Source organism: Salarias fasciatus, chromosome 17, assembly GCF_902148845.1.
Source record: "Salarias fasciatus chromosome 17, fSalaFa1.1, whole genome shotgun sequence".
Taxonomy (NCBI): Eukaryota; Metazoa; Chordata; class Actinopteri; order Blenniiformes; family Blenniidae; genus Salarias; species Salarias fasciatus.
In genome coordinates, this window is record NC_043761.1 from 21,491,067 (window position 1) to 21,634,167 (window position 143,101).

At 47.2% G+C, this 143,101-nt stretch overlaps 5 protein-coding genes across 5 annotated transcripts; 3 read left to right on the forward strand and 2 right to left on the reverse strand.

Moving 5' to 3' along the window:
* Positions 1-4,129: 4,129 nt before the first annotated feature.
* On the forward strand, positions 4,130-29,715 carry LOC115404407 (AT-rich interactive domain-containing protein 2-like; the record flags this gene model as incomplete). The annotated part of the gene is given in 22 exon segments (XM_030113722.1): positions 4,130-4,233; positions 14,835-14,968; positions 19,366-19,584; positions 19,836-19,903; positions 20,765-20,834; positions 20,947-20,985; positions 20,988-21,196; positions 21,955-22,051; positions 22,133-22,342; positions 22,426-22,590; positions 23,649-23,727; positions 23,819-23,953; positions 24,188-24,396; positions 24,787-25,738; positions 25,740-27,129; positions 27,460-27,614; positions 27,706-27,844; positions 27,956-28,041; positions 28,306-28,359; positions 28,361-28,427; positions 28,832-28,923; positions 29,035-29,715. Coding segments are annotated over 22 exon segments (4,785 nt in total), but the record flags the coding sequence as incomplete, so codon positions are not given.
* A 3,521-nt stretch (positions 29,716-33,236) lies between these two features.
* Positions 33,237-42,145, forward strand: LOC115404408 (protein SCAF11-like). The gene is given in 22 exon segments (XM_030113723.1): positions 33,237-33,403; positions 35,924-35,970; positions 36,063-36,104; positions 36,107-36,130; positions 36,133-36,203; positions 36,300-36,377; positions 36,509-36,588; positions 36,738-36,817; positions 36,904-36,941; positions 37,029-37,099; positions 37,174-37,299; positions 37,427-37,483; positions 37,485-37,525; positions 37,794-38,473; positions 38,475-39,266; positions 39,268-39,655; positions 39,658-39,993; positions 40,870-40,957; positions 40,959-41,193; positions 41,270-41,443; positions 41,519-41,638; positions 41,767-42,145. Coding segments are annotated over 21 exon segments (3,636 nt in total). The 5' UTR covers positions 33,237-33,403; positions 35,924-35,951; the 3' UTR covers positions 41,863-42,145.
* A 1,378-nt stretch (positions 42,146-43,523) lies between these two features.
* Positions 43,524-53,339, reverse strand: LOC115404412 (sodium-coupled neutral amino acid transporter 2-like). Its single transcript, XM_030113727.1, is given in 20 exon segments — positions 43,524-45,335; positions 45,431-45,528; positions 45,615-45,759; positions 45,848-45,972; positions 46,074-46,075; positions 46,704-46,775; positions 46,777-46,800; positions 46,888-46,967; positions 47,061-47,225; positions 47,506-47,564; positions 47,688-47,770; positions 49,059-49,139; positions 49,430-49,475; positions 49,478-49,518; positions 49,602-49,644; positions 49,647-49,672; positions 51,330-51,445; positions 51,555-51,636; positions 51,709-51,839; positions 52,999-53,339. Coding segments are annotated over 19 exon segments (1,473 nt in total). The 5' UTR covers positions 51,783-51,839; positions 52,999-53,339; the 3' UTR covers positions 43,524-45,224.
* A 23,333-nt stretch (positions 53,340-76,672) lies between these two features.
* LOC115404410 (sodium-coupled neutral amino acid transporter 4-like) lies at positions 76,673-92,189 on the reverse strand. Its single transcript, XM_030113725.1, has 16 exons — positions 92,062-92,189; positions 90,075-90,316; positions 89,894-89,990; positions 88,770-88,885; positions 88,324-88,397; positions 88,138-88,230; positions 87,967-88,048; positions 87,806-87,888; positions 87,125-87,183; positions 86,781-87,038; positions 85,947-86,026; positions 85,744-85,844; positions 85,532-85,656; positions 77,744-77,888; positions 77,394-77,491; positions 76,673-77,313 (listed from the first exon to the last, which is right to left on the reverse strand). Exons 2-16 carry the CDS (start codon positions 90,197-90,199, stop codon positions 77,209-77,211), a joined length of 1,641 nt encoding a protein of 546 aa, XP_029969585.1. The 5' UTR covers positions 90,200-90,316; positions 92,062-92,189; the 3' UTR covers positions 76,673-77,208.
* Positions 92,190-127,409: 35,220 nt separating this feature from the next.
* LOC115404270 (amphoterin-induced protein 2-like) lies at positions 127,410-130,560 on the forward strand. Its single transcript, XM_030113540.1, has 2 exons — positions 127,410-127,559; positions 128,920-130,560. Exon 2 carries the CDS (start codon positions 129,009-129,011, stop codon positions 130,509-130,511), a length of 1,503 nt encoding a protein of 500 aa, XP_029969400.1. The 5' UTR covers positions 127,410-127,559; positions 128,920-129,008; the 3' UTR covers positions 130,512-130,560.
* The last annotated feature ends 12,541 nt before the right edge of the window (positions 130,561-143,101 follow it).

The window sequence follows — 143,101 nt, forward strand, 5'->3', positions numbered from 1 at the left end:
CAGCGCTCAGCACGGGACGCAGGCAGCCGCCAGCTGCAGCCAGGCAGCGGCTCACTGGAAGGGACCACAAACTTTGTTTGGCAGCGCTGGAAACAGAAATAATCCCGTTTCGCCCCTTTATTTCATCTAATCCCACCGCACAACGTGATTAAAGTCTGTCTCAATCCATAAATTGGAAGGCAAATTATAGTTTTCGCATAAAGCCAAGACTTGAGTTTCAGATTATGTATATGAATTCTCTCTAATCCCACAAACAACATGTCAATATGATCAAAAATAGATCAAATCACTCTTTCTTCTTATTTCTGAAATAAAACAGGGTTCAAGCATCATGTTTAGTGGGATTTGGTAGAGAAATGTTATATATGTTTTGATAATATTGACATGTACAACCAAAACAAGTGTTGGTTTTATGTGAAAACTTAATACTTTCTTTTCTGATTCGTGGATTAAGAAGTAATCTAACATTTGTTTGATTGGATTAGATAGATTTTCTATTTATTGAAAATATCGACATGATCTGTACCAGAAGGGTTGGTTTTATGTGAAAATATAATAGTTTGCCTTCTCATTCATGGATTAAGATCAGATGTGGTGGACAAATCACTGAGTTTTTACATAAAACCAAGCCTTGTGGTACTGATCATGTCAATTTTTTCAATAATATAGAACATTTCTTTAGGTCAGTGTTGAAATTATAAGACTGTATTCCAAACAATGAAGAAAACCCTCAAATATTAACATTATTTCATTGTAACAAGATGAAAGAATGTTCCATGTCAGTTTAAAAGGAACAAAATAGTGAGTTAAAAGATAGGATTACACATACAAAATGTGAATAGAATAGAAATACTTTATTAATCCCGAGGGAATTCTTTACAGTAACATAATAAACAGCATAGAAAGTTGAAATACCAAATAATTAAGCAATGTTGCATATTAATATGTATAACTCTTATAAACATGGAAAGAATGAAACTGAGAAACAACATAGGGTAGAATGAAATATTACAAATTATTTTATATAAAAAAAAATCTCTGAAGCACAGTCCAGAAATGATAGAAATCTGAAAGATTATGTTTCAGGTTAGTTCCATTCTAATAAAAACCTCAAACAGTAAAGATAACCAAATGTAATAGACTAGGATTAACTTTTTTTCCACTTGATGAAACTATGCTCTGGGTTGCTTTAAAAATGATAAAAAATCGTGAGTAAATAAACCTCAGATTGCTTAGAAATGATAGGAATCAGGTAGATTGTGTTTCAAACTAATAAAATCTCCACCTAGTGAAATATTTTAGCAGACTAGGATTAAGATTATTTTATTGAAATGAAACAATCTGGGTTTGTCTTAAAAACACTAAAAAAAAGATGGGATTGCACATTGACATACAAATAATTTAGAAAGCTTTTCCTCATCTCTTCTATGACACAATCCATTCATAATCTAGATTATGACTGGATCATAGAATTAGAATGTATTGAAAAACTCAGCAAAATATGAATTAATCCCTTATGTGCTTACGTTAGTCACTTTTAAGCTTTGCACATATTAATATTTAAAATTGCTGATTTCATTTTCATCCTCTCTTATTTGATATTTAACTTTCTTTGTGTTTTCTCAGTTTGTCACGACGCTTCAAGGAATTTCCTTCAGATTAATAAAGTATTTTCTATTCAATTCTATTATTGATATAAATAGAAGGGTTAGTGGGCAGATGCTAGGTGCCAGCAAAGTGGATTTTCATATGGAAGTCTGCAGGTTCAAATCCCAGTTCTCGACTGTGGCTCCTGAGCATGACCCTTGACCCCCTGTAGCACCACAATGTGACTGCACCTGCACATCCTAGAAATAGGAGGTGAAACAAGGACCTCTTGTCCTGGGACTTGGTAGTTTAGAGTTGACAGTCATGTCCATGCACTTGAAATTGTTAATATTCTCTGAGTACTAAAGTGTGTAGTTTCATTGTAGATACAACCAACAGCACCAACTGTGGCCAGGATGCAAACTACATTGCTTAACAGCATTTGTTTTTTCTGTGTAAACGGACATCGTTTCCAAAATGTGTGTAGAACAAAATGCATAAAAGGTTGCGTTTGCACTTGAAACATTGTTTTGTAAATGGGGCCGCAAGATGAATAGTTGTATACTCAAATAGAATAATTTCTCATCTGTCAATGCACTTTAAACTTTAACCCTAACTTATCCTGAACATGCGTCCCGGAGACCGGCTTCATCCATATTTATCTCTCTTTCTGTCTTGTGGCAGTAAAAGGCAGGGTTGCCCTCCACTGCACGCCTGGCCGGGGTAATAAGGGAACTATGTTAATTAGTGTTCTCCCCTCCCCCCACGGGACGTTTCCCAGCGGCTCCTGACCCGTTTTCCACACACAGGCAGCACTTGTCAGACGGTCCCTAAAAAAAGAAAACAGTCTCTATTGTTCCAGGCGGCACGCTCGGCGGCTCCGGCCGCTGCAGTGCCGCCGCTGGCCGCAGAGGCGCTGCGCGCATGGCCCGGGGCTCCGCGGCCTTCACGTCTTTTTGTCTGAGAACTGGATCCTCTGCCGCTCTACAGTGTGTGCGATAGCCTCGGAGCTGCGTCCGTAACACACTGTCAAACCACTCCAAACGAATACAACCGCGACCAAAAGCATTAATTCAACACCTTCGGCCATGGCGCGGCCGAGCTGCCGGTAAATCGGTCGTATTTGCGACTGTTCGCGGGAACTTAGTGCGGGCTCTGATCGGGGCTCGCTTTCTGTGTGCATCAGTCTTTATTAGCGAGCTGCCGCTCTTCTTGCTATCAGCGATTTCTTTAACTTTTTAAACACTCAGCTCGGCGGATGACTGAGCGCCGGCGGAGTATGGGATCCTTGGTGTCTTAGGAAGCGACTGAAGTGGGCTTTAAACCGTTTTTGCATGCAAAAACAATGGCAATTCGACGGGAAAAATCTAGATCAGCGGAGGAAAGGACAGGCTTTCCTGGACGAGCTGCGGCAATTTCACCAAAGCAGAGGGTGAGATTGGGGCGTCTTTCTCCCCGAGAAATCCAACTTTAAATCCGCATTGCACGCCAGTGCGACTTAACCCGGAGTGTTTTTTAAACATGTGCGCGTTGATTTGTGTTTTCCCCACAGATCGCCGTTCAGGAAGATTCCTATCGTGGGTGGGAAAGAGCTGGATCTGAATGCTCTCTACATCAGAGTCGTCTCTTTAGGTGGATTTGCTGTGAGTGGCAACTAAAAAAGTCTTTATTCGTGCACTCCGTGGCCGTGTGTGGACTCCCCCGGCTCCCACAACAACTAACCCGGGACAAGTGCGAGCCTCCGGAAAGCCGTGAAGAGTGTCGGCCTTGTGCTAGTTGTTTCTTGCCGTGTATCTCTAATGCAATGTGGTGGCTGTGTTGTTTGTGCGAATCGAGACTCTCGAGTCAGAGTGCAGTTGGAGCGACTCGAAATTAGCGGGCACGTTTAGCATCGATTATCGGCACGGAGCCCGGCCGGCCGGCCCCGGAGCCAGCCCGCCCGCCGCTCCGGGACGCGGCTCGCCGCTCTCTGCCGGCGGTTCTCAGCCCGGCCGGGGGAAGCTCGGCTTCTCTTCTCCTGCCATAGCCATCTTTCTTCATGGCTGGCCACAAAATGTAGGCCTCACAGGCCCGTGTAGAGGATCCAGAGGAGGGCACAGAAAGCCGCCGGTAAATGACACGGCTCGCCTCTCCCGGCGTTAGTTTACCGATGCACACACTTTACCGGAGTTAGCATCGTTAGCTTTAAATCGGCTGAAGTGGAGTTAGCCCGTTAGCCTCGGTGCTAACTAGCCTCTACAGTAACGCTCATGTCCTAAAGGGAAGACAGACAGTTCTACTGACTGTGTGTCAAATGTAAATATGGTAACAAACACATCGGTTAGCTCATTACACACGTCCTGTCGGACTGTTTTCCCCCTTATCTCGTTCTCTTATTTTCACGTATATTCAGCAGTTTGACAAAGTTATCGATTAGTGATCTCAGTATTGCTTCATTGGAGGAAACCTGTAGCAGATGGCTGCAGTGTAACCGCTCTTTTTCTTTGCTTTCTCTCCCTGGCTCTCTCATTAAATCTCCTAACATAAACGCCCTCTCTGCCTTTTTCAGGTCTCCGACAAAAACCAATGGATTGAACTTGGAGAGGAGTTTAACTTTCCCAAGAGTTGTTCCAACGCTGCATTTGCTTTAAAACAGTACTACCTGCGGTAAGTGGTGCAGCTTCTCCTCCTGGCAGGTAGCATGTGGGATGTGTTTACAAAAGTTGAGATGCAGTCAGCAGGATCCGGCCTCGCTGCTCCACTCCTGCCATACTGTGACAGGCAATCCACGGATTACACTGTGTACATTTCGTGATCTGTGCTCACATTCATCTGGCTTTTACGGAGGGAGATGTTTTGAAGTATCTGGTTGTGATGCAGCGGCGCTCAGCGGATCTCTCTGCTCCCATGTGTGCTTGATGCAGACTCCCCAGTCAGCTGCCAGTGATGGGACTCTGGTGTAAATGCTGTTCTCCCACAACAGCTGGCATTTCTGCATGTGGTGTTGTTGCAGTCGCTGTACTCCATTTTCTTCTCTCGCCCCTTTAACTCATGCGACCCATTGTTCCCACCACCAACACCTGCCTACCAGGGATTGCACCTGTGTGGCAGAGAAACGCTTGTACCCACTCGTGGATACTTTACAGCAGAAGCTGTTTGTTTGTGCATTGTCAACAAGTTGGCTTTTTTTCGTTCTATATTTTTTTGTCTTGGTGCAAGCTGCTGCCGCCGGTTCTGACTGTAACGACCTGTTTTATTAGTGACCGTGCATTGCTGATGAGGCTCCTTTGAAAGGTTCATAGATAAGATCAGTGTCAGTTCCAAGAGAGGGACAGTGTCTGCACAGCTCTGCTGGAGTTAGCCGAGGTCTTTCTGAGTATCACGTAGCCACAAACCACATTCAGGGTTGACAGAATACTTTGTAATGCATCTTTTTTCCTCCAGCATTGATCACATAATTTGGTATAATGGTCCGCTTAGAAGCTCAGGCGGACTTCAAGACAGCCGTTTAGGTGCTTTTCTACTGTGGAGGCAGCTGTAGTGCAAAGGTGTTGAGTTTCTGTTATGTGATTTATGTGGGTACTTATCCTCTCAGCCTCGGTGAAACACTAACAATAAAATCTGTTTTCTGGATTTCAGTTTGAGTTTATCATAAGCGTTTGTCACAGAATCAGGGAGTCTTGAGCCTCCAAAGCTCATTGCAGAGAAGTTAAGTCGATACATGTATCTGCTGCCTTGTGGCAAACTCAGTGTTTTGACTCCCATATTGAAGGATGAAGCTGGAATTATTTGTAGGTATTAACAGCGTGGCTTCTTTCTGATTCCCTCGCACGACTCGGCTGAGTCACTATAATTAATACCTCCGGAAATGTTTTGGGTTCGAAGATGAAACATAGGGCGAAAGAGACCTGACAGCTGGGTCAAGCAACTTTGCTGAATCTGCCTGTGTCACGGCAGCCTTTGGAGCTGCTCTGTAAAGTTTATCTCAGGCTGCCTGGTGTAGTGGATGTCAGAGGCAGGCAGCTCCACTTGTCTTCCTTCAACCGACACTGATAATGAAGAGATGATCTACGCCTCGCCTGTGCCGCTCGCTTTCACAAAATTAGTCAATTTTTGTGTGAATCTAGAGGGAAGCGAGTGAATCTCTGCAGTGGATGTTCTTCTTGACAGTCCTCAGCGGGGTCAGAGGTCAGAGCCGGGTGCACAGCTTGTTAGAGCTGGTTTAGAGTCAAAGTCTCACTCAAGGACATTTAGATGTTTCCTAATATCAACCCTGATTATTTAGCTGACTTACCGTTCGTAACAGCTGTCTGCTCGGGCACCGTTCGGTTTAAATGCACATTTTATTTTAATTTGTTGCTAGTTTGGAGTTCAGCTGGTAGAAAAAGAGGCAGCATGTCAGCTGGATCATGAAAAACCCGACTCCACTGGAGCAATACACAACCACATCAAGTATTCACTTATGGACCTGCACCGAGCTGTCACCCGGCAAGTGGTGATAACTTCAAACACTCAGACTGGTTTGACGCCCTTTTGAAGCCCGTAGGTTGCTCAATCTGAGATGATAACGCAGATTATGGCAGCGTGACCTCAGAATTCGTGCTCCCCCTTAACTTAGCTGAAGTTCGACTTTTCATGTCGACGACACCGAGCAGCGACACAAAATGCTAACCCTCTCAGTTGCATTTAAAATGGAATATGGTGTTGGAGATTGAATAAAGCTCACAGATAGCACTTAAAATGCAAAGCATACTTTGGGGACGACTTTTATAAAATACATCTAAATGGAACTGAATTTTCAATGTTTTTCTGACTAGTCTTAGTCACCAGAGTTTCACATCACAAAATCCTCTTGAATGGTTTCTGAAAGAGCAGAATCTCGTCTTGTGGGAGTTGATCGGTGCATCGTTTCCTGGTCCAGCGATCCACAGATTCCTTACTTTTCTTCTCTGAAATGAGTTATCAGGTAGGAGTAGGAGATGCAGCATATTTGCAGGGATCACGCTTGTGACTCTGTGTTGACCTAGTCCTCCGCTCTGAATGAAAAGGATGATCATGATGTGGGCTCTCTCTCTCTCTCTCTCTCTCTCTCTCTCTCTCGCTCGGTCTGTCTGTCTGGCTCTCTCTGGTCAGCACTTCCCACTCAGAGCGGAGTAATAAGCAACGTTGAAGTTCAGTTGCCAGCTCCCGCCGCCGTCTATTTGATATCTGAATGTCACTCGGTAATAAGAGTGATCCTTGCCAGAAACTTTTTTTTTTTTTTTCACCCAGCTTGTTTTCAACCTGTTGAAGCGCCGCTTTGACATCAAATCCTACCAGTGGCGCTGATTTCATTTCGACTTTGGGGGGCGGAAGGGTTCACACTCCGGATCAAAGCACGGGCATCAAAACACACTCGGGCAGGCTAAGGGCACAGCTGAAACGTGGCTCTGTTTCCAGTCCGCTTCATTAGCAGCGCCGAGGACCAGGATAGAAACTGTGTGAGAGGTGGTTCGGCAGGAGATTTAGGAAGTGATTGATGAGCCGGTCGGACGTCCGCTGAATCCCGTGTAGCAGAACTTCACAGTTTCTGCTCAGATGTTTCGCGCGGTTGGTTTTCAGTCGAGAGTTTTTACATGTCCACTTTCCTCTTCCATTAGTAGTTCCATGTGTTGGAAGTGGCTCCTCGTGGGAATACAGAGTTCTTGTTTCTAAGTAAAACACCATCCAGTGGGTTCAGACGCGCTCCGTAATTTGAGAGTGAATGGAAGGCGTTTGAAATAAGGCCCCCGGTGTTGCTTTGGACTTCTTTTCGCGGCGTTTTTTTTTTTTTTTTTTTTTTTTTGCCCAGAAGCCAAGTCAGGTGACGGATACCCTGGTTCAACCTTTGTTTGCCCTCAGCACTGCCTCCCCGCTGGGAGGAAATCAGGCCCATGAGTCACTGACATCTAGGAACGCTCATTTCTGCTCCAGCCTGTGCTGCAGCTTGAATGGAAGAAGTGTAACCATTAATGAGGCTTGTGGTTGGCTTATAAGGAAGAGAATGAAACCAATCTTTATTTTAATTTCACAGCCGTTTTTACTCGGCAGAGGTTGGGATTGGCGAGCATGTGGCAGGAATTCTCATTCATCAATACAGATTAGATTTCACCTCTTGACCTGCGCTGCGTTACAAGCCCGGTTCGGCTTTCTCACTCCGCTTCCGAGGACGGCAGCGGGCGGTCGTACAGAGAGAAACAAGCCTGTGACTGTGCCCCTCTCTGCTGAATCAACCAGCACCACGGCGTGATCTGTCTCCGGAGTTCACCACGCTGCTCCTCATGCAGGGAAAAACGATCGCGCCACACTTTGAACCTGGAACTGTCTGCGGCTCAGATGAACAGGTGCAATCAGATTCTCGAGGTTCCTCTTTTTCGTGTGCGGTATTTGTGAGCTTTTCGGTGTAATATGACTCCAGTCCCAACACCACTGCTTTGTTTCTCCACTGTTTGCTGGCGTGTGACCCCACTTTTCTCATGACCCCAGCAATTAGCCAGCGGTGCAGTCATGTGAGCGTGACATAATTTCCCCTCTATTTTCAATCCATGAAAGGAGTCGCAAGTGGATTATAATTAAAGCCATTTACTGCTCGTCGAATGTTTTTCTTTTTTTTTTAAGGAGAGAATGTTAAATGAACATAATAACATCAGTCCTGAGGATCTTGGGTCTTGTGACTCTTATCTGTGTAAAGCTGTGGCTTATGTTTTGAACCGACAGTGAGGACGCAGTAAAGTAAAGCCACATGTGTGCTAAAATGTCCTTTTATCCACACCCTTGCACAAGCGTCATGTTTAAAATACTCCTTAAAGAATACTTTACAAAATGTGTGTGCTAAGCAAGGGACTGCAAAAACATGACTGAGTATTGTTGTGTATGAACACACACCCAAAACGCAACAGGAGTTTTACGTTTCAGTTTGAAATCATTGTGTCAGCAGTGGGATTAGTTTTCATGACACCGAAACCTTGCTGAATTTGACTTCACGTTACTTGATTATGACAATAAATTGCGTCAATCATGGCTTCAAACCTGTTGTCTCATGTTGGATAATGAGAGGGGTTTGAGGACGGCTGCTGTTCTCGTTGTGCGACCACAGACGGCCTGAGATAATCTTCCAGACCGCCGTGTCGCTGCAGATCACTGTGACTGCGCCCGAACGCTACAGCTATTGTCAACCGATGGGATCGCTTCGGAAAATTAGGCGTCAGTCAAGGCAACGCTGGGAAAAGTAGATTTCAGATACAGGAAAAATGCTGGATTACATCCACCAAGCATATAAATGTAACTAGAAGAAGCCATTGGACAATATTATTCCTGTTGTTGAATGATTTTATATATGCGTATATATTATTGATACTTTTAGATGAGTTCTCAGGTCTTGTTCCGTCCTTCAAGCATTTGTAGACGTCTCTGCTCCGTTCCGTGGTCGGACTTCAGTCAAACCACACCAGAGACTGTTTAAAAACACCGACCGTTTGCTACCTAGAGGGATCCTCAGCCACTTGTTGAGTGCACATCAGGCTTTGGATGACAGCGTTCACACTAATGAACCGCGCCTGGAGCGCGCCTTCACCAGACGCTGCTGCCAAATGAGAATCTGTTCCTATAGCGCTAAAGTGTGCGGTTTACACTGATTACAATGTCAGAGCCTGAATTCCACTCAGATGTCATATGCCGGTTGAGGAAGGGGAAAAAAGAGAAAACACAACATTGAGCCCTTGCCCAGGCTCACACCACCAGACAGGCTTTTTCTGCTCAGCGGGTGTTAATTTTCACAGCTATTTATGAGACGGTTCCATGTAGCACGGTGCCCATTGGTCCCGCTCTGCTTCCAGCGGATGCCAGAAAGATTCTCCCGCTCATCTGAAACATCTGGACCCGGCAGCCTTTGATCTGGCTCGCATTAGCTGTGTTTTTTTATTCCCCTCGCCCCATCCGAGCTGCCGCTCAGACTCTCAGAGATGCCAGAATGACGACCAGTTCTGGGGAGAGGAGTGGAGGAGCTCCTGCTGCCAGCTCCTTACAGGGAATAATAAGAGAGTTTTAGCGAAATAAGACAAAACTTGACATCATAGATAATATCTGAAGGCTCTGGAGACTCTGTTTTTTTTTTTTGGTTTGTCTGTAATTTGACCTGCCCTCCAGCAGCGTTGGCCACAACTGATAGCCTAATCTCCTCCTCTCAGTTTCCTTGCTAACAAGCAGATGAGCCGATCTGCCTTGGACTTGACGGTGGAAATGGTCTCGTTCCACCTCTCGATGAAATGTCCAGCTTTGCTTTTTCTCCTCGGTTATTTTTTAAGCACATAACTGCATCGTGGCGAGTTTGTTCTCCGTGTTAATATGAACCAAAGTGCCTGGATCTGAAGCAGTCTGAGGGTAAAGTCTCCAGAGCACATGTGTCACAACATTCTCACGTTTTAAGAAACGCAAGAGATTTTTTTTGCATTTGTGTGGTGTGGTGTACTAGACCATGCAGAAAAAAGATCCGGCTCTCCACTCTCAGGTTCATGTTCTCAGCACTGGCCTTCATGTAGTAGGAGACGTTTCTAGATGAAGTTTTGATCCAGGTTTCACCTTCAGCACTGGATTTGGATGCAATGTAAGCATGTTTGATTGAAAAAGCACGGAAGTGTGACAGTCCTGAAGAAATAGATGGAAATGATTCACAGTAATGTTTGGTTCCTTTGGACACTTGTTTAAAATGAGTTTCTTAAATTTGGCACATCTAATGTGTCTCCATCTTTTGCAACCAGTGTCTGTGTGTATTGAGTAAACACATTTCAGTTATACTCCTGAAAGCATTTGTAATTACAAAGTATTCTCTCTGAAAATGCTTGTTTCTGCGTCTCAGAATGATAAATGCAAGCTGAGTCAGTACCATATAGAAGGACCAAAACAAACCAGAGCAGCCGCGCCATCTGCATGGCTGTCATCAATATGCCTGCTTAAGAATTACAGGTTATGTGTACTGTCGGTACCAGATGCCTCCACTAAACAACCCTGTTTAAAAATCAGGGGGAGGGTGTCAGAGGACCTTCACACAGCTGTACAGCAGAGACCGGGTATGATCACTGCTTTAAAGCCAATAACACAAAGTCAGAATTCTGATCAGGAATTCGGTGCTGAATGTACCCAAATAAATCCATAAAGAGTTTATTATTAGAAGAAGCATTTTAAAATCCTCAACACAAATCTAACAGCCGAATGAGTGAGGATCAGGCGTATTCCCAACCAGTCCACGTCTCTCCGCACTGAAAATCCAGTCCCAGAAAAGCCCTCCTCCACTACAGTTCTCGCCGTCACATCAGGGGAAGAAAAAAAAAAAAAAAAAAACTGTCCACACAAACACACGTGTGTCTGAAAGCGCGCCTTTTTCCTTGAGAAGAAGCACAGGAGTGTGTGGCGCGCAGATAGAAGTGTGAGAACTCCTCTGCTGTTAACCGCGCAGCTGCCTGCTTGATCGACCACGCTGATAACTCTAAGGAAATGCTCGGAACTGGAAGTTGCACCAGTTGTGTGAGCTGTCTCCACTTACTGAGCTTTGGACTCACCGTTTCTCCCCTTTTTTTTTTTCCTTCAGTCTTCTATTTCAAACACAGACTTTCCACGTTTTAAGCTCAAAAATGACGGCATCAAGAAACGCTGCTCTTTGATCCGGGGCGTCCTTGGCTTTTCTCGCCAGCGACCATGAACAGTCCATTGTTCTCGTCCAGGAGTTTGCGGCCCACTCGCTGCCTGTAACTTTCAGAAAATTACATCTAACAATCGCTTTTTATTTTTGTTGCGTAACAGACGACCTTCTGATCTCCTGTCGCTGCAGTTCATGGTGACAGAAAAATATTTGTTGAAACGGTGGGATGTGATGTGAAGGTGTGTGTTTGTTTATTGGGACCGAAATGAGCAAAACAGGATTTTAGTGTCAGCAGTTCTTTATTACAACATAAACTTCAGTTTTTCCATATAAAGCCTCTGTATTGATGTGTGACTTTGAAAGATCATCTCTGCAGACATCTCTCTGTGGTCTGATTGGACATTGCTTAAACCCAGGTTGCTGGAACTTCCCATATTCTGTTGCATTTCCCCCAGTTTCACTTTAGATATTTAGGATTTTGACTTTCGTACACATTTTACCATCATGACGAGAGTTGTTGACATTTTGATTTAAATGTCAGTAATTCAATAAGAGAATTAAAGGAGGATTTTGTGATTTAAAAATATTGACAGTTTCATCACGTATACTCTGCGCCGCAACAATGATAAACTTAAAAGTTGACATGAAATGCTACCTTGGCACTATTTTACCGGTTGAAATTGGACTGTATGTGACCCCAGTACTGAATGTGTTTGACACAGCTGATTTACTCTCTGCTCATTGAAGAAAAAAAAACACCACGAACCGGTTGTTGGCTCGCCTGTTACTCACGACCCTCAAACTTTGCAGTTCTGTCCGCTGTCTGTGCTCACTCTGGCTGCCATCTGCATGAAACAACAGGTGACAACAGGTGGCTGCACATTAGCTGTGTTTCCACAGGGGGATGTTTTGTCGGCGCAGATTTTTTTTCTACCCTGTTACGATGCGCCCGTGTCGGTGCAACATGCACGCCGATTGAAAGAATCCCCCACAAACGCCTCAGCCGGCGATCCGGCCCCTCCGGTACGTTCGGAGTTGGCTCACAGGCATCAATAAACGGCCCCTGTGATTATTGACAAAGTAAACCACCCCCAGCCAGCGCCGGGCAGCGGCTCCGTCAAATCCCCAGCAAACATTTGAGTGCAGGAAATTGGCACGGGGTGTGTTTGCACGCCTGCGCCGGCGTCCAGCAGGGGGCAACCGTCTCCCACTCACACCGACACACGGAGGGCATCTGGGCAGCTGGCGGTGCGAGAGGCATCGCTTCAGCTAATGCAGCAGTAATGACAGGCTGTGTGTGTGTGTGTGTGTGTGAGACTGTGTGTCACACCTTGTCAGTTTATCTATTTTGGAGGGAAAACACACACACACACACACTTCCTTCAACGGTCGTAGTCAAATTAAATCCAGCTCGGGTGGTTTTCTGGTTTGTGGGAGGAGTGTGTTCCCTTTTTTTCTCTCTCTCTTTCTCTCTCTCTCTCTCTGAGAGGAAGCAAACACGAGCAGCTGCAGCCGCCTCCCCGGCCTCGTCTCGTGCCTTTACTCATCTTTCACACTCAGCCTCTTCCTCGCTGGTGCCCAGACAGCGGTTGATGACGCTGCAGCGGGGACCGGGGCCCATCCCTCCCTCCTCCCTCCCTCCCTCCTCCCTCCGTCTCTCTCTCCACAAATGAAGGCTGAGTGTATTTATAGTCCGGCGTGTCACCCGGCAGCCAGCGGACGGGGGATTACCTCGGCCGCGATGAACAAGCGGGCCCTAATTCAGAAACAGGCACTTGCTGGGTGACTCACGACCACACAGGCCGGGCTCACTCCACGGCCGCTGCCGAGGTATTTTGCTGAGTGTGTGTGTGTGTGCCGCGCGTGTGTGTTTGCCTGGCAGATTCTCTACATTATTATAAGTGTTGATCCACCCTAAGAGGCTGCAGTCGCATGCTCATCGAGGTTTTCCCACAAACTTTGCTCGCTCTTGGCTCACAGCTGTTTGCGTTCACACACTTCTTCTGTGAGTTTTTTAAATGGAGAGCTGGATTTTTACTTTTTTTTTTCCTTTCTGGTAATATTTTCACACCTCAGTCGCTTCATTGAGCTTTTTGCACTCGTGATGCACCAAAACCTGTCAGCCTTCAGTCGTGCAGACACATCCGTTTCTCCCTCCCTGCTCATTTTGAGCCTCCGTCATGAAGCAGAGCGCTTTGATTCGCCCTCTGAAAGCGGCGCGGTGTCGGCTAAAGCAGCTGTGAACATCTTTCAAACCGACTCACGCTGCATGCGGAGTGAAGAAAAGTTGAATGCCGTGGACTATTTATTTAGTTTGCGATTCCTTTTGTGCGGTCAGCTGTGGCGCACGCTGATGTTATTCTGGATTGAATCACTTTAAATGTTGTTTTCTGACGAAGGTCTCCTGTTGTGTTTGCAGTCAGTCTGAATTTTCGTGAGATCTAAAGAGCTATTTTCTGCCATTAAGCTTTGAACGCTAGTTTTTCTCTCCAGGATCTTTCATAGTTACGGTGTGACTGGGTTCTATTAAACTACCAATCCCAGCAGGACATGGACTGAGAGTCGCGGCATGTTTTATGTCAACAGTGCCACTTACAGCTTCAACATCATGAAAAGAAACACATGAAGATCTGCGTCGTAACATATACACACACACACTGAAAAAGCCCCAGCCCTCATGGAAAATGACAGTAGAAAGGAGGTGATGTAACGCGTCCTCTCGGGCTGATCCACACCAGGCGGGAGTGTTTCAGGCTGCCGGAGATCGTCGGCCACTATTCTGCCAACTCCTGGCCGCGTGTCAGCGAAGTCTGCCGTTTGTTCAGCAGCCCGTGCTCACAGAACCGGAGCTGTGTTCTCCTCCGCCACCAGCCCATTCACACACCAACCGCCCGCCGGCCACGGCCAAGTCTGCTCAGGAGGCGGCCCTCCGCGGCGCCGGACAGGGTTTTATTGTACATGTTACAAAGCAGCACGTCCCCCCAGAGGCTTCGTCGGCTTTAAATTAGGGGAACCCCGATGTCTCTTTCAGATGAATGCAGCGAATGGCATGTGCTGCAGCAGGGCTGGTCTCTGTAATGGACAAATCTCAATTAAAGAGGGATCAGAGCTGCACTGTCGGCTGCTGGAGAGCGACGGCATCCTGTACCGGTCGCACATTAACAACACAATTCATTTTAAACTGGTCTACAGGCACGAACGCAGAAACAATATAATCCTGAACATTTCATGTGTTGCAAAGCTTTGGCAGATTGATAGAAAGCCTCTAACTCAGGGGTGTCCAACATGAGGTCCGTGGGTCCGTGGGTAAGAGGTGCTAATGTTGGGCTTTCTTCATCACAGTAACACATCGTAGCCAACTCACGCTCTCGTTGTAGTTGTGCCAGTTGGAGTTTTTACTCTGCAGAGTTGCGCACGAGAAGGTTTCCCTCTGGAGCTGCTGTGCGCCTGATACCCGCCGCTCAAACAGTCACAGTCTGAGTGCCGAGTGAATTATGGAGTAAATAAGACTCAATGTGATCCTGCTTCATCACCCGAAGCGAGCGTCCGACAGAAATGAGGATTTATGGCACGAAGCTGTCGACTCACTCTTTTTTCTTTTTTTGCTTCCTCACAGATACCTGGAGAAGTATGAGAAAGTCCACCACTTCGGCGAGGATGATGAAGAAGCGCAGCCGGGGAACCCCAAAGCCTCTCTTCCAATCGGTGCAATTCCTAACTCTTATAACTACCAGCAACACGTTGTATCAGGTAGGCACGGTCAGCGCTGAGCTTTACAGTAGGGGAGAGTCACGCTGCTGGAGGCTGAGTGAGCTCTAATAGGAATACATCCCGGTCGTTTCAGCGGTGTGTGTGTGTGTATTCAGTGTGGTCACACACGTGAGGTTTCCCCACAGTACATGAGTTTTCAGCTCCATCCATTTCAGAATTCATTCACGTGGCGATAGTGAAGAAGTGAGTCAGCAGACGGAGGTGGATCCTCGCATCGGGGCTGAGTGAGCGCGGCGCTCGTGTTGCTTGTGTCCATGCAGACGGAGCTGGAGACGTACTCTCTTGTAGTGAAATGTTGAATGGTCGCAGGCCGCTGATGCCAGCCACGCATCGGTAGTGCAGTCACGAGTGGTATTGATTCGCTCACTTCACTTTCTGCAAACAAGTGCGTTTCCCCCAAAATGGATCATCTCCTAACGGATTGTGGAGGATTTCTGTTTTCTCGAGATCTTTTTGAACTGTTGGAGTTGGGATTTGTTTCTGCCATCTTGGGCTGTATTGTACTCTGAGATCCTGTTTGCAATGTTTCCAAGTGTAAATGCAAAAGTTTCTCAAAACTGAAAAGCATCGTTGTCCTGTCAGGCTGTTTATTCTTGGCTTTAAACAGCTGATCTCTTCTCGGACTGTTTGCTTCCGGTGAAGCCTGATCACCCTCTTCCCGTTGATCACTTTCATTAGGCCGTGACTCTTTGAATTGACCTGGCTCAGCACGGCTGGGTTTGCACCGAGGCTCTGAAGCGTGCGGTAATTGCCTGAAAGTTGCCCACACAAACTTAAGCATTGACTAATAATTTTCTAACTCTTGAGTGTGTGCAGCTTTTTGCCGGTGATAAAAAGCCTGCGAGTAACCACGTTATAAATCACATGTTGTGCGGCTCGGAGCCGACCTCTGGTCTGCCCTGCCGGACCCGGTCGTGCACGCTGAATGAGATCTGTCCATTATGTCGGGAGTGTTGTCGCGCTGACCGCTGGGCTGCTTTCTGAGGTAATTGACTGTCCTGACAGCAGTTATTGATGAAGGCAAGAGGGAAGCACTTGTTAGTTTTCCCTCCGCCTCGGTTTAGATTAGCCTTTCACTCGCAGCCTTTTTTTCCCTCGAACAATCGCCGCGCCGCCTGCTGTGCTAATTGACTCCAAAAAGATGACCGCTGAGGGAAAACACACACGACAGGGCGAGGTGAACCCGGCCGACGGCTGTACCCACGCAGAGCAGAGACTCTTACCTTCAGAAGGTTTTCAGTTTCTGGAATCGGCACAGATTTGCAATGAGACAGAGTTGGCACATTTTCAAGAAGTTGCATTTGTAGTGGTTTTGAAGACCGTTGTCGGGGAAACAGACCCCTAAAACGCAACCAGAGCTTTCTGCTTTGACTTGGAAACATTGTCGTGTGAATGTAGAAACATTGAAATGACAGCGGTGATTATAGATCAGTTCAGTCACAGGAAATGCAGGACTGTTTTTGTAGATTAAGACTGAGATATTTAGATTAAAGGATTAAGACGAATATTGATCATACAGAGCAAAACACTTTACAAATCCCAGAGGGAATTAATTTACATTCATCTGTGCATTGATTTCATAAATAACTGCATAGATTCTGATCGATGGGTCGTCTGTGTTGCTCCACAGTTGACCAGGTGTCGTAATCCAGAGAATTTCTGCTTCTGTAGAAGAAACCACTGAGGATCGTGTTTGATATCGAAAGACTTCTTATGCTTCATATTTTCTTTCTTTTAAAGTGCTGCTGTTGGGTGTTGGTCCTGTGGGCATGGCTGGAATATTCAGAAGTCACATTTCACTGCATATTTCTCATTTTTGAGTTTCTCGCGACAGCATTGATACATATTCTGATGAATAATTGTACGTCTTGTATTGTTGTATGTTGCGTATCTCAGATTCTTCCCAGGACGCAGTGGGTCCTACAGCCTTGATTCATTTCTACTGAGAATATAATGGAAGATGTAAACACGATTGATAGTTAAAGGTGGAACTGTTTGATTTCGGTTGAGAAACTCGTCACTTTCACGACAGCTGTGTAAAACAAACTGGACTCCCAGAGAAAATCAAAGTGTTGGACGGATTGACGACACTTGAAATATGCATTTTGTGTGTGTTATATAAGTGTGTGTTTGGAGACAGCCTGATGCTGCGCTCCGTAAGCAGCAGGAGGATCCGGTCTCCCCTCCTCTCCGGTCAGCACGTTCCCCCCCTGCTGAAATATCTTCATCACATGGGGATCATTTCCATCTCCCTGCGATAGAACGGGGATTAAAGCTTCTTAATGAGCAGAGCGAACAAAACACACAGAATAAATGCATTTAAAAATACATGAAGCGAAGCCGCCAACTGTTGGTCAGATTTTGGATGCAGCTTCCTGTTGTCGACTGGCGCTGATGCTCTGATGTCTGCATTCAGCTCATATCTCAGTGTTTTTGGTTCGGCGGCGTCGTAAAGCTCAGAGAAATGCGCTCCGTCTGTCCCCGGGCTCTGAATTTAAATGCAGCAGTAATGTAGTGGGACACCTCGCCTGAAATTGTGCCATTACGGCCGTCGCCGGCTCGGTCATGGCTAATTATTTGACAACTGCTCTGGAAATCGTCTCCCGGCTTTCTGGTTTTGGGCCCGTTGTCTCGGAGGCCTGCGACAAGCGTTGATTCATTCAGCTCATAAAGCCCCGTCTGTCAGGCGGCGTGTCGCGCGGCGGTGCGCCGCACCTCGCTGCAGGTGCCGGAGGACGAGCGCAGACAGGAGCCGCCGCCGCCGCCCGCCCCGTAACGGCAACTCAGCTGAATTACATTTCCCCTGCACAAACCTTTTCAGCATGGAAATCAAATTCACTCAGCGGGACTCCTCTCTGTGTTATGATTGGTTTCCAGAGGCGGCGGTCTACAAAGACCCTGCGCCAAATTGAAACCCGGTGCACGGCGAAATGACCAGTCAGTGCACATAAAGTGATTGATAGCAGAAAATCAAGCTACAGTGCAGAGCGGAGCGGAGCGCGATCGCAGCTCTTTGTTGACAAAATAATTCCGCTTTGACATCCAGGATCATGTAGATTTTACAGTATTCCAGGCAAGACGTCGCCATACAGTTAGAATTCCATATTAAATGTCTGTTAATTATAAAAAGCTCATCATGAGGGCGAACGGAGTCGAACGCAAACGCAATTAAAAGTTGGAGGACATTCATTTCCTTCCGTCAGACGCGACACGGCTCATCACACTAAGATGGCTTTCACCGAGCGGCGTAGTGCCCCATTTGGTTCGCTTTAAAAGTCAGTCGAAGTGCAAAATAAATCTGAGGATAACGTGACTGGAGGTGTGCAGGGGGCGCAAAGCCGCTGGTCGCTTTCTGCTAATGTTTACACGCTGCAATCATTAATGAAGGAAGTCAGAGTCTGGACTGATCTCTGTAGATTAACCTGGAAAAATCTGCCGCCGAGTTAATATTTTCTATACGGCGTAAAAAGTGCTGCATGGGAAAGTTTCATGGCATTTTGGGCGTCTGTTGACATGACAACGGTGAGCAGAGTCACTGAAAACAGCTCCCAAGGTGGAAAGTTTTGACAACTGTCCGACCCCATATCTGTGGAAACAAAGACAGAAATGAAAAACGATGTTTTCACTGGAAGCGTGGTTTAAACGGGACCTCAGTCAGAATCATTCTAGTGTGTGTTGTGGTGAAACCTGGGGGATTGTCTTTGAGTTGTGGTTTCATTTTGATTTTCAGGAAAGTGCTTGAGGAGGTTGTGTGTCTGGAACGCACAGTATAAAATAAAGTTTTGTCTGAATGGGCAGCTCTTCCCTTTTACAAGAGTTTATTATAGTAGATCTAGACTAGATATGGATCGCTCCGACGCAGTGCCGATACACCAGTTTCCTCCCTGACGCGGCGTCCGCGCTACCCTGTGTTCATTTCATAGATGAAAGTGCCGTCAAACGGCGCCGGGTTTGAGCGCGCCGTCTCCCAATTTCCCAGAGCGCTGTTTCCAAACTGCCGTTTTACAACCCGCTACGTCTGACATGTTTTATTTCTGAGCGCCGTGCTCGGTGTCTGGCAGAGGAGCAGGTTGAGTAGTTGCAGCTGAATTTATTTTTAATGAGTGTTTTTGAAAATCGTATTAGAAAACCCAAACTGACGCTTTCCCTTTCACCGTGATGCAGAAGTTTCCAGCCTTTAAATCGCAGTTCATGTTGGGTTTTATGTTAATACGCAGTTTTCCTTCGTGGCTGGTTTTAAATCATGCATGTTCTTTAAGTCGGATGTATTACTAGAGTAAAACAAAGTGACTGTGCCGTGAAAAATTGATGAAATATAAAACAACCTCGTTGTTGACTCATGTGTAATTGTATGGTTTTTTTTTTCTTCTTCTCAGACTATCTTCGCCAAAGCTATGGACTGTCTACGGACTTCGTTGCGCCGTGCGACTACAACAAACTGGTGCTGTCTCTCCTCTCGGGCCTCCCCAACGAAGTGGACTTTGCCGTCAACGTTTGCACTCTGCTTTCCAACGAGAGCAAGCACGCCATGCAGCTGGACAAGGACCCCAAACTGGTCACGTTGCTGCTGGCGCACGCCGGCGTCTTCGACGACTGTACGTCGCTAAACTCGCTCCCTCTCACCGTAGTCACAGCAAAGACGATGATTGTACCTGTCAGGTTACGTTAGTTCCCTCGTCGCAGAAATCCGCACGAGACGGTTTTCGCTGTGTTTATCTCGCTTACTGCATGCCCCGTGTTTCAGGATCAAACGGTTGACTCTTTTTAGCACCTTCTAAATATAATTTGTCACGGGGAATAAAAAGGCAGAAGAAGCCTGTTGTGACGTTCCCTCTGTGTTCTCCAGCACTAGGCAGCTTCTCCGGGGTGTTCGGGATGGACTGGAAGGAGAAAACCTCTCGGGACTTTGTCAGGGTAACGTATTAAAAAAAATAAAACTGATGTGGAAATGATAGATTCTGTCACTCGGGAGGGCGGAGCCGTCAGTATAGTTTTTCCTCTTTGATATGTTAAGTTTGTCTGAGATTTCAGGTTTGACAGCTTAACTGTTCATTTTGATGGAAGGTTAACAGCTTTTCTAAAGTAAAGCCAGAGGTTTCCCAGTCGCCCCCTGGTGGCTGCTTGCAGAACGGCCATGAACCCTGCAACCTTTCACACATACTGTGGTTGACCAGTCAACGTCCAGCCATGTTTTTACACTGACCGGGTCAAAAACAACAGATAATGAAGGCAGGTGACACCCTGGACCGGACACATTCACTCTTCATTCAGAGATTACAGATACCCTCAAATACATGTTTTTTTAGGTAGATTGCAGCTCATCCAGTTAGTCATTCTTGATTGAATCTGATATCTGATCTAAATTGAGACTGACTGCAGCTCCACTCTTTCAGCTCAATACAAATATGTACTTATGTTGTATGTTCTTCAGAAAACATGCATAATTCTTTCTCTGTGGAGAAGCCAGCATTAGAATAGCATATAGGCTGAGCTCTGGTAGGAAATCATATTACTGGATAAAGATAGCAGCGGCTACATGTAACCAAAACATTTGAAGACAGATGTATTATTCATTTTAACAGTATCGGTTGCATTGCAGTAACTATCAAGCTTCCTAGTTGTTTTTTCAACCCTCAGTGAGTGTGGTCTACTGACCCCACCGTAACCCCACTTTACTACTCTTGCCTATAGTCATATTATGGTAAGCGGAGATTAATGAAGCCTTTTGTGTGCCGTCTGCCGCGCTGTTGACGCGCTGCTTCCGTTTCCCTGCAGTTCTGGAAAGAGGTGGTGGAGGACGCCGAAGTCAGGGAGCTCATCTGGGACAAGAGCAGCCCGGCACAAGGTGAAAACCACTCAGCTGCCGATAACCGTAGTCCTACGCTTCATTTCTCCCACTTCAGTCAAAACGTTGACGGCAGCCCAAAGCGATATTTGAAGCGTGCGCCTCTTTGCAGATGGTACGTCGTGTGAGAGGCGCTGGCAGAGCATCTTCCACCCCCGCGGAACCCGGGCATCAGCGACATGGAGGCCCAGCGGGTGCTGCAGATCGCCGTCATCCTGCGGAACCTCTCCTTCGAGGAGGCCAACGTCAAGCTGCTAGCGGCCAACCGAACGTGCCTGCGCTTCCTCCTGCTCTGTGCCCACTGTAACCTCATCTCACTCCGACAGCTCGGCCTCGACACGCTGGGCAACGTGGCTGCCGAGGTGAGACCAGGGTGGAGGTTTTTTTTAAGCAGAAAAAACGTAAAAAAAGAATATAAAAAGAATGAAATTGTACTGATGACACTTAATGTAGCTTAACATTTTTGTGGTAGTAACTCTTAATATCCGTGCCAACTAAAGAGGAGTGAAAACCCCCCAGTTTGTGGGGTGAAATGAGCCCCGGTTGGTCCCAGCAGAAAGCTGAATGATGAAGCTGTGGTGAAATTCCGAGAGGCTGGGGAAGCCGTCGATGTTTACCTCGGATCAGACGGACGTGTGAACGGCGCTGTGGCGCGGGGTCAGTCTGTTTGGGAGACGCGCTCTCGGCAGTGCGGCCGATGTAGGTACGGCTTCCTGAGAGCTGCGAACAGATGGCGTTCCCCGCCACTTCCCGACAGTCTGCTTTACAGAATAACATTTACACATTCGGCTGGGGTGACTTCTCCCGGTTCCTCGCTGTCACCGACTCCGAATGAGCGCTTCCAGTCGTCCACGCCGGGCTGGCTGCGGGAGCTGGCTTCCTTCCTCGATTTAAGATGCATGTTGATGAGCTGGTACCGGCGCTCTATTTTAGGACGCTGTGTGGTTCGTTCCCTGATACGATCAGCTCGGCCTTTGATGTCATTAATTGAATGTTGGGGTGCAGATATCGCTCCGAACGCGTTTTTTAAAATCTTTTACACGAGTACTGAAGCAGATTTTGCTGCCTTTTACGTTTTAAATCGAACTGGCCACATAAACGTTGTGTTGCCTCCTTTCAGCTCCAGCTGGATCCTGTCGACTTTCGGACGACACATCTGATATTTCACACCATTACCAAATGCTTGATGTCCAGGGACCGGTTCCTGAAGATGAGAGGTGAGGCCCCGGGACGTTCCTGCTGTCGGCAGCGAAGTGAAGCGTCCGGATTGAAAACGACATGTTGTCCTTCCTTTTCAGCCATGGAGATCCTGGGTAACCTCAGTAAAGTGGAGGACAATGGCATGCTAATCTGCGAGTACGTGGACCAGGACTCGTACCGGGAGGTCATGATGCTCCTCACCCTGCCTGACCTCATGTTACTCATGGCCTCCTTGGAGGTGCTTTACCTGCTGGCCCAGCTGGGGGAGATTCCCTGTGGCAAAATAGCCTCCGTGGACCACAGCATAGGTACCGGTTGATTCCCATCGCTGATTCGGTTCATGCCTGCGGTGAACGGTGACGCAGAACCGCTGAATCTCTTCCCCCCGCAGACCTCCTGGTGCGGTTAGTCTCTGTTGACCTGCACACGTTCGGACCCGACGCCCTCACGGCCGTGCGGTTGATCGAGCATCAGGCCAACGCCGACCAGGCGGCGGAGGTCCGGCCGCAGCTGGTGGAGCAGGTGCCTGCAGTCATGCAGGGCACGCCGGCACCGGGTGAGTGTCCTCCTGCCTCGGGCTGGAAGGCTGTGATCCTCCTCATTGAGGTAGAAATGAGCTATTTTGATTGATTGTGTCTAAATTGATCCTTAGTTGAATAAAGCGTCTTTTTTAAATAGCCATGAATATGCAAGGAGATTAAATGAGTCAAGATGTTTACAAAGAGATGAAGCCAACATGCAGCAAAACCTCACGGTCTCCACTTCAAGTTTTTATCGTGTGAACAAGGCCGTAGTAAAAACTTTCTTTTCAGCCTGACCTTGCTCACCAGAGCCCGGCGTTCCAGGATGGAAAGCGCTTGTATGCAAATTAGATTAAGAGCACAGTGTAGGTATGCAAATGGCCACAAGACACCAGTCAGTCAGTCTGCTTCGGCAGTCGGGAACTCCTACTTCAGCGGTAATTGTTGGATTTATGTGAGAGCTGCATGAGCGTTTTAACAATTTCAACAAGAAACCAAACAGTTTATAACTCAAACATCAAATATCTCCTGCTGTCCACACTGTTTGTCCCAATGCACAGAGCGAGAGAGATGCTAGCGCGGCACTTCTTCACTGGAGTGCTTTGAAACGGCCTCCGTGAATAGATTCTTTTCATGTGCGTCCGTCTCTTGCCAGTCAGTTCAAATGAAGCCCATGCTTTGATTTATTTTGATTTTAAGCTGTTGAATCGTGTAAAAATGTATGTAGAATGAACGTTTTAGTCGTAACTGGAAAGACGCGCTCAGTTTTGTCTCCGATCGGACGGCTGCAATACACATCAAAGAGATTTGGCCAAGCTGAGTTGTTGTGATGGTGGAGAGCCGAGGCAGGACTAAATCACCTGTTCTGGAGCAGAGCAGCTCTGTGCTCTGAACCCTTCTGACAGTTAATGCTGTCAGGCCAAGTCATTGGATTGCTGCCATCTAGTGGACGGACCCGGTAGCACCACAAACCTGAACCATTCAAAGGATGGATGAGATGAATCATGTGCTTGCTTTGCTTGGCGGCGCAGTCTGGAGTAACATAAAGGTTTTTTTTTTTTCCCTCTGTGTGTGTTTGTGTGTGTGCGCGCAGTAACGAGGGTCCCAGTTCAATCTGCTCAGCCTCCTCCCGGCATCGTGGAACTGGACGGGGAGAAATTCACACTGCAGTGGTGAGAGCGAAGAAACAAACCGTTGCCGAGCGCCCGACGCCGCTGGATGTTCCTCCTCGGTCACGCTCCTCTCTTCCGTGTCGTCCCACAGGTTAAATGCACACTTCGAGACCCACCCCGAGGGCACGGTGTCTCGATCAGAAATGTACTCTGAGTACCTGGCCACGTGCAGCAAAATGGGACGGAGCAACATCTTGAATTCTACTGGCTTCCTCAAATGTCTGCGGTCAGTCCCGGCTCCTCCCAAGTCCACACTGTTGCCTCGTGGCTCCACAGTGACAAGATCGTAGCGTGTGTGTGTGTGTGTGTGATGGTAATCCTCCAGAAGAATTCCAAACCGCTGCTCTGTATGCTGAGTTGTAAACCTGGATTAGTGACCGCGCCGTTCACCTCTGGTTGGATTCCAGCTCAGCAGTTTCCCATCATCACTAATCTTCTTACCCTCCTCCTGCCGCTCCAGAACCGTGTTCCCCAACCACACGATGCGGCGGCAGGACGAGCAGAAGGCCAGCAGCCAGGTCCACATCCTCCTGGTAGGCCTGCGGCGGAGGTCCATCCCCCTTCCCATCCAGTTGTACTACCAGCAGCCTCAGCAGAACCCGGCAGCAGCGCCTCCGCCTCCAGCAGCTCGGCACGACGTACCTGGAGACCCTCAGGCCCCTCCTCCAGGTACCGGACCCTCCTTCAGTCGTCCAGCATCAAAATCAGACTCCGGTCATTTCTGCAGTAACCGCAGAGACCGCAGAGCTAATACCGCCGGGAACAAGATGGCTGAACTAATTACAAAGGCAAACACTTTGAGGAAATGATCAAAGTGAGAGGAGCTGCGCGTGAAATTGGCGGACCAGCGCAGCTGCATCGCAGGAAATGAAACGCAGGAAGTTTGACCTGTGGTCTCTCACGCCGGGAAGCATTTAGAAACTGTCTAAGCTGTTTTTGTTGTTATATCAAATATAGAATTGGGAGCGGTGAGGCTGTATGTCGTGATCAACCGGAATAGCAGCTTGGTCGTCTGTCCGTTGTTGCTCCTTGTTTCTGAGCTGCTCCTTGTTTCACCAGGCTTACCCCCCGGGCACCCCGGTCTTGGACCTCAGTTCGTCCGGTCTGCGGGCTCCGGCGTCTCGTCCCCCTCACTGACTGCACAGGAGCCTCCTCACGTCGGCCACCAGACTGTTCCCCGTCATCCGGTGCCTCCGCAGGTGTCTCCGCAGTTACCCCCAAATCCTCTGGCAGCAGCGCAGCAGCAGCAGGTCCGACCTGGTCCGACAGTCCAGATTCCGCCGTCGGCTCCGGCCACGCAGAACCACAGCCCTCAGAACCCGGCGGCCCCGCAGCAGCAGCAGCACTCCCCCATGCTCCCCACAGGGACGCCTGTCACGCTATTTCAGCAGGTACCGCAGGGCCACATCCTCACCGCCAGGGTGCAAGGCGTGTGCCCCCCCCTCACCCAGCACCCGCCCCTGCCTCAAACCCCGCCTCTGTCCGGAGCCGGCCAGGCGGAGTCCGCGCCGTCCTCCTCCACCCAGGCGCCCAACTCCCAGGCGTCGCGCGTCACCTTTCAGAACATCGCCCCCAAGCCAGCGCCAAGCCAGCCTGGACCAGCAGCCACGATAGCGCCGACCAACCAGCAGCCTCAGCAGGCGCAGAGCGTAGTAATAGTCGGTCCCAACCCCCAGCAGAGCCCCGCCTACTCCCCCGCCATACACCAGATCGTTCTCGCCAACCCTTCCGCCATCCCGGGCGCCCAGACTATCCAGATAGCGGGGCAGCCCGGGGCCGCTTCCAGCCCCTGCCCGCCTCCTTCCTCCCACCCCAGCACGCAGGTCCAGCCCAATCAGACTGTCAGCCACGCACTGTCCATCAAACGGCACCAACAGCAGCACCAACAGCCGCCGCCCCTGCAGATCCTGTCCCAGCCGCCCCCCTCTCAGCCTACCTCCACCGAGTCCAGCTTGATCAAACAGCTACTGCTTCCAAAGCGAGGGCCTTTAACGCCGGGGGGAAGCTCATCCTGCCGCCCCCCAGGTGCCCCCTCCCAACAACACGATAGCCCAGAGTCCGCAGGTCATCTACCAGGCGGGCTACGCCAACCAGAGCCCCTCCCCTCAGCCCCCGCAGCTAAACGTGCAGCTGGTGCCGGGCCAGCTGCCGGCGGCCGCCGCGCCGGGCCTCCAGACGGTCCAGCTCCTGCCGGGCCAGCTCATCTCCACCGGCAGCCCGGGGGGGGCCACCATCATCCAGAGCCCCGTGGCGTCAGGACAGGTCACCTTCACCGTGGTCCCCAACACCGGCTTCACCACCTCCGCCGCCGCCGTCGGCCCGGGAGCCGCGTCTCCTGCATTCTCTACTGGAACTGTACCCCACCACGCCCCCCAGCCCCGCCTCCCCCTCCCCTCCCCCGCGCCGCCGCCTCCTCCTCCTCCACCACTGCCAGCTCCCCTCAGAGGAGACAAGATCATCTGTCAAAAGGAGGAGGAGGCCAAGGACGCCACGGGGCTGCACATCCACGAGAGGAAGATCGAGGTGATGGAGAACTCCTCCTTGGCCGGCGGGGATTCCTCCGGCGTCAAAACGAGTAACGGCGACGTCGCGGCGGGCGACAAGCTGCTAAACGGTCGGAAGTGCATGGAGTCTAATCTACCTCCATACCACTCAGGGAACAGCCAGGGAGCGCTCAACGGCCCGGCCCCGGAGAGCCGCCCTGCTAACTGGAGGCAGGCCCTCTCTCCAGGCGCCAGCGCCCCGGCGGAGGGCAGCCCCGACCCCAAAAAGACTCTGGTCAACGGGGTGTGCGACTTCGATCGGGGCGACGGCGGCGGGAACTTTAACAAAAACATTCCAAATCACATTGCTTCCAAACAGTTCTTGGGGAACGGCGAGGTGGGCCCCTCCGAGAAGAGCCACAGCCTCGACCCTCCCCTCCCTCCTCCCCCCCAGCAGGACACTGCCAAAGCCCAGCAGGCCGAGCGCCTGGCCAACGGACCCCCGGCGCAAGGCAGCAGGCCTCCCTCGGAATTATCCAACGGACCTTTGGGGCCGGGCCACGCCACGCCGGTGCTGAGACAGCAACTGCTCCCCAACTCCCCCTGCCCCCCTCCCGCCGCCGCCACTGTTACCTCCCAGAGTCCCGCCGCCCCTCCGGCCAACGGGGTCGCCCCCGAGGCCCGGGGCTTCAAGAGGCCGGCCGAGAGCGAGGAGCGCAGCTCGGCGGCGGCGTCCTCGGGGATCCCCAACAAAGTGGGCGTGCGGATCATCACCATCAGCGACCCCAACAACGCCGGCAGCAGCGCCACCATGGTGGCGGTGCCGGCGGGAACAGACCCAAGCACAGTAGCCAAAGTAGCAATAGAGAACGCCACTCAGCAGAGGAACTGCTCACCCACACAGGCAGCTGGCACAACGGTGAGTCAGCGTCAGACCCGTCACCCACACCGCCGCCTCGTGAGAAATCCTGTTCGATCGTATGTCGCAGACACACGAGGTGAATACTAGAAGGACTTTCTCGTACTCGCCTCGTGTGTCTGCGACATACGAGGAGGTTAAGAAGGTGAAGCCAGTTGAGACCATGTGGCTCTCGCCGATACCCGCCTCCGACAGCGACGCGGCTGAGAGAACAACCCCGGCCAGCAGGCGGCCCGGGTTACGTCTCAGCCAACAGGCGGCCTCGGCCCTCGGGCCTCCGCCTCCCCGAGCGGCGCTCGCGTGTCTCATCCCTGTGCGTCTCCTCCGCAGCCCACGGTTACCCCGTCCCCGCCCCCCGCCTCCCAGCCGGCGCCGGCGGGGAGCCACAGCCCTCACCTCCCAGCACAGCAGACCTCCACGGCGGCTCCGGAGCCGAGCAGGAAAGCAGGGCAGAACTTCAAGTGTCTGTGGCAGTCGTGCAAACGGTACGACGCCCCCCGTCAGGCAGCATCCCACCGTTTCCCCGCGCCGCCGCCAGCTCACGTGCAGAACCGTGTCTTGTGTCCCCGCCCCCAGGTGGTTCGAGACGCCGTCTCAGGTGTTCTACCACGCGGCGACGCAGCACGGAGGGAAGGACGTGTACGGAGGCCAGTGTCAGTGGGAGGGCTGCGAGCCGTTCCCCCGGCAGAGACTCTCCTTCATCACACATCTACAGGTAACGCCCCCCACCCGATCTCCCCCCACAAACTTCTGGTTTTGATGTCGTGAACGGGACCGAAAGCCGTGTGAGATTAGTCTGAATAGTTTCCGCTCTTTGTGTTCCCAGGATAAGCACTGTTCTCGAGAGGCTTTGCTGGCTGGACTCAAGCTGGAGGAGCAGCAGGCACAAAGTCCCAATCAGACTTCTTCCCAGTACGTACCGCTCCGTCCGTCCGTCCGTCCGTCCGTCCGTCCGTCTCCGGCCCAACCGACACGAAAACGCTGGTTGCGTTTTGAGTGTATTTTGAGAAATTTTCACACATAGTGTCATGACTTGTTATCCAAATGCAAAAATAATGGAGTTTTCTCCTGAGCTGTCATGAAGACAGGATCTAGAACAGATGGCATGGTTGTGTTTAGTTGGGATGTTGAACCAGAAACCGTTATTAATTGGTGTGTGTTGGCTGTGTTGTGCAGGACGCCGCCAGCGGCAGGCAGCACTCCGGCACCGCGAGCACCGAAAGCAATCGTCACATCCAAGCGCAGCTCTCATGGCCCTCCGCAGAGGCTCTCGAAACCTGGTCTTCAGGGACTTCACCGTGAGTAGAACCGGGCCGGCCATTAACACCTCCGCCTCTCTCTGGAAACACACACACACACACACACACTTGCAGTTGTATGACTATGACTTCTTAAGCTGCGTCCTGGCTGAGGGTGGACATAAGCTGCTCTGTAGCTTTTAAATCCCTCTGTTTTCGGCACCTGGCGGTTCAAGCTCGGGTCACATCGCGCTGAGGAGTTAGGCAATTTCCGATCCAACAGAAACGGGCCGATTTATTCGGCCGTAACACTGAGGACCCTCGAGGTTCCACATGGGGGCGGCGGCTCGCCATGTCAGTGTCACACTGTTCACACTGACATCCACAAAGTTATTAACACACACACATATGTAGAACAATAACTGACAGTTCTTGTGTGTGTGTCGTGTCTCCTCCCCCTCCAGGACGAGAAAGAAGGACCAGTGACCAAACACATAAGACTAACTGCTGCCTTAACGTTAAAGAACGTCGCCAAGCACTCGGACTGCGGTCGCATGTAAGTATCCCCGGCGAGCCGCGAAGCTGGAACCACACGCGTTCTGTTTCCATGTAAACGCAGAAGCTGCTGTTGTGTAAACCGTGTGTGACACTCTGCTCCTGCTCTCAGGTTGGTAAAGCGGCATGAGACGCACCTCTCCGTGCTGGCGCTCAGTAACATGGAGGTCTCCACCACGCTCGCCAAATGCCTTTACGAACTGACACGCTCGCTCCAGGCCTAACGCCAAACGGACAAGCTGGAGAGACCGCGCTCTCCCCCCCCTTCCTCCCCGTCCCTCTCGTGGGCGGAGCCAGCCGCCGGTGCAGCCGCGGCGGGTCGGCAGCGGGGGCGAGGAACCAAGGACGTCTGAGCCCGCTCCCGTCCCCCCCGACCTCCTCGCCAACCTGTGTTCAAACCCCCGACGCTCCTCCTCCATCAACACGCAGGAGAAGATCAGAAAAAAAAAAAAAACACAAACTGCCATGGGGTCTTCCACCAGCTGCCCACCAGGGGGAGCTCTGAGACTGCTTCCCTGAGGGACTCCACCAACGAGACCCCGAACGAGCACATTTCCTCTGTTGTCTTGTTTTTTTGTTTTGTTTTTTTTGTAGTCTTCTTCTGTTTGTTTCCTTGGAGTCCCGTGAAGCGGCGCGTGAGTGGCGGTCGACTGAAGCATCCGGGTGGGCGGGGCCGCCGATGGCGTCCCACGGGATCGGGCAGAGGACGGCTCGGCCGGCAACTGGCAGAGAGAGAGTTTTTTTTTTTTTTTTTTTTTTTTCTTTAGAAACTTGGTAGCTTGGTTTTCTTACTTGAGTCATATATTTTCACTTATTTATTATTGAAATGAATACCATTACAATTAATAAAAAAAAAAAAGAATCCTGTAAATATGTTGTGAATATATATATAAAGAAGATCCTCTTTCATGCCGATGCAGCCACTGGAGAACTCACTCTGTGGAGTCATAGAAGCATTACTTTGGCAGGATTGAATAAACTAGTCTGTTTTTTTCTTTGTGTTTTGGTTTTGTTTGTTTTTTTGTTTTTTTTTTTTTGCTTTTCTATGATCCCTGGTCACTTGTATCTAATGTGATTCTATACTCAGCAGTGGATGAATGTACTTAAAAACCTGTAAATAATTCTGCAAAGGTACTGATGCTGTAAAGCTTAGGGAGGGGGAAAACAGTTTTTTGTGGAACTGTGACATTTTTTGTATTATAATACCTTGTAGAACTCATTTTGCTGGCTGAAAGAGTATGGAATAATATATCATGTCATTTTGTAGAAGAAAAAAAAAATATTGAAGGTATTCTCTTCCCCTTCCTCTTTCCCGCGCACATCCTCTCTCCTCCCCCCCCCCCCCCCCCCCCCCCCTTCAACACGCACACACACAACACACACGAGTAACATATATCCACTGTAAGCGTTTTGTCATTGTACGGGCACAGTGCGCGTACCAAAATTTTTTTGTATTTGTAAATTGGTTTAAATACATGGAGTTTTTATACAGGTTTTCTCCTGTGTTCTTTGCTTTACGTGCAGGTATGATATTTCTTCACTACTTTTTTCTATCTTAATATAGTGTGGAGTTTTATTGTACTATTTTTTCATTCTTAATACCATGCCACATTCCGGCTCACGTCCTCAGACTGTCCTCTCTACTGTGTTGTGTAACATTTATGACTGCCTGTCGTATTAGCATCTGACCGGGGGCGACCCAACCATCCTCATTTCTGCGGTGTCAGTAGGATGTGTGACTATACATAGATCTAACAGTCTGTTAGAGATTGGCTTTATTTACTTTGGTGACTGTTTATAGTTTTTAAATAAAACACTGAACATTTTGCTTTGGTTTTATACTCCTTTGTTTTTGTTTTGATTTTTTTTTTCCAGCCGGATGGAGACGTAGATGTCTGTTTGTGGCATCTGAACTAAAATAGGTTTGATACTTTCACTCAAGTGCGTGTTTTTCGAGTAAACCTCCTCAAACACAGGAGGAACATGCAAACTGCACACAGAGAAGTCCCCAGGCCTGGATTTATTCCCACTGAGAGAAGACACTCGCCACCACCCCACTGTGCAGGCTGTGTTCCGCCCTCTTGTGGCCACATTTGGTAACTGCATGCAAAGCATTTGTGCTGATTCAAAATGAAACTTGTTTAAAAAAAAAAAAAAATCAGTATGGAGTTACTTTGACTCTCCGGGTGTGACATGAAATTTTATATTTTAAAGATTTGATTTCTATAAATAAAAGATTGCTGATGATCAGAAGCGAAATTTAAAAAAGTCCAAATCGCCTTTGGTTTATTTTGATTTTCCCTTTATATAATCTTTCATTCATTGCGACAAAACTAAATCCGAGTAGGAAAAGGGTTGATTTTTTTTCACTGTTCACACCAAACATGTAACCAGTCAGGTTTATAAATAAGAATGCAAATAGTCCTAAAAGATCCCACAGTCAGACATTTTAAACTTCCCACTGTGTTTTTCTTGTCAGCACTTTCGCCACAGAATCGGCAGTTTTTACTTTTCTTCCTGCATCAATATCCGCAGAAAACTCTCCAACATTCAGCAAAACAGGGGCTTTTGTTGTCTGTTCTAACTCTGGTCTCACTGATTCGATCAACACAATTCAAAAACTCGTGAAGTTGTTTTGAATCCGCAGTTTCGACACGAGCGGGGCTTCCTTTTCCTGTTTCGTCATTCCAAATCCGTCACGTGACGGACGAGTTCGCCTCGACTTCCGGTTGAGAGAGACCGTAAACAGACGCACGGTGTCGCTGTGGTGCTTATCATGACCAGAGGGAATAAAGGCAGATGTTGGTTTGTTTGGATAATGTCTTCAGAACTTTGAGCGAGCCTGCAGAATAAAGTCGAGTTTGTACAGTGTGACACTTTAGTTGAAGGAAAATATTAATTCATCTCATTACATTTCTTGCAAAGTTTTCTATCCACAAATTTCAATTCGAAAAAAAAAAACCCCAAAGGAATTGGAAATGTAATTTTAATCAGCATCTGTTGCTGAAAAAAACTATCAAAACTCGGAATCTGTGTTCTCATTTTAGTGTCTTTTATTTATTTACATTTTTGCTCGTGCCCCTTGCATGTTTTTGTTTTGTTTATGTTAATTTGTCCTTTAATTTGATGTTAAAGTCATATTCATCCCCTTGTTGTTTGCTTAATTAAAGAACTACTTCATCAGGCTTTTCATCAATCAATAGATTTTACTTATTTTATTACTTTGTTTATCTGTTTTTTTCCTTTTTTGTCTTTCCTAATCTCGATTGTTTAAGAAAAAAAGTCATGATTGTTTTACCTGTTTTTCCACAAAACAGTTCCAAAAATTTTATACAGCACCATATTATATATATAGGTTATTTATATAATTTACAGTTTAATGTAGCTGCTTCATTTTTAACAAACAAACACAAATATGCAAAAAGACTTGTAATCACGACTGGCAATCAAAATTGAAACAATGATTGCTCATAATCAGTTGTTTCCCACACCTCCAAAACAAAAATAAAAATTAATCAATCGGCAAATAATTGAGATGGAGAACAAAAAAGACACACACAACAAACAAAAATCAACAATTTCCTTCATCAATTCGATTTGAATATTTAACATAGTGAATAAAATTCATCTGTATTCTCTCAAGGGTCTGCTGTTTAGCCTTCAGGGTGCTTTGCGTGTGGCAATGCAGGAAAAATAAAATATTCTCTGAAGAGGTTAAACACATTTTAAATCCCAGATTTTTCTTGCTGGGGTTAATCACACTTACGGACCTCAAAATAATAATTGCAACAAAATTTGCCAGATTGTTACAGAAATCAACTTATAGACCAACTTCCATGCAATGGTTGAGGAAATTCATCTTGTTGAGTGTGTTTATTTTAGTTCCAGGTAAAGTACTGTGGGTTGCCTTGTATCTGAATGGTGCTATTGAAATAAACTTGTCTTACTTCTCTAAGTTCACAGTGATCGATCATTAATAAAGGTATCTCAACTTTTCCGGTGTAGTAACATGAGACTGGATCATCTCTTCCTGTGTCAGACATGATCTCTGAGAGGAACTTTGACTTTTGGACTCTTGTTTACTCAAAATGGAATTTAGCCTGCTGTATTTTATTGTTTTCACGGGAGAAAGATGTGCACAGCTGGAAGCTGTGACACATTTTATGATGTACTGATGAATAAGCTTGTTAACAGATTACGTTTTCTGCGTTTTTGGCAGTAAAAACCCCTCAATGTGATGTTTTGTGTCCCTGTTCCACCTGTTGCTCCCATGTCTTTGTTAAATCCGCCTGCAGTTCCCGGCGGCGCCGCTGGAGGGCACCAGCTGCTCCAGCTCGCGTCCAGACTGCGAGACATGTGGCGGAGACTTTATGAAAGCTACGCTCTGTTTTCAGCCCCAAACTCTCCCCGCACGGCACTTTTCGTTGTTATTTAGTGGCAGGAGTTCCAGAAACAGACCCGTCGGAGGAAAACCAGCCGCGGTGAGTGACGCCTTCTCGATGCTAACTCAGCTAGCCGCTAGCTGTTAGCGACGTAAGCAGGTGCTGTTGTTAGCTTCCAGCTAAGTGCGAGCTAACTTGTGACCTTCAGTGCAATCTTCGCGGATCACATTTCGTCAAAATGTAGTCTCTTTTTAGCCGCGTTCACAGTCGTGCTGACAACGGGCAGCTAAGCCGCGGCGGTAGCCGTGTTGTTAGCTGTCCTGCTAACCAATAACAACCATGTCATGAGCGTCGTGTTGGCACTGGAGGATCAAGTTGGAGCTAATTCTGTCTCTCGGCAGGCCGAGCTGGAGAGAAACAGCAGCCAGCTTTCACAAGAGTTCACTCAGTCGTCATCTCACTCCTCTGTAATGCAGACGAGGGTCTGCGGGCTATGTTGTGCGCTCACTAAAATGATTATAGCCCTATTAGCATTCTGGTAGCTGGTGTCCAATGACTAAATGATCGTGAGGGAAAGTGAGAGTTGGATCGAATGACCTGATCAGATTGTTTGCAAATGAGTCAGGGTCCGACTGACACTGTCTCAAATAGGTACGTGTTTAGGATCAGTTGAGAGAAACTTTCTCTTTGCCACAGAAGCAGGAAGTTATGTTTTTTGAATCAGACTTGTTCCCTGTGGAAATCAAAGATCAAACTCTTCTCCAGTCTCAAACCAAATCTGAAAATCATATAAAAGATTAAACACTTTCACAAGAACTTCAAAATCAGTCCTGTAACAGTGATTTCATTGATTTATGCACAGCTGCAAACATATGTTGAATGGGTGTCTTCATGTTTTAGCTCTTTTTCAGGGGCAACATTCCTAATTAGGCTTTTTTACAAGCTTAATGATGACTCCTTCATTAAAATGAGGTGTGCTGAAGCATGGAGAAGTTTAAAACATGTGGGACGCTGGCCCTCGGGGTCACAGTTTGACAGACTTTTCTATTCTGGGGCCAAAGATCAAACTTTCCCTCAGCCACAAATCAGATCTGAAAATAACTTGAAAGTAAAATGCACTTTCACCTGAAAGTTTGCACTGATTTGTTTGATTCATGCACATCTGCACCACATATTGCGCATGTGTGGAACTGGTGTCCCGCATGATTTAGGTGCTCAGCACCTGCTTGCAGTGGTAAATGGATTTCATTTATGTGGCGTATTTCAACCGCTTGAGCACCCATGCACTCACCAATGGAGGCAGCTGCCAGCCTGCAATTGAGGGCTTCCTTATTCTATCTTCATCTTTAGATTGAGCTGCTGAAGCAGGAAGATGTATAAAACCTGCAGGGCGCTGTCCCTTGACACTTTTTACATATTGCAAAGTTATCTTGACTTCCACTGAACTTCGGTAAATTGTGCTCCCGTCCCCTGTGCGTTCCCGCTCGACATGTCAGGATGTTTGACTGTTGAAATGAAACCCATCTGCCTTAGATTGTGTTGACAAGTGGTATTGCAATCCCAGACACCATCACGACTCATCCCGCAGAGGCGGCGGAACGCATCGATTTCTCTGCGCGTCTCCGACAGATGATTGTCGTCAGGTCTCCGCGATGATCCGCTCATCACGGCAGGAGCTGTGAGAACACGTTAAACTCCCCTGAGCTGGAATTGGAGATCCTTTCCTGTCTGGATTGAGTGGTACAGAACGGGGACGATCCCAGTGGCACCTCGCTGACAGCTGTGAAGAGTAGCAGCAGTCCGCTGGGTCCAGTTGTTTCAGCTTGTTAGTTGATAACATTGACAGTATTTTCACAACAGGCTGCCAGCTGTAACTTTATGTCATGAAATCTTCCAGGATCTCAGTGACTCTTTTTGTGCAACTGGGTGAACATGCAAACTCTTCACGGAAACGCTCCCCAAGCCCGATCACTGATCATTATTTTTGTGTTGTTGTGGATCATTGAGTATGCCTATCTGATGCCTGCCTACCGAGTCCCTGTTGACACAGCATTTTATTCTAATGAAAACCTTTAGCTTTGTGTTTTCGGTCTTCATTTACATGACAACGATGTTCAGGGACATTGAAAACACAACTTTAAATGTGTCACAAGCACATTATTTCCCTCAGACAGAGACGTGGTGTCAGGCTGGTTGTGCACACCTCTTGACGCGCTGGTGTTTCACATGCTGCAGGCGACCGGTTTCACTTTCTGCTTGAAATATTTCCACGTCGCAGATCGATGCTGCGGAGATGTGACATGATTGTTTGAAACACGTTGCTCAGGGTGTTGTTAATGTCGGCTGAATTTATTGCAGTTTCATTTGATAAATTAGCAGAGGAACTCAATTTGATGAGCTGCTTTTTCTTCAGGATTACAGTGTTTCCATCTCAACCATGACAATTTAGCAGCTTTGTGCATTAGGAGGAAAAACAAAAACTGATGTAACTGGTTAGTATTTTTTTTTATGCAAATTATTGATATTTAGGTAGATGTCTGCTTGTGGGGCTTCAGCAATTGATCAGCTGTGGTGTTATTTATTCCATCAGAAGCGTGATTTTCCTGCTGTGTGTTGCAGTGGTGATCGGGACAGCACGGGGCCAGACATGACCGGAGCCGGAAGCGGTGAGTTGTTCTTGTTTGCCTTTCCTAGCGCAGGACGACGCGTCCCGCCTCACTGTTGGAGTCATAAACGAGTGTTTCTCTCCCGGCTGCAGGCGGTCAGGGCCTGCCTGAAGGGCCCGACGCCGAGGAGGCGGAGGGTGTCCCATCTGCCTCGGCGTCCTCGAGGCGAGCTCGCCATGCCCGACAGCTGCTGCCACGTCTTCTGCCTCCGATGCCTCCTCACGTGGGCCGAGGTGACGCTCCGAGACGCTCTGTAGTTACAGTCTGATGTGAGTTGAAGTGATTGGTAGGGTTTTGGTGCTGATGCCGTCTTTGTTTGGGACCTGCAGATGGCTGCTTCCTGTCCGGTGGACCGACGGCCCTTCAGTAAGGTCTACAGGTGGGACGGGAATCTCAGCTGTGTGCAGGTAAGGGGGAAGCTTTAAAGATGTGCTGTCTGAGTCAGTCATTATACTCAGATTGAGCGTCCACTGTGGCAAACATGACGTCCAGCATCGTATGAACTCCGTCCGGAGGTAACGTTTGACGCTGTTTTCAGGTTCCTGTGAGGAAGCGTCCTGCTCTGGCCGACGCCGAGACCTGCTGCTGTAGAAACCCTGAACACAAAGTCTGTCTGAAGTGAGTGTCCAGATCAAAGCTTATTAACGCTGAATCCACTCGTATGAGGAAGTTAAAAAGAAATCATTTTAGTTTCAGAAAAGTTGCATTTTTGTCTCCGTGCACTGTTGTGGTGTAAATGGGGCCTGAGCAGGTTGTCGTGTTTTTAGGAGCAAGCCGACAAGAAGATTGAGGCGGCAGAAGGTGGAGAGGACGGCGGACTCCAAAACAAAAGGGCTCGTGAGGAAATGTGCGTTCAAACCTCCTCGTCTCCACGTTTCATCTCCGGCTAAACATTTTGTTCGTCAGATCTCACGTGTTCTTTTTGCTTCCCAGGCAATGATGAAGATCCTTCTTCACTGAGCCGAAAAAAGGTTTATCTTTATTTCATTCCGTGCGTCTTTTAAGCTTTTATGCCGCTGGCAACTTTCTCATTGACTGAATTTGTTTTTTACATGAAGGTGAGAGGAACAGAGTGCCGCGCCTGGTCTCCGCCTCCTTGCGTCTCATTAATCACGTCAGCGCAGGACGTGTAAGTAGCGGTCGGCGTGAAAACCACGGAAGCTTGTTGCCGTCGTTGACGCTCGTTCTGCCGTCGTCCCGCAGAGCGGATCCCGTCTGGCTGGCAGAGGACGTACAGTACGACACTGGATTCAAGCAGTGCAAACCTCAGGCTCAACGCTGTCCGTGGATCTCTCCCGCTGCTCCCATCCCCGCCAGCAGCACCTCCAGGTACTCCAGTCTTCCTTCTGCAGCCTCTCTGCACACCGTGCATCTCATTTGTGGCCATTCCAGCTCATCGTGTGCCTCCTCGGAGTCGCTCTGTTGACGGTTCTTGTGCCACTTTGCTGGTTTACAGGCAGAGCTTCTATGGAACTAGTTGGAACCACAGTCCGTTTCCATTTGGACTCATCTCACCCATTTACCCCCAGCCCATCGTTTGGCCCCAGCCATTTCGGTGAGTCGCCTTCTGTATGGGCTGCCTTGTGGGTCTTTACCACTCCAGTGTTATGAGTGAGTGAATCTGCGGAGCACCAGAGCTACTGGCCTTCAGCAAGGTTCAGTATTTTAAAAGTAATTCTTGAGTAGTGGACTGAGACCTGATTGATTCTGGTAACATCTTTATTCTGAATGCTAATACTCTGACTCAGTTTAAAGCCTGAGACTTTCGTTTGTGGTGGGCGATTCCCCGACAGCATTTACAGCCTCCCGTTTGTGCCCCGCAGTGTTTGAGGGCGTCGTCTGCGCCATCACGTGTCCCAAAGGAGGCGACAAGCGAGGAGGCAGAGGTTCAGCCTCCAAAGCGCCCACCAAAGAAGCCGAGTCCCGGCCCTCCAGGCGGTCCGTGCGTAACAAAAGCCAGGAAGAGACTCCGGCGTCCGACGCCACCTCGCCGCCGCCGCCGCAGTCCAGCGTGTCTGATTCCGACTCGTCCACCGGTCAGTCTGCTCAGCCCGGCAAGGCCTCTCAGGTACCCGCCAAGAGGAAGGGCAAACGGGTCACAAACCGCAAGGCCAGCGGCAAACGGAAAGCTCCAGCAAGGAAAAAACCCTCTCCTGTTAGCAATCACTCAGCAAGTGAAGAGGAGGAGGAGGAGGAAGAGGCTGATAAAAGTGACTGCAAGGAGGAAGATGGAGATCAGCAGGAGAACGACCTGGATATCAGCGAGCAGCAGCAGTCTGACGCTGAAGACAGCGTCGGAGGTGAGAACAGCTCCGGCGATGAGCGAGAGGGCTCGGCGCCGGCGAGCAGCGTGGCGCCGGACGTTGACGACACTCAGGAACAGTCTGATGAAGACAAGCAGGAAGAGAAACCCGACGACGACGGCGTCTCCTCTCAGTCGGGCTCTCCTCCGAGCCCAGCCTCCTCCTTTGAGGTTCTCCACAGTCCGAGTGAAGAAGAGGAGGAGAAGGAGGAGGAGCCTCCCAGTCCGGCGCCCTGAAGAGGACTCCGAGAACCAGACCTCCATGAGCCCCGCGGCTCCCGAAGAGCCGGCGTCCGCGCAGTGCGACGACCAGGACGCCAACATGGACATTAGTGACGATTCGCAAGAAGCCCACGTGACCGAATCGCCGAAAGAAGACATGGCTGAGCCGGGCGAGAACTCGCCGCAGGCGGGCTCGTCTGAGGAAAACGTTGCAGAAGCAGAGTCGAAAGAATCGGAGGCTCCCGGCGCTAAAATGTCAGAAACGGAGGAGCATCCAGAAGTGGACGGATCAGGGGAAAAGGCCAAGGACGACGACTCAACCAAGGACGACACAAGCATCGTCCCCATGGACTGTAGTTCTCCGCCGAGCGAGCAAGAGGACAATCCTGTTTCGGAAACGCCAAGTGAGAGCGCTCCTGCTCCTCCTGCTGCTGCCGAGCCTCCTGCCACCGCCTCTGAGAGCCAGGCCGCCAAGGAGGAGAGCGCCAAGGGAGAGAGCGCCAAGGACCAGCGTAGCCGAGAAAGAAGCCAAGAGAGGAAGAACGGGAAGCCGCGGCGCTCTCGCTTCCACTCCCCCACCTCCACCTGGTCGCCTAAGAAGGACTCGAAGCGAGAGCAATCCCGACACTCGCGCTCGCGCTCCAGAGAGCGAGACGGCAGCCCGCCCTCCAGCTGCTCCTCGCGGGCTCGCAGCAGGGAGAGGGAGCGGGACCGAGACGGAGAGCGGGACTATTCCCGGAGAGATCGCAGTCGGGAAAGGAGGCGGCGGCGGTTCCAGGACTCGCTCTCGATCCCGATCCCGCTCGAGGTCAAGATCCCGATCCAGGACCAGGTCGTACCGGCGGGGCCCCAGCCCCGATCGGCCCTCGTCCAGGGAGCACTCTCCTCAGAGGAAGGAGCGATGGGGCGGCTGGAGGTCTGGACCCAGCGGGGGGTCTGGCGGGGAGGGGCGCAGGTATCACGGCGGCGCTGGCCGCTTTGAAAACGGCGCGCCTCCCGAGAGCTCCCCCGACCGCCAGGGCTGGTCAGAGAATCCCGACTGGGTGACGGAAAAGACTCGGGGCGAGCCCGAGGGAAGGAACCGGGACTTCGGGAGCTCACGCTGGGAAGACCACCGCAACAGAGGGGAGCCTCGGGGGCGGGGGGGCCGCGGGGGGTTTGACCACGGGGGGCGGGCGGCGCCGGCAACCGGAGCTTCTTCAGCCAACAGGAGGAAGCGGCCGACAGCCGCTGGCCGCCCCGGAACAACTTCTCAGGTACAGGCAACAATTCAGGGAACGACGCGTACAGCCGCTTCAACGAGAACCGGGGCGGCGGCCGCAGGAAGGAGTCCGACCCGGGCGAGTCCATGCTGGACCGTTCCGGCTGGTCCTCCGCCTCCAGCTGGGCCGTGAGGAGGACGCTGCCCGCCGACGTCCAGGACTACTACTCCAAGAGAGAGCGGGGCGGGGCGGGCAGCTGGAACCGGCAGGAGGAGGAGCAGCCGGCCGCCGCGGCAGGTCAGTGCCCCAGAGCTTTCTTCTTGATCTGACGGTGACCTTTGACCGTTTGTGAACCACGTTCAGCCTCATTCAGCCAGTTTCCAAAGGCTAGCTCATTTATGACAAGGAGCCAAGGATTCGTTTTGGTTTCATGCCTGTAGAAGTATCCCTCACCTCGAGATCTGGGACTTATTCGTTCTAACTGTTCTTGACAGAACTGAGAGGTTCATATGTGACATGTCGGTCAATCTTACTTGTGATTGGACGATCATACTGCGGAAGTCTTGTAATCGTTATTATGAGTGCAGAGTTTGCGTTTCTTTGCTAAACCGCTTCTGAGATCTAGATTCAATGATGACCAGAGAGTGAAGATTCGGTTATGAGGATCTACTTTTAATTTCCTAATTTTTTTTTTTGTTTGTTTTGGTGTCATATATCATGATTTTATTTTGTTGTACCTTTTCACTCGTCTTTGCCCAAACATTGATGAATGAGGGAACACTGAGTTACTGTTTGTTTGTTGATCATCACATGATCGAGCACCTTCCTGTTGGATTCAGTTTGTCTGTTTTGACTGATATAATTATCTCCAGCACCCACCGGTCCAAATGAAATATAGAACCTTGACCTAAGCACACAGATAAGGACATTTTTTCAGCAGACCAATAAAAACCCAACTTCAAATAACTGATGACTCAAATATGAAACCTTATCTTTATATGACGTGAGCCTGTCTTCATCAGAGACACAGCTGTAGACAAAATCATCTGCTGAAAGTGACTTCAAATAATCCACTCTTGGGCTGTTTAAACCTTCTTTGGCAGCAGAAACCTTCGTTGAATCTCCCATGATGCTTTTTTCTTTCTTCATCCGCTCTCTCCTTCGTTGTTCCAGACCCCCCTAAAAGCGAGGCCCCTCCCCTGGTGGTTCCCGGCAACGCTCCGGTGCCCGTCCTGAACGTGATGCCCCCCAGCTCAACGTCTCCACTACCCGCTGCAGGCCCCCCGCGGAGCGCTGCCGGTCAGCCTGCAGCCCGCCGCGCCCTACGCCATGCCCCCTCAGGTCCCCCTGCACCTCCACCCCGCCGTGCCGCTGCTGCAGGTGCCGGCCGTCGGCGCCCAGGGCCTGCCGCCCCCTCCGCCGCCGTCGCCGCCCATGCAGCAGGGCAGCCTGACGGCGGTGACCGCGGCCTCGCAGCCCGATAACCACGCCGCGCAGGTGCGTGAGGACGCGACGGGGTCGGCGTTCGCGGGGTTCGCGTCCGTCAGCCTTCGCTCACCCATCTTTCCTCTAGATGGCGAGCACCATGGTGGCTTATGGGAAACCCGGCCTCCTACCCACGCCAACCAAAGCGATAGTGGCGGCGGTGAGCCAGGGCCCGGCGGCCCCCAGCCAGGCGCTGCCCTCCTCCACCACCCAGCCCAGCCAGCACAGCAAGGCTCAGGCCGACAGCTCCAAAAAGGAGAAGGTAGCTCGAGAAACTCAGCCTAGACCAGACCCCCCCTCTTCACACGGTGGAACAACCGTCATGTCTGTGTTTCAGAAGCAACAGATCCAAGAAAAGGCCATCAACGAGGTGAAGACAGCCATCAAACCGTACTACCAAAAGAAGGAAATCAGCAAGGAGGAGTACAAGGAGATCGTCCGCAAAGCAGTGGAGAAGGTAAGAACGCAACCTGAGCTGCGGCCAGTTTTACTCAAGAGTCTCGCTCGTTTGTGAGGAAGGGGGGGATCAGTCCTGCGGGTCTCGAACCGTCAACCCGGATGTGACGGCTCTTCCTCTCCCCTCAGGTGTGTCACAGTAAGAGCGGCGAGGTGAACTCCGGCAAGGTGGCCAACCTGGTGAAGGCGTACGTGGACAAATACAAACACGCCCGCAAGAAATGAGACCCCGCCCCCCCTCCACCCCCCCCTCCCCAGCTGCCGGGGCGTCTCGCCCTCTCACACACTCAGCTGCTCAAGTGCAATTTCCTCTCGCTGGAATCGGGCCTCCGAGCTGAAAGACAACGGAGAGCCGCAGTTTTGTTTTGTTTTTTTTTTCTTTGTTTCTTTTTGATACTCTACCTTTTATTGACAGATTTTTTCTATAGATTTTCATATTTTGTTAGAAAAGATTGACCCAATCAGAAAATAATTGTAACGCAAGAGCCCTTTATTTTGCATAGATAAACGTGACGGGGGGGGGGGGCCGGTTCATGTTAGCGCAGCGCTCGGCGGGCGTCGGCTGGCGTACTGGAGAGCCTCTCCCAGGGTGCAGGCTGCCGCCGCCGCCACCGTCTACGCCCCATCGGCGGCGTCCTCGATTATGTAAATCAATAAATAATATCTTGAGATGAACGCCTCCGACGTGCGCCCTGCCGAGAGGCGGACACCCGATCGGCGCCATCGTACCCGGGCCCTGGAAGGCCGGTCGGCACGGAGTGTATAAAAGTGAGCGCGGGTCCCGGGGGGGTCGACCAGGCGAGACAGACTCCGCCCCCCTCCCGCCTGCATGTGTAATAAATGTGGATGTGTGAACATGAACTGTGCAAAGTATCCAGAGAGTAGTGAAATAAATTAGCTGCTTCCTATCTGCGTGTGTCGACTTATTGAACGTTTCTGCTGCCGTCACGAAAAAAACACTTTAAACAGGGAGAGTTGACACTCACTCAAAACTTCATGTACTCTCTGTGACCGAGCAGAGTTAAGGAAATACAGCGTTAAGGCCACACGGTGGCGCTGCAGCCATTATTTTCCCCTCTATATGGCTTCATAAAGAGAGAAAGTGTGATGTTGAGACACATTCTCTTTTAAGCATTAAATATTAAAAGATCAGTGAATTAATTTGACATCCAAGCTACTCATTCCTGCACAGGGAGAACATGCAAACTCCACACAACACTCAGACTTGCGGTGAGGCCAAAGTGCCAAACATACGGAACCTGCAAATCCTCTCAAAAGCAGGGGTGTCAAACATAAGGCCCATGGGCCAAAACCGGCCACGAGAAGCTTCAATATTCCGCCAAGTTTCCACGAAAATGGTAAATATTTCAAAGAAAACCTTTGATTTTTTTTTTTTTTTTAACGAGTTGAGGGGTTGTGGACCCAGTACAAAACTAGAGAATGGTCGTAATGTTTGGTTTTGTGAAAATAACAGTTTGATCACTTGTGCTCAACATCACAAAAAGAAATGTGTTGTGAAAATAATTAAAAGTGTTCCCATTTTTCACCCGGTATGGGAAGAAACATTCCCTTTATAGCAATCTGTCTTCTCCATCAACCATGTCTTGGTCAAGTTTTTTCTCATTTCAAAGTGGAACACCTTTTGTGGGCGGGGCCAGCCCTTCACTGCTTCCTGGTTCCCGAGCCAATCAGATGTGAGTTCAAAAGGCTGCCACACAGGTGATTTTACTTCATGTTGGAGAAACTGATCTTTGGTTACCAGGAGGCTGAAATCTGATCTTTTTCGTATTGATTTGTACCTCAGTGTGTGAAGAGGTTTTGGTAGCATTTTCCAAGAGTTGCGTTTTGAGTAAACGTGACATAGAGAGAGCAGCAGTCCAGGAGGGTAGGTTATTTCAGATTTTAATTTGACAATAATTACAGGATATACATAGTGTTTCATTGAAACAAGAGTGTAACACTGGCGGGCAGAAGCCCTCTTTGCTCCTGAGGTCAAGAGGTGGTTGACGTACTCCTCAACCGAACAGAAAGTTTTTGCTGATGCGGGTTTTTGTTCAGGGCGGGGGGACGTTGGGGGGGTGTTGAGTCGAGCCTGGGAGCGTATCGTGTAACAAGAGACTCCCAAGATGATTTCCAGTCTGAACGCAGAAGAACCGCTCAAGCAAAATCAGTGTCACCGATTCACTTACTGAGGATCTTTTTTTTTTCTTCTCATTTGTTATACAGCTCCAAATGCAACGTTGTGAAAAAAAAAAAAACAAAAACAAACAAATCACAAAGCGTATATACACAGTCGAACTCAATAGATATATATGTACATATGTATATATATACATACAATATTATATAAATATAGTAAAATAGATTAAATTACATTGATTTCACGGTCTTCCATAAATAGTTGATGGACAACAATGTGTTAGGTGTTGGAAGCACAGTGCGCCGTCTGACGACAGGCTCTCGGCTCTCGTGTTTGTGAAACAGTTCAAAATGCACAAAACTGCACAACCGTACGTTGGAAACACTCACAGTATTGCGATGCCTTTCTCAGCCCCCCCCCCACCCCCCACTCCTCGTCTGGCTGTCGGTGTTTCAAAGCGCATCTGACTTCTCAGTTTCTTTTTGTTGTTGTAAAGTATCGTATGTTTCCATTTGCAAGTGTAACAGGTTATATTACAACCACTGCATGTGGTCAAATTCAAAGTCTTCTCCCATAAAGAAAAAATGTCAAGTTTCCCCCCCCCTCCGACGGAGGCGGAACCAGGAGGCTCGAAGCAGTAGTGTCGCCGCCGCACACGCGGTACCAATGAGAGATCTTCACTTCAGCAGGTCAGACAAGAGTGAGATACAGTTTGAGGGGGGTGTCCCTGTGCGAGAGCACCCCCCCCCATCCCCACACGCCCAGCGGCGGCTCCCAGTGTCGGCTTTGACAAGGCAGGTTCTGTGGACTGATTCTAGCTGACGCTACGAGCGAGGCCACGCGGCCTCGGAACGAATACTGAGCAGGCGGCGCCGCAGGAACCTCGCCCGTAAACTGACAAATGTGCTAACGGTAAGTGCTTTTTTTCTTTTTCAATATACAAAGATGCTTTACAAATACTTTTGGCAAAGTAATTAAAAAATAACAAAAAAAAAAACGTCGGAAGGAACGGAACTGTTCTCCTCTGAGTCGGGCGCCTCTCGGGAAATTCCCTCGGCAAGATGGAGGAGGTCACGGCCACACTCTGACGCACACGACGATGTACCTGAGCGCACGCCGACCGCACCAGGCACCGAACCAACATTTGTTTTTCAGCTGTACCGTAACTACAAATGATAAAAAAAAAAGCCCATACAGTAGAAACAATCAAAAACGACAATGAAAAAATGTAGAATAAAAAGAGAAAAAAATGTCAAACACCATCATTGTGGTCTATAACAGCATACTGTACAAAGTTTGAATACATTCTCTTGGAATGGCAAGGTCCATTTGCTCGGGAAGTCAAAGTCGAGCATCGAGTGAGTTTCTCTTAGTTCTTCTGTGGGTTTTTGATCTCGAGCCGTCTCCTCTTCCTCCCTCGCTGGATGCAGCAGCAAAGATGGGAGTTTTAGTGTCCATCGCTTTTTTTGTTATTGCTGAATTGGTGAACCCAGTCCACGATGATGAGGCTCATGCAGCCGATCATCACGAGGAAGCCTAACACCAGGAAGGCAGCGGCCTGCGGAGTGGGGTGGGGGAGAACTGCGGTTAGCGTCCGACACCGGCAAACTGGATAAAACTCTACACTGGAGAGATCTGGAAATGTCCGCTTACCCCGAGCTTCTGCATGGACTGCATGGGCTCCTTCTTGACCAGTTTTAAGTAGAAGGCAGACGGCAGGATGAAGATGAGCATAGCAGCAGCGGAGGCACCTATGAGACGCAGGAAATCCAACATAATGGTCATTGAAGTTCGTTCTCCTCTCCATCCAGTGTTTACGTCAGTGGGCGAGACTTACCGATGAAACCGAAGATATCCTTGATGGTCGGGACGAGGATGACCATGGCGTTGGTTCCGGCCAGCAGTCCCACGGTGATGGCGGTGTGGCGGACCCAGCTGAAGTTCTTGGTGGGGCACAGGAGGTGGTTGACCGAGGTGCGGATCTGCAGGGGGAGAGACATGAGGGGGTTAGCCGACGCCGCCGATCGCCCCCGACCCACCCGGACCTCCCCGAATCTCCAGAATACTCACGGGGAAAAGCACGACGGGGACGGTGAGGGTGACGGCGGTCAGCACGGCCAGACGGACGATCAGCAGGAGCACGTCGGACTTGTAGTACCTGGCGTAGGTGTGGAGCAGCTCGGGTCCGACGTGGACTGTGAGACAGGACGACAGAGAGCGTCAAAGGAAGGCTTCAGGGTCCAGCATTACTGACGAAAACACGTGATTTAAACAGAGAATAGGAATTCTGTTCTGCTACTTAGGCTGTATTTAACCATGCTAAACAACCCTCGAGGAAAAACAAGCTTTTAGCTTCACCACATGTACTTTAAGCTAAGCTAGCTAGCTAAGCTATTGAAAACAAGAATGATATCTTAGCAAGCAATACAGTAAGCGAACGTCATATGTAGATAAAAGTGCTATTAGTGCAGACATCTTGTCGTTTAGAGTGTAATTTCACAATTTTCAAGGATAAAGCATGCTGAGCTAGCATTTACGTCAAAGCATGACATTGGCTAATATGAAACATAACATTGTCCAGGCAGCTTGTCTTCATTAAGGCACTTTAGCAATAAGCAGTTGCTTCATTTGAACACTCCTGTACACAGTGGAATGTTCCGGGATCTTTTCTGCACATCCTCTTATGTATTTGTTCTGGATCAACCTCGTGTTTCGAGTTTTGCTCAATAGTTTGCTAATATTTACTTTTTGTTTCATCCAGGGAACTCCTGAGCAACGAGCTGGAATTAATCCTTCTCAGAAATAAGTACCGGTATGTCGTCGAATCACATTTCAGGCAATCAGCCATTGTATTTATAAAATAGTTTCCCCGCTTGCCAGATCCGGTCGGACTGACCTAGTTGAGTCTGGCGCTTTAAATACTCACTTGAAGGTGAGGTATCCGAAGAGAGCAGCCAGCAGGTACATGATGAACATGGCCAGGAAGGACACGTTGGCGACCCTGCATCCTTCTGCGGGAGCGGCTGTTGGAAAGAGTGACGCTTCAGTCAGACTCGAGACAGAAACGGATTCGACGAAAGAAAAAGGTTCTGGCGGCGACGTGTACTCACTCTTTGAGCTCCTCGTACATGGGCAGGATGGCGGGGTGGCACACGAAGGCGAAGGTCAGGATGGGGACGGCGTAGACCGTCTGCAGAACAGAAGGAACAGACGCTTCTGGGTTAACACCCAAACAAATATGACTTCTCTCAAACAAGTTTCTACTTTTGTTCTGCTTCCACACCTGTGAGTTGAAGACAAAATATTGGGCCGGCAGGTGTCGTCGCTGTAGTCCGTGGCGGGTGGTGTTGCTGTCGAGCAAGGAGGCGTTTGAGGATTTGAGCGTTTCGTTCAGAGCGTTCAGCTCATTGGGCAGAGGGCACGGGATCTGGAACTTCTTGATGATCACCTGATTGAACGAGACGGAAGGGAACCGTGTCAGCGCGGCGTCTGAACTAGCTCACCTGTTCCACGATTTAATGTTGTGAAAGAAGCTTTTCAGTTTGCAATACGTCAGTCGACCATATAAAGGGTGAAACAGAACCCTCTGAGGACGAGTTTCTTGTCGTGTAAATATGGGATTAAGGTATTTCACTGAGGAACTGACTGGAATCCCAGTGTGTGTGTGTGTGTGTGTGGTGTGTTGGGGGGAAGAGGAATGAGGAAGCGGAGGGGGGGGTAACACTCACCACGATGAGGAAAAACACCATGCAGAGCAGGGGACAGTCCACTGTGTAACCAAGGTAACCTGGGAAAACACAAGCAGGAGCTATTTTCAGGCTTTTTCCACTGTTGTTGTGACTTCTGTGCTGTGAAGCTTTGAAATATGACTCAATCTGTTTAACCGCCAACACACTAGACGAAGCCTTACCTAAGTTTCTGAGCAGCGAGAGCGGGAGGATGATGACCACCGACACCAGCAGCACCAGGTAGTCTCCGTTAGTGTACCACTCTCTGAAACACAAGAGCGTCACGCGTAAAATCACACCAGCGGGCTGAAGGCGAGGGATAAATCCCCCTTTAATATTGTGAGTACAGCTACTTCACAGGCAGATGCAAACAAAACTAAATAATGTATCTAAATCCAGAGACTAACTCTAAACTCGCGCTCTAAACTCAGCGTCTCATTTGTGTCCACAGGGGCTTTGATCATATATTTGTTGTGAGACATTTGTCCCGAAGTGACTTCCCAGCATGCCGCGTCTGCTGAAAGCCTCCAGACCCAATCAGATCAGACCTCTGAGCTCTGACATGTCTGTGAAGCCCACACACACACCACACACACACACACACACACACACACACACAACACACACACACACACACACACACACACACACACACACACACACTGCAGGATGACTGCACCGCTGGCGCAACAGATTGCAACAATGCGGCACTGAGAAAGAAGCTCGACCGCATCAATTTTTTAGACGGGGAGTGAGGAGCGAGGCGGCGGTGAGCTCATCCAGCGCTCCGTCTCCATGCGGCACCGGCTGCGCCTCGTAAAAGAGCTCTTGAGCGGCGGCTTTAAAGCAGCCAGACTCCCCTCCAACACCTCCTCTGCCACTCCAGCAGGACAAAGACGCCGCTTCACCTTCTCCAACACTTGAAAAACAAACAACGGCGCCATTTTACTTGATGTGCCACTTCACCTCGAGTGGCCGGGCCTGGCGCTCCGGCTTCGTTCGGCTCCTCTGAGCTCCAGTTTTCTACCATTGCTCAGAATCGAGATTCAAACTAGCAGCTCTGCCTCGGTGACAGTCAGACTGAATCATTCCGTCCGCCCACTGCTCCAGAGTCTGCTCCGACTTGTTCACAACCTCCTCCAACATCATTTCATCATGGCGACCGACGTGAAGAACGCGCTGCCTTCGCTCAACTCATTTAGGAGGGTGAGATCTTCAACGAGTCCTGCTTCCGTCGAGAGAAAACGGAGACAGTCTGCTGCTGTTTCAGACCATGAGTATGCCTTTAGGAAGGGTGTGATTTACTGAGACGTAATGGCGGGGTAACACACTCCCTCTACCTATTTTTTTCCTCCGTCTGCTAATTATATTTGCCACAGGGGATGATTACAACGCGTTCAGACTCTCCCCGACAAACGAGTGAAGCTCGGCCCAATTAACTCTAAACCTCGCGCCGCAAACTTTGCTGAATTTTAAGTGAAATGGGAAATGCGGAGCCTTCCAACGTGTCCACACATGCCGGCCCTCTCACGAGACATTCCCCTCCCACTCACTTGTCGCTGGCTCCAGTAAAAGCTTGGATGACGATGGGCAGCTCGTATTTCACGATGTACAGGTAGCTCGACATGGCTGAGGGAAAGAAGAAAATGGAGAGTATTTCAATGTGATGAATGTAGTTCCAGGTTGAGAAAGGAAGAAATTAAAAAAAAAAAAAAAAAAGAGTAAAGGCTCAATATTTGCTGAATGACTCATGTTTTACTGGAAGTTGATCCACAAACACATGCTGGACTCCAGAAGCTAAAATTAGCATTTTTTTTCCCCGTCAAGCTCTCAGTCAGTGTTGAGTTTGATAAAGAAGCACAGAGAAGTCACGGTTATGTAAGCTTTTCCAGAGAAGGGCTCGTGAATTATTCCTCACCTCTCGATGTTCTGCATGGTGATGGAGCAGGAAGCTGCCAGTTTCCCAGGTATCCGAAGGCCTTGTAGCCCAAGTGTTCGTACACCAGCGCACCCTTCGGGGAGGAATCAGAGTCAATAATTCAGATCTTGCGTCCGTAAACGGGCCCGGCGCCGGGCGTGGACGGGGGAACTCACCTCCTTCGTTGGCTGTTTTCAGCAGCAGGTGGACCGAGTAGAGGAGAAGATGGCGACGGCCACCAGGAGGATGCTGCGGAGAGACGGGAGAGATCTTCAGCCCACAGCGGAGAAAACAGCTGAATCATTGATGAACCGCTGAAGTGCTCATCGCAGGCTATTTAATAAAACCGCAGTAAAGAAACACATCGACATTTCACTGCTGTTGAGGTCAGGGCTTTTTCTGGGACTGAAGACGTCCAGAATGACTCGAAGCTCTCAGAAGACTCTTTAATGAGCCAGGAGAAGACGGAAAATTTCACCCGGCTTGGTAAAAAACCTTCATTCTGTTTGCCTAATCAGCAGCATCAGCAGGGCGCTAAAGGACGGCGCCCTCGTCCTGCACAGGCAGCACTGCGTGTTCGGGGTAATAATAGTCCGGGTGAAAATGGATCCCGGACCGTTGGGGACGCGCCCTCGTCCCTCTCGACCCGTGACTCAACCAGTGCAAGTTTTATGACCTTTTGATTAAACTCTGTTTGCTTTACGGTCAGAATTCAAACAAACGGCGGCTGCTTTACAGGAAACACTCCCTGCTTGCGACATCTAGAACCACCCAGCCTTCTGTAATCCCGAGCCGCCTCCCGACGCCCTGATTGGCTAAGTGCTGGTTGTACTGCACGCCGTTTCCATTCACCATCTCCTGCGAGCGTAAGTCATCCCTCAGTGGGATTAGCCGGCCTAAGCCGCCTCTGCCGCCACTCCCTGTGTTTGTACAGTTACACAACGTCATCTGACTACGCTCCACCTAATGCACCATTTACTGTAATCTGTCTCTTTTTTTCTCTCTTTGAAAGCTTCAAATTTCACATTGAGTCTAACACAGGTTTCCTGCATCCTGGGAAAACCTTTGACCCATTAGTCCTGAATCTTACTAACATTCATTATTTTCAGCGAGATGCGATTCGCCGACAGACCAACAGGGGGCAGTAAATTCTTCTTCGCTCCCATTTGTCCCTCCAACGCCAGAGATAAAACTTTCTTTCCACACTTTTTTTTATCGGCTGCAAAATACATAAACCCGGCAAAATCTGAACACCCGGTAATCCTCTCGACCCCCGCTGTAATCTGCCGGTCTCAGGGTCGAGCAGCTGCTGAATCAACACACACACACACACCCACACACACACAACACACACACACCTGGGAAAAAGACTGGTCCAATACAGTCCATCAGGGCCTGCCGACCTTGATGCGACAGACAAACCGCACCTGCCTGCGCTCCTGTGGATTATGAAACGACTGCTTCACTTTGCTTCCTCTTACATAAAACTGCACTCTAATCTAAAGCCAGACTTCGCTCTTCGGGCTGTTGGAATATCTTTATTTATTTATTTATTTTAGATTATTTTGATCTCAGAAATGGGAACATTTTCTAAATTTAGGACAAATCAATAAGAATCAACAGGGATTGCAAAGGTGGGGGCATGTCAGCCTCCCCCCTGTACAGAGAGAGTTTGTTTTGGCAGCATGATGATGCCCCCGGTCCCTGTCTCTGCATGACTAAAGCTGCCAGACTGACCCACACTAAGCGTAATTATACGTTAGTTTCTCCTCAAACGGTTTGATTTAGGCCGGTGAAAGTGCCTTATGGCGTGTCCTGCTGTTTGACCTTTTCGTCAGCCTACATTATTTAAATTGCACCGTCACGGAAAACCGGTACGTGTGTGCACAGGCGGATTAATGCTTACACAAACAGGGCGATGCCAGTGTTGGCCATGGCGTAGGACAGGCCCAGGATCCCGCTGCCCATGATGGCGTTGCCCAGGTTGAAGACGGACATGCCGAAGGAGGCGTTTCCCTGGTGCTGAGGGGGAAAACAAACAGGCACAGATGAGAGACCATGTCTCGGACTGAGGAGTGTGTGTGTGTGAGAGAGAGAGTTTAAAATGAATTCTGTCCTATAAGACACTCACATATTCAGTCTCATACTTCTTCTTGCCCAGGTTGTGTTCAGGGAGGAAGTTCTGGCTCTCTGCTTCCACGTCGTTGTATTGGCTTCAAAGGGAGAAAAAGCTTTTTATTGCTGCTCATTTTGCCATCATGCTGTGATCTTTGGGCGAGCCTCACCTGTCCAGAGGGACCTTCATTCCCTGGTAAACGTACTCGTTGCTGTTGGAGCTGCTGCTGTCCTCGTGGACCATAGCTCAATGGTTTCATCTCAGTTCTGAGGTGCTTTTCACTGGACATTTTTCCAAAATCTGCAGGAAACACAAGCAAAGTCACATCTTTAACCTTCCCATTTATTTATTTCTAGTCATGCGCGTTCACGATGTCCCTTTGAATAATCAATATTACAGTGCGCGGGAGCGCGCCGCAGCCTGAGTGGTGGATGCGTGGTCATGTGACTTCTCCGCTTCGGAGGAGGAGGAGGCATAAAGGAGGGAGGAGGGGGGGGTGACGCACCGGCAAGTGGAAAAATACCAGACCGGCATCACCTCGCGCTGCTGTAGATGCTGAATCCCTAAAAAGCCGCAGTCGGACTTTGCGGCGCAGAATTTGCTCACTTCCACAAAGCATGGCGCAAAAATCACACCTCGAGCTTGGAAACCATGGTTTCCTAAAGCCCGTGGTTGAAGTACAGCTAAGTACAACAAAATCCCAATTTGGAAATCAAAATGTGTCAATCTGGTGGATTTGAGACATTCCCGTCTTGGGTTATGGTTACGCACACGCGGATGCGCGCTGAGGGCCGGTCGGCGCCGCGGCAGATCAGTTTAATGACATTATTTCCAGGACCGGCTCCAGTGGAAACAATGGCACGTGTTGTCCCTTTATGGGCATGGCCCGGCTGCCCATTTTGCGCAGAGCGCGCCGATCTGATTCACACAGCGGTTTATTTATAAAGAGCGCCTTTTCAAATTACGCACAGAGGCGCATTTACATTTATTCCCCTTTCAGACAGTGTGTGTGTGTCTGAGTGTGTGAGAGATCTAAATGAGGCAGTGACAACCAGACACGAGTCCAGCACTGCAGCATTGCTGTGACACTGGTCATTATTTATTTATTTATTTATTTGGACCAGGACTGACCTGGCGGAGAAATAACACCTTAAGGTTTCCATTAAAGAGCGAGAATTCTGCTTTCAGACAGGAAATCTAACATTTCATGAAGGCAGGAAGTTGGCTTTAATTCAAACTGATGCAATGTCTTATCACGCGCGCCTATAACGACTAAATGGAAATAAATTAATTAGAAATGTCTGAGGATGGAGATTGAGTTGTTACGCGCAAAAAAACGCACCCGAATAGCGTTAAATCGTGACAAGCAGAGCCTGCTCTGATTCTCAGACGGTGCCACCTCCACCCGGTAATTTTCCTCAGACACAGTGGGGAAACGAGGAGATGCCGGCTGACTTACCTTTTGAAGATGTGGCAGGAACGCCTTTAAAATCCTTTTTCTGCGTAAAAGTCAGAAACTCTCCGGACGATTTCTTCACAAAAACCAGCTGATCCTTGAGGATATTTCAGTTATATCTAATTTTTTTTCTTTAAAAAAAATGAATGGAAATGAAAGGATCGACCGGCTTGAGAGCAGAGAGGTTTGGGTTGAAAACCAGTTCAAGTAGCAAATGAAAATAGAAAGAGAATCAAACGTAAAAAAATCAAAAAGAAATTGGATTTATTTACGAATTGAAGCAAATTCCCAGAGATGCGATGCGCTCGATGAGAAGACCCTGTTCTGTGAGAGGAGGGGTGGGGACTCGGTCTTTATAGAGATGAGCATTGCATCAGCTCGAGTCGGAGGGAGGGAGGAGAGAGGAGGGGGGGTGAAGAGGAGGAGGAGGAGGAGGAGGAGGAGGAGGAGGCGGAGCAGCGAGAGGAGGGGTGGAGACTCTTTACGCACGGCCGTGACGCGGTTTGTGTACAAACAGAACAGGCTGACCTACAGACTGAAGCCTGGAAAATCACACACGCACACGCACACACACACACACACACTCCTCAACCTGTTTCCACTGCTGAAGAAAGAAAAACCAGAATTTCATCACAACACACGACTCTTTAAACTGACATAAAGCAGAATGTGATCACTGAAATGTTGCAGAAATATCACAAGACTGCTGAACATGTGCCGTTATACTTGGATGTGCAGTCTGCATGTTGTCCCTGTGCGTGCGTGGGTCACTCTGCTTTCCCCACACGGAACAAAAACATGTGTTTTGGGTGATTTGGCGACTCTGAATTGCTCATGACGATAAGTGTCTGTCCTGGTGATCTGTCCAGGGCGTAACGCTGCCGTCACCCCGGGGCGGCAAGAAAATGGAGGGATGGTGGTGATAACTGCAGAGTAATGACAGTGACTGGAGGAGTAATGTGTGTGTGTACTCTAACCACCGGCCTGCGTGCTTATCTATGGGATGTATAATTTACAGGCTGACGGACGGCGCTGTTTCCATCCCAGCCAGGAATAATAACGACCTGGAAACTCGATCCGTGGAAGGCTTTACTCTCTCTCTCACACACACACACACACCCGGAGTCGTACACCTGACCCGGGGGAGAGAGCCAGCAGGATGAGGATCAGGATGACCGCCGTCACATGACGCCGTGGGGTAATCTCCTCTGGACAGGGAGGTCCGCTTTGAAGCTCGTCTCCGGCCCTGATCGGGGCCGACACGCGTCTGAGCCGCTCTGCGGAGAGCTCCGTCAGGTGGTGTTAGAGTCCGTCAGGGGAGGGCGGAGGTCGGCGGGGCACAGGAGGGGAGCTTCACTAACTCCATGACAGTAAAAGTCTTTTTATTGTTTCATCTTGCCACCGAGCAGAGCTCCTGTTGATCATTATCATCATCTCTTCCTACCTGCTTTACATGCTTTTCCCACCATGATTATTACTTTCATTTCTACGCAGCGACTCACCCACCAGATGCCTTTCACTCTGACTTACTACACCCTGCATTGTGCTGCCAGCTGCTGAACAGACTGAACAGAAACCTTATTCAACTATCACAACAAAAGCTGCGAGCGTTACTCCTCTGTGTGTGTGTGTGTGTGTGTGTGTGTGTGTGTGTGTGTGTGTGTGTGTGTGTGTGTGTGTCTGTGTGTGTGTGCAGGATTTGCTCCACTTGGCTCTTCCTTTCTCTGAACTTGACTTCTTCATTATTATTCCTTCTCATTATGTACACGTTGCGTTAGAACTGCTTTTTCCTCCGGCCACTGCCGGTTGAATCTAGCAGAAGCTGATTTATCACGCTGCCTCTTCTCACTCTGTGCTCACAGCAGCACGTTTACGACCGCTGCACTTCTATTGATCTAACTCTATCTCTGAAGTTAGCTGCTCCCATTATTACCCCCCCTTTTATACCTTTACCACTGTGCCACCGCGATAAAACCAAGAGATACTATTATTACTATACGGTTATGACTGATATTACTACTTTACTGCCTCCTATTCCTACTACAATGGCGTTTGCGCTAAAACTCATTCAGTCCTTTAGAAAACTCGAACATCTTGTCAGACGGCATGTTGCTGCTTCTAGAACTACCTCCTCTTCTTTCATCCATTGTTAAACCGCTCGCTGACGCTACAGACTATTCTTGTGGTTTCTTGTCGGTGTGATTCTGCTGGTTGTAACTTTAAGGCCTGTATGAGTTTTTCGTCCAGGACTTGGTTTAGTCGTGGTAAACTGGAGTCGAGCTCGTACGTCACCGATCACCCCGAACGCACCATCCCGGTGTCTGATTACTGCAGACTCGGTCATTCAGGGACGTGAGAACAGAGAGCCTCTGCAATCGGAATACATAAACAGTACTGAAGCCAAGTTTGGTGGGAAGTCAGAGTAAAGGATCTGCCCCGGTCGGAGGTGAAATATCAGCGCCCTGCTCATAAAGAGATCTTTCTTCCTGGACACATTATGCAATGTCATTATGTCTTTACACAAAGCGTCTGTGGACTGGCTCTGGCTCGGGCTTTTGTGATCTTGTGACTCGGGCTCCAGTTACACACCTGTTAGGAGGAACAAGCAGAGTTGTGAAACGTAAGGTGTAACAATGCCTTCGATCCCCGATTGGTGTTCTATTTTGAGTCTTGTCAGCTGTGGAAAAATTCACTTTTGAGTGTTAATTTACTGTCTTCAAACAAACAAAAAAAAACACACAGGTGTGATGGATGGAAGTGTCTTCCTCAGGAGTTGAGCTCTACATGTAAAGGAATGAGAACAAGTACATACCTAAACACACACTCACACACACTGTCAGAGAGACATTTGTCACTCTCGCTTGCTGTTAGTGGCTCCATCTCACATGCATGTACACACACACACACACACACACACACACACACGCAGACAGAGGTTCTCGCCGCGATCCTCGCTGCATTCCTCGCTCACACATGAGCAGATCTGTGTGTGGCGTTCTGTGTGCGAGCCTTTGTTTTGGGCTTTAGCTCGACCCAGCAGATCTAAGGCGGATCAGGAAAGTGGAGCGGGGGCAAGGGGTGCAGCGCGAGGACGGTACACACACACACATACACACACGCACTCTCACACACACGCAAAATAAAACCGCGCTTTTGTTAAGGAGGTGGCGACGTTCAGGCGAGCAGGTTTTATGGATAAGGAAAGTTTAGATCACTTTTCTGCTGTAAGTAAAGCTGTAGAAGGTGGAGGAACTGCAAGTTGTGCAGCATTAATCCGCCGTTCAAACCATGCGAGGTTCCCAGCCTTCACTCGGAGCAGGCTTCGGTGTCTTGACCTTTCAGGGTGAGATCGGGGTCAAACCACCGACCGAGGGATTGGTGAAAAACCATCTAGCCTGGGACCCCATTAACACGACGCTTCAAGTGAAAATGCGTCATTTTTGCTGCAGAAAAGTTTTGCTTTTATTTTGAAAAGGGTGTAGTTGGCACGTCGGGCCACTAGTGGCCGCTGTTGGTCGTTACAGTGATGAAGCTACACACACAAAAAAGTTTGTACATCCAAAACGCAACAGGAGTTTAGCCATTTAACTTGAAACCGTCTCCGTGGTGTTTCCATCATACGATGACTCAGCAGAGTTCAGAAAACCTCGGTAAACAACGTCAAATCTACGATCTGAATCTCACTGGCTGCAGATTTCATCTGCTGGTGAAGCCAGCAGTGCCGTCCTGGTGACTTACCTGGGTGTGTGTGTGTGTGTGTGTGTATACACATGACACACAGCTCAATGCAGATTCAATAGGAATTTTATGTGCACACCTTTTCTCCTCACAGGCGGGTTGTGTTTCTGAAAGCAGTGGGGTTTGCTGCTGATGACAGGGCGTGAACATGTGGCTTCCTGCAGAAAAACCCTCAACGGAAACCAGCAAGAAATGATTCTTTCATTAGAAACAAAGCGAGGGGGGAAACTCTGTCATGGAATCAGAAGAAGACACTGCTTTGTTTTGGGTTTTTTTGGACAAAAATATTAAAGAAAAGTAGCTGTTAGCAGCGATTTGGCTATGCATTTGGTGCATTGTGATCAAACTCCTCCATCTCCTCACAGGGAATTAAATACGTTCCCCTTCCTGCTGTTGTGGCTTCTTTAAATATCGATCGGCCGTCTCCTATCGCCTCGCGGCGTCGGCTGCAGCGCCGTCCCGCCTTCCTGAAGCGGACGTTTCAGCCGTCACAACAGGAACTGCGGCGAGGTGTTTGAGGTCCGGCCTGTCGGACAGGTTTGTTGTGGTTCCTGAACGCACCGGGGCGTTTTCTCTTCTGCCTCTGCACACCTAACGCGACGTCACAAGCCCCGCCTTCAAATTTGTGCCACCTTAATGTGGTTTAATTATCTTGGTAGTTCCGAGAGCATCTTTTGCGTGTCCTTGATGTGTTTTTGCTGTCATTAGTGTCTCTTTGTCACGCCGGCCGTGACCTCCACCTGCGGCGGCTGCACCCACTCACCCCGGAGTTAATCGCCTCCGGGCAGCCGTCCATTTTCTTTATGTAAGTCAACAGTCCTCGGCTCTCAGCTCACATTCGGCCATGCCAGTCTCCCACCAAGCCCCCCTCCCGCGCCCGGCCTGTATCACTAACGCCGGGGCGCCCCCCCACCCCGCCCCTCCACCCCCCCATAATGCACCTATTAACTTTTCATTTTCCCTCACTTGGGTTTGGGGATTTTCTTGCTCCTTCAACCCGACTCACCTCATCCCCGCTGCGAGTCTTCTTGGAAAACTTTAACCTCTTTGGAGGATTTTCATTACAATATAAATCGATGCTTTTTTTTTTGTGGTCGTTCACAAAGCGGAGGTCTCATGATGGGGGGGGGGGGTCATCGGGTTTTACCCTCCTGTGTGCGAACGCGGAGATCTGCCGGGATCGGGCGGCGCGGGAGGTTATTTACCTTCGATCATGAACATACATCTGCTCCCGTGGCATGCTGGTCCAACGCCGTGCAGATCCTACCAGAATAAACGGCTCCTTTTACTCCACATTCCTTCATATGTAGGTGTTTTTTCACGTGTCCAAGTGTGTGTGTGTGTGTGTGTGTGTGTGTGTGTGTGTGTTGGTGAATACCAAAGACAAACCGGCGAGTGCGTGAACGCAACTGCCGTTTGACGCTGGCGACACAAAGAGGGGCCGGTGGCCATCAGACTGAAAAGAAAACAAGTCGCCCAAGAGGAAGTGAGTTGTGTTTTGGAAACCTTGTCATGTCGCACGCGCGCGCACACACACACACAACGTGCGCACAGACGCGTCGGTGATCCTGATCGGACGTGAGGTCTGCAGTGGGAGCCGGGCCGCTACGTAAACACTCCTTAGCCAAACACGACCTTCTAACACAGTGGGAAAACCTGCAGAGCGACGGCCAGCGCCGGGGTCTCCGCCGATCCAAACCCAACGATTACAGAGATGAAAAAAACGGTTAGAACTGGACAAACGTGTCTGTTTTCTGTCCCCAACTTCGATGTCGAAGTGTAAGAATTAAAAAATGAGACCAAATCAGAGATCTTGGTGCCTCTTCTGGGTTTTAACACACTGGGGAAGTAGAAACACCTGTAAATGACACGTTTTGGTTCATAGGTCCAGCTGCCAGCCACGGATTCCTGAAGTGTTCATATGATAATCAGGGATTAATAACTCGGCGCTTCCTTGTTCCTCACTGTTCTTCCTTGATGTTGGTTTAATCTTTTAATCCCAGATGTGGCAGATCATGTCTCGGCTCGACACTGGACAGCGATCAGGTTCTCTGTTGCTGAAAAGTCAAGTTAAAGGTGTTTTGAGGAAAGAAAAAGGCAAATCGTGTCTTTTCCCCCATGTTTTAGGTTAAACGTGTGGGTTCGGGGCCGTGAAGGTCGCTCCTCAGGCCAAAGCATCCACCTGGCTTTCCTACGCCACTTATTAAATTCGGCTCTTAATGTCTAGATGTGCTGGAGCATCTCTTGATTCAGGAGTATTACCTTAGTAATCCTCTTAGTGGTGGGAAAGTAGTTCAGCGGGCGCATTCTTCATGACGGGAGCACAAATGGGGGGATCACGTTTGCCTTAGGGGCCCCCGGGGGGGGGAGGGGGCCCGCTCCTCTCGCCCTCTGAAAACTTTCCACCCGGGATGGACCCCAGTCAGCGGCCCGGTGAACCCGCTGACTCCCCGCCCGCCTCCGCTCGGCCGCCGTGGGCTTTCTTTTTAATTTTGCGGAGGTAGAGGAGAATAAAGGAGGCAGACAGATAGAGGAGAAGTGTGTCAGAGGTCAGGCCGCCGCATTCCTGACCGTCACGCCGGCTCCTCGCCTGGCAGTTTAAAGGATGAAGCCACAAAATAGAGAAAACATTTATAAGGCCTGCCTTACAGTTTTAAAACCTACGTTAGAAGTCACGGGAAAATCATGAGTTTGACCTATTTTCTAATTTGATTTTGGTCCCGTCACCCTGAACCGGACCGCAGGAAGTGTGTGTTCCCTCATAGCTCCTGAGGTGGGCGACGATCATGTAAAATATGAGAGTTTCTCCTCGGCGCAGGTCGATGGCTTTTATCTCACAAGGTCTTCTTGTTGTTCTGTCTTGTTTCTGGGAACAGTCTGAGCAGGGAGTCCTTATCGCGCCTGATTCTGACACACAGCAAGACACACACTTTTGTAGTGCTTATCCTCACTGTTCGGACTCTGTGTGAGCCGAGAACTGCACAGAGAGTCGTCTTCTGACTGAATGCACTCAAAAATCTCACCGTCTCAGCAGCAGAAGCCCCGTCAGTGTGAACACGTCTCTTGGTTTATGCCCACCTGTCCCCCTTCCAGCGTCTGGTTGGGTGTGAAGTGAATCTATCGGCCGGGGCCCGTTGAGCCGGGCACCAGACCGCGACGCTCACAGTATCTAGGTAATGGCCTGAAGAAATGCTGCCTTCTGCCAGTTTCCCTGGTTTGTTCTTGTTTACAGCCCCTGCCTCCGCTTGGATCTGCAGTTCTGGCCGATTCCTGGGAGGCTGCCGGGGTGCGAACGAGCCGCGGCCTCATTAGCAGAGTCTCGGTGAGAAGGGTCGACGGTGCGGGATGTGGGTCGCGGAGGGTCGACTGTATCGAATGTTGTCCCCTTCTGGATATTCACACCCGACTGAAACCAGGTCAGAGCACACGCAGCCGCCCCGCGACTCCTCTCATGAACTCTGATCCCATCTTCTTTCTTCTTCTCGTGTTTATCGACAAAACGCTCGGATTCTGACCTCTTTCTGCCTTTTGGTGTAAAGACCATTACATAAGACAACATGCCGGGATTCCGGCGTCTGGTTGAACCAGCGCGTCTGGAGTCAGTCAACACAGCGGCCCAGAGATGAGAAGGAGCACCGGTTAGCGAACACACTCCATAAGCCATCCGTCATACGTCCCATGTCGCACCGCGCCGCCACATACCTGCGTCCAGCAGAGGCCGGAGCTTCCTGACCGAGTCCTTTCCAAGAACAGTCATCAAATCGACCTTCTGCTGGACCAGTTGTCCATTTTATATTTTTAACTTGGGATATAAAATAAAACTTTCTGGTGAACGGGTTTCCAACACATCAGCATGAATCGTGCATGGTGTGAAAGACACGGTTTGCTTCGTTTTTCAATTTAAAAAGCTGAAATGTTGAAATAGTGGTTAAAAAATAAGTCTCCATTTGCTCAGAGCATCATCAGAACTCTTCCATGTCCCTTTAAAGAATTTTACACAAAAGAGATCCAAAGTTTTAACATGGTAACTTTTGAAATCAGGTCTGTCTGACCTGAAGATGAACAGGAGAGCAAAGAAAAGTTCCAATCCAGCAAACAGAAGTGTTAAAATGACAAATTTCTACAGTTGTGTTATTAATGTTAGTTAAAAAACAAAAAAACGGTCATTTTAATATTCAGATCAAATCTAAGAGGATGAGATGTTCCAGACTTGCTGCAGCTTTAATGTTTATTATCATTATCGTTCCCTCCAGATGGTTGAAGTTTTTGTTTCCTCTTTTATCAGACGTTGTCCGTTCTCAGCTCTGACAGTATTTTCTGAACCTTCTGTTGCTTCTTCGACTCGGTGACAGATCAGCTCTCTATCTGCTGAAACCATCTGATATGTTCGAAAGCTTCCTCTGAGCACATCCTCCACGGCGTCATGCCTTCATGCTCGGCGCTGAATCGAATTCTGGTGCAGAAGATACATGACGAGAACGTCTACTGCTGCAGAAAGTCACTACGATCTCAACATAAAACCAATTTTACCAAAACTTTCTGATGCAAATTGCACTTAAATGTCCAAAAAGCTGCCTGACAGCATGACTTTGATGGTTTTCTGGCATTTGTGGCAGAAATTCATGCAATTCATCACGTTTTATGCAGGATTTGATTAGATCATGGATGCATGTCGGGGTATTTTGCAGCCACTCTTCACGGCTGCGACCTTTCGTTGACTCTCTGTTCCCCGCTCCTGAACTGAGACGGCAAATTTATTCATGACGGCGAGGTTTTTATTTTTAAAGTCTGTTGGAGGAGGAGAGCGAAATGTTTAATCCTATTTATAGTCATGCAATAACGACCCTCTCTTCAGATGCTTCAGCAACAGCAGACCGAGTTCCAAAATGTCTAAATAATCGCGGACAGCCCACACATTTCGAAGAATGGCACCGCCCTCTTCCCGCCATCAAGACGAGGACTGTGTCCTCTCAGGAAGCCGTCACGCCGATGGTATTTCATCGCACTTCCTGTGTTGAAGAGGTATTACAGCTTCTGCTTTTCGCTCTGGAAATGTAGGTTATGAGGCTGCCGAACACTTTCATTGATCACCTAAGAAGCCCTCATTGAAGAGTGTGTTCAGTTATGATGTTTTCTCTCTGGTTTCAGATTATTTTATTCTCTTGCCCCTTTAATTGTGTGTCTGCTTGGCTTCATCGGCGGAGATGAAAGAGCGGTGAGCTCAAACCACAGATATGTGAAGGTCTGCAGGCTAAATAAAGCCTAAATAAAGTGTGTGTGTGTGTGTGTGTGTGTGTGTGTGTGTGTGTGTGTGTGTGTGTGTGTGTGTGTGTGTGGTGTGTGTGTGTGTATGTGTGTGTGGTGGGTGCTTTGTCTCCAGTGTGGAACAAAGTTAGGTAAACCATGACATTGTAACGTCGGGTTGAGGAAACAGGTTTTCGACTGAAGACGACGTGAAGTCCCCCCCCCCTCTGAAGAGATGAAAACTGCCACTTCCTGTTTCCCTTTCACCTCAAATTCACCACAACACGCTGACGGAGGGCGCCATGACTGGCAGTGACACTGGATCTCAGTCGAATTCACTCCGTTTGGCACCAGAACCACTAGAGAACAGTGAAATATGGACCGCCATGGATGCTGGAACTGTTGACTGTAGCACTAATCGGTTATGTAATCCTAATCAATACATTTTGAAGAGATGGCTTGATTGTAACGTGACATGTAGGGGTGTCAAACATAGGCCCACAGGCCTGTTTTGGCCCACAGGCCCTATGTTTGACACCCCTACATGTCGATTCAGGACTGGGATCAGGGTGAACTGCGGACACGTGCGTGTTGTGTGCACGTGTGTGTGTGCGTGCGTGTGTGTGTGTGTGTGCTCGCATGCAGAGAAACGTCCACCTCCGGTCCTCGCTGTGAATATTTGTGTTCTATCCTCTTTAATCTCCCCGTGCCCCGCGCCGTGAACTGAAATCCCCCCGCCCCGCCGCTCGCCCCTCGCCGACTTCCCTCCCCGAACGCCCGGTTTGCGGAAGCCGCCGGTCGCAGACACGCAAAACACACGTGTGCTTGAGCAGTTACGGCGCTGTTTAAACAGTAGAACCGATAGCGGTGGAATCCGAACACAGGAAGGAGATGCACTTGTTCGATTCTCTTTCATGCCATAAAATCCACTCAGAGAACGGAGGAATGATCAGGAAGCTAAATAAACTTCATTTATTTATTCTGAATCCTGAAGCTGTGTGAAACAGTCCACGCTGAATCACGAAAACAATAAGAAACAGCGGCGTCCGTTTTCCAGAAGTCGAGCCTCGGGGCTGAGCTGGAGGTGATGTTATGAGAGCACGGTACAGCTTGTCCTCCGCCGGAGAAAGACGGAGGAAACAGAAATCCCGCCGACACCTGGTTGGGTTCTCACAGGAACCGCAGACTGGATTAATCTGGAAACCTGTTACCATAACACAACTTTCTGTCCCCGTCTTTTGCGTCAGAACTTCAGAAGGACCTTCTCCAGATGCCGCCGCAGCTTGGCGAGGAGTGTTCATTTGAAAGACGGTGTACTGAAATGTATTTTAGTAAGGGAAAGTTGGGCTGAGTTAGCAGGTGCAGTGACCCAGCATGGTTATGTAACCTGCTACGCTCTGCCGTCGTGACCTTTTCCACCTGTTCCACCTGTTACTCCCTCCACTGATTTCTTCCAAAACAGGCGGTTTGTTTGACAAAACAGACACACACATGTCGGGTTACTGCCTCCAAGCTTTCACAGTTATTACTACTTCTGGTTTAATTATTTCCTCCCGGTTTTTTAGGTCCAGATCTCAAGGTCGCCACATGGGTTTTCACTCCAAACCCTTTATCGCCCAGTTACCTAACGTCTCTCTTCAATTTCAATCCGTCAGTCGGTCCGATTCCAGCAGCTCTAATATGGGTCTGCATGTAAAAAGCAGGCTTGAACTTGACACTGTGTGCACAGTCATGAGGAAGCTGACCTACTAAACGGGGGCATCGCGTCTGATAGACACATCCAGAAATACACACACCGTCCATTTTTAGAACATCTGTGTCAGAGTTCAGGGCGATGGTTGGATTTTACTACGGTGAACTCCTCAGCTGGCTCTCCACGACTCTTATAAGTCAGCTTCTGGACGAGATGCTGTCGGTGCTCTTATTCACATTCACACAGCCACACTCAGCCTCAAGCCTGGATTCCAACCGGAGAACTTTCTCTGTGCTCCGCCATCACGCTGTTCTTTTTAAATTCATCCACTGGGAGGTTATTGAGGGTAACTGGCTCGCCCTGGCCCATAGTCTAATCCATTAAGAGGTAGAGGTATGTGCTTGGATTTCTCTGGTCGACGTTGCCAAAAAGTTTGTCTCGGGCTTGAGTCCGTGGGCGCGTTGCTGCCGAGCGTTGCCCGGCGCCCCGCTCCCGCTCGCCGCGGTGCGTTTACAACCCGTCCTACCTGCGACGGCAGCTCGCCGGAGGAAGAGGGGGAACAAAAACGACACCTGCAGCTCCGGCTGGAGCCGATCCAGTGCGGAGTGGCTTTATTAGTGTTCTGGAAGCCTTCCTACGGGTCACACTGTTCCAACAAAATATGATCCCTATCAGGAGGAATTCCACTGGCTCGATGCCTTTCTTTGTAGAGTTTGCATGTTCTCCCTGGGCCTGTGTGGGAATTAGACAAAGACACGGTTTTTTTTTTTCTCTCGGTGCTTTAAAATCAAGGAAGAAGAATGACGTCTTTCTGGATCTAATCCACGCTTCATCACCTGACCGTCATATTTCGCCATGAGCGGAGGAACTCCTGACAATGGACACAGTGTGCGTTTCTCCACTGTCTGCACCCACTCCGGCCTCCGGGAACAAATAAATATCATAAATACTCAGAGGCTCATGGGTTTATGCATTCCTTTACATATGCATGTACAGCATAAGTCAGATTCAAGGGAAAGGTATTTTAACCAAAGATTAACTTCAGGACAAGCTATTTAACCCTTCTGGCTGCTGAACGTCATAAAAGAGAGTTTGATTTCATACTGAGGAGGTTTTCTGGTTTAAAATACTGACTTTCCTATATGTAGTAAAACACTGAACTTCAGTATTTATCTGAGGTAATGAAGATTTTAGAGTCGAATACCGTAAAGAAAAAACATATTTTCTTAAAAACAACTCAACAAATGTGTTTGAAACCGATCCAGATAAGAGGTCAATATGGTGTTTTTAGCTGTTTATTAGTTTATTGTGTAGATTTCTACATCTAACGCTGGATACTCCTGCACTGCCCAGCGCTCCAGGCAGGAGCTGATGAACCATAATGACTTTATTGTCAGATTCTGAAAACCGGCCAGACAGAAGGAAGTGAGTCGATAGAGAACAGTGAAACAGATTGTTCCTCTGTGAAGGACAGCATAAACAGTTCAGAGTCAAGCTGAAGAAACAGACAAAACTGTGCAGTTTTCATGTTCTCCCTGTGCATGCGTGACTGTTTCTGTTTGCACAACGTTTAAAATGATAAAGCTTCATTTTTGCTTTATTTTTTCGGAAGAGTTCGTCTCACGGGCTAAAAAACAAAGCTGCATATAAATGATTTCCTCGGAGTGTGAGAATGTGTCGTCTGTCATCGTGTTTGATTTGGCCTTTATTTATAGAGGCAGGCTTGTTGAGACGCGTGTTGTTATTTATGAGAGCTGGCAAAACACAAGACAGCACGAAAACTTACGTAACATTACATGAAGTGATGAGACAGAATAAAAATGAAAGCACTCAGGCGTGTAGCAGACTGGTGTCACGTTTGACATTCACCTGACAGTTTTCCACTTATCCACCAATCTGGTCCTGTTGGACTTGATCCAGAGGTGCACAGCAAGCTTTTTATTTTTCTGATCTTGTGAAATTTTCATGGTGCTTCTGCTGGACTGCAAGAGCATCTAACCAAGGACCGAGTCAAGCCCAGGACCAAGAGGATCACAAGACCAAGACTAAAGAAAGACCTTAAGAGGCTGAGACTGAGTCAAGTTCAACACCAGAGAATTCTGTGACCAACATAAAATCAAGACTTTGAGAGGCCCAGAACGTATCAAGTCCAATACCAGAAACTCACAAGACTTTGAAAAACCTAGACCATGTCAAAAATCCAAGACCAGAAGAACATAAGACCAGGACTTTAAAAGGCCAAGACTGTGTCAAGTCCAAGACCAGAGCATCAAAAAACCAACACAAGACCAAGAGTTTAAGGGGCTGAGACTCAGTGAAGTCCAAGACCAGAGAATTCTAAGACCAAGACTTTAAAGGCAAAGAGTGTCTCAAGTTCAAAACCGGAAGATCACAAGACCAAGACAAGACCTCGACTTTAAGGGACTGAGACTGAGTGAAGTACAAGACCAGAGCATCAAAAAACCCAACACAAGACCAAGACTTGAGAGGCCAAGACCAAGTCAAGCCCAAGAACAGAGGATCACAAGACTAAGACTTTAAGGGACCAAGACCGAATCAAGACCAAGAACAGAGAGTTCTAAGACAAAGACAAGGCAAAGACTTTAAGGGGCCAAGTCTAGACCAAAAGCTTGAAAATGTGGTCTAGAGAAGAAGATTGTTCTTGGGTACTACCCCAGTAGCCTGTGATGACAGTCAGCTGGTGGCTTTTCTTCCCGTCCACATCGTTTCACAGTCGTTTCCCTCTCAGAGTGTCCATCTTGTGCAGATTGAACCACCTGATAGAAATACAGGTGAAATACCTGAACATCCAAAAACAGTCAGAGCTGCTTCAGCTGAACAAATATTCCTTCAGAGTCCACTACACTGACCTACCAGAGTGAACATGGTCCTACTTTTTTCTGGCTTGTTTTGACTTTAATCAACCTTCAGCGGCTTTGCGGGTTTACAGTATGGATTCCATCCTGACGCTGTCTGGGTTTGGGACTCGGCCTGTACAGTAACCTACATACTTCCTCCTGGCTGTGACCTCCTCTTTCGCCAGTATAACATGACTTAAGCCTTTCAAAATGAGAACTTCAGACATATTGCTTCTGCATTATAAGTTTAATATTCCCTGAATTCTTCAGGCGCCGCGCATTTTTACATTATCCTGTTCTGTCTGCAGACGTTTCATAAAGAGCACGAGAACACGTGGACGTCTTCAGTCTGAGCCGTCCACATGGTCTTTGTTTCTGGAAGTGTTTTGTTGCAGGTAAGAAAAACAGATTTTGGGTGATAGGATGCAGCAAATACAGAGATTTTTATCAGAAAAATCTTGATTATGTCAGAAAGGCTACATCATCCTAACTTGCTACAATAAACTCAACTTCTAAAGGGAGATACCGTTCAGGTTTATTACTTTAATGATACTTTACTGAAGGACAATCGCAATAACTTTCCCAGATTGTGACTGAGTCATGGAGGAAGTCCATGTGATCTGATGCCCTTCAGAGCTTAGCCATGTGGACTGATGGAAGGAAAGGTGGATGAATGGATATGAAGCTTCAGAAGAGCTTTATGTTTAATCCACGGTTTTGAAAACTAAGTCCATTTCCTCTGAAATGGCAGAAACGCAGGGCGTCACTATCAAAAGTTTGTATCCGTAGTGTCTCTTAGCGCCGTCGTCTTGTCCTATTGACGGTTATGAAGTGATAATGATCTGTTTCAGTCTTATCTCTACATGTGAGTGCTTGTTGTGACATACTGTTGCCACATTGAGCGTCAGCCTGAATCAAACTGCGCTGATATCATCATCAGTTTTGCACATTCTTGAATGAAGCTGTCCGTCCTTCCCGTCCAGTTTGGGGTCATTGTTTGACGACGGATAGAAGTAAAGAAACCACCAGCAGTGGCTTTTGAACGGATCTCTAATCTCCAGGACGAGACCCTGATTCATTGTTTGGCTGTCAGTGTGGAATTTCAACAAAACACACTGAGTCACCACGGTTTGGGTACTGAGAGATCTGTATTGTTTTAACAGGAAATAACTACAGGGCTGGTATCAGTAACAGAGCTGTAAAAGGCTGTAAAGTGAATTGAGAGTCATTGAAGTCAGAGATCTTATTTGGTTTTGGCTCCGGCGGTGCTTCAGTTTGTTCCTGGCTGTTTTTCCGAGGAACTCTCCATTGTTTTTAGCAAATTCATCCCCGATTGTGTCAGATGTTCCTCCTTACTTTCCCCATTCCTGAGAGCATGTATGAGTCACGCTCCCGTCCTGTTTACGCCACATATCAAGTGAAATCGCTTCGTTTATTTATTTATTTTTTTGTGTTTTCATTCCATGTCATTACTGCTCTGCTGCTCTCCGTTGCCCGTTCATGGATCGCGCTCTCCTATCTTAATCACCAAGCTGTTTGGCGACCTGCTCACCAAACCCTGTCGGCTCTCTGTTCCTTTCCGGAGTCCTGGATTTGGGCCTCTGCCTGTTTCTGATGTTAACTGATGTAGATAAGATGGTCGCCGGCTATTTCGGTTGTGACATTTCAGTCAGACATTGCGATATAAACTGCATTACCGTCCAGGCTGTCAGTCAAGCACCACTGAAACACCCAATAATATCACAGAAACAAAAGAATACAAAAACTCTACAGGGAAAAAATACAGTGGCCACTTTGATTAATCAGTTAATGAAATAAAATTTCATGAATAAGTGAAATCCCAAAAAAGAGGTGAACAAATGTAACGTTTTCACAAAAAAATTGTGTAAATCGTAAAAAGATGCACAACATTTGATTGAAATTTAGTTGAGATTTTGTGGTAAACTGATATAAGGAAGGGAATCAGTAAAAAAATAACCTCATGACTCAGGATCTGGGCGTGAGATGAGTCAAGTCAACACAGCTAAAAAAACTGTACAATGTCATGTTTTATTTCCTTGATCCTCTGAGATTTGGACGATTTAAAAAGAGAGAAATACAGTAAAGTCTTGACTACTTCCTCAATGTTTTGTAAATTCTTGAACTGTAAGGAGTTTTAACAAACTAAGATTTTAAGAAGTGATGATGTCCCCATTATACATGATAATGTTACCAGTTGTGATTAAAACAAACAAAAAAAAAAAGTGGTCCCAGTATTGAACCTTGCGGTACCCCGCAGCTAATGTTTTACATGTGATTAGATCACAAAATCAGAGAATTGAAATGACAATAACTGAAAGATAAGTTATCATGAGAGACAGAGCTGGTGGATTCTGTGTGAGGAGAGGCGGAGGAACGCCGTGTGCTCGGGATCCGACCCCGGCGTCACCCTGCAGTCCGGAGGCTGGCTCTGTTTCACGTGGACGCACGAAACTGCAGGCAGCTCGCTGTTTGTGCAGATAGAACGTCTTCAGCCGTTTCTTAGAAGGGGGTTGATGTGGTCAGGGGGAGAATCAAAACAAAGCAGGGCGGCCTCGGGAAATTCTCCCTCGTAACACAACATTTATTCTTGTTTTTCAATACGGCGATGAAACAACAGAGTTTAGAACTGCCAGGACCTCGTATGGGTTCGCTGCAGATGTTGTAGCACAAGAAAATATAGAGATACTGAGTTTTCATGTTGTATTCTCAGCATGCATTCAAAGAACAGTTTCATTTTGTGTCATGAGTTTCATCTGTTTCTCCTCAGATAAATGTTTTTTCCTCTATTTTCATCTGGTCCGGGGTCTGTTTCATGTCAGTAACTCGGCGATGACCTACTGCACTGGACCCAGATTCCTCCGGACGACCCGGAAAGGTCAGAATCAAGACCGCGGCCCCCGTGAGCGCCCGTCCCGCCGCATGTCCTCCACCGATCTGACCGCCCCCTCGCACCCGGGCGACGTTTCTGCCACCGTGTCGTTAGCTTTTCCACTGTGGGGGAGCCGGTCTGTAAACTTCTGGAGCTGCCAGGCACCTGAGAGGAGGAGAGCCCCCCCCAAACCTTTCCCACACAGGAAGCAGCTCAGAACTTTAGAACTGAATTTTCATTCTTTTAACAAGACAACAGTGTGATTTTTTTTTCTTTTTACGAAAACAACCAACAGCGCCAACTAGTGGCCCGGCATGTTACGTTTCTGCCCAAAAAAGGACGTCATTTATCAAACATTTGTGTGTAAACGTGAAACTTTTCTGAAATGAACATGCAAAAACAATGTGTTTTCACTTGAAACGTTGCTCAGGAGAAATAACTGAGCAAATTTCACCTTTAAAACCAAATATTTTTTCCAAAAATTGCAAACCGACTAATTGATAAATAAATCAGTCAAAAACTAATCGTTCAGTCTCTTTTTAATATTTATTAATTTTCAGCTGACTGTAAAGTAAAATGAACCCAAACATTTTCAAAATATAAAAGCTCGGGGGATAAAATACTATGATAAATCAAATAAAGCTGAAATGCAAAAAATAATAATACCTTTTCAGATTATCAATTACAAAGAGTTCCTCTTTAAAATGGATTTTAAGATATCAACATGTTTGAGCCTGTCTGAGGTTTCCAGCTAAAAGCAGACAAGTGTTTCATTCCTTCTACAAAAAAACAAAAATCATTTGGAGCATTTCACTGAATGGAGAAAAGAAATTGTAAAAACATTATAATGGGCGAAAAAAGAACGGTCAGTTCCACAATTATATGCAATCAGTGGCAGATCGATGTAATTACGGTGCAGAAATGTCTCCGTTTCCTGGTAACAGAACAATCTTTTTATAAAATCTGAGGATTTAAAACCCGTCCAACAACAAATGGCTGGTGCTTTCACCTTGAGAGACTATTTACGTTTCATTGTGTGTGCGTATGTGTGTGTGTGTGTGTGTGTGTGTGTGTGTGTGTGTATGTGTATGTGTGTGTGTGTGTGTGTGTGTGTGTGTGTGTGTGTGTGTGTGTGTGGTGAGGACCGATAGGATCCTGGAAGTCACATGATCACAACAAAGCATAAATCTGCGTCACCTTCCTGTGTTCCCTGCCCATGAGATTGGACATGGGTGTGGCTTGGTAGGTATTCCTGCATGTGTGTGTGTGTGTGTGTGTGTGTGTGTGTGTGTGTGTGCGTGCGCCGCCCTGACCTCCTCATTGTGTATATGGATGCTGCTCTCAGTGGACCCATCAGCGTTGAGGTTATGTAACGCCGGAGCAGGAGGCACAACACGTACAAAACATGTGTTCACCAGGAAATCACTTCCTCTCCCAGGTTATGAATCCAGTCCAGTCAGTGGCGGTGAATCCTACTGGCTCCTACAGAGCTTCATGTTTTCAATGCAACAGAGGATCGATGGAAGGGACGATGGATGATCATCTGATCGATATTACACAAGTCTTCTTTGAAGACTGTATTTGGTTTCTCACATATTGAATATAAACAGAAACGAAAAGAAGTAAACATGAATTAAATGCAGTGTATACATGATGAAAATATCTATATTTAAAAAAAAATGACTATGAATACACAATTTTAATGGAACCTTCTGGTTCAAAATACAGTGAAATTTCCAGAAAACTGTTTGATTTCTACTGTACGTTAGTTTAGATCCATGAAACTATGAATCGTGCCGATCCTCGGCTTCATGGACCACGACCAAGATCAAGATGTGACCCACATCCAGGAATAGGTCCCAGAATGAGCTGAACGCCAAAAAGAAAGACGAGAGCCGAGTAGGAAGAAGACATCTGGTGATTAAAGCAGAAGGACGGATGAAGTCAAATAGGAGAAAAGGTCAAATATTCCTCTGCTATGTGCTTATATTTGATTCAGAATATGCAGTTTTCCAGTGGTGGGCCGTCAGGGCCTGCAAAGCCTTCTCTGCTGGCCTAAAAATTATCTGAATTACAGACTGATGTAAATTATATTTTGTCCATAAATAATTAATAAATGATTCCAAACGGTATGTTCCAGGTCCTTTCATAGTTTTCCCGTGGTTGCGCTGCTTCCAGACATGCTTTTTTCATATTAAATCATTTAACCAATCAGATTTCAGGCATCATCTGTTGCTAGGGTCAAAGAAATCTGCCCGAGGCCTTCGCTATCCGTTCCTGATGGCGCAGTGAAGTAAAGTGAAGCGTCAAACAGACAGCTGCTTCAACCAATCAGACAGTCGCTTCAACCAATCAGATTTCGAGTTGGCGACTCAGCGCCTTCTAGCTAGCGTACACTAACAACAGCAGATCCAGGCCTTCTGATTTACATTCACCAAGAGATACAGTAGGGGGCAGTATGCACCTAAGTTGTTGGTCGCCTACCTCAATTATTCCAAAGAAGAAGAAGAAGAAGAAGAAGAAGACCTGAAGAGAAATAAAACTTACGCCAGAAATCCCACAGGGCAAGCTGGACTTTCAGCCCTGGCTCTATGGAACTGAAACGCACGGATAATCTATATGACAGAGCAGTTGAACTCTTTTTGAGGAAGGAAAGGAGGATGGATTTTGTTTTCAAATAATCGGGATTTTGGTGAGTAAAATGTTCCTCTTTTCCTAAATAATATTGCTGTTTTATTAAGTTGTTGATGCTCATTGTATGTGCACAGATGTAGTAGGAGAATTGTGCACTTCAGCAAAGGCATTTATTCTGGCTGCACAAGTATCTATCTGCTGTGCAACAACTCTTTATGTGCATATCTGCATAATAAGATTTTTTTTTTGTAGACAAAATAGTTATTGAGAGGTGGATTGGTTCAGGCGGATCTGTTCTGAAGGCCTTAGTGTGAAATGCACGGTCCGCCACTGCAGTTTTCTGTATTTAAACATTTCCAACCTACCTTCAGATGCTCAGATCATCTGTTTGGTCAATGAATTGAAATAACCTGAACAGCTTCAGTGTCATTTTATTTCATATTTAGTCAAATTACAGCTGCTGCTCCCTTTGTGCAACAATGTAAAGTGTAAATAAGCAGAAAAACTATAAGGAAACATGAATCAGGATTGAATCCGATGTAGATATTAAAACACTATCAGTTATTTGTTTGCTGTCTTTCATTCATAATGTTTCAAAGACTTTAAAGCATAATATCTGTCATAGAAATGTCAAGCAGAGGATCAAATACAAATCAGGCTAACCAAATGGTGCCAATTTAAAAACAAAATTGAGATTTTTTGATGAATCAATACCCCACTGTGCAGTTTTCCATCGTGTTTAATGTTCATAACACTGTTTTGCATGTTGTATCATCCTGGTATTATTGTGTTTCCACTCATTGGCTTGACTGGTTTGGTGGGTCCAATTTGGAGAGCAGTGATTGGTTCGAAAAAAGAAAAAAAGTCCTGGTCGGCCAATCAACGGCGGATGAAAATGGGTCGAGCCATTTGGAGGCCACAAAAGAAATATTGCCTCCAGGCTGCAGCTGCATCTCTAATCTAACTATCTTCACTACAGCTGACTGGGACTCCCCAAACAAATATTTATCTGGAAAGAGATACGTTTGTATCAGCAGACGTGGCCGCTGACCAAAATTTATGCACAATGCTGGGAAAATGTCAAGTAATTCAGTATAATCAGAAAAATGCAATGTAAATGTGTGAAACAGATCAATTCCACACAAGCATTTTGAGTGGAGTTTGCACGTTCTCTCCCTGCACTCAGGTTTCCAGAAACATGCCTGTGAGGTGAAACGTGGATCTTAAATGCCCCGTGCGGTGGACAGCTGACCTGTCTGGGCGTATCCGGCGCGCGCCCGTCGTTAGCCGGGATCAACCGGTATGGGAGATGGATTAATGGATAAAGCAGCTCAAAGGGAACAACCTTGTCCGTCAAACTGACAGACAGTAAATCCAAGGCCTTGGTATGTGGCGTCTGCAGGATCTGTGTCCCCCTCTCAGAGTGCTGGACTGGGCTGAGAGGCTCGGATGGACGTGTCCCCGGCACGGCGCTGGTATGGCACAATTATTTATAACTGACCCGGGTCCTCCTGGATCCTGCAAGACGTGACCTGGCTCCAGGCGACTTTTACCACTCAGCTGCCGCAGTGACCCAGTTCTGCAGCGTCCCGATCGATGGCGGACGGCGGCGCGGCCCTCCGACCACACCAACGCTGGATCCGGCGCCGCGGCGTGAAGCCCAGATGCTCACAGAGGGGTTTCTGTGTTTCACGGCGGGTTTCTTTCCCACACAGACAGGAGCTTATTAACGGTGACTGTATTCCTGGAATCCGCCGCACTGTACCGAGCAGGACAGTTAATCCCCCACGAAACGAAGGTGGAGAGAGGCGGACGGAGGGAGAGCGAAGGGACGGGACGCTAGCGTCAGCAGAGACGGTGCTCAGCAGCTTCATGCAGGTTCAGACTTCAGGAAACCCAGATGTTCGCGAACAGCTGCTCTCACGGTCAACCCAGGCAGTTTGTTGCCGGTTACTTCCTGTTTTCTGCTTCTGCTTTGGCACCGATGCAGCGGTGAAGCCACCCTGCCGTCCAGAAAACACTGCAGCACGGCGGAACTCCTGGGAAATAACAGCAATTAAAGATGGAGGTGGAGGTGGAGGCGGGATGATGCTCACCGCTGTTGTGTAATCAGATTGACGGGGGAACCATGTTTTACAATGCGGCCTGCATCCTGATGCCGTGCACGCACGTCCACAGTGCACACGCACACACCTGCAGCTACACACACTCTGTCCCTGCACAGAGTGTGCTAGAGGACTGACTCTGCACGCATTTGCCAGTTATTTCCTGGTAATAAGAGCGTGAGTGGCATCAGGGGAGGAAAGAGGCTTCAGTCTGCAGCCGCAGCGTTGGACGTATCGGTGGAGCAAGTTATCAAACATATTGAGGATTTATTGGAGCGAATAAATCTAAATTTAGCGCAGAAAAGCGACTCTCGATCCGTTCGTCCCTTTTTTTTTTTATATTCGCAGTAAATCAAACCGGGCTGCTGAGCGGTTAGCACGGACTCCTCCCAGTTTGCAATCCGAAACAAACATTCCGCATTTATGAAGGTGAGCGCTCTAAATCAATCTCACCCCGTGCAAACGTGACATCCAACGTGATGAGACGATGCACTGCATCGTGTTTGTACTGGTTTTTAAACACAGTTAATATGAGTTTTAGTGCATCGGGCCTTGAGATGGATAAATGAGACAAATTCGGGGAAGAAAGAAAGGACAGATCCCCGCGGGGACGGTTTGGTACATGACAGGCAGGCGCTACATGTCAGCAGTAGATGTGAGCTACAACTGGAGGATGCATTTCAGTTCTACAGGCCTAATAACATCTGATCGTGATGCCAGGAATACAGATTTGTGCATTACATTCCCAGACACGAGTTCAGACGGAAAGCTATTATGTAAGCCTGACGAGTGGGATGTTTTTTAACCTCCTGTTTGAATATCGAGGCTGTTACACACACACACACACACACATACACGCACACACACACAGTCGGTGTGTCTCTATCGGCTTATCACAAAATGAACAAAACAATACTTTCCTTTCACATTTTTTATTGTTCATCATAATGAAACAGCATCACTGATACAAAAAAAAAAAAACAAAACATCTTTTGTTTAGGTACAATTATAAATCTGAATGTTCCGCCTGATCCACAGGAAGCTGCAGAGACAACGAGCCAGTGCTTCTCAGGGTCTGTAGAAAAATAAGGCAGGTGGGTGTGAACACCTTCCGATTCCTCCGGGCGACGTTTTACCGTACGGCTTGGCTCAATTTGTGCAAAAAGGTGGAGAAGAGAAGCGGGAGGACAGCGTCGTCGGGATCGAACACCTGAGGTACTCGAGCTGTAGTGTGAGGGACTTGACGAGACGGGCGCCGCCGCCGCCGCCGGGACATTCATGGAGACGTGAGCGGGAAGCTCCGCTGGCGTGATGAGGCTGCCGACAGCTTCGATTCAAGTAACACCACGGAAACTAAGCCTGCGTCCAGGCGGCGGGAGCAAGATGAAGCCACAGTAACGCGTTGAGTACAGCTGCGCCGATCGATTCAAACGATCGGTTCCACAAAACCGATCACAAAATACTTGAAATCGTCTCACCTGGCTTCTGTTTCTGAAAAGAGAAGCTTCCTTTTGGCTTTATTTCACAACCCAGTGTTGGTCAGCAGGAGGCAGTAAGTCTCAGAAGGCAGTTTGTTTTTCTGAGACTTCTGGGAAATCGATTCAATACATCCTGATATGAAACATCAAACATGAGAATGGATATTTATATATATCGAGAGAGGAATCTACAAATATACAAGCATCAAAAAAAAAGGGGGGAAAATAAACTACTGTCAGACAGCAAGAGAAACAAAAAGGTCTAATATGTGTTTTAGATATTTATATATATTTATATATTTACTAAAGCAAACACTGGATTCAAGAAGACTTGAAACATAAAAATCCCCAAACGACCCACTCTCAGGAAAACGAGCGCGGGCGTACCGTGAAACAAAGATTATTTACAGAGCATGTACAACTGTCCAAAAAGACCATGAGTCTGAAAAAAAACATGCACAAAATACACTATTTCATTTGAAATATCTATTGTTACATGAACGTAGATCCACAAAAGGATCTGTAAGCGTTGTCCACTTTGGCTGGATGTATTTTGTTCGACGCGTTGGCGAACGGCACAGGAGGGAGACGAATCGGGCGCTTTGGGGTCTGATTCCGGCTGAAGGCACACGCGAGTGTCAGAGGTCACTTCCGGGACGCGTCAAGGCGTCGGATCGTCAGTCCGCTGAGATTAACCAGCGAACCGTTTTAACTTTTGATCGTCGGTGGGATAAATACCTCGAAGTATTTTGGCACAAGTTAAAAATCTGATTTTTGATTTGTCCGAATGATTCATCTTTTCGCAGATTATTCTCAAACTACCCTACGTTTAAGTGCAGTGCCTAATAAATTACTCCAGCTGGTGTGTGTGTGTGTGTGTGTGTGTGTGTGTACTCTTCACTGAACTCTTCAGGTTGTAGCTGCGAGGAGTTCAGCTCACATACACACACACTCACACACTCCGATGCCATTCCGCCTGATTGGCAGACGGCCTCGAGGCCACGTCAGACATTATGTACAACATGTTTTTCTTTTCTTTTTCTTTCAGTAGATAAATTATGTACATTCACACCCTGCCGGTTCCCATCTCTCCGTGTCAGTAATACTGAGAGCGCCTCTTCGCTTCCGCCCGGACAGCCGAGATGAAAACAGCCAGCTTCAGGAAGGCCTCTGGCATTTCCCCGTCCGCTGAACCTCTATGTGCGTGCTGACTTTGGCAAAGTCAAGGACCGATTGACGTGGAGCGCGGCGGCGACTTCCTGACGATGGTTTTGAGTCAATACTGACGTTGACGTGTGTGCTGAAGCTGAAACATATTGCTAGAAACGTGTGTGTGAATAGTCCTCCAAAAACGTCTCCACGGATCTCGGAGGACGACTGGTTGTGCGTCGTCGTCCCTGCAGGTCACAGTTCGGACGAGGGCGGCGGGACTGGTTCCGCCAGCAGGGGGAGCCCAACGCGTCCTCGCCTGACGCGGCTCGTTCTGTCCACCGCCGGATGAAGGGAAGCCGCCAGGAGAGATTGCAGACGGGTGAGGATGACGGCGCCGGCCGAACGCGGTGCCCCGGCGGGCCTAGTGGCCGCCGCCGGAGCCCGACGGGTTGTGGATCCAGTCCAGGGCGATGAGCGACAAGCTGCCGATCATGAAGACGATTCCCACCACCAGGAAGACGGCGGCCTGCGGGACGAGACACCAACTGACGTTTCCGTCCGCTCGACACAAGGAAAACGTAAATGGCGCCTCTATCGTGCACTCACCCCGATCTTCTGCGGGGAGCGGAGCGGCACCGACTTCACCAGGCGGAGGTAGAACGCAGCAGGGAGGATGAAGATGAGCATGGTGGCCGCAGACGAACCTGGAAGAGGAAGAGGAGGATTAAGTGGAAGCATAGGCTGAGGTAACCTCATAGAATGTGGAAAAAGGTTCAGATTCAAAGGATCCTTGTTAAATCCTGGAGTGCTTAAAGAGATCTACGTGGTGAAAGTTGAAACACGGATTTGAAAAGCGGGAAAATCCCAGACTGGTTCGGACAAGTCGTCTCACGGAAACCAGTAACAGGAAATTCTTCTGAGACCCGAGGTGCAGCTTCTGTCGGGGCTCCGCTCACCGATGAAGCCGAAGATGTCCCTGATGGTCGGGACGAAGATGACCAGCATGTTGTTGAAGGCCAGGATGGCGGCGGCGATCAGCATGTGCCGGGTCCAGCTGAAGTCCCGCCCACTGAAGAGCAGCGTGGTGATGGAGGAGCGGATCTGAGGAGAAGCAAACGTCCGACAGGTCAGTGCCGAGCTCCATCGCACCGATCAGAATAAAGATCACATTTGCTTGTTTGTTGTAATAATTTTCACCTTTTTAGACATTTTCATTAACTGTTATATGTGAAATAATGAGTAATTTTGGTCAGTTTTATGCTTCCCAACAGAATTTCATCACATATAGAAAACATTTCTGAGTATTTCTTCTTAAGATCAACTCAAAAAAGTAGGCTTTGAGATATTCTCATGCATTCTGCTTTCTTTCTGTCATTTTTTTTTTTGCCAGTTCTCTAATAAAAAAATACATTTGTCAAATGTCTTGTCATTTCAGGAAATATATACTGATACTTGTTGCAGTTTCAATGAGATCGAGCATTTTGATGAAGCCAGTAAAGGTCCTTAAAAGCAACGAGTTAAAGATGAAAAGCACCTTCGGTACGAACGAACACAGAATTCCCCTCCAGCCTCAGCGCTTGGCCTCTTAAATGCTCTAAAGAATGAATGAAAGTTCACAAAATCCCAAAGAATTACTCTAAAATCTGAGAGGAAACTGCAGCAAGGAGGCGAAACGCAATGTCAGAGTTACAGGCGTCCGAACCTGCGCTTGTGCGTCGTGGAATATAAACACACACACATCTGATCACGCGCAGGGTTCGATTTGCAGGCAGGAGTCTGATCACAGACACACGCAGTGAGAACCGAGTGTCGCTGCTCCCTGGAGGAAAGTCTCCATGTGTGCCAGGAGTCGATTCCCACACTTGGCCACTTAGTGAAGTGTGTCAAGTGCTGCGGGGTCATTGCGTGTCCGTGTGCGCGCACGAGTAGTGGGGTGGGGGGGTGGGGGGGACTGTGCGGCCGCGGCGGGGCGTCTTAGCCGGGATATCCTGGTGCCGCTGAGCCACGGGCGGCCCGTTCAGGCCTCCACTGGGTGAAAGGTCGCAGGTATCAGGTGCCTCGTGGGCCGCGGGGAGGAAGGTTACAAAGAGCGCTCCATTCAGAAAGCCTGCGGATTATCTCCCGCAGTGCAATGGAGCCGGGGGATTGCATCAGCCGAGCGCAAGAGGAGGGGCCTACTGGGGGGGGAGGCGTCGACAAGCATCGCTATTGTCAATCAGGTTTTCTTTTTTTTTTTTTTCTTCCCTCCTCCTCTCCACCTTCCTCTTTACTAACTAGTCTCACGCTGAAGCACAAGCAGAGTTTCCAGTTCTGCAGATCCAGAGTCTTAACTTTCATTTGTTTCAGCTGAAGTTGAAACAAAGTAGAAGCAGAGAGGTTTAACAAACTCATCCCCAGATCAGCTACTCCAACACGGAGAGCCACACGAGGTCAATGACAGCAGCTCGAGGAGCTTCAGGAGTAAATCACCAGACATGGAGTCACTGGGGACAAACACAGTGGTGTTTATGAGAAGCACAAGTGTCGCCTCAGTGGGAATCCTGCAGCGTCTCGGCCTGCCTTTACCGTGTCAACGCTAAACTTTCATTGGGTTTTCGGGGTCGGGTTTCAAAACATTTCTGCTCGGAGTGACTGAAAACGCTGCTACTGTGACCGCGCACCACAGCCACGGTTCGTCTGCACATGCTCAGCAGACGGACAATAAGATCAATGTTCTCCAGGCTGTCATGACTCCCAGTCCAGATTCCACTGGGGAGTTTCCAGTCACCGTAAAAAAGATCCAGCATCATCAGTTCAGCCCACAGCTTGATAAATGTGTTGGAGTGAACGTAGGTTACTCTTTACGTTCTATGATCTCTTAACAGCTGATTCTAATTCAAGCAGCAATGCACCAACATTGACTCATAATCAACAGTTCCAGGTCAAATTGGATCCAAAATGGTATCAGCGTATAGAAATTAATTTAAGAAAAAAGATGAAATATAAAATTTGTGTGTATTTTAGTATGATGTTAAGATAAATCATTAAGTTAAAGAAAGAAATAGATATATTAATGGTCATTTCACGGCTTCTGGATGTCAAAATTTTGATCCTAACAAGGTTATAAATCATCCCAAACTATATTACAGGGCGTCTTTAAAGCGACACTAAGGAACTTTCAGTTTTCGTTGATTTTGGCGGCGCCAGTGGACAAAAGCGGTAGTGTTTTGCCTGAAGCAATACCACAGTTCCCATGAGGTCTAGCGCGTGGCGTCGTAAAATGCTGCTCCCGGTGGCGTGCTGTCGGACTGAACTCGCCACATTTGTTTCCAGTGGCTGTGTGAAGGACGGACAGCGACGAGGTCATGAATCTAATGGTGGCTAAAAAATGTTATATCATGATGTGACGCATGCCGTAAAGCAGTCCGCACATTTGGAGCTTTTTAGTGTGCAGGGTTCCTACCACCCTCCTCACAGCTGCTCAGTCCAAGTGAAAGCAATACTGACGCCCTCAGGCCGTGACAGAGGGGTCATTCAACTAGTTGTAAGTCGATGTATCATCACAAAAGATATTAAGATGTTTTATTAAGGTTGAAAAGTTCCTTAGTGTCGCTTTAAACCACATCAGTTTCGTTGTACTTCTTGCAATGACAAATAATGTTCTATTCTATTCTATTCTAATCTACACTGAATTCTGAATTAAGCAATTCAGAATTACATTCATGAGTTTCGTATTTACATGGGGAAAAAAACGAGGGATCTGCCAAGCGTTCTGATTGGACAGAGGGCGGCCGTGACGTACTTACGTCTCCCGGAAGTAAACAGCGTTTTTCTCTTCTTTCTTTCTCAATTAACCTTGACACCACGGCTTTGAAAATGTCCGCGTTGTTAAGCGCCCGTCCATCCGCTCGTTTCATTATATCCAATTCTTCTAAAATTCCTATTAAATAACTCGTCTCCGTGCGAGTCGATCTGCGGGACGCAGGCCGCCATCTTGGAATGTTACGTCATCATGGCGGAGCATGCGCAGAACGACCGGAATGAAGTCGCGCCTAATTTACATATAATTCCGTTTCGGATTCAAACTTAAAGCTGCTGTAGGCAGGATTTTGCTAGTCAATGCTAATTTTTCTGTGTTTTCTTTGGATTAAATGTTAGACTATCCATTGATAATCCTTTAGGAGTGTAGCATAATTGCTCTACCGCGAGGGCGCAGCGTTTCCATCTGTCTCTGTTCTGAGCTGAAAAGGAATCTCGACAGCTCCAGGTATCTTTGACCAATCAGAAGAGCCCATGAGGCTCTAACCGTGATTGGTCGAGGGGCGTTCGTCGCACGTTCTTGTGGGAGGGGCTTAACTTGGGTAAGGGCGTGATGTCAGAGAAAACAGGACAGGATTGGCTGTGCTGGGTTTCAAATCACCATCTTAAGGCCTCAGTATGCTCCCCCGTCGCCGCCACGGCGTTCCTACGCCGGCAACCCTACGCCGGCAACCCTACGCCGCTACTGAACATATCTTGCTCCTGCGTCAAGGGAACGCCCTCCTCTGGCAAGCTGCTAGCAGTCACAACAACAATGCTGCTTCCGTAGCTCCGGCTTTACCTAGACAGACCTAGTCAGTCTGCCCCAGGGCAGCTGTGGCTACAGTCGTAGCTTACCACCACCGAGTATGGTGTGAAAGGGTTGATGTGATATTGCAGTGTGAAGCGCTTTGGGCTCTGTCAAGCAGGGTAAAAAGCGCTATACAAGTGTAGTCCATTTACCATTTACCATTTAGACATAGATCTATAGACATAGATTTCGAGACGTACGTATCTAGAGACGCGTGCATTTACCGAACATATATCTGCATATATGACATATCTGGTGACACTGGGCTGTGGAGGAGGAGAGGCTGAGCGGACCGTGATGAAATATTGGTGAAACTAATGAGCTTTTGGACGATTAAAGCCGTTTGAGGAGCGGCTATACACATAGCCCCGTCTGCTAACAGTGCTAACACTGCTAACAGTATAGGGATGTGCGCCGCTCAATTTTGGATCTAAATTTCTCCCGAAGCACTGTTCGGATCAGAAAAGCATTCCGGGTGAGTTCTACTTTATTCTATAAACAAAGCGAAAGCGGACCAATCACAGCCCTCGACGTTCACGTCACCACGCGTCGAAACGACGCGAAGTCACAATTTTCGGGAGGCGCACGTCAATCCCCGACGTAGCCCGACGTAGACGTCGTAGGGCTACGACGTCTACGTCGTAGGAACGACGTAGCGGCAGCGGGGGAGTATACTGAGGCCTTTAGATGGGTCAAATCGCCATCTTGCTTAGGTAACCCTAAGCAAGATGGCGGAGATGCTGAATCCTGCCTACAGCACCTTTAATTCTGAGTGAAGTTTTCATGCGTTTACGTGGTCTTTGTAGAGCGAAATTATGCTTTATTCAGATTCATACAGCAATAAAAAGGCCCATGTAAATGACAGAATCACTGATGAATGGATTAAAAATACAGAATGCAGGAAAATTTTGTTTTCCAGTGCTCCCAGAACACCAGGGGTTATTTCTGTGTAACCTTTTTTGAGTTTGATTTAAGGACAAAATTTATATTCATCAAATTAAGCAGATTTTCTGCGCTGTCGACTGAAGGAAAGGATCCGGGCCGTGACGGTCAGGAGGTTCGACTGCGATGCCCGCACTTCACAGTCCTCTGCCAAACAAGTGTCACCACCTCCGCCGGAGCGCCTTTCTTCTGACCACGTAAAGTTTGCAGCTCTTTACCTTCGGCTCGCTCCCACCGTCTGTTGCATAATTAGGCCTCGCTCGGAAAACTCGAGCCTGGACGCAGCATTTCTCTCCGAGGCTCCAAGCTATTCGGCACCCGGCCGCGAGCCTTTGGAGTTCAGCGCGTGATGTTTGCACCGGTTTCACCCGTCTGTCCGTCCGCACGCATGCAGCTGGACCGGTCTGGACACATCTGGCTGCAGCCAGTCGGCAGCTCGCCGGAGACCAGCGGCTCGTTGGAATTTGTTCTCAATCAGAAGCAAATTGGAAATTGTGGGCTGCGTTTTCTCTGCAAATCTGATTTGCGAAAATACGAGGCAGCTGTGCTGCAGCTGCTTTTCTCTGGAGTCGTCCAGACGCTGAATCTGAAGTGAAACTTCATGAAGTGCTAAAAATATCAAGAGCGGCGGAAGCATGATGAAACCAGAAAGGTTTAAAATGACTCTGCCAATTAAATCAAGGACAAATCTTCAGGTTCGTACGACCAGCAAAGGGTCGCAAAGGAGTCGCGGGGTCAACGGCGAGCCCTGAGAGTGACGGTGGAGGTGTGAATCGGCTCGTTTGGCAGGCCTCTCCCACACTTTGAGCCTGAGAACTGGGGCACGTTCGACTCCACATAAAGCCCTTTTCATTATGTGTTGGATCCTGACAAAGCCCTGTGTGATCTGGCGTCGGTTAGCATCTATCCTTCACGTGACTGCACACCCTGCGACCTCGTACGTACGTACACACACACACACACACACACACACACGCACGCACGCACACACACACTACGTGTGCCTTACACACATTCTTTAACTCCGGCGGGAGGCAAGGACAGTCTGAGACAAAGCTAACGTTAATCTCCAGCCGAAGGTGATTCAAAATGAAGGTCAGGAGATGGGATTCGCAAAGGTCAAAAGGGAAACTTGGCAGACAAACTTCCAAGAGCCTTTCAACTGTTTTTACTGTGCTCGATTTATTAAACATCCCCGCTCCGTACAAATCAAGGCACCGCAAACAAATCAGCTTGATTCCAGCCTCTTGGTTTCCAGCGACTCGCTGCCAAAACCGACTCTGTGCCGCACGGACTTTAACTTATGACTTTACATGCAGACATTAAGGCTAAAACCAGTTTGCGCCACACCCTGACAGGTGATTAAGGCGCCATATGTCAAACCGAGGACGTCTCTGCCCAATAATTCAGCGCAGCTGCTCGGGCGAATCCAGTCTCCGGCTCATGTTTCTCCGTCCTTATCAAGTTTTTATGTCCTGCATTTCGCAATGTTACAGTAAGGAACTGAACTGCTGGTGGACGAACTTGCTATTTGACATTTCAACACCTGAAGCTACATTAATCTGTGCAGATGAGCAGAGAATCCTCGCAAAAACCCCAAATCCTGATATCTTAATCCTGCCTTCAAAGCCAGACTCAGGCCGTGCCGGCATGGCGGTCACGTACCGCCACGAGCACATTTCTACACATCCTCTATCACCAACTCTTCACATTTCAAGGAATGCGCGGCCCTCGCCGGGGCTTTGTGTTTCTATCCCACCACACGCTCATCCCACCCCGTCTCATAGGCTCCGCCTCCGAGCGAAGGCGGTCAGGGTGAGGGTTTTTCCACTGTCCACTCTGTAAACTTCCACTGCAGAGATGGGGTGGGAATGCAGAGTCAGGGGGGGTCCGCGCTATCTGATTAAACGAGGGGCGAGAATGCAGGTTTTTTTTTTTTTTTTTTTAATTCCTGTGGAGGGAGGGGGAATGACTCATGGATCTGACAAGTCACCGGACAAAAATGTGTGTAGAAGGTTACAAAGAGATGACAAATGTTAAACCTTCAGATTGTGCAGCTGTGTGTGTGTGTGTGTGTGTGTGTGTGTGTGTGTGTGTGTGTGTGTGTGTGTGTGTGTGTGTGTGTGTCTCAGACAAGACAAGCTTGCTGCATCATCCTGTCAGCACTTCACTGAACATCAACTAAGCTGCTGCCCCCTAGTGGCAGCTTCCTGAAGCTTCAACCATTTCTTATGATTCATAAACGGCCTTCTTTACACTATACTGTGTGTGTGTGTGTGTGTGTGTGTGTGTGTGTGTGTGTGTGTGTGTGTGTGTGTGTGTGTGTGTGTGTGTGTGTGTGTGTGTGCTGGATTACTGCAACATGAAGGCTTCACTGCATCACTTCCTGACAGCTGTTCTGTATCTACCAAAGCATCTGCTGCCCTCTGGTGGCAGCTTCCTGTACCTTCAGCCGCTCAGGTTCAGAAGCGATCTGCAGCTTGTCTTCACATTAAACCCTGTGTGTGCGTGTGTGCGTGCGCGCTGAAATGCCTGACGTCCTAAACGGGGTGAGAAACTTCCTCTGGCCAGCAGCCATTTTTGTCCCCATGAAGTCAGATAAGGGCCAAAGCTAAAATTAGCTCACGACCATATATGGAGAAGGAAGTCCGATGAGTGTGAGTGTGTGTGAGTGTGTGACAGAGTGTGACTGACTGAGGTGATAAGTTTCAGTGAGTGGACGTCACACACGGGCCGACTTTTGACCCCATAACGAGAGAAATGAGGAAACACTGAAAGTGTGAGTGTGTTGCTGTACATAAAAGGTGTTGGAGTTTATGAGCCCGGAGCGTACCGGGGTTTGGGACGACAACACGAGGCGAACAGCCTGTTCTTTTTTCACCAAATTACACGGGAGGGGGAAAAAAAAAAAAAAAAAACCCGGCAACGACACAAAAACACTGAGTCTGCAGCAAATACAAAACCCAGTCTGTCAGCAGAATGACTGCAAGTGGCAGAAATGCTGGACATTTAGAGGGGCGGAGTGTGAGTGTGTGTGTGTGTGTGTGTGTTTCTGTGTCCTCTGACGCAAATCAAATTATGTTGAGACTCCAAATGAGGCTCTGTTTACGGACGCAGACGGGACACCGTGATATTTTCTTAATCTTGACTTCACGCGGACACGCTGTGTGTCGGTGTGTGTGTGTGTGTGTATGCGTGTGTGTGTTGTACTCACGGGGAAAAGCACGATGGGCACGGTGAGCGTGACGGCGGTGAGGACGGCCAGGCGCACCAGCAGCAGCATCGTGTCGAACTTGTACACCTTGGTGAAGGTGTGGAGCAACTCTGCCTCCACGAAGTCTGCATGGGAGCGGAGGAAGACGGGATTCAGGCGGAGACGTCCTGAAGAAACACACCTTCCTCACCCCGTGTGTGTGTTTCTCTCACCGTAGAAGGTGAGGTAGCCGAACAGCGCCGACAGCATGTACATGATGAGCATGGCCAGGATGGACAGGTTGGAGACGTTCTGCATCTTCCTCCTGCTGCGGCTGCAAACACACACACACACACACACACATTCTCTTTAACACCCGCCTGTGTGTGTGAGGGCAAACACACACACTCACGCATAATGAGGTGAGGAGACTCACTCTTTGAGCTCGCTGTAGATGGGCAGCACCTCAGGGTGGCAGACGAAGGCGAAGGCCAGGATGGGCACGGTGTACGCCGTCTGCGGCAGAAACCACAAACAAATATATAAAACAGGAAACAAAAAACAGAAACAACAAACTATCAGGGACCCAGACCCGATCCCTGTGGGACTCCAGCCTCAACAAACTCTTCCAAATCATCTCCTCATCCGTAAGGTGAAGATGTCAGAACTATTCCAGTAAATGAAGCAGCTGCAGGACAGAGACGACTTGTTCTGTAGCTCGAGCTGGAAAAATTAAAACCCTCGGAAAGCTTTTTTTTTTTTTTTCCTGCTCTTTTAAACGTGGTGACGCACTGAAGGCGCCCCGACCGACGTGATCTGCAGATTATATTTCCCACTGCTGCTGTCAGAATGTTGGCTTTTACAACCGAGGCCAGGGGGAAAAGAAACAAACGACTTTTCTTCTGTTCTTCATGCATAGTCACAAAGGTTTAAAGCAGTTTTATTTGATTTTTGTAATACGTTCTTCTTTCAGGGCCAAAAACAATTGGAGATATAATGAAAATGCAAAGGTCACCACGTTCCCTCTAAACCACACTGGAATGTAATGGTTTGTCACTGCCGCCCTGATTTATTCTCCATAGAGAAAAGTCATCCTGAACGTATGTTTGAGAACACACCCCTCCCAAACATGTCCCAGCAGACGCTGCTATTCTTCTCCTGTTTGATCTGCACGAGCCCCTTCATTGTACTCCCTGCTGTGCATCGAGCGGCGCATTCCTCGAGTGCAGAAGCTTGAAGAAACTGCATATGGAGCCGGATCGCGGCGCACCTGCGAGTTGAAGACGAAGTACTTGGGCGTGCACATCTCCTCGTCGTCGGGGTGGGGCTGGTAGTGCACCCCCGTGGAGTGGTGGGCGTCGTGGCCGGCGGGCACGGCGGGCGTCACGTCGGCTCGGGAGAAATCCATCTGCGCCGAGCGGTTGTGCAGCGCGTACAGGCCCGACGCGTCCGAGGCGTTCATGCTGAGGTTGGAGTGGCCGTAGAAGAACGGGAGCGGGCACGGCAGCTGCGTCTTCTTGTAGATTATCTGGAGGAAACACGAACGACGCAGCTGATTTAATACGACGAGGAAAAGGGTGAAAAGGTTGAGCTTCAACGCTGAGATGTACTCACAACGCCTAAGAAGAAGACCATGCAGCTGAGGGAGAAGCCGCTGGTGTAGCCCAGGTAACCTAGACAGGAGGAAACAGAGCTGATATGTTAAACACAGAACGACTACAACTGATCTCCTCTCAAGCTGATCGACTTTTCTCCTTCACCCTCCCTCCTACTTTAATCACCAGATGCCTTCTTCCTACTCGGCTCTCGTCTTTCTTTCTGGCTTCCAGCTCATTCTGGGACCTATTCCTGGATGTGGGTCACATCTAGTTCTTGGTTTGGGTCCATGGATGGTTCTGGAGCAGAGCCGAGGGTCAGCCTGATTCACGATGTCCTGGATCCAGACTCACGTACAGTAGAAGTCAAGCTGGTCGCCGCTCGCTTGCTCCTCTGAGATAATTGTCTTCATTATAAAATCTGAACAGAGGAGCTTTTGGAGACGACTCCGGCGCTCATAAATCCCACCTGAGTGTCGGAGCTGACTACCCGCTGGACCGCGGTGTCACGTTACACTCAACCCTAACTGCCCCGGCTGACTCAGAGCCGGACTAGCGTTACATTATTTCTGTTCTGGCAGAGCCGACGCCGGACAGCTGCGACCGACAGATCGCTCTTCAGGTGGCAAAAACTCGACATCCCAGCTTCTTAGAAGGCCGGAGAATGGAGGGAGAATCCAGGGCGGAGGCGGCTCCTTACCGAGGTTTTTCAGCAGGGACAGGGGGAGGATGACCCCGACCGAGACGAACACCACCAGGTAGTTCCCGTTCAGGTACCACTCACTGCAAGCACAGCGCAGGGCTCCAGTCACAGGAAGCTCTCACACTCAGACACACACATTCCATCTGCAGTAAGCTCACCCGGAGTTCTCCTCCAAGCGCATGAAGGTCCTGATCACTTCTGGGAGCTCGTATTTGACGATGAAGAGGTAGCTGGACATGGCTGCGGGAGGGGTGAAAGGTCAATGGATCTGCACCGGTCTGCACGTTTCAAATCTCCCCTCTGTTTAGATATTTCACCACAGCGATTACCTCCTATGTTTTGCATTATAATGGAACCGAAGGCGGCCATCTTCCCGGGCCAGCCGAACGCCCGCTCTCCCAGCTTCTCATAGATGAGGGATCCTGTCAGAGCAGACGAGGGCATCATTTATCGAACATTTACCTCTATCACGCGTCAATGAAGACGAGAGAAATTTGTTTGGAGGCTGTACCGACCTCCTTCTTTGGCGGTCATCAGCAGCAGATGCACCGAGTAGAGCGACAGAATGGCCACGGCCACCAGGAGGATTCTGCAGAGGCAGAGAGAGTCAGCTCGGACTTTCTCTTTAAACATGCAGATCTGAACATTTACTGAAGGTATTGTCAGTTGAGAGCGGGAGACGGGGGGGGGGGGGGGGGGGGGCTATCGGGTGACAGCGGGGGGTCGGATGCTGCTGGAAGTCGTCCACGAACGCTGATAACGCACAGGCACGGGACGCACGGCCCGGTTCAGATGTCTACGTCTATTTTTAACAGAGTCCAATGTGAACAATACTTCAACCTGACGGACTGGAGAAACATTATAGCCTGAGAATATGGTGTTAAAGAGCGAAGCTGGTTCCAGTTCACTGGCTGTTCGGTGTCGGATGGAGGAAGTGCTCCGCGGGAAGCGAGCTACGTACAAGAAGAGGACGATGCCGGTGTTGGCCATGGCGTAGGACAGGCCCAGGATGCCGCTGCCCATGATGGCATTGCTCAAGTTGAAGACGGACATGCCGAAGGAGGCGTGGCCCGGGTGCTGAGAGCAAGAGAGAGAGAGGTCAAAGGTCAAACCAGGTCAAAAGCTGCATTTCTTTGTGTTATATTGTCGAATCTGTGCTCTTAGTACCCATTTAGTCTGTCCTGTTTGATGTTCCAATGATTCACACGTTTCCATAAACCTGACATAAGTCAATAACACTGACAGCACACATCAATTTTTAATTAAAAAACACATTTTTTTGTATCATGCAAGCACCGTGTATTAATTATATCTATATATTTTATTTCACTATAACTTAAATCAGGTGCTTTTGGTGGGTTTTACGCTCCCCAACCCATTTTTACTACATTGAAATAACTGAACTGAACTGAATTATGTTTTTTTCTCCAACTTCTCCAACTCATTAAGTGTTTTATCATTGAATGTATCTAAGTTTTGCTCGATTCTGCTGAATCTCCTGCAGGTTTTGGCTCACTTTACTTATTCCAACGTCTTACTTGGTTAACGCATTAAAAGACTTTCTGCATCTTTTTCCTGTAACTTTAAAACAAACAGTGTTTATTTGAATTAGCTGTGGACACTGAGGCGTTTCCCTGTTTGTGAAGGATTTCCAGAATGTTTGACATTTACTAAAAACGGATGAGACTTCTGCATCACGCTCCTCTTCAGGAGCACAAACCACACCGGTCGCTGCGTTTGATGACGTGCACCGTGCACGTGGAACTGGTGCAAGTTTACAGAGCGTCCAACGAGTCCAAAAACGCCACATTTAGAGTAACGTTAGCCTTCTTTGGCAAACTATGGCAGATATAATCATTAACAGAGCTTTTCTAGATTCAGAGGCGCTGAGCATTACTGGTTTCCATGACAACAGTGTTGTTAATTACAACAGAAGGCTCAACAAATAGCTTAATAATGCTGTCGTCAATACCTGCAATCAGTCTGAACACTCCGTTGTGAAACGTTTGTTGAAGGAGGAGCGAGTCGACACATTTTTCAAACCACCTGTCGATCACGGCTCGGGCGATCGGTGGATTCACTTACATATTCTTCATGGTACTCCTCATACTTCTTCTTCTTCATCAGACCGTTTGACAGGAACTTCTGGCTTTCTCCGTCGTCATTGTCGTCCAGGAATTGGCTTCAATGGAAGAAGACAAGAGGAATCGCGTCACGTTTCACAAAGCGGTTTGGTTTCCTGGCGTCTCCTCGCCGCGCCGCCCACCTGTTGATGGTGGCCTTCTCGGAGTCGATGGGCTCGGTGAAGCGGTCGTCCAGGCTGTCGGCGCTGTCGTCGTCCACCTCCGTGGCGACCTTCCTCAGCTCCATGCGATCCACGACCCCCGGCATGGCGGCGCTCACAGCAGGACAAGACGCTGGCGGCGTTCAGGATTCGCGGGGACTGATTCCAGGAGGCGGCGCTGGCGGACGCTCGGTTTTAGAACTGGACGTTTTCACCTGTGAGAGCTGGAAACAGGTTGGGAGAGTTTATTTGGGTTCTCAGAGTTCACGGCAGGAATAACAGACGCTCTACTGTGGCGCCTTATCGGCCTCCTGAGGGGCGATTCGGCCTTGATGGAGAAGGCGGAGGAGGGAACCGGCCTCCCACCCGATGGAGGACTCAGCACCGCTTTTGATTTATTTCCACGTCATAAAACACAAATGCATCACGGCTTCAGTCTATCGCTGGGCGGACAGAGCAAACACGCGTTGACGTGGACGAAGAGCTGAGTCAACACACTCAGAAAGCGGGTCAAGGATACGTCCGTCAACCACGGTCTACCAGGCCCCGCCCACCGCCGGCCAACAAAAAGGGGCACATTTTTCCATAAACTCCATTCATCTTGTCGTTACGTAAGGAGGAGGCCAGGAAAATGATTCACGCCGCCGCGGCCTGTCACTCTCACAAAGGCCTCTTTGATGGCGCCGGATGGGAAGAAAAACAGCTAAAAAAACGGCGCAAACCCCCCCGGTAACGAGCACACGAACACAACGGAGCGGTGCCAGATTCCCAGCCGGGGCTGCTGGGTAATCAGTCTTTGATCGTCATGTGTTTACAGTCAACAGGCCGCCGCGCATCAGTCCACACTGCTGGGGAACGCCGTCCGACGTCGCGGGGGCGGATCCCGGCGGCGAACGCCGCCAAGCGGAGATTAAGCGGCTCCGTTACCGTTAATAAGTGCATCACACACACACACACACACACACACATCGGTAGGCGAGGCAAGGCGGGCGAACCGGGGGGAGACGCATCTCGCTTCCCGCGGCCAAGAGGATTAACCTGTCGGACCGGGTTAACCTCACATGTCGCTACAACCAGGGGAACACACGTCTGATGCATATCTCACACACTCACACACACTCACACACACACTCACAGCAGAATGAACACAATGTGCTGAGAGGTTCGTGCATTTGTTGGCTTTTTCCTGTTCGGCTTTAATTGAATCTTTCAGGACTGAGAAAACACACTTCACACACTTCGACCTGATCGGTGTGTGCTCAGCTGTGCACGCACACACACACACACACACCAATACAAATTCCACCTCACTGTTGCTTCTCTATTGCTTGACCATCCATGACACCAAAGTTATTGATCAGCTGGTAAATACTGTCTGACTTCACGATGCACGACTGAGATTCTGAGAATGAGAAACAAAACTATAACTATTTCCTGCAGTATTTTCGGATCAAACACCCAATTTGCAAACTTCAAATCTCAGGAAAATGCAGATTTAAAAACCGTGCATACGCACGGTTTTTAAATCTGCATTCTCCTGAGATTTCAACATCTTAGGTTGAATTCAGTAGAGAGTAGAAAGAAACAACTGGAGACCTCTGCAAGTTATAAATATGCAATTCTGCAATCCAAAGCAGCAGAGGCACCGAGGAAGACAGTGGTTTTGGGTTTCTCTGGGCTCTTTTCGTGTCTTTCTGGAAGCACCACCTCATTCATCCTCAATTCAAACACACTCTTGCATCAGCCACCTCCACAAAATCCCTCCCAGGCAAAAAGCACAGTGCAGAAACCCTGGCCTGCGCGCACACACACACACACTCTGCTGCATGTCTTCCAGAAAAATGGTTTATTTTAGCCACAGCAGCAAAAAAAAAATTAAATGCAAAATTCACATTAAAAAAACTTTTTAAACAACTTTTCCATATTATTTTCCTGCATATCATGAATTCTAACAAAGCCGTTCACTTACTGAGAAGTCCGTCAAGCAGCTCCGTTAAAGTTCCCCTGTGTTAAGTTTTTTGTTTCCTTTTTTAAATGATTTTATTTGGAAGAAGTCAGACACTCAGATGAAGGCGGGCGGCCGTGCGCGGAGCTGCGGAGCTTTTGTAACTCAGGTATGAACGCAGGCTTTTAAAAGCCAGGAGGGAGGGCCTTCGCCGCCCAATGAGGACGGACGCACTTTTCCTCGGGACCCTCCTTTTCTCTGAGCGTGAGATGGGAATGAAGCCCTCCCCCGACCGAACAACACACACACACACGTGCACACACACACACACACACATTACCGTCAGGTGTAAACATTCTACTGAAGAGGGTCCAAACTGTTAAAAAATATCTGCAAAAGGTGAAATTTATCAAGAAAACAGTTTGAAACCTGACATTTTTGGAACATTTGTCTTGTTTTGGTTAGAAACTACGTATCTCGTTGACCGTCGCAGCTACGTTTCATGAAATTTATAGTTAAAATTTAGAAAATTCCAGTGATTTGTATATTTCTGTCGCCTATACGGAGACGGAAAGTGTCGTTGTCATGGAAACGGGGGTCTAAAGACACCACAGACGAGCAAACGCCGTTAAATACCCATGGCGCGATCACATGACCAGCTTTCTCCCAAGTGGAGTGATCAGAGGTCGAGGTCAAGGTCGCGTCAGGCTGACCGTGAGTGGACACACACACATAGACACACACACACACTGAAAACAAACTATTCCACCATCGGCGATTCACACACGACAGTCACCCGAACGCATGCTGCTTGGACATGTAATCGAACGCGGAAAGAAAAAAAAAAAAAACACGCCATGATGTGACCAACGTGAGCCGGTTTCAGCGAGGAGGCCGTGCCGCCGGCCAGCCAATCAGAGAGCGGCGCCACCGGGATGCGTCCAAGGTCGCGCTCGTGTCAGGGATGAGCTTCTTTATCTCAGTTCACTTTGTAATACCAAAAGACGGGAAAATAAAAACACACACACACACACACCCCCGGCGAGGATCATCGACTGCTTTTTATTAGCTTTCAAAGCTTCTCATGTCAATGAAATCATGATCATCACACGAAGAAATAGAAACCGGCTTTGCTTTTCTGAATTGGCCAGATAATTATGAGAACCGGTTTAATGAAAAATGAAAGAAATCGTTCGTTTTTCCAAATTAGAGACATAATTACAGATAGCTGCTGTACATTTTGCTCCTGAACCATATTTTTATCTCTTCATAAAACTGTTTCTAGCAATTACGAGATCATTCATTCATTCATTCATTCAGAAAAATTGACAATTTTTTCTTCTTCATAAAAACAGCTTCTCATCATGAGGTCAATTTTTTAATTCACGTGAATGCAATACAATCAAACTTTAAAATGATTAAAATGATTAAAAAAAAAAAAAAACATCCCAAAGTTCGAACTGTAATTAACAGGAAACACAGTATATGCCTGGTATACTCAGTGCTCACAATAACCCTTACCGCTGATTGATGATATTGACGATAAAATACGATTGCTGCCTGCAGAGAACTGACAAGTCTTCTCTTTTCTGGATTTTTTTTTTTTTACTTGAAATAAATTTGTCCACTATGTCTAGGGGTCCTTTCACATTTGAACCGATACAGTACCTGGGAATCGGTACTGGTACTATAAATGGTACCAGTTTTCGGTACTTTTGTGTGTTTATCTGGTAACAAATGTTATTTTGCTGCTGACTGCACACGATGAATTGCTAACGAACGCTAACACGCTAATGGTCCTCAGTGCAGGAGTTGTAGCGTAGATCTGAGGTTGGTCGCTCCTCAGCTTTAAGAAAAATCTTGTTCTTAACCAAGCCCTTCTAGATTAGAAGTTTCCCGTCGCTGTGAGTGTAATCTGCATCAGATTTTAAAAAGCGGAGTCGTACTTTCCAGCGCTTTCTCCTCACACTTGCGTTGTCAACATGCTAGCTACTGATGTCGTTACACTCTTCTGCGAAGCTGCGTTCAGGTCCAGCATGGAAAATTCCCTCCTCTTCCACTCCCTCGCAGTCACAAGGATGCGTTTAGGTACTGAAACATGGTACTTTTTTATTTTACGTGAACCGGTACTCGGTAGTACCAACGGAATTCGGCAGGTACCTATAAAAGTACCGAATTCGGTACCCATCCCTAGCTGTGAATCTGCTCTCACCTCATGTGACCTTCAGCCTTTGAACGCACAGTGATTGCTTGGCTTCTTGTCCCTGAGTTTGGTTTTCTGACGTGGTTTCGACTGAAGCAAGGGGAAAACACAGCATGCGGACATCGGCTGGTAAACAAGAGGCCAAAAGGAAGACGGACGAAGAGGTCGTCAACCTCACGGTTTGATCAAAACATCTATAACGCGGCGCTGTGGACCTGGACGCTCCCCGTCTTTGTTGTGAGGTTGACGGCAGGAATCTGACGGCCTCTAAATTAAGCCTGAACCTCACCGGACCACATGACTGAGAGCAAATACCAAACTCTGCCCTTTCCTAAACCATCGGCCAGATGACGTCGAACATTTTGCCAAATACTTTCAAAGAGACCAAACGGTAGAAAACATGCTTCAAATCGAACAAACTCCTTTAAATAACAAAGTGAGACTCTCCAAAGCAAAAGCTGTTGGTCTCCTTCATCTGAAATGTTTTAGATGTGAAGAACACGTAGAAGCCGTCTGTTCATCGTCTGTCCTGCGTTACCCAATCCGAAGCGTACAGCCTGGAAAGGTCAGCAGTCCATCGCAGTCACGCCGACTCAGTGACACAAATTACCGCGTCACAGGAGTGGAAATTTACAGTTTGCTGGATGCCAAAAAGTCCTGCACAGTCTTGTACTGGACAGTAGTGACGAGCTGTACCTCGGACTTCTGCTAGCACTATATCTGGCATCGCTGATACTGATACTTTGTGACGGCAAAACATATGTTGAGAGAGGAAATTATGTAAATATTGATTTCTAAGCTTGAGATTCAGTGGTGGTTCTATAAACCAGCCTCACAATAAGAAGTGTGGGTTTTTCTCCATTTGCAATGATTGATGGATTACTGTGAAAGAGGGCTACTTCCTGTCTGTTTGTCACGGTGATCAGTGCAGGGTGTACCCTGCCTGTGCCAAACGTCAGAAGCCAAAAAGTCACCGTGGTGCGTCCCTAAACGAAGTTAATACGACCAGGATCGCTTTCGAACACAAAGTGTTTCAAGGAATCGAGCAGCTGCTCGTTCTGGGCAAACTGAAACCCGTGCTGGGATTTCTCCTAAAAATAAAAATAAAGCTCCAGAGATCCTGAAGTCCAAGAGGGAAGCCGTGCAAAGAACAGCTCCGCAAAGCTATGGAAGGAATTCTCACAAATGTCAACTGATAGTAAAACGCAACCTTTATCAGATGAAGGTCAAAGTTGTGCAAAACCTGTGTGCTGAAAACTTCCTGATGGCTCAAGAGTGTCAAAATGGTGCAACTTTTAAACGCTACGAAGGACCCTGTAACAGCGGCTGTTGTTAAAAATGTAGGAAAATACATCAATATATACAACTGAAGGGAAATTACAGGTGTATCAGGAACAGCTGGGTTTACAAGACCATGTTTCAAGGGAAAAACACATTTCGTTTCAGAAAAGTTTCACGTTTACACACATCTGAGTCAATTCCGGCAGCTAAATGATGAAATGGCAGGTGTTGTTGTCCTCGTGTGTCGGCGGACAGCCACAGAGACGCAGCCGCTTCACACACAGCCGTGAGACGCTCGCTCCCCCAGATGATCCCCCCGACCTAAACTACCTCTTGGGAGGAATTTATGAGGCGAGGCACGTTAGGACAACTCCCTCCATCCTCCACGTCACACCGCGGCCTCACATTCTACTCGTCGACACCGTGCGGCGGGTTATCAAGGGACCCTGCAGACATTTATTAATATCTGGTTTCAAGTAAACTTAATGCATACTTTGATTTCTACATGTTTTATTTGAGAAAAAACAAAAAACATCTGGGTTTCCTCCAAATACTCCCGTTTCTTCCATAAAACTCTGTTTATCCTCTAATGTCCAGGATGCACTGTTATTAAAGATGTGTTTTCTATTACCTTTCACAGGCAATGGCATTAGGTAGGTAGTGATCTATCGATTATCTGAACCAACGCTTCGGGCAGACGGTCAGAAGGTTCGTTTTGCTCTGACTCTTTAAAGCAAGCCAAACGATTCATAATTCCACGTGCCTGGAGCTTGTTTTACTGGGATTAAACATCCTTTTCTTTAATCGGTCCACCTGACTGATGCATTTAAAATGAAAATATCCACAATTCACTATGAGAAATGGTGCATTGTGTGCATAAAATCAAGGTTTGTCTCCTAATTTGGGACAAAAAAGCACAGAGTCAATCCTTTATAGAAGTAAAATGAGAAATTTATCAGATTTACACACTTCTTAAGCTCAGCAGTGTGGCTTTTAACCTATTATACCAGGTGTGTACCGCGCATTCATGCTGTGATAATTCAGGCCAGGACAGAATTTTAACCAAGCGAATCCGTTTCTGTGGAAACGGGTGAAAATGGAATTTTAACAGACGTTTCTCCACTTCAGACGGAGTCAAGGCCGGAGAAGAATTACATATTGTTACAAAACAACACTGTTTGCACACACGAGCCGGCCGATCAATACGAGCCGATAAGAGGAGTGGAGTGAGTTGTACGGGGTTCACAACAGGTTAGGACACACTCGCATTACGTAGAAAAGAGCAAGGTGGGGTTTACTCAAGGCCGACGGGCCCTATCACATGAGAAAAGGCTTTTTTCTCTCTGTGATTTATTTCAAATGCGCCACAGAAATGTACATTTCAGCGTGTTGAATTCTTTTAGATATTTATAGCGTGTGATAAAAAAGTCTCTGTGCTTTTCTGCAAATAGACCGTCGAGCAAACCGAATCTATTAGATGTAGTTTTTTTTTTTTTTTCCGGAGTCCATAGAAAGAAACAAAGGTGGGTTCTGTTCGCCGCTAGTTTTCTTACTTGACGGCTGAGAGACGCCGGCGGCGACTGTTCCTCTGTGTGACCCTGACTCGAGAAGCTCGGGACCAAATACAGTCAAGTGGACACCGCGTCCCAGAAGTAGCTGCTCCGCGAGACGTGACTTCGCTTCGTTTGCTTGAGAGACCAGAGGAATCCAGTAGATTTATCAGCGAGCAGCTCTCCTGGAAACCACCAGTGTGTTACTGGGATCAGGGCCAAATAGAAACTTCTGGATCCTTCAGGACACTTTCCCGTTCAGACGGCAACGTTTTGAAAACCATGCATCCGGTTTCAGAAGCTTTCTTTAAATAAGGCTGATCTGGTTCTTTATGGGGATTATTACAGATTAACTGCACAAACAGAAGCGGCTGGAAACAGTTGTTCACTGAACCGCAGCTCATAAAAGTTCCGAAGCAGCTGAATCGGCAAACGTCCCCCGGATTTTACAGGATCTCAGACTTGTGAGCCCCGGGAGAGGAGACTCGGGGGGGGGATTTCCCACCACGAGGGAGCTCATTCTGAACAAACTCCTTCAGAAACGCCGTGAAGTTACATCAGCGGCGGCCGAACCTCGCCGGAGAGCCTGACCTACATTTCTCTCATTCACGTCTTCCTTCTGGCCAATGAGGGGGAAGGAACCGGGAGCAAACTCCACTCTGAGGACAGCTGTTCCGACGAGCGCTGGAATTCACTGCTGCAGCTCTGTGGAGTCATCACAGAGGTTTCTTCAGAGGACGAGAGGTTTGCACACGGGTTGTGCAATATTTCGGCCGGAGCATTGGTTGATGATAACCGGCATGATGCCACCGGGCCTAGAAGTGAGACGTGAGCCCCCCGAGCAAGGCCTTTAATCCCCAAACGCTCCGCAGGCGCTTCTGGAAGATTAAGATCAGATGCGGGAGGAGCGAGTTCTCCGAGGGGATCAATAAAATCCTGTGCAGTTAAGTTTTTCTAAACTTTCACTCAGATCTGGGATCTGCTGGAGCGTCACGTCAATGAGTGATGTTCAAGCCCTGCTCAAGATTCTGTCAGAAAGTTTGTGAGTGACTGATGATCTGGTGCTTCAAAAGCAACGAAAAAAGTGCGTCGCGTCTGCAGAAGGTCAACTCCTTCGACTCTTCACACTCGAGAAACTTAAACTCGCACCATATTCACCACTGATGATCAGAAAGCCGATGAGGGGAACGGCAGCCTCCTCTGTTATGTAAGTAAGGAGCAGAGGACTGACCTGGGCTCCACACACTCACGATGTGGCAACCGGGTATTTTTAGCCCTGAGGGGTTTAGCTGCTGCACAACCTGAAGTCACCACTTAAAAATGCTCCAACACCGACATTGTCCCGCTTTCCAGAGCGAAAACTGATTCCAGTCGGACTTCTAGAGATGACCAGGAGAATATAAAGTCCAGACTTGAGATGATGGAGGTTGAATCCAGTTACACAACCTTTTCCATCCTGACAGCAGTGAGTCTGCTGCACACATTATATATTTATTACCTCTCAGGGGCCCGGGGAGGCCAAACACAGCGGGCCACACGCCACTCTTATGTAAGCCATTATCTCATATTCTGACCATCTCTTCATCCTGTTAAAGTCGAAATGTTTGCAGAAAACTTGAGAGCGGCTCACACCCTTTGTGCAAAGCTGCGATGCAAAGAAAGCAGAAACAGGCGCCTTTGTGGTGGTTTTAATTCCTTAATTCTCACATGAAGAAACAGAAGCGCACAACATGCAAAATGTGTCTATGATCAACTGGTGGACTGAGGCTGTGTTTTCTCCTGGATTTTTCCGCGGTTTCCTCTGATAAATAAAGACGCGTGCTTTTGGCGCTTTCAGGCAACACCCTGCAGGAAGCGCTCCAAAGAAAAGCGCCTTTTTTTTCTCCAAAAAAAGCTGAAATATTTATTTATTCACATAAGGACAAATTGTAACTGGTACCTCAAACAGGGCTGTAAAAGCCTCTCGATCCGCGCGCGAGCGATCCCTTTTAATTCCAATCTTTCTTTAATTGCAGCGGAGGGGGGGAATTAAAGCGCCCGCGTCCTGCGCGTCAACCTGAATTAACCATCTGATCGCTCCAAGACTGCAAGAAAAAAAATGTGCCAAAAGGGGGGAAAAAACATAGAAAAGCGGGGTGTTATTGAGTGTAAACGTCGGGGTCTTACCCAAAAGGCGGAGGACAGCTGCAGCAGGCGGCGGCGGAGGAGGCGGACTGTGGAAACAAGAGGAGACCCTTCCCATTTAACAAGCGACCAGGCTGAGTGGAAATTTCCATCTGCCATGTGATGATGGCAACTCCGCTCCAGCTTCATGTTACAGCAGCACCGGCGCTGCTGGGGGCTCCTCGCACTCCCACCGACCTCCTCTCCTCCTCCTCCTCCTCCTCACCTCTTCCTCCCTCTTTGTTTCACACTTTTACGCACAGCCTTTCATTTTTTACATGGACATTTCAGATCGATCTCATAATAATAATATATATATTTATTAATTTTCTTAACTTGATCTTCATGCGCGAATCCACGTGTTCCTGCAGAGAGTTTAACATTTTTCTATTTTATGTAAAAAATGTGGTTTTATGAGGCGCTGCGCTCCTTTGTTTACATTCCGCCTGGCCACGTTGTTCAGAGGGAAACTCCTCACAGCCTCTGCAATTATCTTTTAAAGGGAAAGCAGGAGAGTTAAACCAAACAGCCCCAAATCCAGTGAATCCGGCTGTCTTTAAAGCTTTTGCCTCCACAGAGGCAGACACTTTCTCCTGGATCGATAGACAAACATGCATTAATAATTAAAACAATAAAAGACCAACTTCACCAACCACAGTATGCAGCAGGAGAGAGATTCAGTTAATCTTTAACAGATGTGAGAAACATAAATGACAAACCTGAAATTCCTGCTGCTATATGCTCCAGAAGCTCCAAGCAGAACAAAGTGAAAATACATCAGTGAATCATTTGTCAACGTGTTCCCCTGTTTCCACACAGGCATGAACATGTAGCTCTGTCCTCCTCTCTGCATGCACAGGGAGAACATGCAAACCCGGCACAGAAAGAAGATGAAGCCAAGACACCAAAACGAAGACGGAAAAATTCATGAGTTCTGTGAACGAGAAGGTCTGCAGCTGCTTCTCTTTACAACGAAAACCAGAAGAATCGGACTGATGCTGTGAAATCACCTCATTCTGTTGCTTAAACTAAAGTTTTGAAACGTGTTTACGTTTCAGCTCCGCTTCACTTTCTTCAGACGAGTCAGAGAGACGCTGGAACTGTGTCTCAGCTGTCATGTCTGCTTTTCTGGAGTTTCTTAATCTGGGGACTTGTAAATAAAATAAATAAAACCTTTTCCAACTTTTGCTTTCAGCATTTTTTGAGAAAATTTTGACATATTAGCTGTTTTCACAATTTCAGGTCCTTTTTAAGCTGCAAAGCATGTTGTTTTTGTTTTTATAAAGCTTTTTTCTTTTAAAAATTCGAGCATTTTTTGGTTGTTTTTTTGTTTACATTTTTTCTCATTTGTGTTTTCAGCTCCTCTTCTTCCCATTTTAGTTATGCAGTTTTTAAAAACCCTTTTCAGTCAAGAGACAAGGGTCCTTTTAAAGTCAACAGTAGTGTGTAAATAGAATGAAAATAAGACACATAAGAATCATTTTGTGAAAGTTTGGTGGATCCACAGCAGCAGGTGTACCTCTGTCATGGAGGATACCGTCACTTGCATTGCTGTTTTTGTGCACGATGCGCATTTCTATGCACAGTTTACATCCGTTTTTTAATAATTCAAAGGGAAACATTCCAATCAGGTGCAGACATTCGAAGAAAAAGTACGTGTGAATGTCCTCATGGGCCTTCATTTGTCTGAGAAAGGTGCTTTTCAATCTATTGTAAGTTTGTGTTTATGCTTGAGTTTCTTTCACCAACAAAACTTAATTAGGGACAATTTAAGCAATGAAAGAGCGGCTGTCAGCCTCGGCTCTCCCTCCAGCGCGCTCGCTCACCTCCAGCACGGAGGCATCATTACGGGAAACAGTCGGTTGGTTCTGTAGAGAAGTGGATCCTCCGTCCTGGTTCCACTATCAGTGTTTCTCCTCCTCCACATGGCACAGGAAGACCTTTTCCCACCAGCTGTGTCCTCGACCAAATAATGGAGGCTTACCTCAAATGAACTCGGCGGTCTGAACGTGCACAGGTGTCCACTGCACTCTTTCACCTCCGTGTTTCTCCCTTTCTGCTGCAGAGAGCAGAGTTTATGGTGTTTGAGCTTCTGTAGTGTCTGTTGTGAGCAGCTGGGAACCATAAAGTCCCTGAAGATGAGCAGGACGAGTTTTTTTCTTTTCTCTGTTCCCTGAATATTGAAATGTAACTGGCTGACATTTGACATATTTCATGGTTTTGTGGCGGTGCAGTGGTCGGCACCATTAACCCAGGACAATACATTTCTGTGTGGGCCGTTTACATGCCTGTGGTGGTTTCAGCTTCGTCCTACAATCCAAACAAATGCTTCAAAACTCAAGTTTTTGGAGAAGAAAAAGAAGAAAGACTGAATAAACTGGGGAACATTCCTCGACGTTGCCGTGTTATCTATACCGTCCCAACCTTTATGGAGCGATCGGCTTCATGTCCAGCTGTTATTTTACTCAACCTGCAATTTCTTATGTAAAAAAAAAACATGCAGTCAGAGTTTTTCTTTGGCGCCTCGCCTGTTCTCCAGGCCGAACTTGGTAAAAGCCTGTCGCTTCTCAGGAGAATTTCTGCAGCCTTCAGCATGTTTTCGCCAGTTCCCAGCCTGTGAAACGTCGACGGCAGCGTCCGTCTGCAGTCAGCTGCTCAGCTCTGGGACTCGGTTCTTTCTGCTAATGTCACGTTTGACTCCGTCGTTTCACAAAAATGACCAGATGACTGTTTCTTACTGTACAAATATGCTCTGCTGGCAGGCAGCAGAGCACCGCAGATAAAAAATAACCCAACATGAGCGGAGAGCAGAGGCACGTAGCACCATGTTGTGGTCAGAGCCTCTCGACTCTGCAGCCTCACAAATGAAAGGAATGTTCTATTTCAGATAACTGGGTCACTCCACGTTCCGCGCCACGTTTCCTACACCTCAGACGAGCGGCGCTCCGCTGAAGCCGCTGCAGAGCAAGAAATGAGCGACCTCCTGCAGGTTACGTCTGCATGCAGGGCCGAGTATTGATTATCAGCGCCGCTTCAGGGTCAGCGGAGGTTTTCGTAATCACAGTCAGCTGAAGCAGCAGACCTTCTCTCATGTGTCCCTGTGACTCAGGACATGCAACAACTCGTGAAAACTATAAAAGGAGAACTTAAACTGCGTTTGTGAGCGGAGTGCTGCCCAGCCGCCGGCTGATTCACCCCCACCGGTCAGCTGCAGCGAGCCTCCTGACCTGCAGGTGGGTCGAGGAGAGGAAGGACCTGCAGCTGGTGGAGAGGGTGGCAGAGCAGGCCGAGGACAAGCCAGGACCCCGTCACCGACATTTCAACTGACAAGAAAGACTCTTTAAAGTACAGAGAAGACACACACAACATGTTATGTTCGCTGGTTTTGGCTCGAACGATAAGTCAGTTGCAGATGAAACAAAAGATACGAGTTGCTTCCTGTTTTTCCGCGATTTCTCAACTGTTTGAAGGAAGTCCCTGAATGTTTACACAACAACGTTTTCAAGTGAAAACTGAAAACTTTCATTTCTTTTTGGAGGTTAATTTTACCTGACAGTGCTGCTGAAAAGACAACTTTGAGGAAACGCTCCGACAATGTCTCCATGGAAACGGAAACGGGTGAAACTTCCCTGAAACGCCGAGGCCACAAGTTGGCGCTGCTGGTCGTTTTGATAAGGAAACGGCACACATGCGCTCCAAGAACAAGACAATTTAAACATTAACAATGATGGAGGTCTTTCAGATGGACCGAGCTGGACTGACTCTCTTCCGCTTTCAGTTGAAAGCGCTGCAGAGTAAACGGGGTTAATTGATGGTTGCTGGTTCTATTTCTTCACTGTCATCAAGTAAAGTCAAGACTCCAAAGCCGAGTGTGTTTTGGCTCAAAACTGACCATTTCTTTACAACCACTGGCTAAAAACTCGACAGAATTTAATGAGAAGATAAAGCCAGAATTTGGACACAGTGAAATCCAGTTTTAAATCAATTTATTTTGTTGACATGATTTGAACATTTCCTTTCCTGTTTCTCCCTTTAAGAAGTCCCTGATAGACACTCACACTTACAACATGTTCAGGTGTTTCTTCTGCAGAGTGAAACAGTGTGTTTCTTTCCTCACTTTCCTGACGCGGCTGGCTTATCAGAAGATATTTGTTTTGACATAATGATGTTCTCTTTTGTTTTCCTGCTGAAAGTTGACCTGGTGTTCTGTACAAGAGCCTTATTGCAACACGCCTGCATTCATTTGCTCAGATTTAGCTTGAGAGTGATTCCCGTTGACAAAGCCTCTGAATGTTTCTGCGTTTCTCCCACCTGAGCCGAGCGACCTGGAGCGTCCTCACGTGCAGAAACGTGAGATTCCTGCAGAGACGTTTGGAACGACTTCAGCCCTTTAACCTCCCGCAGTAAAGATAAAAGAATCGGCGGCCGCGCGTTTGACCTACATGATGATGAAAGAAGCAGTAAAAGTGTTTCCCGGCCATGTGAGAGAGTGTTTTAATATCACCGGCGTTTGAAATCAGTTCTTCTTGCATCGCGGCGCTCCGTCTGTTATTGATTTAAGAGAAGTCTCCTGATAACAGATTGCAATCGATACTTATTTGGTCATAACTTATCACTTTTTATTAGGTGCAACAGGAAAAAATCATTATGTAACACCAGAAGCATGCCTTTGGATTACAGAATGAACTCATCTAGGCACAGGGAGAACATGCAGACTCCGTATTCTGAGCACTCCTGCATGTAAAATATCACAATTCAAGCGGAAACGCTTAATTTTTGAGTTTAGCATTCACACAGCAACGTTTTGAAACTACGTCTGTTTACACTGGAAAATAAAATCTGGACTGGGAGTCATGACACTCTGGAGGAAAGCGTTCTTACTGAGCATAAGCAGAAGACCTGTTGAGCGTTTTCGATGGATCTGAGCATCGTTGTGGTGTAAACACACACCCAAAACCTGTTTTTCACTTGAAAGCGTTGTCTAAAGTCACACACTTCGTGATCAAGAGATCAATCTGCTGACGAAACGTCGTATTTGCACAGCGACATGTGGGCGGCCCGGGAGCAGATGTCCCGTCCTCCCTGTTCAAACACCCACCGAAACTTCACAACTCGAACTTGGTTCCCTCGGTATTGACGAACGGCGGTTACATAAACCCGGAGCTGGAACGAGCTCGTCACGCTGAGGTAACTTCTCATTGAGCAAACCGGTCAAACAAAAGCCGTCGACACGCGGCGCGGGCAGAGAAATGTCACGAATGCCTCCCACTCGGTGCCTTGCTCATGGCCACCCAGGTGCACGTTGGGTAACTGTCCAGTGTTTTCTGAATAACAGCCACATCTGTGGTCTGATTGACAAACAGCTCGGAGGGACAAACCTACAGACCCAGCGTACATGTTTTCATTACGCTGCACATCTGTCCGCCGCCCAATTTAGCAGAGGAGACGTTCTCATCTGTTCAAAGGAGGGAGCGCCGACCCCGACGACGACCCCTCACCTCCGACAAATGGATGTTTATCCAGATGGGTGTTATTTTGACCATGAGAACAAATACAGTCTAAGAATAGGCTGTTTTCTCCACACGGAAACACAACAAGTCACAAGGATTTATCTCAATTCAAGTAATAATTTTTATGAAACCTTCTGGTGTAACATACAGTGAACTCTATGTGTGTGTGTGTGTGTGTGTGTGTGTGTGTGTGTGTGTGTGTTTTCAGTCTGTCTCCATGAAACTGCGTAACACACACACACGCCGAGCGATCCTGTTTGTCATCGCAGTGTAATGTAGACCTGAAAACTTCACACTGACGTTAAGGTGAAGCGATGGAGGGAATATAGGATGATCAGGAGCCGGTTCCAAGTGGGTCAGCGGGTCAGCGGCGAGGCCAGCATCCCTTATTACACACTCATGAAAGACGGGCTGAAGAAACTTCTTGTACACTCTATTTTCACAGATAAAACTGTTTTTTTTTTTAATTTATTTGCATTACATGAGTTAATCAGAGGGCTGCAGGTGATTGACAGACTCCTGGATTAAGTTAATTAATATTAAGGTGTTTATTTTCTGTCTTAAAATAAAAATGTTTTCTGTTTCATAATCTAAACTAGGAGATTAGTTGAAATAGTGTCATAAAAACTTTAAATTTAATCATAAATTAAACTGTAAACATTTCTACAGGAGGTATTGAGTTACTTCTGCACTCCACGGACGACAATTTATACCATTATCGTGCATTTCTGTCAAAAAGTAGCACTAAAAACTACCAGTAATGATGAAAACGACTCAATAAATCAACAGTGATAGAAAAAGGTAAATATAAAATAATGTAAATATTGATTCTTTAAACCAAAAAGAGAGATCTGTCATATTTGAATTGTTGATATTCTGGTATCATCTGCATAAAACCACATCTTCATTTGTGCAAAACACATTTTGAGCGCGAATCTCAGCAGAAAGAAGGACGAAGGGCCAGAACCCTCCAGTCCTTCTGAATCCTTCCTTCCCTTCAGCGGTTGCTCCTCGTTGGGTTTTGGTCGTTCAGCTGTAACAATCGGTCCGTGCCCCCCCCTTCGGGATCCCCCCCGGGCGCCCCTCATGCCACAAAGCAGCAAGGCCTCGGCATAATTTCCCCATTCTTCCGCTCCTTTGCCCCAACTATTAATTTCTGGGGCTCGTTACATAAGGCCTTATGCAATGTGTTTTTCCCGACTCTGTTTTTCAGGCCTAATGGGTCTGGGGGCCGTTGACGTTCACACGCTCGCCCCGCCGCCTGGAACCCAAACAGGCCGGCGGTGGGGACCACCGGACCCTCGCTCAAAAACAGCAGACACGTGGAGTCTGTCGCCTTCCGCCCAGCAGGAGACGTCGGGAGGAATCTCTGCTGGGAAACACGTCAAACAGCGATCCACGGACCATCTGCCGCGACACGTTTCAAACCCGGGTCAGTATTGTCTTCTCGCTCCGTCTGTTGGTATAAAAGAGTGAAAAATAGGTTTTGGCTGAAGGAACGGGAGAACGAAAAAGTCTAAATCAACAAAAACGCAAAACTTTTATGGCATCTTGGGCTTTCGTTGGTTTGGAAGCTTCTGAAAACCCAGCTTTCCGAAAACTGCTTCCAAGGGGGAATTTTACGAAACCGTTCCGACTCCGTCTCCATGGAAACGGTGCAACTTTTTGGAAACATTCTGCGTAGATGTAGTAGATGGACAATAACAACAATGGCGTCTCCGCAGAGGGTAAAGCGGGACAGAAGATGGATGGAAATACTGTATTCTGTCAGGAAAAAGACCTGAAACACATTTAACTGCTTTCTAATGCAGTAAATTCCCAATACGAATTCCATGAATGATGTGAAATGTAAATGTGAAATAATTCCTTCCTTTATTTATTTATTTTCAACTGATGTGATAATTTTCTTTTGTTGCTTTCTGTCCAGTAGCAACATTTCCTCCTTCAGAGCTGCTTAAAACGAACTTGCGAGAAGCTAAATCTGTTCACGTAATCAGAACTTTTTGGTTCCCGAAACAGAAGCCGCCCCTTCTTTCTCCGCCGGTAGTAAATTATGTGGTGCGAGTTTTATTTCCTCCGGTCCTTTAGGAGTGGGTGCAGCTGGAGGAAAGCTTGACGCGGGTCAGGTAACATGAATATTAACGCCTGCTGACCGTCCTGCAGCTCCTGTCCAGCCCCACTCTGCAAAACGTGGCAAACACAAGTCTTAAATTAGATTTTTCTACCTTACTGCCACAAGCATTGACCTCACAATTACCCTCTATTAAAAAATAATGTGAATATAAATGCAGTGCTGTTTGGAATTACAGACAAATCAGCAGGTTTCGGGCTTTTTAAATGTAAGACACATGAGCCAAGAGGCAGATCTGGACGCTTCAAAAGCCAAAATAGCCGCCAGCTATGTTTTCTCCCCATGTGACTGACAAAAGCAGCTTCGCGTTACCTTCACATGAGCGGAGGGGACTGGAGGGTGTTGGTCCTCCCGGAGGAGGGTGGGACCAGACCTGCTCCAGTGGAGGGATTATTTAGTCGTTCCGCTCGCATCGTTTCTACGGTTTGATGAGTCTCCAGAACGACACACATCCAGATAAATAACACTGAAGATGTTTTATCAGAGAGAGGAAGCGATTTGTTGGAGGGAAAACAAAGGAAATGTTGAATCCTTTTGATCATGAACAATGTGGGGAGAAAAAAAAACATTTCTCTTTATTACAAATATCAAAAGTTCAATTCAAAATTGTATTTTTTTCACTTCCAGCGTTCACATTCTTCAGACACAGAGCAACATTAACAGGAAGATGGTTCTTTAGAGGACGAAAGATGTGGAGGAGAAAGTGGAAACTCCAAAATTTCGTTGAGTTTTGGGCGTTCGTTGACTCAACAGCTGTGCTCGGAGCCACTGAAAACACCACTTTTTGAAAACAGCTGCATTTTCCACATCAAAAGAATATCATTGTCGAAAGAAATTTAAAGAAACTCTTGAATCTAGACTCAATTGTCCAAAAATAATCTCTCAAAGTGACAAAGTACTGAAGTATTCTGAGGTTAAATCCCACATGAAGAGACGATCCAGTCACGGGTCGCCAAGAAGCAAATGATAAACAGATGATCCTGAAGTAACAAGGTTTATTTGTGGCGTATCTCCCGTCGGTTTACTCGGTTTACATTTTACCAGGGTTTTCAAACTCATGTTAGTTCAGCAGCACAATTTCATCTGCAGAGGGCTGCAAAACAGTCAGAATGAGCTTTATATTCAGATTTTACAATGTTTTTTGACTGAAAATGTCTGTAATCTCAACTTACTGCCAATTCCAATGATTCAAAATAAAGTGAAAAGAAAAAAAATAGTCCTGGTAAAAATCCTCAATGAAACTGATTTGCATAGTTTTGAATCAAAGAATGTGCTGAACTTTATGCAGAAATTCCATGTGAAACTTCATTTACTGCAGCTTTGTCGGCGCTGCTGTTTGATGAGCTCATTCAGAGCGTCTGAAACGGCGGACGGCAGGTTCTGCGTTGGGCCCCGGCTCGGACCGGGCCTCTCGTCGTTCCTCTCACGGTGACAGACTCTCCCTCGTGAGAACAGAGATTTCTCTGACGGGACGTCATGCGCCGGCTGTTTCCACAAATCGAGTTGTGATAATTCTGCACAAACAGAGCGGCGGCCGGGGCGGAGGGTGGGATGCTGCCACGGGGGCGGGCGAGCTGGAGGGTGGGTGGGCCGCGGGCCGGTACTTTTCCACCCGGCAGCTGAACAAATGCCTCTGAGGGCCTCTGGAATCCTCTGAACGGCCGCGGCCTTATCAAGGGGAATCACGTTTTCCCTCCTTCTTCTCCTTGAGCTTTTGTCCGGACAGTCGGGAAGGGGGGGGGGGCTTTGAAGGAGACCCTGAGCCAGAGTGTTATTGTTTCCGGAGCTGCAGATTGACACGCTTGTGGGCGGCCGAAGGGAGGATCTCGGCCGGGAGGCCGCGGCTTTGTGTGAACGCCGGCCACCTGCAGACCGGAGCGGGCCCCAGCACCTTCCTGTCAACAGCGTATTTTTAGATGGGAGCGCTGGCGGCCTTGAGACAATCCCATCAGAGGACGAGCGTTCTGCCGTCGAGCAGAAGAGTTCAGGTTTTAAAAGAAATACAGATAAAACAAAGAAACTCTGAGTTTCGCTTAAGAACAGTTGGAGGCCTCATGGCGGGAAGGGAACCCTCCAACCTGCACCTTGTGTGTGTGTGTTCCAGATAATAATCCAACACACGTGGTGCATAGACTCCTGATGACCACCAGAGGGCCTCCAAGAGCCTCTAAGAGTATGCACGATTTTTATTCAATGAAGAAACACTGTGGGCGCATTGAGAGAAAAGGTGACGGAACTCCCCAGAACAAGCAGCTTTACATCCGTTTGTCCAGAGCAGCCTGCTTGATGATTGACTCCTGTCATTCTGCCTGTGGGTTTTTTATGCAGAGACATTTTATTGTATTGCTATTTCAAACTCAAATTGATTAAAAAAGAAAAAAGAAAAACTAATGACCTCAGATCAGCAACAGCCCAGGATCGACCCGGGAGCTGCAGGTATCAACACGAACAGACGAGAGAGAGACAAAGAACAGGAAGAGGTGAGAACTGAGGGCCCCTTGGAGGGTTGGAGTGTGTGTGTGTGTGTGTGTGTGTGTGTGTGTGTGTGTGTGTGTGTGTGTGTGTGTGTGTGTGTGTCACAGAGCATGATGTATGACCTGTACAGTCATTTTCACCTCCCACAGTTGTCAGACTGCAGGCACACATGTGTAAACATGGCGCTGAAGGAAAATGATCCCTCCCTCACACACACACACACACACACACACACACACGTTTGTACTTCAGTAGTTGTGAGGACATTATGAGGACATTATGTATAATGAATTTTACTAGTACCTTACCCTAACCATAACAATCAAAAATAAAAGCCTGACCCGAACCCATAACCTAAACCGAGTTCTGACCCTGTAACCCGAAAATCCAGTCTTAACCCTGAGAAAGGTCTGTCCAAAAGAAAGAGAGGACTGGCAAAAATGTCCTCACTCCGTTGGTTTGAAACTCATTCTGGTCCTCACAATTCAGTATGTACAAGAACACACACACACACACACACACACACACACACACACACACACACACACACACACACACACACACACACACACACACACACAAATCTATGCAGAACTTGACAAACTAGAACCAGCCGTCTCTACATAAAGAACATTCAGCTACACAAGAAGCCAGATGAATGAATGTATGAATGTGGACCCACTGAACCGTACTGTCGATGCACCTGGAGAGGAGTTTCATCACCAAACATTGATTTCACAACAGAGGAAGCTCTTTTTTAGCCTGTTTGCAACACACCATACACACACACACTGAAAGGCTTGGACCTAAAATTTAAGAAACCTTTCACAGCTGTCCTGGTCCTGGTTTTATCAAAATTTGTTGCACTTGTAACATTTTCTGAACTATCAGGGTGTTTTTTAATTCAGAATTGGTTTATTCCCAACCAAGGAATTCAGAATTCTATTCCTGAGGTTGGTGTTTACCTGGGAAAAATGAAGAATTAAATCCTGAGTGCAGTGTTTTCAGTAAAAACACTTAAAATACACTTCCAAAAATACACTTTATTACATTATTTTTCACTCAAAAAGTAGGAAGACTTTATATTTTGATGAAATGAATCTTTTTTCTGCTAAATGTGATTGCTGTTTAATTTCCTTTTATTTTACTGATTTAAAAATAACCATCTATAGTGTTTTAGCTATTTCTTTATATCATGGTATCTGTGTGATTTTAAATCTTTTTTCTGACTCAATGTGCAGAAATTGCATTAAAAGGTATCTCTTGGAGAAGTAAACTATAAGGTATAATAATTAATAAAGAAGATGTAGATACATAACGTAATTAAATACATACTTACCTAATTTGAACTTTGATGTTTGGATAAAAAATAATTTAAAGAGGTAATCATCAGCATTAAAACACTGGTAAAACAAACTAGGATCAACGCAATAAAAAGTTTAATGTATAAATAAATAAAAACAGAGGGGGAAATCAATTGAAACTGATTTATATTGTAGAGATACTTTATTCTCATTATATCCGCTAGAGGGCAGCACCTACATGTTATAACAACAGCTGCAGTACCAGCCATGTCCACCAGAGGGCGGTGGTTCCTTGTATTCATAATAACGTAGGATGAGTCCAGTTTGATTCCATAGCATTTTCTTCAAAGAGAGAATATTAAAGCTATAAGAATAATAAACTGACTTAATTTACACACTTTGCAGAATTCAAGAGCCTTTAAATTTTATAATCCCACAAGATTGAAGTTAAATGCTTTGTCAGCATTTTTCACAGAAGCTGCTGAATGTTCCAGCTGCCAGACCAAAAAAAAAAAAAAAAAAAAAAAAAAAAGCCTTTCACTTTAAATGGGGCAAATAGCCTCGGATAAAATACTTTTTTTTCCCCCTTCAGGCAGTTTTAATTGGAGAATCAGAGCAGCTGAGAATATGAGTGCACACACAATGGAGAAGAAAAGCTGTCATTGTTAGCTGCCATCACAAAGACCCAAATCTGCCAAATGTATGCAGCAGCCTGAAGACTCGCTCCTCCAAAGAAATTAGCAGCATTAATGGAGGGACGAGTCGTTCCTCTTTTTCTCCTCATTATGTATTTGCTGAGCGCCGTTTCGTTCACTTCATTATCCCCGGCGATAAGAGGAGCCGTCGGTTATTCTGCAGTAATCTGGTTATGTGGAAAAGCTTCATTGTGCCTGGAAGTCAGTGCTGCTGAGAAAGTGGAGAAACCTACATCCTCTGTTCCGGTTGCGTCACAGAGGAGTCAAACATATGGTCTGTGGGCCAAAATAGGGTCCAATCCAGTCCACTAAATGGTCTTAAACTATGTGACAATGATGAAAAAGGACAGTCCTTATCCTGGTTAACCTGGTTCCAGTCCAGGCTGTGAGGCCTTCTTGTGCAGAGTTCACATCTGTCCCTCAACAGCTCAAAAACAAATGTGTGTTGTTTGTTTGTGTCCTTTGATGAATTGGCACATCCTGCTTTAACATACACATCCAGTTCAACGCAAAACATTTCTTACAGCTGGTGTGAGTCCACTTTATTTTTTTATCAAATTTAACTGGGAAAATGTCAAGAAGTTCTTTATAAGTGAGCATTTTCACTTTGTTATGGTGCTTTCCCACAGCCTACAGGGGTCGCTGTAGCTCAATAATGCCGTGTTGTGCTGTATGTTGGAAGAAGAATAAGAGTAAATGTTAATGCATGAGTTGTGTTTCATACAGCCAGTGAGTTAAATGCACCTGTTTGCAGATGATATGTAACATCTTGAAGCCCTCTGAGGCAACTGTTGTTGTGATACTGGGCTATACAAAAATAAATTGATTGATTGATTGATTGATATCATGTTATTCATTGTAAATCATGTAAATTCATTGTAAAAAACAAACAAACAAAAAAAACCCCACTAAAACTGAAAGTGCAATTGTGAGTAAACATAAAGCCAATTTTAATGAAAAGTTCTGGTGCACAATATAGTGAAATGTCCCACAAATGTCTACAGACATTGCATTCTGCAGGTTTTTACAATCTCACCCTGACAGCGTAGCTTTGAGGCTAGTTTGACAGCAAGGTCGCTGTCTTTCATACCGTAGCAGAATCAATAATATCTCAGCTCAAATCTCTGTGTTTTGTCTGCTGCTCTTAAGAAATCTGCAAAAATGTCAACACTTACACTGAATTTCTTAGAATTCAGTTCAACACACCGGAACGGACTCATTAAATATGTTTGATAACTTCGTGAGCCAACAAATCAGCATCTTTTTGCCGTCACTTAAATGCAGTGGCGGACCGTGCATTTCACACTAAGGCCTTCAGAACAGATCCGCCTGAATCAATCCACCTCTCAATAACTATTTTGTCTACAAAAAAAAATCTTATTATGCAGATATGCACATAAAGAGTTGTTGCACAGCAGATAGATACTTGTGCAGCCAGAATAAATACCTTTGCTGAAGTGCACAATTCTCCTACTACATCTGTGCACATACAGTGAGCATCAACAACTTAATAAAACAGCAATATTATTTAGGAAAAGAGGAACATTTTACTCACCAAAATCCTGATTATTTGTAAACAAAATCCATCCTCCTTTGCTTCCTCAAAAAGAGTTCAACTGCTGTGTCATATAGATTATCCGTGCGTTTCAGTTCCATAAAGCCAGGGCTGAAAGTCCAGCTGCCCTGTGGGATTTCTGGCATAAGTTTTATTTCTCTTCAGGTCTTCTTCTTCTTCTTTGGAATAATTGAGGTAGGCAACCAACAACTTAGGTGCATACCGCCCCCTACTGTATCTCTCGGTGAATGTAAATCGGAAGGCCTGGATACGCTGTTGCTAGAAGCTAGAAGGCGCTGAGTCGCCAACTCGAAATCTGATTGGTTGAAGCAGCTGTCTGTTTGAGGCTTCACTTTACTTCACTGCGCCATCAGGAACGGACAGTGAAGGCCACGGGCAGATTTCTTTGACCCTAGCAACAGATGATGCCTGAAATCTGATTGGTTAAATGATTTAATATGAAAAAAAACATGTCTGGAAGCAGCGCAACCACGGGAAAACTATGAAAGGAACTGGAACATACCGTTTGGAATCATTTATTAATTATTTATGGACAAAATATAATTTACATCAGTCTGTAATTCAGATACTTTTTAGGCCAGCAGAGAAGGCTTTGCAGGCCCTGACGGCCCACCTCTGGTTAAATGTGCCTGTTTGCAGATGATTTTATAGTATTCGTGTTAAATCAGTTGGAAAAAAAACAAACAAAAAAGCGGTTGTGAGGAAACCGGTCCAGTCTGACAATACTGTGTGTCTCCATCTCCTCATCCGACCTGGCGTCCGCTCTGAAAGCTAATTGTTGAGAGTTTGGAGTTAATTGCGCTCACTGTTTGATGCACACCAGGGTTCACATGTCATGTTCATACTTCTTTCTACAAATAGACGCCACAATCATGCAAGGTCACTTTTAATTGGACCAAACCTGACAAGTGTGAACACACTATTTTTTTTGTGAGTGGGTGATCTTCACACTCCGCCCTCCGCTGCCTCACTTACATTATTCCCAGGAACCAGCTGTCAAATCATTTGACACAATTCCACAGTGCTAAAGCAGGAAAAACTTTAAACGAAGCAGATATGTGAGTGCAGTCGTACTAAATTATGTTTTTACTTATCTTGCGAGATGTGGAGAGGTTGTGATTCAAACACAGGTCATCTGTAAAAAGATGAAAAAGTGGATTGAAGTTAGCCAAAAAAAAAAAAAACAAAAAACAAACAAACATGAGAGCCGCAGCTGAGTGAAGCCAGAGTGCTCCATGAATGTTTAAATGTTCATTTATTCATTTGTGGTTTTGTTCAAAGGACAGAAGATCTCAGACCAGATGAGGCTCAAAACACAAAAACAGTGAATTTTCACACGAAACCTTGTTGTTTAAACGGGGCCTGAGAATCCAGAATCTGGACGAGAATCATCCTTGATTAGTAAAATCTGTTAATCCATCCATCCATCCATCCATCCATTTTCTACCGCTTATCCGGGGCCGGGTCGCGGGGGCAGCAGTCTCAGCAGGGATGCCCAGACTTCCCTGTCCCCAGACACTTCCTCCAGCTCCTCTGGGAGGATCCCGAGGCGTTCCCAGGCCAGCCGAGAGACATAGTCTCTCCAGCGTGTCCTGGGTCTTCCCCGGGGTCTCCTCCCAGTGGGACATGCCCGGAACACCTCCCTAGGGAGGCGTCCAGGAGGCATCCTAAACAGATGTCCGAGCCACCTCAGCTGGTTCCTCTCGATGTGGAGGAGTAGCGGCTCTACTCCGAGCTCCTCCCTGGTGACTGAGCTCCTCATCCTATCTCTAAGGGAGCGCCCAGCCACCCTACGGAGGAAGCTCATTTCGGCCGCTTGTATCCGGGATCTTGTCCTTTCGGTCATGACCCAAAGCTCATGACCATAGGTGAGGGTGGGAACGTAGATTGACCGGTAAATCGAGAGCTTCGCCTTTCGGCTCAGCTCCTTCTTCACCACGACGGACCGATACAACGACCGCATCACTGCAGCCGCTGCACCGATCCGCCTGTCAATCTCACGCTCCATCCGTCCCCCACTCGTGAACAAGACCCCAAGATACTTGAACTCCTCCACTTGGGCTAGGGTCTCTCCACCAACCTGGAGGGGGCAAGCCACCTTCCTCCGGTCGAGGACCATGGCCTCGGATTTGGAGGTGCTAATCCTCATCCCTGCCGCTTCACACTCGGCTGCGAACCGCCCCAGTGCATGCTGTAGGTCCGGGTTCGATGAAGCCAACAGGACAACATCATCTGCAAAAAGCAGAGATGAAATCCTGTGGTTCCCGAACCGGAACCCCTCTGGCCCCTGGCTGCACCTAGAAATTCTGTCCATGAAGATTATGAACAGAACCGGTGACAAAGGGCAGCCCTGCCGGAGTCCAACATGCACCGGGAACAGGTCCGACTTACTGCCGGCAATGCGGGCCAGACTCCTACTCCGGTCATACAAAGACCGGACGGCCCTTAACAAGGGGCCCCGGACTCCGTATTCCCGGAGCACCCCCCACAAGACACCACGAGGGACACGGTCGAATGCCTTCTCCAAATCCACAAAACACATGTGGACTGGTTGGGCAAACTCCCACGAACCCTCGAGCACCCTATGGAGGGTATAGAGCTGGTCCACTGTTCCACGGCCAGGACGAAAACCGCATTGTTCCTCCTGGATCCGAGGTTCGACTATCGGTCGGATCCTCCTCTCCAGTACCCTGGAATAGACTTTCCCGGGGAGGCTGAGGAGTGTAATCCCCCTATAGTTGGAGCACACCCTCCGGTCCCCCTTTTTAAACAGGGGGACCACCACCCCGGTCTGCCAATCCAGAGGCACCGTCCCCGACAGCCACGCGATGTTGCAGAGACGTGTCAACCAAGACAGTCCCTGCACATCCAGAGACTTAAGGTACTCAGGCCGAATCTCGTCCACCCCCGGTGCCTTGCCACCGAGGAGCTTGCCAACCACCTCAGTGACTTCAGCTTGGGTGATGGACGAGTCCACCTCTGAGACCTCAGCCTCTGCTTCCTCCACGGAAGACGTGGCGACGGGATTGAGGAGGTCCTCGAAGTATTCCTTCCACCGTCCAACAATATCCCCAGTTGAGGTCAGCAGCTCCCCACCTCCACTGTAAACAGTGTTGGCGGAGACCTGCTTTCCCCTCCTGAGGCGCCGGACGGTTTGCCAGAATTTCTTCGAGGCCGACCGATAGTCCTCCTCCATGGCCTCCCCGAACTCCTCCCAGACCCGAGTTTTTGCCTCCACAACTGCTCGGGCTGCAGTTCGCTTGGCCTGCCGGTACCCGTCAGCTGCTTCGGGAGTCCCATGAGCCAGCAAGGCTCGATAGGACTCCTTCTTCAGCTTGACGGCAGCCCTTACTTCCGGTGTCCACCACCGGGTTCGGGGGTTGCCGCCACGACAGGCACCGGAGACCTTACGACCACAGCTCCGAGCAGCTGCTTCGACGATGGAGGTGGAGAACATGGTCCACTCGGACTCAATGTCCCCAGCCTCCCTCGGGACATGAGAGAAGCTCTCCCGGAGGTGGGAGTTGAAAGCCATGCTGACAGAGGGTTCCGCCAGACGTTCCCAGCAGACCCTCACAACACGTTTGGGTCTGCCAAGTCTGTCCGGTTTCCTCCTCCGCCAGCGAATCCAACTCAACACCAGGTGGTGATCGGTCGACAGCTCTGCCCCTCTCTTCACCCGAGTGTCCAAAACACGCGGCCGGAGGTCAGATGACACGACAACAAAGTCGATCATCGACCTCTGACCTAGGGTGTCCTGGTGCCAAGTGCACTTATGGACACCCCTGTGCTCGAACATGGTGTTCGTTATGGACAAACTGTGACTAGCACAGAAGTCCAATAACAGAACACCACTCGGGTTCAGATCGGGGAGGCCGTGCGATCCAATCACCCCCTTCCAGGTCTCACTGTCGCTGCCCACGTGGGCGTTGAAGTCCCCCAGTAGAACAATGGAGTCCCCAGTCGGAGCACTGTCCAGCACCCCTCCCAGGGACTCCAAGAAGGCCGGGTACTCTGCACTGCTGTTCGGCCCGTAAGCCGAGACAACAGTGAGGCACCTATCCCCGACCCGAAGGCGCAGGGATGCAACCCTCTCGTTCACTGGGGTGAACTCCAACACATGGCGGCTGAGCTGTGGGGCTACAAGCAAACCCACACCAGCCCGCCGCCTCTCACTGCGGGCAACGCCAGAGAAGTGGAGAGTCCAGCCCTTCTCGAGAGGTTGGGTTCCAGAGCCCAGGCTATGTGTGGAGGTGAGCCCGACTATATCTAGCCGGTACCTCTCAACCTCCCTCACAAGCTCGGGCTCCTTCCCCGCCAACGAGGTGACATTCCATGTCCCTAGAGCCAGTCTCTGTGTCCGGGGATCGGGTCGCCGGGCACCCTGCCGTCGGCTGCCACCCAATCCACACTGCACCCGGCCCCTACGGTTCCCTCGGTGGGTGGTGAGCCCACCGGAGGTCAGGCCCACGTCGTCCCTTCGGGCTGAGCCCGGCCGGGCCCCGTGGGCAAAGACCCGGCCACCAGGCGCTCGCTTACGAGCCCCAACCCCAGGCCTGGCTCCAGGGTGGGGCCCCGGCTGCGCCATACCGGGCGACGTAACGACCTTTGTTCTTTTTCTTCTCATAGGGGGTTTTGAACTGCTCTCAGTCTGGCCCGTCACCCAGGACCTGTTTGCCATGGGAGACCCTACTAGGGGGCATAAAGCCCCCCGGCAACATAGCTCCTGGGATCATGCGGGCTCTCAAACTCCCCCACCACGTTAAGGTGGCAGTTCTAGAAAAATCTGTTAAATCAGTTTTTATTCACAGCATCCCAACTTTTCCCTACCTTCTCTTTTCTGTATAGCGAGAATGCAGAAATGCTGACGGTCCTTTGTATTCACAGTGAGAACGTGGGCTGGGATGCTCTGGCACTACAGAGCAGGTTTTTAATGTCACGGGGGTCCGTGAAGGTGCCGCATGCATTATTTAAGCCCACACATCATCTCCCAGAGACAGAGGGAGAGCCGCCACATGTGAGGGTCTCAGCACCAACGTGTGGAGCTGTGTGGACACACTTACCAGATAGATAATGTTGTGGGAGAAATCTGTGAAGCTCTGCTGACACTGAGCCCAGTTTAAGGTCTTTATCGTTGCATCTGCCAATCGTTTCATTGATCATCACCACAGACACTCAAATCATTCATCTGTGGCCAGAAACTTGAAAGATTTCAGAAAAAAATGTCCAAATGATGGTTCTTATTACCGTGGTATTTTTTAACCTGCACAGTTTTGTGGCTACATGTGTGTTTCAGAACAAGACAAGAATGAGGAGAGAACATGCAAACTCCACACAGGAAAATCTGAAAGACAAGAAATAAAGGAAGATATTCTCATTGTGAGGCAAGTCTTATTAAATAATTTTACTTTACAACACAAAAAGTAAAAACTGAAAATGATGTGTTTGGTTCTAATAATAAAGATTAAAAACACCCAGAAAACACAAAATGAACATATAGAACGTATAGAAAAAGCATAGGAGGATTAAATTTTTACAGTCTGTTTGCATCCTGTAATAAAAAAAACTGTCACTTTTAATCACATAGCCATGAATTTGATCACAAAAATCAGTTTCACTGCTCAAATTAAAATATAGAATGTTTTTAAGTCTCATGCTTAAATTTTCCTTAATATATAACCCTCTTTGTCTATAAATGTTGTCTGGCCGTATTATGTTTATATATCACCAGAGACCGTTATATTTGTTTGGGATTTGTGTTGTTTGAAAATGAAGCAGAAAAATTACATGGTAGAAGATCTGGATGCTCTGGAAACATTTATTATGGTGTAGATTTTTGCTTTTTTCTTTTGCATTACTGAAACATGAAGTTGTAAAGCTTTGTGTTCAAGTAAAAGAGAGTTGTTTTTGGAATTAGAATATTTGATTAGATGTCTTTTGTCCAGTTGAATATTTTTGTATATTTATATTCATATTTGAAAATAATGTATTTAGCGTAATAAGATTTTTCAAAATTATGTTTAACTTATAATTGTTTTATTCAGTAAAATTATTTTATGTTTATATTTGGAAATAAATTTATTTATTTTAATCTTATTTAATTAGTTCATAGTTCTTTTTTTCATTTACTTACATTTTTGAATATTTTTGTATATTTCTTTTTCAGAAGAATATATTTTATTTGATTGATTTGAATTATATTTAGTTTATTTCCTATTATTATTTACTCTAAACATTTTCTTTATTTATTTAATTCAGTTTTATTTATTTACGTTTACACAAAAAAGTGTTCAGGTTTTCTTTGTGTTCAAAATTAAAGCCGACTTAGACATACATTTGATGTAGAGTAATAAAAAAAAACACTGAGTTTCTGAGGATTGTGTTTTGAACTCTGCTAAAGTAGCTAAATAACTCGACTTTTGTACCTAATTTTTCGCTCCTTATTTCCTCTTAGTTTCTGCACTGAAGCCATAAAACGAGCTCAAGCAGCCAAATACTAACAGACTCCACCAAACACACATGTGAAAGTCATGGCGCCCGTTCCAGCTGAACACGCTCATATTCTAAAACACGCTCTGCTCTTTAATGTGCTGGATGGACGCGGTCGCTCTTAAAGCTAATTGCAGAGTATCTGTGCTCAGTGGGGTCTGGCAGATGCTTCCATTAGCGGAGCGCTCGCGGGTCCTGCGGCTCTGTCACGGGCGGCGGCGTTTGAAGGGTCGTCATTAACGGCGGCGAGCTGCCGCTGGGGGTGACCCCGAGCGCCGCGTGGACTCTGAGAAACGTACACCGCGCTTTTCCTACGGCGTCGCTTCAGTATGGACGATCGACACCGTGCTTCTGAAATCTACATCACACTTTAAGTCAACACAGACGCTGTTTCTGTCTTTCCCTGAAAGCATTGCGGTGGAGCAATGCTCTCAGTCCTTGTGACGAGTCTTTGTGGGTGAAATTCATTTTCCATTACTGGTTCTCACCACCGCTCCATTTGGGATAATCAGCCCCAAAGTTCAAGTGGTGCAAATGGAGACGGTTAATGCAGGGGGGGTGGTGGTGGTGGAGGAGGTGGGGGGTGGGGTGCACACTTGATGGCTCTGATCTTTCGTGGTGAATAGCTGGAGGACATTTTCACAGCGGTGGCATCCAACACAAAAATAAATGTTGGATTGGTCAGATCCGGTGGTATTTTCTGAGATAAAGAAAGGAAAATGAATCAAGACCTCCCTCCGGGTTCGATTCCCGCCTGATGGACTGGTGAGCTGTCCTGGGTGGAACCCGCCGCCTGACTGTCAGGTGGATTTACATAAATATAAAGCACTGCACAGAGTCGTGCAATATTATCGCCGAGCCATGTGCAGCCATGTGTTCTTACACAGCCACTTGTGGGGTTCCTCAAGGCTCTGTGCTCGGATCTCTTTAATTTAACATCTAGACATTCCCTCAGGCTCAGAACGCCAACGAACTGGATTATTATCAGGCTGAATTATTAAAAAAAGTTTCAGACAGCTGCAGCTCATCCTCACTCCTCGCCAAATAAAGATTTTGTTTTATTTGTGGTGCGCTGGAAATGAATTTTCAATGCCTTGCCTCAAAATAGAAGCTTTCCACTGGGAAACTGGGAGTTTTCAGAGCTCCCAGTACTAGGACTGACATTTCTATACATGGCAGAGGTTTTATTGAGAGCTGAGGACCGAACTGGCTTTAAGCTCACTTGTTATTCAGAGGCAGGACTCTGGTCGCTCGCTCTCACCACCTGTGTGAAATCGATTTGTAAATATGAAGCTCTGGAGGTACAGTTACAGCTGTTTGCTCAGTATTTCAGGAACAGCTGTTCCTTGAATGTGCGTCAGTGTAGTCCAAGATGAGTTTTAAAAAATATATTTTTCTTTTCTTCTTTTTTAAAAATAAAAAATTGCAGCAATTTATTTCGTACCAATACCATGTCTTTTTTTTTCCTGTCACCTCCAACTGAAATCTTTTCAGCAAATGTGCATAAATGAGTTTATTTTCAATCTTTTCTCTGATGTGATGTGGAACTTGTCTCTCTTTCTTGTTGCTTGATGGCCATTGTCATGGAAATGCTGTAAACTGTTCACCGTACCGCCCGGTAGCGCTGCCAGCTCACAGAGCCCACCTGTGAAGGAGTTCTGCTTTTCTTTAGTCTGGGAACACTCACTCTTTTGTGAGGATGGAGGACAGCGAAACGGCGGTCCAGCCATCTCGTCTGTTCCACCAGCTAAAATACAAAGAGGGGAAACTAATTTCCTTCTGCTCTGTTGTTTCCATCACTTCTATCATCTTGAATAATTTACTGACATTTCCATACACTGGCTCGATTTCTTCCTCAAGCTCTGAAGGATTAATAACCTGAGAGTGGATGGACTTTCTCCCCATAATGAGACTTTGGCTTTAAAGAAGTGAATAATATGGTTCCGAACACACCATTTCTGAGGAAGAAACTTAATGCAAGTGATTTAACATCGCCAATATTTAGTTGGGTAAGTTGAAATAAAAGGAATCAGAGTTACTTACATGGTCTGAATTAAGCCACATTAGCTTTAATATATTATTATAGAGCAGCTGAGGCTCTTTTAGCTGTGTTGTTTCATGATGGATCCACTCAAGTTCAGCTGGAATTACATCGATTAGTGGATGGAATGTGGTCTGTAAACAACAAATGCAGCCCAGGATAATGTCTGTGCTACTTACACTGATAGTTTTCTCTTCTGAGGACTAATTAACTTCCATTGTTATATGACTTTTTTTTTTTGTAAATAGAAACCATCAGCTTCAGCTAATGGTAAACACTAAATAGACTATAATCAATTATTAATTCTAATTATAATTCTGTCATTATTATCGATCTGTTTGTGTAAAGTACTTGTTTCTGAACCCATTTTCTTCATAATTAACCTTGCCGACACACACTGGCAGCAGTGAATTGGTGTGGCGCGGCGCCCGGAGAGGGGCTTTGGGTTGAGGGTTCTTGCTCAGAGGCCCTGAGGAGACCTGGTGAGTTTTGACAATGCATTGTTTTTGTGTTTTCCTTTGAGAAAAGTTTGTTCTTTACAAAGCAGAGTTTTAAAAATGACGTCTGTTTACAAGGAAACACTGAAAATGGTGTAATTCTCATGTTGGGCCACTATGTGGTTGCTGTGCTTTTTTCGTAACAAAACCACACACAATGTCATGGATCCAGTGATAACCTGCTTAACTTATAAACACAACCTCACCTCTCATCCTGAAATCCACCAATGGCCCAATTACAAAGGTCCATGTCAAAAAATTAGAGTATCATCAGCAAATTGTCATTTTGTCATCTTTTGGGGTATTTCAGCTGCAACATGAAGTTATTGTAAAACCGATGCTTGTCATTGTATTTTTCTTATGTGTCTGTGTTAAACACACACACACACACACACACACACACACACACACACACACACACACACACACACACAATAATGGCTTTGTGACAGTAGCTTGACCTCCATTAAGCGCGATTTGGAGTCCCTCAAAGACACTCTGACATATTTATGGTTTGGGATGAGGGATCGTATTACCAACCTTGTGACTGAAAGGCAATTTGCTCCACCGCCTGAGCGCCAGCCGCCCTGATACCACACCAGTGAGCTCAGGGAACAATCCCGGAACGCCTTTGAGTTTTGAAAAAGGGGACGTTTGGCCCCGCCTCAGGATGTTTTAACAATTCTCAAAGTTCTCTCATGTGTACAAAATTCATACCCTATCTAGACAATGAATCTTACTATATATATACCCAACAAATAATACCACAAGGTCATTATTATCCTTCCATTCCTCTAAAAATGGGTTCATCAGATATTAAATAATCTCTGTACCAACTACCAACTTCCTGAGCCTTTCATTAATCGTAGCTAAACCTAATGAATCGCACCTTCCTGCCAAAAAAAGAGGCGTTAAACATCAAGCTCGACTTCATAACACACTGATCCCGACACCTGCTTTCATGAAACACTTTCTACAACTTTGAAAACTTTTCAAACAACCTTGTCCTCACCGTGTGCAGACACGATGGCGGTCTCTCCTCGTCTCCCTGGAGAGTAATGAATGGTTGGTGCCAACAAATGGACTCGAGGATCGTTGAACCCCGGCGGAACAGAAAGCCATCCAAGCCAATCCTCTTCGTCAACTCTTCATCTCGCTCTCAGGATCCCGCTGGGCTCCGCTCCAACCGTGTAATCAGTGACTATTTTACACCTGGGTCGCAAAAAGATGCAATTAAATGCATTTAAGTATCAGGTAGGACAGAACAGCAGCGGGCATCGGAGGATGCTGAGATGTTTGTGTCTCATTTCACAGACTTCTTGTGTTTTTTTCAGGACAGCAAAGGTCCCTGGAATACAGGAGAAATTGAAAACGCTCGGTCCATCCATCTCTTGCATATCAACAAACCTGAGGGAGTCGACCGGGAGTCGAGATGGACACTCTGGAAAAATCCCAAGAGTCTTTCCCCTTTGATGGCCGCCGCCATGGAAACATGGAGCGATTTGTCCGTCAGCGTCTCCCGGGTGGAAAGCTAGCTCATAATTACCACAGCCTTGTGATTAGAATGGAGTCAGGATTATAAGGACCCCTCACAGGCCTCGTTCTCGCTGCTCCCGCAGTTCATTGAATTGACTCATCTTCAGAAATAAGAATTCTATTGATTTCTTTCTCCCCCCCCAACCCTTCCTTCTCTTTTCCTTTTTTTCCCCATAAACTTGTGAATTTGTTGTGTACGTGTAGGTCAGGGAGATCGAACAAGAAATTAAAAGGAAAAGGCTGACGGCGCCCCGGGCGCCGAGCTTGCAACCTTGACGAATCGATCGGGAGACGGAGACGGGGACTGCCTCGTCACGTAAAGCGACACGTGAACGTAACGGACGACGCCGCGGCACAAAGCGAACGCACGAGGGAGCAGACTGAGGGGTTTTTTATTCCAAGGCCACACAGATAAACACTTTTTTTAGAGAAGAGAGGGGGGGATTATGTAAACCGTTTGCACAGCTTAACGCCATCTGAAAGATTCTGCTTCAACAAGCAAATCCTAAAAGGCTGCTCGTCTTTTACAGTAAAAAGGTTTGTGAGCTGCAGCTGCGCTTGTTTATTTTTTTTTTCCACAACTCAGTGCATTCTGTGGCGCTGCCAGCTCGACTGTTTCACTGCGCAGTGGAGCCAAGGCTCTTTTGGAGGGAACGAAAAAAGCCGTCTTCAAGGTCACACATGTGTAATTAGCCTGATGTTATCGCTAATGAACCAAATCGTCCTCCGCAGGCTGAACCGCTAACAGCGTGACGCCGCTGCTGCAGCGCCGGGTCACAATATCCAAACCTCTTCTCTCCGCCGACTGTCTCCTCCAAGGAATAATCTGCCTGCTGTAAGAGAGTAAGACTTGAAGGATCGATCGAAGGGATCTGCGAGGTGTCAGTCACAAGTTATTACCCCTGCACCGAGGAGGGCTTCTCCGAGTTTCCCAGGTTAATGGAACCGGGGACTGACTTGAGGGAGGGTTCCAAGGTGCGACTCCCATTTCTCTGCCTGGCAGGTTATCAATGGGAAGAGTCCGTCTCATGATGCAAAACAGAGAGCTGGGAGCCACAACGCAGTGAATTACAGCACATAAGAATTCATCGAAATTAAGGTCACGGGGCAAACACAGAAAGACAGACACACATTCACACCTACGGGCAGTTTTACACTCACTAATTAACCTCAAACACTTCTTGTAGACGGAGTACTTGACGAAAACCAGACTCAGCAGGGAGATGATGACCAGCGGTTTCTCACTCATCACAGCTTCACCTCATTACTCAAGTTTCCTGTTCTCTCACTCACCTTTTTCCTTTCCAGAATTAGATTTGTGCATAATTATATTTTTAAGTTAATTTCTTGTCCCAAACATTGGGACAAGCTGTGGTGGTTTTAGACCGATCTTGGTGCTGTGCTGGGATGACTTCCAAACGGTCTCCGGTGAGGTGATTCTTGTCCAGCTGTCCAATCTGGGCCAAAAACACAGTTTTACAGACAGAATCCTGCAACAAACGTCACAATTGTTGGAGAATTCTAACTTTTTTTGTGTTTTTTTTTTTTTTTTTGCCCTTTTCTTCTCCAAAAGCTGTATAAGAGAGCTGGCCAGTGTTTGAATGGAAGCTGATTTCAGAGTTTCAGGTAAATTTCCTTCCTGAAATCGTGAATCTTTTTTTTAGCACTGATCGTTGCTTCTATTGAATGATTCCCTTGGTCGTCTGTCACAGATCTTTTGACTTCCAGTCGTCGTTCTCCTTCACATCAGAATGAGTGTAAAATTGGTTTACGCTGTGAAAAATGAATTACGGCGAGCTAATTTCTGGCGTGCTGTTTACAGTCTAAGATCAAGCGGCCATTTTGATTGCCTCTCTGCTGGAAGTGCCGTTCCAAAGCACTTTGATAGGAAACCGCTGCCATTTCTGTCATCTCAAGCTAAAGTCGTTCCAAACTTCTCTCACGCAAAGCGGTGTTTTCCACTATTTGAAGCAGAGTAACGGCTATCATTCAACGAGGAATCCAGGTATTTTTCATTAAGAATCTGCTTGCGTTGCCAACACGGCCTGGAGTATTAAGCGTCAAGCTGATGGGAAACCTTCAGTGAAAACGCGCTGCAGCAATTCAGAGGCAGTAATGACAAAAAGACTAGAGTTATACAACCCTTAGGTTACATAACAACGCCATAAAAGAGACGGCGAGGCCGCCATGCCTGTTTGATGGGCTGCAACTATGGAGGAGATGGAACCTGTGCAGGTATTGATTGTACTGTAATTGGCTCATTGATACGTCTGTGAAAAGGACACAAGCCGCCACATCTTTCCAGACGAGCTGTCGTCTTTAAGGTAAGTAATACCGTCCTGACAAAGAGGCTTTTATAGAGGTTAAAGACAACATCCCTGAACTGAATTTAGACCCTGAAAAGCAAAAAAAAGTCATGTGATAGTTCTCAGAGTTTGATCATCAAGTGAAAATCCTTAAAAGTGCCTCCACTAAACTCCAGGAGCATTATATTTGTGCTTTCTTACTTCCCACCTGTTCCTTGGTTAACGTTCATTATTTCAGGTTTAATGTGAAACTGGTAAAACTCTCAGGGAGCAGATTCGATTGAAACTGAAAACAATTTAATGTAACCATCTGTCAAAGAGGGGAGAGTTCCAAACAAGAAATACAAAGTTGGTTAAAAAAAAAAAAAAAAAAAAAAAAAAAAAAAAAAGAAGCATCAAATCATCTTTTCAGCACAATAATTAGGAGGGGTTTCTCTCTCTCTCTCTCTCTCTCTCACACACACACACACACACACAAATCATTTGCAGTGACAGAAAATGATTCAGCCTTGTGGTTTTTAGGTCAGAATCTATAATTTCTTTTAATTAAAGTAAGGCAGGCCATCACTTGACTGATATTTACATGAAACGGTCCAATTAAAACTTTTTCTTTCCTGAAGTCTCACTCTTCAAACAGAAGCAGGACATGTTGGCATTCAACCGTCATTAATTTAACTTCTTTTTTCTTAATGAATCCCCTTCTGCAGCTTCGGTATGGGAAACTGTTACCATCCGCTGCTTTCACTGGACCTTTGAATTGTTACTGCAGAGGCTGAATGAAGTCAGGAGCCACTCTGAACTGTGTGAGGAGAGGAAAGAGAAGATATTTGTGTTCAAATGTAAAGATCAGAGAGTAAATTCTCAGTGTACCTGGTTCACACCGCTGGACACCAGGTGATCATCATTCCTTCCTCTTAACTGCGGAGTTCCTCAGGGCTGTGTGCTGAGCCCCCTAGTGTTTAGAGTTGACAGCTACTGGAAATTACAGTGAGATTTCTCAGATAAGGTGAAGATGACATTAACCCAGCCTCCAACACTGTGAGAGCATTTTTTTTTTGGTAATTTAACACAAAGGGATCTAAGTTAATAACTATCTGTAGGAGATGATAATTCCAAGGGTTCGAACCCGAAGCAGGAATCCTGTTCCTGGACCAATGAAGAAAACCCTTAATTTAAATTTGAAGGTTATTAAGGCACTATTTTACAGGTTCGGTCTGATAAGGTGAACTTGTCTGCACTAAAATTAGTTTGACTTCCCTGCACTGGAAGGTTAATGGCTTTTCTTACATCTATTGACAGTAAAAGAAATTCAGTTACTTTAAACGTGTTTTATTTATGTCTTCTATTGCGTTATTGTTTCTTTTCCAATTTAGAATTTACACATAAATTATGTGTAATAAATTGAGATTGGATGAAACAGAAGGGAGCGTGGATATCAGTCGAGCTGTGCTGTGATTGCCTGCCTCTGCCACACCTCCTCTCTCTCCTCCTCCTCCTCCTCCTCCTCCTCTTCATCCTCCTCATCCTCTCCGCTCTCACATCCTGCCGTGCAGCTGCCGTGGTCTCTCCGTGTTGTGTTTGTTGAGAGGAGGACCCCTCCCTGCCTCCTCCCTGCCTCCTCCCTGCCTCCGTCGCGCATCGACCGGATCCAACATGCGGAACAAACCGACAAGTTGCGCCTCGGATCGCTGAGGACGAGCGGACGGGACGCGTCTGGATCCGGAGCCGGGGTGATGGCGTGAAAAGCAGCTGTGTGGACATCAAGGTGAGCTGGTCTCCACCACTCCACCCGGAACAAGAGAAAACAAGACAATCATGTGCCTGATATGGATTATCTTCATTTTTTATTTTTATTTTTATTCCTACTCAGTTTTTATGTTGTTTTTTTTCTTTATCATCTCACTTTGGAAACTTTTCCAGTCAATCCCTGAGCTTGAATTGTTATGAAAATGCTGGCTTTGGGGGTGAGTCAGGCAATAAATGTTCCAGAAAACAGGCAGTGAAGGAATAAACTGGATCATTGATGAATAGAATGATTGATTTTTTAATCAAGAAGGAAGATTAATCTCTTCAGGATCATACATCTGCATAAAGATGATAAAATAATTTAATTTTAAAAAAGATTTCTACTTTAAAGTCAACAAAAAATACTACACAAGTTAAAATATATTGGAAATTATTCACCAAAATCATAAATTCCATCATTTATGGCTTAAAATGCTCTATTAGATCTTTTTAAAACTAATGAGCACCCTTTTCTTACTATATTGTACTTTTTTTTCTCAAAAAAGATCATTAAATATGTTCTACTGAAAGCATTGGGTGCACCTTTATAAAATAGTAAATGCATCATCAGATAACGGGAAGAAAAATATGCTTTACCAAGAAAAAGGTACAGAAACAGACCAGAAACACTCAATGTGTGAATATTCTGCATATCAGTTTAATTGTAGTAGATAATTGTCATCAGAATGCAATCATTAGTTCCAAAGGAAAAGATGGAGAAGTTAACAGGAATAATCACTTCCCCAATAAAGTGTTTGGCAGCAATTAACTAAATTTGTTTTAAATGGCTTCTTAGTTTAATTTCTCTCTGCTAATCATCTTTGATTGCTTTGCTGATGCTTTTTATCATTATTATTAGAGAAGAACAGCTACTAAACTGTCACGCAACTAGATGAAAATGGGTGATTGATTTTCTGATGTTAGTGTATGTTTGTTGTTTACTGTGCTGGGTGCTTCAAGGTTGCCCCCAAAGAGGCAATTATGTTAGAAAAACACACTGAAATGAGCCACGTTCATCTTTTTTCGTGTGTTGTGAGTTAATACATAACTGGTAGTATTTCTATCAGTGGAAAATGTGGGTAGAGTATGATTAACACGCATGGATGAGGTTACACTTGTTCCTGGAGTTGAGCAGCCATCATATGCAGATAATACCACCAGGCATCATTGTTGTATTCAAACACGGATTAACATTTATTTTTGGAGTTGCCTGCATGTGATGCCCTCGCTGTTTTATCCCCTTTCTGTCTCGTAGTATTACCGAGAGCTCTCTCTGATTATGTTACTGATTACATGTTGGTGCTTTTTTTTTCCTTGTTTCTTTTTCTCCCGTTCATAAGAGCCGTCCACGGTCAGAAGCTTGTGAACCTGACATGTGCACGCCCAGCGAGCGAGTAACCTGAGATCCCGTCCCGAGGGGGAAACCAGGATGCGTCCCGTTGCGTCAGAGCTTTCAGGCAGGACCGGCGTTGGAGGCAGCTGCTGCCGCCCGGCCGCGCTGCTCCTCCTGTGTCTTGGCTTTCTTCCCTGGGTGGCCGGTTGCCCGTCCGAATGCCTCTGCGCCAGCGATATCGTTTCCTGCAGCGGCCGCAATCTGTCCGCGCTGCCCTTTGATCTCCCGAGCTACGCCACGCGGCTGGACCTGAGCCATAACACCCTCACTGCCTTGCAAACCGACTGGCTTTCTCAGCCGTTCGACCGGCTGGCCACGCTGGTCCTCGGCAAGAACCGCATAAGCCGAGTCGAGGCGAATGCGTTCGCTTCGGCGCCACGCCTCCTCCACCTGGACCTCGCCTCCAACAGACTGACAGTGCTGAATTCGTCCGTCTTCGCTGGGTTGAAGGAGCTCAAAGAGCTGCTGCTGTTTGGTAACCAGATTGTGGAGATCAACCCGGAATCCTTCAGGGACCTTCACAGCCTGCAGAGGCTCTACCTCTCTTCAAACAAGCTGACGGCCTTCCCCCTGGAGCTTTACGAGGCGCCCGGAGGGCCGCGGAACCTCAGCTTCCTCGACCTGTCGTACAACAGGCTGTCCGAGTTGCCGGTTCAGAGCCTGCTGGCTCTCACACGCAGAGGAGGAATTTATTTGCAGGGGAACCCTTTGGTCTGCGACTGTGCTGCGCTGGCCTTGTTGGAGTACTGGGTCTGGAAGCAGTACCGCCCTCTGGTGGATTTCAGAGGTGAATATCCATGTAAGGAAGGCGTGGGACCGGGGTTCCACTGTCAGCGGCAAGGAGTGCCGGACGTACCGTTGGAGCTACAGATGTACCAGGTGGAGCCTGGGAACTGGTTGAGAGTGCCATGTCCAGGGTTGACTTTACCAGTACCGGAGGGGCAGATCGTGTTCTGGCTTACCCCTACAACAGCACTAAATTCCTCTGCTCCCCAACCAAGTGCCCACTTAACAGTTCTTCCCAACGGGACCCTTGAAATCCAAGCGGCCCTGATAGAAGACTCTGGTACGTATGCGTGCGTGGCGTCCCGCGGTCGCCACTATGGCCCCGGTGAATCCCCCGAGGTCGCCGTGGTGGTGGGGAACCTGAGCAGTACCTCCGGCGGCGGCCTGGCCCACCGTAGCAGCGCGGAGCACTTCAACACGGCGTTCACCACCCTGGCTTCCTGCGTGGTCAGCATCATCCTGGTGCTGCTGTACTTGTACCTCACCCCCTGCCGCTGCCGGGGCGGCGGCGGCTCCAGAGGCTGCGGCGGACGGGCAATAATCCTCTGCTCGGACCCCAGGGAGGCGGAGTCGGGACAGCGGCGGTCCAATGGGAAGAGGGTCGCCTTCATGGAGCCTCAGGCCGAGGATTCCTGCATCGGCGATCCGAAAACACCGGCGGTGAACTTGGATCACATCACCACCGAGGGAATTCTCAAAAACGGAAGCAGGACAGTGGAGCAGACCTTCACAGACGCTTCTCAGAAAGTATAGCAAGAAAAACATTTTGCACATTTCTGTCTGTTTGTTTTTTTATGTCTTGTTTCATCACACAGTGGAGGAAAACAGTCCATTCATGTCGAGTAGCGCGCTGTGATCTTTGTGAAGTAGTTCCACTCTGAGGTTTGGCTGTTTGGTCTCAAGCAGAACTTGCAGCCCTTTTAAGACTGGAACTTCAATGATGTCTTAAGTGGTGTCTGCTTTTCTTTTCTTTGTTCTTTTGTTTAGAGTTCATCTGAACTGTTACCACTTGAATACTACGGAACTCATTTCAATGTGGGTGCATTGTGGGGAATGTTCAGCTGGTTGGTGGTTATTATGCAGCAGACAGGATGCTTTGTGCATATTGGTTTTTTTTTAAAAAGTCATAGATGTGAAATGATCTCAGCGGGATACTAATGAAACAATCTTCTGAACCAGGGGGGTCAAATTCATTTAGGATCATATATAGAGCCCAGCTTGATTTCAGTAATAGCATGAAACACGGTCAATACAGACAAATAAAAGGAACAATGAATATGCATTTAAAATCCTTATTGAACTTCCTGAAACGTCTTCTTCCCTGCATCAGCTTCTGCAGTCTTTCGCATGCAGGCTTTTACAAACACACACACAGTCAGGCTGCCATGTTAACGCTGTTTCTCCCGCATTGAAAGAAATTAGCTTCACAGCTGCATCATCTGTGCTGATGATTCCTTGATCTTTACTTAAACAGTTTTGATTCCCAGTGAACAAATTAGGAACTGTAGCTACGTTTACTGAAGAATTGCAGCTGACACTTTGTCAGTGTTGTAGGCATCATGATGTTGGATATAATATCAATTAATATCTGCAATACCAGAACTCATAGACTAAAGCTTCTTCTGTCCAGGAGTGAGTGAGTTCAGATTTCTGCATTTTGAGTTTTAACCATCGACTGTTATCTTTTAATTAAGATCTCGGCTCATAAGTGAGGGTGAAACATTTCTTCTGAGTGGAGTAGCAGCATCGGCCAGACCACCAGAACTCTGGTGTTCATCTGTCTGACTGACAATACGTGTTGAACCGCCATTCAGGACATTCAGAGACGAGAAAACAAAACATCTGACGGATCTCCTGAGCTATGCTGGAGACGCCGGACTCTCTGATGTAAGAACAGGAAATGTTTTCACTCTTTTCAGCAACCGGCGTCTTGCAGCTGTTTTGCCTTTACTTCAGAAATACAGAGGAATCAAACCGGGGTCCGTGCATCACTCGACTTACAGGACGCCACCTGGAAACACCTCAACAAAACAGGAATTCATCAAAGTTCTGTTATTTATGCATTCTTTCTCGTTTTCGTTTCAGAAAACCTTATTTTTGACATTGCAGTGCTTAATCAACGGTGTGTTGCTGTAAACTTGCAGGCCTGATTTAGAAAGACCTACAGCTGCATAATCAGAGCAGCATAACACACTAAATTTAATCCCTGCATCGTAGATCGGGTCCAGACCTGCCCGCCGGCTGCTGCTCTGAAACGCGGCGGCGGCAGGCTGGACACTTGTCAAATCGATCTCCGTCCATCGCGTTGATAGCGGAGCTCGCCCGCTCTCTGCTCCACCTGCTGAAAACGACCCAAAGCTTCACAGATTCAGTGGAAAATTGATTCTTACCGGCGCAGTGTGGAGTCGGTGCAGATCAGCGTCACAGATCTGTGAGGGATCGGCCCCGGAGCCCGCCGTGACCCACATTCCCCCGTTCACTGTGTTCGATCTCATCTAGGTGTGTGGAAATCGTCTCCATTGTGCCACAAGAGGCCGGCCGAAGTGTGTGTTCTCACTTCTGTTTCATTAGACGCATTATAGCGGTGGAGGTAACACTCTGTCATGGCTGCACTTCTGTTTGTGGTAAATAAAAGTGTTTTCGTTTGGATGAGAAGCGTGGTCCTTCGTCCCATCACACCAGCGTTAAACTCACATTTATCTTGTTCCGCGATGCGTCGAAGAGTCTAATTTGCGTCTGTGTGGCTCTTACACAAATGAAAAGAGGCAGTTTGGGTAAAAAAATGAAAAGCAGCATTACATCAGAAGGATTTAAGGATGACAAATGACCTCTTACCGAGTCAACAAATCGCCTTTTCAGAAATCCTCTTACAAGCCTTTCCAGTGGCGACTGGAAAACATGTAACCTCTTCAAACACGCAGTTTTTTTTTGTCTTGTGCACTTGTTGGACGCCCGGCGATCGGCGCAGGGACACGTGGAGCTCCGGGGTTTCCGTGACCGGCTGCTTTTCACGGGTCAACGCGGCGACGCTCGCCGGCGCCGTGGCAGAAGCCGGCGCCTTCATTTCGCTGATCCATCGTGGAGATTACAGGAAGTGGCGACTTCAATGAATAATTTATCCTCTTGCTGGAGAGAAAGTCAATTGAGGGCATTACCAACTTCAGGTTTGGCCTTGCTTTTTTATGCCAAACAGCCTCAAGACGAGTTGTATCAAGGCTGGACGCTCCTGCAAGGCTGTGAGGAGTGTTTCTGAACTCTGTGTGTGTGTGTGTGTGTGTGTGTGTGTGTGTGTGTGTGTGTGTGGACATCGGATTAAAGAGTTTAGCAGCAAAACATGCAAATATAAACACAACAGAAATGAAAAATCTCCGCAACAAATCTGTAATAATGATAATAGTAATGCAATGATCGTTTATTTCAGAGTTCATACATTCACTCTACACACGCACACGAATATTAATCATGTATAAAAATGGATATAAAGAAACATTTTCAATATTGCCATTAGATGTATTGACGTCGGATCGGCTGTTAACGCTCACATCTTTCATTTGCTTGAAGCGACACATCAGGATGATTAAACAGGTATTTAATCATGAACCCGTGCAAAGAAATGATGGATAAATCAGTTCCAGTCGCACAGCAGAGGTGTCAAACATAAGGCCCGTGGGCCAAAACCGGCCGGCACGAGGCGCCAATCCGGCCCAACAAACCACCACGCAAATGGTAAAGATTTAGAAGTAAATTTTTTTTTTTTTTAAAGAAATTTCTACACAACAGCTACAGGAGAAGTTTTTTACTTCATTTTACTGTATTTAGCACCACAAAGTATCATCAAAATTGGTTTTATGTTGGGATTGCAGTCATGTTCTGTGTTAATTGTTTGGTTTTGTGAAAGTATTGCTATTTTCACCACATATACATCAAATAAAAACTCTGGAGTTCAAACTTAAAGCTTATTCTGGGATTATTCAAGATTAAATTCGACTGTGGCCCATGAAATAAAATATATTTGACACAACACAGGTAACAGTCAGGGATTGATTCCATACTGTAATGCTACAGAAATATGAATTCCACTGAGCCTATTACGTGAAAGTAATCATCTCCATGAATCAAAGTGCTGAAGGAGGATAATGGATGTGTGGGCTGGATCTGAAACAGGGACGTTAATGTATGGACAACGTCACCGTTTCACAAATTTCTCCCACTTTGTAATCAACGCTAATTCAGTAACGAGAGATTTTTCCATCTCCAACACTTGTCCAGTCCATCCTTTATTCATCCCACCTCCAGCGTCCTGCTGTTTCCTTCCTTCCTCTTCTCCTCACGGGTCTCCGGTCATCAGCGGCGCCCGGGGCGGTCCTCGTTAGCCCGGGAATCCATCTCGTTTGTTTAGGCGCAAATTCGCTGCCAATAGGTGGAACGAAGGGGGGAAAAAAAGTGTTATTCCAGCCATGAAAAATTGATGGGATGAATAATTTAATCTGAGTGGTCAAAATGTGCTGCACACCTTCAGCTTCCTGTTCTCTGCAGGGTCTGTTCGACACATTACGGGGCGGAAAAATGAAAAAAATAAAGCGGGTGATGGAAATTCCATTACCTGATGGATTACCTTCATATAATAAAGCGAGGCCGGCTGGATGAGGAAGTGGTTGCTTCGGCACGACGTCTGAGAGTTACAGCGAGAGCTGGCCTCGTGATGGAGCGCCCGCCGAAGCTTTCATGGCTTCACGCCACTCAGCGGTCTTTTGGGACTGTCATTGACTTTTCTTCTGGAGCGGGGATGAAAGTATAGATTTCCTGATGAGGAGGGGGGAATTCTGAGTAGCTCAGATTAATTGAGGTCTGACTCAGTAGAATCCAGCATAAAGACCAGGTGGCTGTTTTAGAAGTTTTGCTTTTGCCAGCTGAACCTCTCACTTGATTTTATTCAAATAAATATGAAACTGTACGGGTAAAAAAGCTGAAATCACATTATTTACAGCTTTTTGTGAATGGAATCCTTTTTATGTTAAGAAAATAAAGATTCTGGATAAGCATACTCCACTTCTGAGTGTTTCCCACTCTTGTGTGATAAAAAACACCAGTGAAAAACACAAGCATGTAATATTAAATCAGCCGAAAACAGGATTTTCCTGCAAAGAATAGCAACAGCTGAACTTGAATTTTTTGCTATTGCGCTAAAGACGACACAAATGAGCAAGTCGAGACAGCAGACAGCGTCCTTTGATTGATCTTATCACAACTATAGAAGCACACGCTGACATTCTAACTGAAGTCATTTCAGTCCTGGAACCCGGATGCTGGTTGTGGAACCCCAAGAAAATCCCTCATTCTTTGAATTAAAAGCAGATCTTTTCCTGATCCAACATTAGCGATGAAAAAAAAGAAAACCAAACACACTTGTGACCATGTGAACGGCCTCATGAGTTGTCGTCCTGCTTTCCGCTCGCAGCCTGTTTGTCGAGAGTAATTTGTTTGAGTTAATTAAATGCCTGCAGCAGGATTTCTATGTTCTTTTATTAAAGCGAGGCGGGGGCCATTTACACGGGAGGAGGCGGTAATGTGGTTATTTACTCATTGCGGGCTGGGTCAAACAATGCCGAGCACTCTTCTGCACTGCGGCGCCGTCACACGGGCTTCATTGTTCAGGGACTGTCGCTGCTCTGGGACTTTCTCTCATATTAACAGAGATTAAACGGAGGAGCACCAAGGCTGACGCTGACATGTCTCCTGGGAGAGAAATCGGGCAGTCCTTGAGTCTTTTTTTTTCTTTTTCTAAATATAATGAGTTGCTGTTTCCATTTCACAGGATAAGGAGAGATGTGTTTCTGTAGCAGGGAGACTTCATTTCCCCTCAAGGCCAGACTCTTTTCATCAAGAAACTAAACTATGAAATCAGTAAAACAGTCCAAACAGTCTCATAATCTCTAGCAAGGCCTTCATGAATGTCCTCTCTGCACAGAAAGAACTTCAGAAAGGCCGCAAAAACAGAAACGCTCAGGCATGTGAAGAGAAATCACACATATTTGTCGTTCACCCGCAGGAGAAAAGGGCAGAATGAGAGGATGCAGCGAGCAGGCGGTGGGAAGCGGCGCGGCGGAAACATGACATTTCTATTGGTTTCATGTGTTAATGAGAGGCAGGTTTCCTCCGCTCACACGGCGGGTTTTCTTAACAAGTCAAAGACGTCCCAGATGTGGCTCTGATTGCATCATGTCGCATCCGCAAACCGCGGCTTCTTTACAGGCCGATCCAGTCTCTTCAGCTCACTTCATTCAGCTTTTAATTTTTTTTTTTTTTTTTTAAACGAAATCAAAATGTTGAGCTCCAGCTCAGAAAAGAAGGAGTCAGGTGAAAGTTTAAAGAAGCACGAAAGTGAATGTCTTGGACATAATTTTTTTCTGTTGTATGTATTTGTATTTGATGTGTGTTTTCACAGGTCTGGAATGAATGAAATAAAATCTATTTAAAAAATATATATAAAATGCATTTCTTTTTAATAACAGGTTGGCAAATGAAGCATTTTCTTTTCCATGTCTAAAATGCTTCACATACGATGTTTAAAAAAAAAAAAAAAAAAAAGTTAAAACTTTTTGACTTCAGTTGGATCAAAAGATTCATACAATGTGCAATTGTGCAATTCTTATTTAAAAAAAAAAAAGATTTTTTTTCTTCCTATGACGACAGGAAGCTATTTACAAAGTTTACCAAGGCCACACAATAGGAAGCGAGAGAAAGGTGCTAACAACCTTCAGCACTGAATCGGGTGTCGAATACCACGGGAAATTACCAGAGGATGGAGTGAGAGGAACATCAGACCAGAGTGCAAAATGCTTCATAACACAGGATGTTGTTGTTAAGATCCACTGCCTCACGCAGCAGGAAAACATCACCGTAAAGACGCCTGGTACTAGCGATCGATTCAGTAATGATCCCGTCTGTTATTAAAAATCTGTCACTTAAGAAGGCAAAACAGAAGGTAGCAGTACCGTTGATGGAGGACGTGCTGCTCGGCTCTCAGGAGGTCGATGGTCTCCAGGTCCTGGGACAGCCTTTCAGCATGGGCCTGGATCTGGTTGGTCGGTTCCTGCTGCAGACATTCATTCTGCTGGCTCACTGCCAGCACCTCCTGCTCGTACCTGGCGCACCCTGAACTACGGAAGCTGCGGCAGACCAAGACAGACGCTTGCACGCTTTCAGCGACTACTCTGCAAGCGTAGAAGAAGAAGTTCCGCTGTTTATATTCTGCTGTGAGTAACCGAGCTGTGGACAATCACAAAAGTGAGTGGCAACTGTTTTAAAACTTTGACTTCGGTGTCCTGCTGAAAGCGCGCAAGCGTCTGGCTTGGTCTGCCGCAGCTTCCGTAGTTCAGGGTGCGCGCGCAGACGTGCACTGGGGAAGTACAATATAGCACTGTTTAGGCTCTAAAAATGTACTAAATGACCTCGTTTCGAATTAATTATGGACGTTACGCGCTCAGGACACTTGGATTACAGCGGACGAGCAGTATGAAGGAAAATAGGCACGTTTTGTGGACTTTATGGACCATTTTTTCTTTCGGGCTCCATCGGTCCCTGCTATATGGCAATTTGTTGACAACGAAAATCCCCCCGGATCTCCGGCTGCATTTGAGACATCAAAAAAGTGCTCCAGAGTGTTGCTCAGCATGAGGGTGAGTAGAAAATGAGGCCAAATCGTTGTTTGGGTGAAATATTCCTTTAACCTCTATCTCATCTAACAGCATTTCTTAAAATTGCATTAAAAAATATATATCTATTCTACCTCTCCATACATTGTTAAAATCTCTTCTGTTTTTCACAGCTTTGACTTTGAGGTTACTTATTGAGGGTTTTTAACCACATTCAGATTTGTTTGCTGTAGCACTCTGATATATTTAATACCTTCCTCCAGCAACGTGTATCACGTCTCAGATTGTGTTTGCGTTGCTCTGTACAATCCCTCCATAAAGAAGTAAAGCCAACACATGGAAATGATGTCGTCTGCAGGAAATAATGCCTGGAATAACCCTAATTTGAATATTGCTGTTTGCACCGCGCATGGTGCTTTTCTTAATTGATCGCCTGCAAAGTGCAATCTATTTGCATGATGCAATTCATCACACTTTATCTTAACGAATGATCCATAACGAATTATTTACTCTTGCTGATGGTGGGTAGTTAGAGGCTTGCTCTTTCATGTAAATCACATTTCGTAAGCATGTGTACATGTATGCACCAATGTAACACACTTCATGCATTATGTATCCATATCCCTGCAGCTATAGTGTGTGTTTTCACAGGTTCACTCCAATAAAGCCTGTTTGTTTCACTGCCTACAACATTTTGTGAGCAGTTCTATGTTCAAACATCAAAGGTCTTCCAGAACACGTGTGTGCTGCGGCTGGAAAACGCTCATTATGGACACGTTTCACCGTCTGCGTCCATGACATTGTTATGTGACAGCATGAAGGCACGTTCAAATTCCACAGATGCCTAAATCACAGTGCTTCAACATGCATTTACAGGCTGACAATGGCAAAGTGCTCTAATCCAAAACAGTGAGAGAGCAGCAGAGAGAATGGATGTTTCATCTCCTAATATGCTTCAATCAGAGTGAGTGGAGGAGGCAGGCCGAGGAGGGAAAGTGATTCAGTGCCGAGAGACCGATGTCAGCTATTTGTTGAAGGGATGAGTGTTTAGCCCACAATGAGAACGGCAGGAATTAAAATATTATGACTGTAGATTACAGTCAGACTGAGCTGGTATTGGAGAAACGCAGCTGAGCTGTCAGGAGAAGGTGGCGTTACCGGATACCTGGTGACATTTTCTACCCACGGGATGAAAACAGCACATCACTCATTAAACTGCCAATTAATTCTGTCTGGAAAAATGAAGACAAGCCATTTGTGCCCCTAAAGTCGCTAATTAAACAGTTTGTTCGGAGACTGGAGAGTAATTTCTTTGGGAATCACATGATTCCACCATGAGATGAAGATTTCCAACAATCAACGTAATTTTGCGACGGGAGGAAGAAGACAGAAGGTCAGTAACCGAGGCAACTGGCTGCCATAAAACCAAGTGAATCATTTGCAATCAGAGGCTAATGATGGCAGCGTAATGAAGTATAAAAGAAGTGAATGGCTTTTCTGGCAGCCTTCAAGGGCACGATTCATTCTTTCCCTCTCTCACCTCCAGCTTCCTGGATACAATTGTGTCACTTATCCTGTTATTCAGCTCGGCTGGCTCTCCGGGCTGTGCGCTTATTGCAGTCGATTAATGCGTTAATGAGCGACTGATGAAGTTTGACAAATAATAATAAAGTCCATGAGGGCTCAGTCATGTCAATGTCCGCTAAGTATCTGGGATTTTAGTTTTTCAGCTGCAGGATTCAAACATGCAAACCTCTAAGCACAAGTCTCGTTTACATGGAACCGGAATAAATTGATGAAATTGAAGTGCAAAGTTTTGAGCACCAAGAAATATCATTTGATTGAGTGACTCAATCCCATAATACTTTGCACTGTGTCCTCTGTGACACGAACAAAAGCGGAAAAACTGACCTCAACCTAGGAGAAGGGATCAGAATAAGTGTTTCTATGGACTCTGATTATTATTGTTAGTTTCAGTTTTTTAAATATTTTTCATGTAAATTAGGGAGGATAGCATCAAGAGCAACACCTGTTTCCTCTGTTAGTCTTACTTTGAATGAGAATGTGATGAATGATGTGGGAAAATGTGTATGAGGAGAGAGGACGGAGGTCAATATGAGGCAGACAAACATAATAAAGCTCCATAATGATGCCAGTGGAGACCTGCGCTTACTTATTTATGTCAATAAGAGAAAAGAGAGACAGTGCAAGTGCTGTGCAGTGCAGCGAATTAGATCCATAGAAATCACTGGCATCAGTAATGTGTAGACAGAAGCTTTATTGATTTTTAATTGCCCTCAGTTTTGTTCCCACCTTCAGCAGAAAAGAGCTTTCTGTCCAAAAGGAATAAAGCATGTTCCCAGATCACAGAGCTAAACAATGTGAAATATTTAGCTCTTAAACAAGCAGGGGCTGCAGTTTCCTCCTGACAGGGAGAAAAACCAGCGGAGAGGAAATAGCTGAAACAATTGGATGCAGGATTAGTGTTGGCCGTGCGCTGATGTGACATGTGGATGTTCCCAGCTAATGTGAGGTCGTGATGCACACATGTGCACACTAATGTGTTCATTAGCGGTCATGAGCGGGGCTGTGGATTAATGCGGAAAATGGTTAATCAAGCTTATTTTCAGCTGCTGTAAACAAGCCTAATGAGCAGAGCAAGCTGGGAAATGTAATATTCCACATGTGTCAGTTGGGGTTGTGTTTAAATGACGAGACGTAACCTCAAGGATTTTTTTTTCTCTGTGCGTGTTTGTTTGTCTGGTGTCAGCCGTGCTTTCAATCCAACTCACATATTATCATGTAAGTAGGCCACGACGGGGTCAGCGCATCAGCCCTCAGCAGACAATTACCGCTTCCCAAAGACAGGAGGGTGTGAGGTGCAGCGTGAGACGCGGCGGCGGGGGGAGACTTGAAGGGGAAGGTGGAAATGTGGCCGCCACTGATACGGCAGCTGAAGATGACCCAGATTCCACCAGAAAGAAGGTGAATGGAGGGTTTTTATCTACAAAGTAATTTCCTCAGTTTCTGAGGCAGGCGGCGACAGCTTTGCCCTTAAGCCCGTCTGTTGAAATATATCAGTGTGGCCGTCGAGTCACACGCCGGTCTGGGCAGGATGGGAGCCGCTGCTGCTCGCTCTGTCTACACGGCATTAGGCCTCATTATGTGCAGATGCAGGGATGTCTTGGTCTGTTCGATGAAGAAAATGATACAAATTTTGGTTTATGTGTTTGTGGCAATGTTAAAGTAGCTACAGTTTACTACTATAAGTCACATCTGTCAAAAAATATGTCATGAAGCAGGAAAAAGAATCATGTAAAACTCACTGATTGGCTTTGTTTTTGAGATGAAAGAAGTTTGTAAGAGTCAATCAGTAAATGTCGGGCACCGAGAGCGAGTCCTGATGAGATGTGAGCTCTCAATCTCTCTGGTCTGACAAAAGGAATGGAGGCACCGGATGCTGTGTGTTGTGAGGAACTGTAAATCATGCCCGCAGACAGCCTAATGATTCAATTCATCCTCTTCACCACTTCATCAGCAGGCACGCCCCGGAGAGGTCACCACTCCATCACAGGACTCACACACACACACACACACACACACAGACTCACACTCGGGTGTACGGGAAACAGAATCGACTACAAGTGTTTGGACTGAGGGAGAAAACCGCAATAATCACGAGACAGAACGCAAGCGTCAGACAAAAAAGGGGGAAAAGTTGAAACTTAGAGGACCAAGTATCGAGCCATGAGGGACGCCACACTACAACAAGTGGAGAAAACATACACTGGTGTGTTTATGCAGCTGAAAAAGCTACTATATGCTATGTTTTCCAACCACTATTAGACTGTAGCTGCTTTTTCAGTGCAGTTATTAGACTTTTTAACAAAATCACGTGCAGCTGAAGCTGTACAAAATATTTTAGCATTTTCTCTTCTCTCCTGTTGTAATACAGAGATGTCAAACACATCACAGTTACATCTTGAATGGTCCAGACAGAAAATATAGCACAAATAACAACCTTTAAGTTTGATCTTTCAAGCAGAATATGAAAATCTCAATATTTTAACAAAATCAAACTGCTATAGAATATGACTACGATCTCAACATGAAGGCAATTTTAGTGGTGCGAAATACAGTAAAATATCCAAACAGCTGTTCATATGTTAACTTACTCTAACAGCATGACTTTGAGGCTAATGCTAGCTAGCTAGCTTTCATGGCTTTTCTTTTTTAACAATAAAAGCATTAAAAGAAACCCTTTCTTAAAGTGAAAAAGCCCATACAGCAAGACAAATGAATTGATAAGTCCTATAGTACTTTCATTTTTAATTTTGAATTTGATTTATATTTTTTGGTCCAATAACAGCTTGCACATTTAGCGTGACTGTTTTTGAAGCTATTTTTCAAAAGGAAAACCGAACAAACTTGAGTCTAAAACAAGATAAACAAGAGTTTTTCAGGGAATATCACAATATATGACACAGTACAGAGTTACAAAGGGTAGCAGACCATCATGTTGCAAATGTGTGTGTTTACAACATCTTCTCGGGTGTGTGGAGAAGTCGCAGTGTGAAAAGCTGTGAGAAAGGAGGAGAAAGGAGGAAGGAATAGAAATGGACTCGTCAGCTGTGTCACCCTGGCAACCATGCTGGAGAAACAGCAGGAGAGTCGGCTTCCTCTTTCCCGTCCCTCTCTCTTTCCCCGGCTGTTTGTTTTCCCGGTGTGTTTGCGGTGATGATCCAGGATGTGACATCGGGGCCCGGTCGTCTTAATGTCCTTGTGTGCAAACAATCACCCGGGCAGCTCGCGAGCGGCGCTCATTACGGAGACACGAAGCCAGGCGGGCAGCTGGAGGGCTGATCGGTAAAGCCCGGCGGCGTGACGCTTCCACAACACGAGCAGGTTGGAATTTCAAGAGGAAAAGGATTTGGCTGTTCGTTCTGCCGACGCCAACAATGGATGCAAGTGTTCCATATGGGGAGGGGTGTGTTCGGTCAATATTTGAGCTGCAAAACTAATAATGACAGCAGGTGTGTTGATTATTGTTGGGTTTTGTGAAAATATAGACATTTTCATCTGTGCCACAACAAGGAGAAAGTTCAGTTTAGAGGTTATTGTGGCACCATTTTCCCTCTCAAGATGAAAGTGAGCATTATGTGGTGTAGAATAACAGAAAAAAAAAACCTGTCGAAATTAAAATGAATTTTCCTATAAAATCCATTCCTGTGGCAGCACAATCAACTCACACAGCCAGAGGACTGGACCAAACGTCGCTGTGATGGATGCGTCAATCTATGTTTCTTCTAAATTGTACCAGGTTTAGAAATTAGCTGGAAGCAAAACTCATCTTAGAAATGTAATCTGAGCTCGGCTCTCTGTGGGCACATTCAGAAACTTACAAAACAAAGTTCATCAGGGTGTTTTTTTTTCAACGTGAAGGCTGAATTTGACCCTGAATAGACCCTCAGAGCCGCATGTGTAGCGTTCTCTCCTCCTCGAGTCAGATGTGACATGAAAGCACTGATCTGACACCCACACCACTGACATGCGTCCTGATGTGGGGAAGGAGGGAGTCGAACGGCGGTGGAGAGCTGCACATGGCGCCTCGGGTTTGGAAGACGACATGTTTTCACATCAAAGCCGTCTTCCCGTCAGAAAGTAAGAAATGGTGGACGCGACTTCAGA

Bases quoted from the DNA above. Each gene is read 5' to 3' on its own strand.
- LOC115404410 (XM_030113725.1), bottom strand. From the start codon at position 90,199: ATGCCGGGGGTCGTGGATCGCATGGAGCTGAGGAAGGTCGCCACGGAG. The intron at 88,886-89,893 runs GTAAGTGAATCC...TCTTGCTCTCAG, and splicing joins AGGAGTACCATGAAGAATAT to CACCCGGGCCACGCCTCCTT. The intron at 87,184-87,805 runs GTAAGGAGCCGC...CCTCCTGTCTAG, and splicing joins GTCCCTGCTGAAAAACCTCG to GTTACCTGGGCTACACCAGC.
- LOC115404270 (XM_030113540.1), top strand. From the start codon at position 129,009: ATGCGTCCCGTTGCGTCAGAGCTTTCAGGCAGGACCGGCGTTGGAGGC.